Source organism: Pecten maximus, chromosome 4, assembly GCF_902652985.1.
Source record: "Pecten maximus chromosome 4, xPecMax1.1, whole genome shotgun sequence".
Taxonomy (NCBI): domain Eukaryota; kingdom Metazoa; phylum Mollusca; class Bivalvia; order Pectinida; family Pectinidae; genus Pecten; species Pecten maximus.
Window position 1 is genome coordinate 50520164 of NC_047018.1, and position 141851 is coordinate 50662014.

Sequence of the window (141851 nt, forward strand, 5' to 3'; positions counted from 1 at the left end):
GTATAGTCCATAATAATGCTAACATTTTATAGGGTACCAAGGAATTTACATACCAGTTTTATGATTTTGTCTTGCTGTCTTCTGTTTGTAGGTACATGTAGTTTTATAGAAACCAGATTTTTCCCAGTTAAGTTAGATTGTACATACCCTTCGGGTAGTGATCTTTTTCTGTATTTATTGTTTATTACATTTTTTATCAACGAAAAACCTTCCCCCTATGCTAACTAGGCCTACAGCGAAAGTTTGCATTCAAAAAATGTAGTTCCCCCTGTCCAGGTGCTGACATATATGTCGGGCTTTCTGATTGGTCAATTATTGTGGTATTATATAATCATTAATTTGATTGGTCAAATCAGCAAAAGTGATATTTTTCACTAGTGAAAAATATCACTTTTATAAAATGAATAATTTTTGATATTTCACTGGTAAAAATGTAATAAATATATATATCGGTAGTTTTAGACGCCATAGACGCCACCCTCTGTAATATATCTATTTTAGTCATAAAGACATAAAGTAAGAAAATCAGTAATTTTCAGGACAAGATTGTTCAATATACAGGATGTTATTATAGAATTAATATTGGTTTATATGACTGAACAACTCGCAGTTTAAAATAATTCCTGGAGCAGTTTTTTCAGAATCTTTTGCATACCATGTGTCAACCATTTTCCATTATTGAACAATGGACATGTATATTAATGATTGTTTCTGTGTGAGCTCTATTGTCTTGGAGACATACAATGAAAGGTTAAATTCTCTTACTAGATCATTGATCAATTTTCAAGTTACAGTTATGAGATATTCAGCAAACTTTTAACAACTTTGCAAGTTTGATGAATTTAATCAAATTAATTGCAATTAACTTTGGGAAATTCTTCATCTGGCTTGAGTCTCATCAACGCAACCACCTTTTGAGTATCAAGTTGATAAACAACTTCAGAGTTTATTTTATGTGGTAACCCATGCCACCTGCCTTTATATAAGCTATGATCTATAATTAACTTGGTAAAGATTATAAAGCTCACCGCCATTTATTTAAAAAAAAAACCTAGACCTAATTTCAGTGAGATAGAATTGAATTATTATTTGATGCATTGAGGAATATTATACAGTTTGTAGCCAGCCATCAGTTTGCGTCCATTATAATTGTTTTGCAGCAAGTGTGTTGCCTTTTTCATTATCACATAACAATGTTTCAGCTTTCCTCCTTCGTAAGCCACAGATTTTACGTTGAATTGTGGCTTACTGCAACTATTAACCCACCAAACTCCAGTGTGAAACAGGAAGAGGGAAATTTAACAGGGTATTTTAGAGAGTTTATTTCCGATAGTAGGAGGTGGGAAAGTTGTATATGATGATGTGAAGAGAATGTGTTTTGTCTGTGATACTTTATACATTAATCCATATGTACATATATATATTGTTGGATTTTCCCTGTGACATGTAATGAGTTAATTTGGTGGGTCATGCTCATTTTAATTGTGATCAAAGCATATATTTTAAAGTATTCATTACATAAATAAAGAATTAGAAGATTAATGATTTCCAACATATATATGTATGTAGATATATATATGTGTCAGTAGATATGAATATAGATATTAAATAATAAAACAAATATAATCTATTTGTTGTTTTTAGCTCACTGGGGTGTAGTCCAGGGAACTGTTGCTTATACCCTTGGCATCGGCGTTGTCTATGTCGGCGGGCAGCTTGGTTAAAGTTTTTGTAAGACAGTGTTGTGTCAGTACTAATAGGGACACAGCTTATATATTTGACATGCATGTTCCTTATGACAAATTCTTTCCATTTGTTCTTCATTTGCAGACCTACTGACCTTGACAGTGACCTTTGACCTACTTTCACAAACATTTAACCTTGGCCACAGTTTGTTAACTCTTTGAGATAGGGCTTTCATATTTGACATGTACATGTATGTTCCTTATGACAATGTCTATTTCCATTTGTACTTCATTTGCAGACCTACTGACCGTGACCTTTGTCCTACTTTAAAAAACATTAACCTTGGCCACAGTTTGTTTACTGTCTGAGACGGGGCTTTCATATTTGACATGAGTACTACTTGTGACAAGGCCTTTCCATTGGTACATTTGTGAACCTCTGACCTTGACTGTGAACTTTGACTTACTTTTGAATCTCGTCCCATTTAGCGAGCTATATTGTCTTCTGACAACTCCTGTTGTCACTACTTGCTAGAAGTACTGTTACAAGCTGTCTTACGTCGTCTATTGTGTGTCGAGATGACCACCATCTTTAAAGTAATATCAGCTTACATTGGAATTGATGGAACTTTGCATGAATGTTCAGAAGATGATGGGGCCACAATAGTTCAGTAGGTTAGAGCGCCGGCCACGTAACCTCAAGTGAAGATCTTAGGTGCATGGTTCGATGCTCAACCTGTGTTGTTTGTGTTTCTTGGGAAGCTGAGAAATGGACCAGTCTGTGCTTTCGTGGTTGTGTCCTAGGGCAAGACACTTTACCCTTATTGCTCTGGATGACATGTGACAGGCCTCCCGTATGTTGTTCTGTGAAGAATTCACCAACTACTAAAAGGAGACCCCGCCTTAAAATGGCCCTAGCTGTTCATTGGGCGAAAAATCCAGCAAACTTCTATTGGTTGCTATTTAAAGGCTCCTCTTAATTTCAAGATGGCATAAACAGCTTTTACTGGTAGGAGAGTTATTGACACTTACCTATTTATATCTGTTTGTCGCAAAATGACTCAAAAATGGTAACATTATTTAGATTTGATAATTGGTAATACTATCAGCCTCAGCCAAATGCTGCAGACTGGTTACTCTCATGTAACTTTGCCGTTCTGGTTGTGAAGTAGGTCGTTTGCAGTTTCATATAAGAACAAACTCAGACATGGTAGTTACAAAAATTGGACCAAATTGATGTTTGATCTTCGACAACATGTATTATCAACTTAATTGAAATACAAATGTTATTTACATTGACAGGTAGCCTTTGGCGACCTATGTTATAAACTTTGACATAACTTTACTTTTTGAAAGAAGTACAAATAAAAATTCACCATATTGATAAGAATTGATGACTGTACAGTAGATTGTAGATCAGGAGTTCAGGGCGATACTTGTTAAGATGATACTTCAGAAAATGGCAGGAAATGTATATTATTTACTAATTGAATTCTAGCGTATTGAATTATAAATGTATTGAACAAAAGAACAGACAATGCAACAACTTAGAAGTACTTATTTTATTAATTGAAGTCCAGGAAAAGACGATGCCGCATGCTCTTAACGACCCAGTCAGTTTTCAATGGCTAATAACAAGTAGATTGCTGTGACATTTTGATTTTGGTAATACCTACGTAATGATATACTCACGTTTCACTGTATTAAATAATTAAACATGTGTTAGGTTGTTATGTTACCATAGATAAGTTTTAAAAATATAAAATAATTTTGGAAATGAAGGAGTTATTTGATAATTTTTGATGCAAATGCAGAAAATTAAAAATAATAGGATTTCATTCGTTTTGCAAATATGACAACCCGTCACAGACGTTTTCCTGGGTTAAGATACAAAAGCTAATTGATAATGTTTTTAATACTGTATACGTTGGCATATATATATGGACAAACAATATCGTTAAAGAGGATAAAAAATACGACAATTAATAATCACAAAAGTTATATTTAAATGAATCAGGAATAGCTGATATTACTGTCATACAAATGTACATACATTGAAATCACAGGTACAGTATGAGGACTGTAAGTAAGAACGGAAATACGAAAGCAATGAAAAAACAAAACATATGTCCTACTCCTATGAAAGTAGGCTAATATAGAGATATAGAAAACAGAAGTAGAACATGGCCATTTGATTGATTGATTGATTGATGGGGTTGAACGTCCCTGTTCCGGTTATAACCGAACCCAGGACACGATTATGACCATTTGTACCGGTTCGCTTTATTAAGGGCAGGGTCGCTATACATTTGTATAATGATATATACAGAGTACATGTTTCAAACAATACATGAATTACCGTACAACTTATTATGTATTACTGTATCAGGGTAGTGAAATGTAAGTAAAGAAGTTCACTTAATTTTCACAAATCTGTAGAAGTAAAATAGAAACGTATATATCACCAGGGACATATTATCAGATTTTTAATTAATATAATTAATTTTTGAAATTAATTATCATAATAAAGACATGTTTTATGTATAATTCAACTGATCTTATAAGGGATTCTTTTTAACAAATCAACACTCAACGTCAATGGCCGTATTGTGACGTCACATTTTTCGCGCCATTTTCGGATTTATTTTCATAGACATTGACGTAAAATTCAACCAATCAGAAAGCCGCATTCTGCGTGCAAACAATGCAAAATTAATTATGATAATTTATATTTGTCCCTGGTATCACATGTGATATATGTCTCTGAGTAAGTATATATGTTACATTGTACCGTGATTTTGAAATAACAAAACATTATAATGTATTAAAATAACAAATCTGAATAATGTATTAAAATAACAAAACAGTATAATGTATTAAAATATCGAGTCTAAATTATTATCAAATGCTTAAAATACACAATGTATGGTCATCAAATCTAACATTGATTTTATAATACTATAGTTATTTAAAGCAACATGCACATTTATTGCAAACAACGATGAAAGTATTAGCGACATGTATTCAAAACAACAATATCATATTCGTTGAACAATATAATATCTTAATTCAATTTATGGTCATGGTACACTTTTCATGTCCTTATGTACAGCATTATGATACTCTCTTACGCATGGACGGAATACTACACTTTGTTGGTAGGCGATGCGTGTTACATGTGCAAAAGGAGAGAGGGTCGACTCGTCGCGGCATATACATTGTCTATCAGTCAGCTGACAGGAGCCTCAGGAGGCTAAGCTAAGACTTACACGCGGGAACACGTGTTCGAGTCATGTCGGGACACTTTGTAGGGATGTGTTTTCCCTTGTTCATTCACACATGAATTTTACTTTTAAAGTCTGAAAGCATGATAAAGTATGTGCATATGGCAAAAAAGCATTATGTAAGTATATGTATATGTATAAGTATATGTATACGTAAGTATATGTATACGTAAGTATATATGTAAGTGGTTAAGAATAAAAAAAACTAAGTTGTTTGTTCTGTTTTACTCTGGCAAAGATGTAAATGTATATTAAAGGGTCATTCCTTCGCTGGAATAAAGTTTATGTCGTCAAAATTGAACTTACGTATTTCTTTAAAGTTATAATCTTTACATTAGTACGGCAGTTTTACTCTCAAGATCAATCAAAGTTTAAATATTAAGTCGTGAAAATTCTTAATTCGACCCGAAGTATCATTAATTATCGCAAAAACATACGGTATTTCTATACGATACGCCTTTTGTCTGTACATTTCGGTGTTAATTTCATTACATGTAAACACAAACATAATTATAATCATCGTTCGAACATGGATTCCGTCAATAAAAATGGTCCATGTTTCTGATGTGTGAAGGAAGGAATGCCCCTTTAAAGGGTGTTAATCATCTTTTATCGTGACAATTTTCAATTTTAATGATGTGATGGAGCATACTTAAAACATGTTAAGCATTCAGACTAGGTAATTGAAAACTTGTCTAATTCGCCGCTGTAGTTCGGAAAGCAAACTACTGCAGTACAAGATGACGTTTAGCGTTTTAGAAAAAAATGGGAGTCAGAAAAAAACATTGGTTTGTGCATTTTACACTTAAAAGTGAATTCACGAATAGCCTACAGATTGTCTGATTATCTCACATACTTGTTTGATTCACTACATCAAGGAGAGAATTATTAAAAGTAGGCGCGATTATGGTGAGAGCTGAGAAGATAAAAAGCGTAATACATTTGAGATTCAATTAAGATGGTTTGCATGAAAAAAAAGAACAATCTGCAAGAGATGGAAGTTAAACTGTATCATAATTTTTTTTTTCATTTAGACTTTTAACTTCACACAACTGTTAAATATAACCTTTTATAACGGAAAACAATTATAAAGTATGATGCTATTCAAGTAAAACATTGGACGTAAACATTGATGTAAACAATATACATATAGCCTCTCCTCTGTTCCGAAAAAAAAAATCAGAAAGAATAGGTCCTTTAAGTATCTGGTTCTATTTTTAGTAATTATGGTCAATGGGTATCCAGGTACTCATTAATCAGTTCATGTACACGTTAGTGGTATCCAGGTACTCATTAATCAGTTCATATGTACGTCGGTGGTATCCAGGTACTCATTGATCAGTTCACGTACACGTTAGTTGTATCTAGGTACTCATTAATCAGTTCATGTACACGTCAGTGGTATCCAGGTACTCATTAATCAGTTCATATGTACGTCGGTGGTATCCAGGTACTCATTAATCAGTTCATATGTACGTCGGTGGTATCCAGGTACTCATTAATCAGTTCATGTGTACGTCGGCGGTATCCAGGTACTCATTAATCAGTTCATGTACACGTCGGTGGTATCCAGGTACTCATTAGTCAGTGGTATCCAGGTATTCATTAATCAGTTCATGTACACGTCAGTGGTATCCAGGTACACATTAATCAGTTCATGTACACGTCGGTGGTATCCAGGTAGTCTTTAATCACGTTGTAGCAGCATTGGTACTGGTCCTGAAATGACATTATTTGCATGAAATAGTGTCATTAATATTGCAATTCAAGTTTGTTTACGTTCCGATTCCAAGAAACCTTATGCTTTAGATAAATGAAAAACTCTCTGAAACTTATAGACTACTAAACACTTTAATCTCATTCAACAAAAAATCTCAAAAAGACCAGTCGATATAGATTCCGAAATATAGCTGTAGGATAGATCATTTGAGCCGTAAGAGAAAAAGAAGCATTATCTGCCTTTCAAATTTGTAACACTTAATGATGTCAAATCTGCTATGTAGGAATTTGCGTAGTGACAAACAATAAACTGATGTATTTTTTATAATGTTATCATGTTGGCGGGGAAAAGAACATGTCCATTAACCTCAAAACCCGTATAAGTCAAAATGTTTGTCTAGATATACTTACAAAATTGATTAAAAATGCTGGACGTCGCACAAGTAGCTGACGAGAAATCTGATAGATATCAACTTCCTCGTCAGACTTCATCTGGTCCCTGGCATTGCTGATACAACAGAAGAGTCCACTCTGGGAATATCCGTCTCTGGAATACCATAGAAGCAGAGGAAATATTTGAAGTTGACAAGCACAGTTTTTACAAAAGATCCTACGCATATTTACACTGCAAATTCATACCCATATCCTTTTAACACAACAAATACATACTTCTTTCACAAAGGTCAGAGGTTAGGTATCAAATAGTATTAATATTGATCGCTGACACAGGTGATTATGAAAATGTTTAAAGCACTTGATGACATAACATACCGACACATAACAAGTGTAGTCTTGGAATCGTCTGATTTACGTCTGCTGTCAACAAGTTCCAGCAGCTGAAGTAGCGCGGACGAATCTCGAGGGACTGCCGAGTCACTATCCCATCCAGTCATGTGGAACATTCGAACAAGGCTATTAAAGCTAGTCACCTGAAAGAAGTAAATTCAAATAAGTATATATATGCCTGTATATGTGTGCAAAATGTTCATAAATTAAAGCGTGTTATCAAAAATATTCAGATGATGATGATTTTTCATACAACATATAAGATATCTTTCATATTTGTATACAGTATGTAGGATAGGAAATTCCACACAAGGTGTCGGAAAATCCAAGGTTTTCCCTCATTTTGTCCGATTTTCAGTCTTTCGCTGATATAAGAGATATCAATACAAATTTGTATGTCCCTTTACCAACACTCAAGACAGCAATTTTGAACCAAGATATTCAACATCAAAACTTTACATAGTTATATACTAAAAAAAACGTACCACATTTTCGATAGCAATTTCAAGCAAATTGACATTTGCTATTGTTGAAGACGTCCCTTTGTGTTCCAAAGTGAAATCCCTAATGGTTTTTTCTTCGCCTTCCCCTGGAAGCCAGTCCTAAGATATGAAAATGCATTTAATGATTAAATATGAGTATATTGTTATGCATAGATGAGACAATGCAACGACTGTGATAAGAATTTGGTATTTTACGATTAAGTATTTCAATTTAGGTCGACGTTTCAATTTCGGCGTCTACACTTCGTCTAGTACAGTCACCTTCATCAAAGAATTGACCAGTGCAGGACATGCATACTAAAATGCTACTTGTATGTGATTATAATTAAATTCATATATCTTACCCTGTATCAAGAAAATGATTAAACATTAAAAATTACTGTGAAGTCAAAAAGAATTTCAGATTAGATCATGGGTATTATTAATCCGTAAAATCAAGAAACAATGAGACATCTGTTTTTAGAGTTAGTGGCAGGTATTCCGTACTATTTTGCTGTTAAAGAATATTACTTTCTTCCAATAATATTGATTCTAACAATGGCTATTCTTATTTTGACATAACGTGTTTAAGTTAATCTCCTCAAGTATCTACTGTTCGTAACAACAAGTGTTTTTTAATCGTGCTGCCATGTTGGTATCAATTCTGATTAATTTATCTGTGGAAATACACTTACAATGTCGTCCGGCTCGATGATGACAATTGTTTGACAGCTGTGGTCCATTATCATCGTCAACAGATCCACCACGGTGTCCTCCAGAGGAGCCTGTGTGACGATGTACCCAGTTTTGGACGTATAGGACTAGGACAAAACAAAACAGAAGGATTTCTGGTATGTGAATGAAAGGTTAATTACGTACACGTGGAAAGCGATTACTACAAACTTGTTCGGTTCTTTCTGGTAGCATTGCTGCATACATTTGTTTATTAAACCCTAAAATTGTTTAAGTCCACAACGTACGATAAATTCAATAGCATGAACGTTGTATAAAATTCAGTAACTCAAAGCATTATCCTCATCATAAGCAGTAGAAGTTAAAAGTGATTCTACAAACAATCATGGTAGTTGTTTTCTTTCCATATCATTCTGGAATAATAATCATAACTCGTAGTTGATATTTTAATATGTATTAAGAATATATCGTTAGAGAAAGACAAATATGTACTATCAACAGACCGTATCTGTTCTTGCTACCCTTTCAAATGAATCTAGTATTAATTATCAACAGATAATACATGTTCTTGCTCGAGACTATTGGTTTTTAAGTTCTAGCATGTATGTTTATCAAAAGACAATATCTGTTCTTGCTACCCTATCAAATGAGACTATCGATTTATCATGTTGTTTTGATCATTCCTATTGATTAACATAATCTACATCGCAATTTAACACATCACAACTAAAAGACACCAATAATGCATGTGTATCATAATTACTTACAGATGACGTCATGGTAATACTTACGGGCACCATCACCGCATTAATGTAGTCTGTTCTACCTATAGGCTGAGATCTCAGGTACGCCCTATACTCGTCAACTGTTCAGAAAAAGGAGAAACCATTATTTGCAGTATTCCTCATTTATTTATAATTGTTCATGCTTATTTTAATTTCTTACATATAAAGAGTTTTCGTCAAATTTTAAAATCTTAATAATTGCAATCATCCTTGCTGATTAATTAATTGTCTGAAAGTTGCTAGTAAATGATTGGTTATGTGCTTTAAGTGTTAATATTTTCCATTATTGCAGAAATTGTAAGACGGATAATACTGATCGTAATATGTAAAACATACCTATGTTTTGATATTTTATGTAATCCTTTAAGGTAGCACTTGATTAATTTTGAAAACATTTTTCAAACGCCTTATTAAGACTCCAAGTCTATATCGCGTCATGCTTAAGGATGTTTGATTGAGAGGAGGTTGGTTCTTACCTGCTAAGACAGACAAGGTCCTGTTTTTCATCTTGTTGGATGGCAATAGCGCGGTTCTGTAGTCTGCCTCATGGTAAGTTGGTTTCAAAGATTGTGTCATCTAAAGAAATCGTATATTACGAAAATACATTGTGATACTTACTTGTCAATACGTTTACAAAATGTAATGTTAAACAAGATAAATTATTATCAAACTAGAAAACATCCGATTATATGGTCACTGTCGTCGATGGACATAAAGGCTCAGATAAGAACAGTTGAGGTATCAAACTATCTGAAAAAGGTGTAACCGAATTTCAGCTCACTCAAAATTGCGCTTTTTAGAGAGATGAGTGTTATGGTTTATGATTTAAAAGAATGTTTTTTTCGAAAAAAAAGAAGAAAAGAAAAATCCAAAATAATATTAGCACCAATGTAATTATGTTCGTAATCGGTATATACACATGTTGAAAAACAAAATAAATTGGAATATCGTTTTACCCACGTAAGATCTAGATTTCATTAACAAGATTTAACATCGTAACATATGTTTTTCATTCTATCGGGAAAGTATCATAAACAGTTATTTCGGAAGAATGAATCCCGCAACATATATATAGTTTTAATTTAAACGGTATTTAACAGTAAGCAATTACTTGGTATTCGTTCCTGAGCTTTGTTTGGTTCGTGGGACCGCCATTGGAGAGAGCAGTAAGTGTCGTGTGGTACTTCATTCTCGGAATCAGGGTGTCTGGCATATCGAAGGCTTCTATAAGGAGCTGGTGTACAGCTATGTATTGTTCCTGGATAAATGAATGTCTAAACAATACTAACATTTTATGTCTTATGATTGTCACACGTATTGTGATAATATCAAATGTAATAGATTTTATAAGCGGAAACCTATCAAATATTAAAGATTTGTGAAAGTTTAGTTCATCGTTGATGTATACTTTTTGTATTATTCTGAATAGTAAGGAAAAGAACAGCTTAAAACAAAAACTAATAATCATGGTAATTTTAATTTTCCGGCAGTTACTTTTCCATTTCTATATAGTAACACACCTGCTTCCACTTACATGATATAATTATGACCATGACCATGTTTTGTGGTCGACATAATCGACCTTATCAGATAATGTTTTATCTTATTATGCAGTGAGATGTGTTAAATCCTCATGGATTTGTCTGGAGTTCCGAGATTCCTAACTTTGTTCAAATTGTCATGATGTGGCTATCTAGACCACAAGTACATTCTTTTAGAATTTGGTGATAAACACAGAAAAATATTTTCAAGAGGGAAAGAAAGCTAACTCTGAAATATCTGGAATTACAATTATACAGTTCCCTAATTAATGAGGCACCGGCAGATATAACAAAACATTTTGAAATTAAACATTATATGACTTAAATCATTATCGATTTTTATGGAAACCATGTAACTTACAACAGTTTGAACCATATTGATCCTATCCTTCCGCATTGTTTTTATATATTGCATTACGTCAATGCTACCACACTCCTTCCCATATTCCAAGAGAGCGTCCAAGGCAAGGAATGTCCCCGTTCTGCCTATACCAGCACTGCCAAAAATTAATTTATGAATCAATTAATTCACTAATGTCGGAAGAAATAGAATTAGAAAAAGAGGATACTATATTGTTAACACACAATAAAAAGTAAAAGCATTTCTTCATGACAGTAACAAGGATAGCTTAAAAATACCCCTTAAAACAGCGGACATGATTGGTGAAATAAACGAGAAATTGACGGATGAAGATAATTGAAAAAAAATATCGCTTGACCATACCTGCAATGAATAACCATTTTCCCTGTGAGGACAGTCCCGTAGTTAATCACACGGCGGTGGAAGACAACGAGTTCGTTTGGGTCTGGAGTCCCGTGGTCGGGCCACGTGGTATAGTGGAACTGATGTATCTGACGTACTGTCTTTGTCTGAAGGTATAACAAATGAGTAAATTGAATCAAATTGATGGGTAACTCAGTGTATTTATCCACAAACAATTTTGTTTGTTTCAATTTTCTGCGTTGAAAAATATCTTAAACATATTTTCACGTCATACGAGATTTTATGCAATTCGCCTCGAAGTTAAAAAAAACTTCTTCGTTTCATCAAATCATACATGAAAAAAAGTAATTCGAAATGATATAGGTCCGTTTTACTTTGGATACATAAAAAGAGTTCCGATTTTCCATTTGTTGTTATTTTAGACTGTTTCATACCTTCTTTTCTGTAACTGTAAGGTCCCGGATGACGTAGAAGGCATACGACCTTTCCCTATCCAAGATGATGCTGAAGTGTGGCGTAATCAAAGGTTCTCCTTCATCCGGCCAATATTTGTCACACTTTGGCTGAAATAAAGCAATGAATATAGTTAGTATAGTTTTAGGACATGCTGGTGTTTTACACAATAAATTGTTTTAACGTCATGGGGAGCAAGCACTACATACTGCATCAACATCTCATTTCAATAATTTTACCTTCACTTCTATGAGAGAGCCCACCTTATTCAGATGTTCTCACTCCAAACACACAAACCATCCATTTAAACTTTAAAATACGTTACATTCCAGTAATGTATACTAATAGAGTGACCATGTCGATAAACAAGTGAGGTGATACAAAAATGATTGATCGCTGAACATTTAAATGTTATCAACAAACAATTGTTTAAGTCGAGCACAGGTATTTTGCTGTGTGTAAGAAAGGTGATACACGAACACTGTTTTAAAATTAATTTTGAACAACATCTGAATGTAGATATTGAATAGCGACATACTCTGCCGCCTTCAATCAGATTTGTCAACATAACAATTTTGCCGGTCGTCAGTTGCCAAATCATTCGCCAGAAATCGTTAACAGTGCCAGGTCTTGGTCCTAATAAATAGAACATTAATATTAAGAAAGAGATAAAGTTACATATTAACTGTTAATCGAGGACTGTTATTTCAAAGCTTCCAGTTTTATAATATAGCTGTCCTCCAGGGACAAAAAACGTCTTCGATCATTAGGTCTATTTTTAATGGATTTGGAAGAAGATTAAGGTGATTTCTCCGGGAGGAAAAGTTCAATTATCAGAGAGCATATTTATATATATTTGCTTTACTTAAACACGTACATTTCTAAATAAATATACTATTTTTAATGGCCATGTATTATTTCTTTGTGTTACTAAATAATGTCATTAAGTATGTTTTTTAATTCTTTACAAGTTTACCTTGTGTTGCAACATACTCCGCAGGATTTGTAACACTCTGTAACAAAAACGATGAACATAATGTGAAATTATTTAAAACGCCTATTCGGGGAATTTTTTTTTATAGAAATAGGTTAAAAAATAAGACACGTCAGTGCAATTGTCGAATTTCGCTCGCATTGTATATTGTCTTGACCACTGAAATTTCGGAACAAACTGACAAAACCGGCATGTGATCTAGATTACATCTGTATATTATTACAGTATCTTATATTTCATAGTTTCCTTCACTTCTCGATTTTAAATAATGTAATGAAGGACCCGATACGCGAAACTATGCATTTGGCATTTCAGAGACTGCAAATTCTTTTGTAAGACCACAAGTGATATGATATTAGATAATCTGTTAACACCTTGAAATGCTACATCTTTATATAGTAGATTATAACGCATAAACCACACTTACGTCGATGTAGTTGGCGTTGATGTAATCGGAGTGTGGATCTTTTCCAACTTTATCAAGAATCACACGGGAATGGTCATCTGTAAAAAAGAAAATATTGATTTACAATATACAATAATATTTTTTTTAAGAAAAATTGTAGCAAAGATTTGCTAGTAATATGATCATATGTATTATTGCCGCTGCTGTCATCAAAACGCTGCAGGAATCGGTACCCATGTCAACACCAATATCCCGATACATTTCGAAAAGTACAAAAATCCAAGTGTGACCTTTGATCAAATAACTTCAACCACTATTACCAAATGCTTGGATGCTATTGTGTAAATGTTTTAACGGATGAATGCGATTTCTTGTTCACCTATGACTTTTGACCCTTGACCAATGATCCGGAAAATATCTTAATCGAGTTATGGAATTTGAATTATGAAACTTCTTTTATAATTTCGGAAGAAAGAGACATCCAATAATTTGATAGAACATAAACAGGTAGATAACGTGATTATTAGAATGTCCTTAAACTGTTTTTTTTTCAGCTTTCGTATTCACAAAGAGGTAATTATCATTATGTACCGATAGGAATAATATTCATTCTAAATTTGATATGATTAATAAATAAATAAAAATATACTTACAGGGAAACGTGGTTTTAAATCTGTTCTTTGCTTTGTTTTGTTCTAACATTCCAACTTTATGTTCGTGTAAATCTCCAGACGGTATAGACTATAACATAAGATATAGGTACGTCGGCATGTTTTTCTATTAAAAGCATCATCATCATTAAAATTTAAAAAAATAATGTAGATTGCTTTTGAAATCGACTTTCTAACTCAATCTGATGTACATACAAAAGTTACATATCGGCTTTATAGAAATGCTTCGAAAGAACAAGTCTACAAGTCATGTGTTCAGGCTCTTCACAATTAAACTGGATAACGCAATGAAATTCAAGCGGCCCTTTCCTGTCTAACTCTCATTTCATATTGAAATGTACAACTGTTATAAGTGTTCACTAGTTGATCCAGGATTTCTTATATTATGTTTTATATTTGCATCAGCTTCGATGCCAACGTTACTTAAGGATTAAACTGTCTGAGTTTGGTGTCTATGGTCGATATAGATGCCAGAGCTTCGCAAACAAACGTCATATTATGCACAATATGACACGTTTGTTTGCAAAGCTCTGGTATATATATCAACCAAAGACAGTCACACCACAAAGACAGTTTAATGCTTATATTTACATTCTCGAGATATTTTTTGTTATTTGTGAAAATTAGAATTGAGTTAGCATCAAAAATGCCAATTTTAAGCGACTTTGTCAATCGGGTTCGACAAATGGAACAGCCTATTTTTTCAAAATTCATTTGTCACGTACAGATTGGCAAACAAAAAAGTTCATTGAAATAATACGGAAAAAATACAGTCTGTTCCATTCTTTTTATTATCTGTGTAACAATATTGTATAAAAAAATTTTTTTATACTTTTGAATTAACATAATAAGACGACGTAGTCCAGGGTTATTTTTCATAGAGCCATGATTGTGTACGTTAGTTACAAGTAGTTGCGTTGGGTGATTATATTCATGCGCGGCATGGATTGATGTCACGTTTTGGGTGTCAATTATTCTCACATCGACTGCAAATCGTTTTACCTAGTTTATATATTTGGCACCAAAATGTAAATATGTTGCTATACATTTCATATGTAATTTGTTGATATGTATATAAATTATCTCGGAATGAATACATTTAAGATTATGGAAATATAACACAAGCGTTTTACCATAAATAAACCGTGAAGCGGATAACATTTCTGTTTTTCTTTTGTAGAGTAGTTCCATAACATAAAATGTATTTTGGTTTATCATTGACATTTTATTTACTACACACAATACACGTAGAAACATTGATTGATGTCTCATTTTTCTTAGTAATTATTATGCCTGTTTCAGCCAATGAAAAGCGACGTTACAATCGTTATTATTAACGTTATGGGCCGATAACATAAATGTCTAGGCCAACAAAAATGCTTGTTAGAAACAAGATTAAGTTATAATTAAATAGTATGTACCTTATATTCGTTGTCAAAAGCTTTTGCCTTGTTTTGCAGCTTTGTTTGAACAAGAGATTTGAGACTGGAGACAGGAAATCCAACAGGACCGGAATTATAGTAGACGCTATTATGAGAACCGGACTTCCCGGCTACCTGCTGAGCGTTTACATATACATGGGCAGAATCCACGAGTGTCCCATCTGGATCTGTACATCACAAATATACACATGAGTACATTATTCCGATATGGAATTAGATATGATACATATAGACATAGAGTAGTAATGATCCATTGAATATTTCTATGTATTTCTAATCAACACCCTCCAGATGTTTTTTTTTTTTTTGTGTTTAACTCTGAAATTCAACGTGAACATATTGTAATGTAATATTATATACTATAACGAGAGAAAACTCTAACCCTTAACATGAATCATCACTGTGCAATCGAGCTTATAGCCATAGTATTATGGAATCAATTTTCTTAGGGATAATGACTTGGTTATGGGCCGCAGATATTTGTAGTCGATAAATTTGTTAAGCATCGCGATTCCGCGGCTTGGGCACCAATTCGATTTCCTTCTACAATTTTATTTCTGTGTAAGAAATATTTCTAGCTAACATGTATCACCTGCAGTATTACTGAATGTGTTTTTCTCCACCGCTTCAGATTCGCCAGGCTGATTTATTTTCACGTGTACATTGGATCGGCCGATATCAGTAAAGGATTCCTGTTTACTAGCACTCAAGCGACGTCTGTAGAAAGAAAATGAAATAAAATTAATTTTTGAGAACAATTTTGATACATAGAGACTATCTAATACTGTCTCAAGTATTGCCAAATATATTTGGCACATCACTCGTGAAAAATTAAAAAGTGTTGATAAGTTAAATCAGAAGTAATATTTGAAAAAAAAATAGTGAAAAATATCACTTTTATAGAATGAACAATTTGAATATTACACTTGTAAAACAGTATTTTTCCTTCATCAATGTTTGTCTGAATTAATAATTTATCAAATACAACAGGAGTCAGCTCAAAATCGTATAAACGAGGCAAAATGCGATTAAAGAATCAATTCAAAATGCATTGAAACATTTCCGGACTATCAGGTTCTAAAACATTAGCCAGTACGTGGCAAAATAAATACCAAAAATAGCAACACATTGTCATTTATATTAGTTTAGTTATGTTGTGTTCAGTTCTGACAATCTTCAAATAATATATCAAGGAGAATACATTTCGAAATGTGTTCCTCATGAAGAGATCTCAATACTAATACTAATTATTTATTGTCCAATCACATTTCAGTTATTTTAGTCTTCCTTCTCATTGTTAGATATTAAAATATTTTCGTTGCCCTTCGATTTCTAAATTCCTGAACATTCAGCGTTTACATTAACAATCTTGATCTTTTTCTAAATTTCGCTATTTCTATTAGCTTATTAGTTTTTGGACTTTTATAGTAAAAAAACTGTGCATTTCCTTTTTTTCAAGACCAATATCAAATATCCTTACAAGAAGGCGATTGAGTTATTTTAGGTATCAATTATTGAGTTTGAAAATGTCAAAATCATTTGAAATAATCTAAGAGTGATATATAATATCTAATCAAAAGTTAGGTATTGCATAAAATGGGCTTTCTTAACAAATATTTTTCTTATTATTGATGTACAAGCATGAATATCTGTTGAATATTTAAAAAAATATATGTTTATTCTGTCTTCATGCAATTTCTTAATAAACACTGTAATACACTACCTTCTGATGAGGATGACAATAACAATAGCGATGACAGCTACAGCAATCACCCCTACAATAGCTCCTACTATTGGCCCTGCCTCTACTGGAGGATTTTCGAACGCTTGGGCTTGTGCTGTAATATAAAAGAACATGTTATTTAAGCATTGATGCCGTAGCGGATTATGCAAACAAAATTTGTTTCATACCCCGATGAAACTAAAAAAAAAAATGACATCAGCGCTTATAATTATTTTTGGAAATGATTTTCTAATTTAAAACATGTTTTATGTACAATTTTATTGGTTTTAAATGGGATTCTTTTTCTCAAATCAATACGCAACGTCAATTGTCGTATTGTGATGTCACATTTTTCGCGCCATTCTCGGAATTTCTTTCATGGAAGAATGAAAAGAATTTTTCGACCAATCAGATATGAGTATTTACCATGAAAAAAATATTATTTACCATGAAAACAAAGAAAAATTAATTATAAAAGAATGAAGTTAATTTCTAACTTCAAAAATAATTGATACATCATGAATCATTTCTTTCACGAAATGGTATAATTGTTGGCAGCTATTCCCAAGCATAGAAGTTCTAAAATATATTTGTATTAATCCTAGAGCTTCTGTATTAAATCATATTTTTAACAACAATTACTTTAGATTTATATATACAAATATAATTTTGACAATGATCTGTTTGCTAAATAACATTTTCTTTCATGGATGTCATTCTCATTTAACTGTTCGTGCGTTTGTTAGCCTTCATGTAAGTTGATTAGAAACGCAGAGATGAAAAAAATACTTGTATTGCAAAAATCTCCATGGTAACTAGGATCACACGATGTCACACAAACACCACTGTCCTTTATACAGCTACTACAATGGCCGCATGTCTTGGTGCAATCCTTTCCGTACAAACCCGGCGTACACTCTTTTGAAAGGCAAATAAAACAAATTAAAGCTTTACTACAAGTAGTCAGAATTGGGTTTCTTTAAAAGTTGAAAGGGATCAACATATAATAATTTAATTTCATAATATTAACGGTTATTAATCATATGGTGTTATTTTACAGGTAACAGTGCTAGAATAAACTTACCCGTGCATTTCCCGCTCTGCTGATCACATTCAGCACAACTGCTATTGCATGTCATCAAACAGTTTGTACCGTAAAATCTTTCAGTACAGCCTAGAATTTAAATGTGTTACTTAATTCAATAACATCACATACTGATAAAGATGTTTATTAACAAGCATTTGTCATTTGTGATAAAGGTTAAGGTGAAATGTATTCTTCAACGTAACGAGACATTCATATTTCATTTATTGAAAGGGGAATATTACCGGCAATTAATAGTATACAACCTAGTTATTGTTATTTACCTATACAGTTTCCAGAATCCCTTCTACACAACGTCTCAATACAATTTTTAGGACAGTCCTGCTCACATGAATCTCCGTACTTTCCAGTAACGCATTCTGAAAACATAAGAATGCATACTTGATCATGGTCATTATCTATTTTTACCAGCTTTTATTTATTATCAGTTTCTTTTGCACGATTTATCACACGTTAATATTACCATATTAAAACAAATTAATTGATACAATGAAAAATATTGATATCATACACTAATTCACCTTTACAAGATCCTGTGTCCCGATCACACAGCTCGTCCTTACAATTGATGGAACAGTTCTGATCACAGTTATTACCGTGCTTGCCAGGAAAACAGTCTGAAAAATATTATGTCTCTCCATAGTAAATTATACTTTAACGCTTATTATCGTTTTGTTGTCAGTTTTAATGTCACAATATTATCATCTTAATTAGCGTAATTTGTTTGAAACTATGATAAGTAGTCAGAACCCATGCATTCTCCGCTTTGCAGATCATATTAAGCACAACTACTATTGCATGTCATCAAACAGTTTGTACCGTAAAATCATCCAGTACAGTCTAGAAATTAAATGTGTGACTTCATAACGTAACATAATGATAAAGATGTTTCACAAATAACAAACATTTGTCATTTGAAAAAAAATGATGAAAGGTTAAGAGCAGAATGTGTCAGTTTGTGCAAAGTTTTCTTCGATGTAACAAGACATTAATATTTCATTTATTGAAAAGGGAATATTACCGGCAATTAATAGTATATAACCTAGTAATTGTTATTTACCTATACAGTTTCCCGAATCCCTTCTACACAACGTCTCAATACAATTTTTAGGACAGTCCTGCTCACATGAATCTCCGTACTTTCCAGTAACGCATTCTGAAAACATAAGAATGCATACTTGATTATGGTCATTATCTATTTTTACCAGCTTTTATTTATTATCAGTTTCTTTTGCATGATTTATCACACGTTTATATTACCATATTAAAACAAATTAATTGATACAATGAAAACTATTGATATCATACACTAATTCACCTTTACAAGATCCTGTGTCCCGATCACACAGCTCGTCCTTACAATTGATGGAACAGTTCTGATCACAGTTATTACCGTGCTTGCCAGGAATACAGCCTGAAAAATATTATGTCTCTCCATAGTAAATTATACTTTAACGCGTATTATCGTTTTGTTGTCAGTTTTAATGTCACCGTATTATCATCTTAATTAGCGTAATTTGTTTGAAACTATGATAAGTAGTCAGAACCCATGCATTCTCCGCTCTGCAGATCATATTAAGCACAACTACTATGGCATGTCATCAAACCAGTTTGTACCGTAAAATCATCCAGTACAGTCTAGAAATTAAATGTGTGACTTCATAACGTAACATAATGATAAAGATGTTTCACAAATAACAAACATTTGTCGTTTGAAAAAAAATGATGAAAGGTTAAGAGCAGAATGTGTCAGTTTGTGCAAAGTTTTCTTCGATGTAACAAGACATTAATATTTCATTTATTGAAAAGGGAATATTACCGGCAATTAATAGTATATAACCTAGTAATTGTTATTTACCTATACAGTTTCCCGAATCCCTTCTACACAACGTCTCAATACAATTTTTAGGACAGTCCTGCTCACATGAATCTCCATACTTTCCAGTAACGCATTCTGAAAACATAAGAATGCATACTTGATCATGGTCATTATCTATTTTTACCAGCTTTTATTTATTATCAGTTTCTTTTGCACGATTTATCACACGTTAATATTACCATATTAAAACAAATTAATTGATACAATGAAAAATATTGATATCATACACTAATTCACCTTTACAAGATCCTGTGTACCGTTCACACAGCTCGTCCTTACAATTGATGGAACAGTTCTGATCACAGTTATTACCGTGCTTGCCAGGAATACAGCCTGAAAAATATTATGTCTCTCCTTGGTAAATTATACTTTAACGCTTATTATCGTTTTGTTGTCAGTTTTAATGTCACAGTATTATCATCTTAATTAGCGTAATTGGTTTAAAACGATGATAAGTAGTCAGAACCCATGCATTCTCCGCTCTGCAGACCATATTAAGCACACCTGCTATTGCATGTCATCAAACAGTTTGTACCGTAAAATCATCCAGTATAGTCTAGAAAGTAAATGTGTGACTTCATAACGTAACATAATGATAAAGATGTTTCATGATTAATAAACATTTGTCTTACCTGTAAAAGTGATAAAAGGTTAAAAGCAGAATGTGTCAGTTTGTGCATCAGAAACTAGATAACGAATTGCTACAGCTACTAGGCCCTATAATTCAATGTGATGTTCTCAACACGTTAAAACTAAAACGTCCAATAACCGTCATTTGACCCCTTAATTATGAGTTGTAAAATGTTTAACTTTACACGCTATATAGCTATTAAAAATGTTGAACTGTATTAGCAAAAATGAGGAAAAATAAAATAAAGCCCGAGAAATTAATAAAAAAACACTGACATATAAGAATCTTTTATATTAAAACACAATTTTGTAATATTTATAACTTATCTCAATACACGTATATGCTATTTTACAGACTTTCAATTTTGTCCAATGCAAGAGGTTGACTTTGCAAGAGACACGGTAATAATGGTGAATTCATTGGTAATATTCTTTATTTGAATTTTACTTAATTATGTGTTTGAGAATATTCTCGTAGGCCTGAAGCTCACCATAACAGTTCCCGAAGACTTTCTCACACAGCCGGCCCTGGCAATTTGTAGAGCATCCCTGTTCACATCGAATACCGTACCACTGAGGAGCACAATCTGGAAATACACAAATAACATATAGTCATTTCAATTGTTTCTATAACGCTACCAACTTTAATCTTATTCTACTGAACCGCATACCATTAATGGCTTCGACTTCTTAAATGACTTAAGCAGGGTCCTTGTTCCTTTAAACAATCGACCTGTTCAGATATTCACACCTTATAAGGTAAACTTGGAACAGGGGTCATTATTGGGGTCAGTGTAGGTCTGTCTTTTTTCCACACCCTTGCAATCACATTTGATATACAGGTAAATATTGACCTGGAAGTAGGGAGAGGTGTATCTTATATAACTGTTAAAAGAACTCTATGCATGACCCTGATTTAATGAGGCAGGTATTACATGAAAACAAAAAGTATGATGTTAATTCAATACATGATGGTGGCCCCCATATAAAATATTTACAGGTTTCCGAGATGACATTCTTCAAATTATGGCTAGTGGACCAGTGTCGAGATGACATTCTTAAAAACTATGGCTAGTGGACCAGTGTTGAAAAAACTCCATTTAAGCAGGACAGTGGTAAACATTAACATGATCGTATATGGGAAATATTTTGGTTCCGTGGTTGCTATATATAGCTTTCATGTGTTATAGGACAATTCAACCATTTGATTTTTTAGCTAACCATCAAGGGTAACTTAGTGCACTGCATTGTGTTATGAATTTTCGATTCATACATTTCATTGGAATATTAATTCATATGTAAACTATCAATATAATTGTTTCTAAAAAAATGTCTATGTCGGTAAGCCACGATACGTATAACATTCTGTGTCTGTAGGATTACGTTTTAAGTTTCAACCTGATATTCATACATGTGCTATTTAGTTTATTGTAGATCAGAATAAAACTATGTAATATATCACTTTTTGAATGTTTGTAGATATTATAATGCATCTGTTTATCGTTCGTATGTATCGTCTTGTCTCACAACACATAGTATCCAGAACTGTTGTATTGTTGGTATGTTTATTTGAATATGAATATGGTATTAAAATAACACATTATTTAAAGAAATTAGCTGTTGGTGCCGTGTTCCTTTTCAATATAATATTTAAGAAATAGTAAATCCATTAGCAATATCCATTTATTGGTAATTGAGCGCTTGATGTCTTCTATAGTTGATTGTTCAATTAAAACATTCTAGATTATAAAATTTGTTTCCAATTCGCTAGCATCCTGTACTGGATTATCTATTTATACTATATTTAGTTTGATAGAGAGCAGCTCGTAATTGATATATTTACTTGCGGTATTACAACAATATTTTGAAAGCTGTTAAAAGAAACTTATACCTGTTAATTTTAAGATGAGCATGTAAAAATAATGGTAACTTACAGAAACAGGCACCTGTTTTGGAGTGACAGTTACCACCATAACACGCTTCCGAACAGTTATGGTTACAGTCACCGTCACCGTATCGTCCTACTTGACATCCTGTTGGAAAGAGGAATTAATACTGATAAGTTTAAGTTATTTTATCCGCAAATGGATACGTGAACGACATTATGAGAAAATATATTTTCCCCGAAAAACAACGTTAATATTTCAAACATAAAAAATGTTTTTATATAACGTCACATTATAAAAAATCAATCATACTCACCAAACACCTGTACCTCACATAACTCCAGAACAGCGTTATCACTATACCAGGTGTATCGTTTGGGGTTTCTATGGTTGTAGACGGTCACATACTGACCTACATACGGGCACTGATGTGTCACCACCAGCTGTACATCACTTCTAGTACTACTAGTGTCCTCATAACAGAGGACACCGTCTGTTGGTGTGATGGTGGTATTGGATACATAAAGCTGGTATCCTGCCAATCTTCGCTGAAAATTATCTTGAAAGAAAACAAAAATCATCAGTAACAAATCCATTTAAAAAGGTATGGATGATGATGCCAATGTTTAAGTCGAATGTTATTGATCTCAATCTTTATCATAATTAGGTTTTTAATTTTTGGAAGTCATCGTTGGTTCACCAACAGTAATTTTCTCAGCGTCACAACGATACTGGCAGTGGGAGAGTAATGTTGGATACTTCCCAAATTGAATATGTATATGGTACTCGGGAGTTATTGCCACTTTGATAAACCTGCCAGTGGTCAGGTGTGAACCCACATAACGACTGACCAGGGAGATAAATCGAGCAGACAAATTGTGTTAAATTTGATCGTCTGCCAGACGAAAGACATTGTAAGCTCATACCAAAGTTCAACGATATTCATCAGAATTATGTATATATTCCACATTGGATGAAATCACTAGATACAAGATCAGTATTAAATCTGGACAACAGTAAGAAACCTTTCTATTTATCAGTCTGTCTGTCTTTTTGTATGTTGTTTGTCTGTCTAGTTAGTATTTCGTTTTGCAGAAGGAAATAGTGTGTCGTTAAATATTTAAAGAAAATGGTCGTTCCAACCGCTCTGAAATATGATCATTTAAATAAAATTTCTTCCGAGAGATACATGATGAAGGGAAGTAAACCTCGTGCAAATGAAGTGAACTGCTTCGCAGTTCATGTACCATTTGCACGAGGTTCACTTCCCTTCATCAGTCCATGCAAGCAACAAAATTGACAAGCAATCCTTATATTTACGTTAACCAAGTTTAAAACTTCGCCACCAGATTGCAAAATTCGGTCGCAACAGTGTGACGTAAGTGCGTCACTTTGTAACATTGTTATACTTATCGTACATGTGTGTACAGTAGTGGAACAGCAGACAGTCAGTTATTCTCGTCGCCAAGGCAACATAAAATATAGTGCCATACACGTTTTGATTAGTACGATGTTGATACACAAGGAAACGATATTTCCAAGGTAAAATATTCATTTAAAAAAAATTATGTGATGCAGTCTAATAGCCGGGATATTCAAAGCTCGAGAAAAAGTGTAACAATGTGAATTTTAGTCGCAGGTTAGCTGGTGATGTACATGGTGTTCTTGACATATTGGATTTCATTGTCGCACTGGCGTTTTGGGATGTAAATTCTGATAATAGTAAGTAAAGAAACATTGATTTGAAAATTGGCGGTATTCGACGGCCGGAAACTTGTGTCCTCCATATGTTTATATTGAGTCAAATTACGACAATAATGTGTCCCTGTTCTCCATATAGCATACTTCTGCTACCTGTCTGTTATGTGTTGTTAAATAGCGTTTAAATTGAGGTTTATTTTCTGTGACCACTGAAATGGCATTCGAGATACAGCTAACGTTAGACCTACTGTGCTACGTAGGTCATGTGCTCGGTGCTATCGAGAGTGTCAGTGTTCTGTCAGATCCTGTTTTTTAAACTGTCTGCATTATACTGGCATTTTTATTAGCACATAAAGCGGCTATTCCACATGTGTTCATATACGTTTATAACAATGCCACACAATTCGCAAAGTGAAAGTGCATCCAAGTCTGAGGCGGTACAGAACTCGATCGCCATTGTAAACTCAGTGAATGTAATCACACGCCGGCAAGAAAGCGATTCGTCTCTCAGAACAGAAGCACGCGACCCAAAATCTTCAACGGGAAATGAAGTGATCTGAGTTTACTATGTTCATTGAAGCGGAGATAAGTGAAAATGTAAATATTATACTGCTGGTACGATTTCTACCATATTTCGTATGTGTGTATGGAGTGATGTGTAACATTGATATGTTTTCTTGCATATTTTTGTACGGTGTATATAGTGATATGTAAAACAGTGATATGTTTTCTACCATATTTTGTATACATGTACATATACCTTACAAACTTCATCATCTTATTCTACAGATTGTAAGAAATTAAATTGAATTAAACATTAAATAAGAGAAACTTTTCTTAATATTCCAACACAAACTTAACTGCTTGTTTTCCTAGATGATTAAATCAGACATAAACCCTTCTAAAAGGTAACCTTTAGATTTTATATCTAATATTTATTTCTTTGATTTCAACATCATTCAACATGGATACCTTTTATATATCTCTTAAATCTCGGGACAGATTCATTGTAATTTATACCATAACATCGACTGATCAGGATCTTCCCGTATTCAGAGGACAATTATCAATGGTCAAGGTTAAATTTCACATGTCATGATAAACCATTTTTGAAATAAAAAGTAAAAGATAACTTTTGCACTCCTAAGTTTAGTTCATATTCATACCATAACACAGTAACAATTTTTGGACCACATCAAGTTCTGGGAGCTATCAAATTATACAGCTGCTTAATCCAATAATTAATTGCCGGTCGCTATTGCATCGATGATATTCAAGTGTCACGAATATCAAACCTAAACATAAAACACTATTTTTCAACAAAAAACAACTAAACAAGGTTAAAATATAAACGCGAAAGAGTAAACTTTTTCTGCTTCATCGACAAAACTCAAATGAGAGTTAAAGACCTGACGACGGAACCAACAAGTTTCAGAAACGTTTTGCGTCATATCATATCGCATAATATGATTTTTCCGAATGATGTCGATCATAAAATTTCCAAATGGATTTCATCAACCTGCATTTGTCGAAAACCTGTGTGGTTTACGTCTCTGTTAGTAGTCGACATTGATCACGGCAATCGTGATAATGGTGATAATTGTAACAAGATCTTGAGTATTCAATCAACTGGGACATTTAAACACCGTATTTATAGGGTAATAATGCTTTCTGTCTGCTTTCTAATGCTTTTTATCTATCTGTATATTGGTGATGACATATGTTTTCGTGAATGTGCTCATAAGGTTTACACACATTGAACAAGTTACATTGCATTAAAGGTTAACATCAAAATAAATTTCAATTGTTGCAATGGACTCACCTCTGTAATATATTTTGATCCTATTAACGGTCACCAGCTCTCCCAGATCAACACGCCACCAGGCCGTGTCGTGACCTTTGTCTTTGGTATGTAAACAGCAGTTAGAATCCATGGTTGTTTGTACACAGTCATCCACAGCCTTACCAGCTACCCACTTATTGTTGTAATCGCTACTCTGGTTAGCTGACTTTGATACGGCGACATTACCTGCACAAATAGTATTTCTGATATAGTGCTATTTTACATTGATACGATATATCACAGAACGATTGGAAACGTGATTTACAATTATTTGTTTTATCGTTCATTCTATTTATAAGATGAGAAAATCGTTTAATTGTACATAACAAATGGAAACACTTTACCAATTAAATAACCTCACTATTTAAACGTAATTAAAATTTTCACGTATCAACTAGATACAAAATAAGGAGTGTAAAATATGCCAATCTATACATCGCTATACTTTACTGTTCAGTACTGTTACACTTAAATTTCTATATGTCAATGGCATTTCACTACAGTAACGATAAATGGCCGGTGATTATTTTAAGGAGGGCACATATGAAAAGTAACATTTTTCTTGTGTTTTTCATGTGATTAGGGTAATCGTCTTCAGCATCATAGGTGATAACGGTCAACACCAGATTCATTGGACATGAAACACTCATCAAATGATATCTCCCGAGAAAAATATATCCAATCGAACGCCCCTGATACATATAAAATGCAGGCATGTTTGACTGTAAAACCAAGTAAAACGACAAAGTGATGGCATAATATACGAATTCACTCGTCTTAAGTGAGGAAAAGGAAACCAAAAATAATATATAGAGGATATTGAATGGTTTCCCGTTTAATATAACATATATTTCACGAGTATGGCAGAATATCGATATTTTCACGAGTGCGAAGCACGAGTGAAAACTATCGAAATAGTCTGTCATACGAGTGAAATATATGTTATATTTAACCATTCAATTTTCTTTTTATTGCATTTCATAAACTTAAAAACAAAATTAAAAACCTCGAAAATTAAAAGTGTCAAACATACCTTTATATTTATAGGCACAGTGGGTGTGACCGAATGAGCCTAGGGAATACATTTGGGGGAGAAATGGAATGGGCTGTCCTGTATGCGGAAAAGGAGATTATGGGTGGAGAGAGGGGGTGGGGGTGAAGGAAATTGGGATAGCAGATAAGTATTTAACACAGCGCGAATATGATTAAATTATATACTAGTACACGTGTTGTGTTGTGTTACATGGTGTGAGGAAAATATCATATATCTAAGACGAGATATGAATAGTAATATCCTAATCTAAATATAGAAAAACTTCATAAATACATTGGAAATATAAGCATTAGTGTTTAGATATGTTTTTATAACAAGTGATATCCGTATGCATGTATATAGTTAATTGCTTATTTAGATTCATAGTACAAGGGTTTAAAGTGTCAATCAATATAAACAAAGACGTGCAGTATATAGGTCCTTTTGTGTTATTCTTTAAGTATTTATGTAAAGTAAACAAATATAATACCTTAGTATGTATTTAAATGTATTATATGATAGATATACCCCCAAATATCGAAAGTCTTTATTGTGTATATACTTATATGATAAATGTACGAACAAACTATTAACCTATTGAATTGCTCAATACTGACCTCAAATCAGGAAGTAATCTAATTTACCACACATTTTGTAGTATCAACTATCTACCTGTACGTCATTTTGTAATTACTAGTTTTAGTTCGTATTTTTAGTACTTACTTTCAGATACGACAGTATTTAATACCATGAGAATGATCAGGATCACATCTCTTCTTAAGAAAATCATTCTCGTCGTCATTCTGAGTTTCATGGCGACTCCTACTTAACCAGGAAGTAAAGTTAACATTGTTTAAGGTTCAATATTGCTATTTCAAATATATGTTTGACAAGGTGTACCCTATTATAGCTACACGTACGGGTTCCGAAATAATGGGTTCAATAGCTATATAAACATTGTACTTCCTTGTAATGCAACCATATAGTATATACACACTCAGGCAGAATTCTCTTTACATTAGGCGTGCATAAAAAAAACTACTGGTATTTAAATATCGGGACATTTATGTTTAGATTTCAATCTAGCCTGTCATTATCGTGTTCTTCTTGATACTGACCTTGACAACTATTTAACATCTAACTGTATACGGTGATATTATGTGCGGTCGGAATGTACAATCACAATATCTAACATCTAACTGAATACAGTAATGTTAATTTTATGAATTGACTACAAGATGATACTCAATGATGAACCTGTGAGAAATAAACACTATCGATGGTTATTATAACGTATAGTACAGGTTTATATTCTAAACGTATCAAATGACAATTCTTATTTCAAATAAAGGGAGGCAACTCTTAATATTGTAGTCGTGTACTTTTGAAAGTGCGAAATAAAATTCGTTTTGATATTTACATTCTGTGTTGCATTTTCCTATATGTCGTTAATCAACCAACTTAATGTAAATTTACCTTACATAGTTATGTGTTTACTGTCATCGTATTGGCGACAGTCTGTCAATTCAGTATTATCATACTGCTTTTTTATCGTATGATACTAACCTTCTGATTTTCAATTTTCAAAATCACATTTCTCGCGTAATATTCGTTTTAAAAGAAAATTGTATATTTTTATCATTACTGTACATATTATATGAATATATCAAATAAAACGGACGTCAATTTGTGTGGAAATGTTATAAATGGAATTATTTTATCCACAAGGATGTAGCAAATGTTTTATCTCATTACATTTACTATTTAACTATTTACATAAACGTTAACGAAAACATCCCATATACATGTTTTCTAAGAAATACCAGTACGCACAATACCCGCCACAACGGGTCTTCAAACCTGTACTTTGTGAATGAGATAAACGTAAACAATGATTGATATCAGTAATATACTAGAACGTTGAAGATTACTTCTTCAAACTCAATAACCGACATCGTTTGAAGCTACCGACATCTCTTGAAGCTACCGACATATTTTGAAGCTACAGACATATTTTGAAGGTGCCGACATATTTTGAAGCACAAGGATTCATCACCAAACCGTTGCCGTTAAACACTGCTAAGCATAATTGCTCTGGTGTTTCAAGTCATACCTTTATCAACAATTTATATTGTATATTATACGAACATAATATTAATAATCTCCTATATGATAAACAAGTGTTATGTAGTTTACATTATCTGCCGTTTTTGAGTACTCTCGCTCGTGTGTCGTTCATGATTTTTTATTTTAAGTCTGATATATTCATTGAATGATTGGTAACATATCATGATCAAATATCACAATATTTTCTTCAATAAACCATGAAAACTCAGATAGGATGAGCTGCCGAGGTGTTATTTCATTTCAATATCGTTTTCAAATTCCAGGAGATATATATTTGCTATTTCTGCTTAAGCGTATTTTGCGTCTTTTCATCTGTAAACTAACATCAATTTGATTCTAAATGCATTTGAATAATGATAATAATAATCATAAAAAAGAACAAAAAAAAAAAAACGAAAACAAACAAAAGAACAAACAAACAAAAACAAAAAAACTACAGAAAATGCAATAATTCAGAATTTCCAACTTTTTTAATTGTAATAAAAAACAGCATCATTTATGACAACAGGTCCATGGGCCTGAACGATCACCTGGGTTTTGATATATTTCAGTCTAGTTGATCCATTTTATCACTGCCTATCAGGTCGTGGGGATCAGTCAGGGTCAAAATGTAAATACCATAAAGGTATCATCTCAAACTAGGTCGATTTATTTCCAATTACAAATCAACAAGGGATGCGGTAAAATGTGAGTTCTCTATATTAAATTACAGTCATTTATTTATAGTAACTATTTTACTCCCGTCCCAGGGGAAACTATTTTTGACCCCGTAGGTCCTCAGGGGATCTTGACAAGAACAATTCAAAACTTGGATGGTCTCTAGTCACGCGAAGTTTATTCAGAATTTCATTTCATGTGTTTCAGAAAGAACGGACGACGTACGACGTATGGCGATGGACAAAAGGCGATTAGAATAGGTGAAAAATAACAACAATCCTCATGTTCCAGTAAGCTTCCAAATAGCGACTTATCAGGGCAATATCATGTTAGTCTTTGTGTAGAATATTAACTTTGTACATTTTGATATTGTTGATCAGTACACATTGTCATATTCTGCTTTATTAATAACAATAAACATGGGATGAAGCGATTGTCAGTCTCCGTATAAGCATCAATTATTTTGAAAATTAAATATACTATAGGTACACCAAAAACATTTTTCATACTATCAACACAGTGATGTATATGCCATTGCAGACAATTAAAAATCATCAATTTTCGTTTGTCTTGTTAATAAGGCAACATGTCACAGACTTTATCCTTGATAAAACCTCCATGTGAGTTAACAACTAGCTTCATATAACAATATTTTGACATATACGTCAAACAATATATGGCACCCAGCAATTTATAATCAGAAAAATAGATTTATGTAAGAAACAATCCATGAAATCAAATTAATACATTTCACATCGATTTAACATGTATAACCGTAGTAAGAAATCTACATTGGAATATAAAAGTGTCGAAAAAACGAAATTCGTATTTCAGGGAGAGGGGGTATGAACAGCAAAACATTAGCACAAGAATACGTAGAACATTCTTATTCAGAGCGATCCGCCGTATATATAGAGCTGGGTCGCTGCATATTTGACACTGATACTAACCTTATAACTAATACACGTATTACTATATTGCTCGGGGTAAACAAGATGAAAACCGGTTAACACCTGTCTGAACTGGTTTACAACTAAAGGGAAAAAAGAAAAGCAAAAAAAATAATAATTATAAAAATACACAAATAAACAATGTAACGCTGCAATAAACCTTCAATCTATTTAAAGCAAAATAAAGTATGTTTGCAATATACAAAAATATATATAACAATGTAAAAATGTCAAAAAATAACAAACAAAAACGTCCCACAGAAAACAAAAAATTCCGTACACTGGTAAAAGTGATATGTGAAACATCAGTATGCATATATACACCATAATTACTTTCTAACGAAATGAGTGCAATCCATGATAGAAGAAAAAAACCCTTACTATTTGTTTTGATTAATTGTCGTCGCGTCATTGAAAAAAACCCGCTAGCATATGGAAAGATTCAGGTATTCACAGGAAAATTATCACGTTCTGCAAGCTGTGGAAGCTAAAGCATATACATATCGGTAGTGGTATCCAGGTACTCATTAATCAGTTCATGTACACGTCGTTGGTATCCAGGTACCCATTAATTAGTTCATGTGCATGTCGGCGTTATCCAGGTACTCATTAATTAGTTCATGTTCACGTTGATGGTTTCCAGGTACTCATTAATCAGTTCATGTACACGTCGGTGGTATCCAAGTAGTCTTTGATCATGTTGTAGCAGGATTGGTACTGGTCCTGAAAGTTTAAATTTAATTTCATTTGATCGAAAATAAACAGTGAGTTATTCCGATGATGATGATAATAACACGCCAAAATGACGGGATAGGTAAATACATTTTCCAGACCGACATAGCAACAAGGTTGGCAACAACAAAAAAGAAGGAAAAAATGGTTTGTCTTCATCCGATGCAAACGACTGAAATACCTTTTCTATAGTATTATATTTATCGCTGAACCTAATTACATCTTATGCTGATAAATGGAAATGGATACATGACATAACATTAACCATGATTTGACTAATATCCGAATTTAAGATTAACATAATATTTTTGAGGTAAATAGATTATAACTGTAGATACAGGTTGATAAATTATTTATTAATAGTAGTGAATTGTGCTAAATAAAACAACAAACAAAACAAGCAAAAAACAAACAGACGAACAACCAAAACAAAAGCAATAATTATAAATTAAAAAAAGGCATACTAAAATTTGGATTATACCTTAATCAAGAAAACCGCCAGGAAAGCATAAGAACAAAAGATGGAAATGTAATGGAAATAACGGAGTCTCTGCTCTGATGATTCTAGATCAGTTACTATGGGATGTAATATTCTCCAAGTTAGAATCTTGGTAGTAGAACAATTGCAGCATTTATTATTAGGTTTAAAAAAAGGTTGACGTTCGTATTGAACAAGAAACAAATTCCTAACGTAATCATGATGGCGACGAACATATTATTGCTATCATCGACTAAAGCTCGTCTTTAAGCAGTGAACATGTCAATATACGTACAAAATTGGTCACAAATGCTGGACGTCGCACAAGCAGCTGACGTGAAATCTGAAAGATATCTACTTCTTCGTCGCTCTTCATTTGGTCTCGGGCATTACTGATACAACAGAACAGCCCACTCTGGGAATAGCCATCACTGAAACATCAAAGCAGCATGATTATATGACGTAGAAAACAAAATAAATTTCTCTCACATCCTTAACAGTCGTTGATAATGTTTGCTGACGTCTCACAAAGTATATAATACAAGGTATATTCACTGACGTATAAAGTATATCATAGATAAGTATGAAGGTAAAACTACATACCGACACATGGCTATTGTTGTCTTGGTATCGTCCGATTTGCGTCTGCTGTCAACAAGTTCCAGTAGGTGAAGCAACATGGACGAATCCTTGGGGGCTGATGATTCTCTACCCCATCCAGTCACGTGGAACACTCGAACAGTGGAATTAAAGCTGTTCACCTGTAAGGAATACATTCCAAATACCTATATTTACATGCAAAATATAATTAAACTGAAATGTGACACTACCAGGACTTAGAAATAGCACTGCTGACATAGAATATAACAAAACAACGTCTATTAAGATATTTCCAGGAAGTCATTTATATGAATGTAGGATAGAGATGGTCCATGGGCACCGAATGTTGTTAAAGACTGAGACTCTGTCATATCCTCACCCTTACGAAATATTTAAAGGAACATTTATTTTACCAAAATCTTTAAAAAAAGTTAGACATTTTGTATCATATTATAATATTTATACATTACCGCGTTTTCGATTGCAATTTCAAGCAAATCAACATTTGCTATCGTTGAAGATTTCCCCCTGTGTTCCAACGTAAAATCTCCGATAGATTTATCTTCGTCTTCACTTGGAAGCCAATTCTAGGATAGGTTAAACGTATGATGTTAAAATGTAATGTGATTATATTTTGATATATGGATTGTACAGTCCAACGAGTGCTCAACTATTTTATAGTTTATTCGCTTAAACACTAATTGACTGGACAACATGCCTCAATTTTATCGTAAAGAAAATTCTTTGAGTGTTACAAGACCATGGCACATGTCGTGTGTTGGACCTCTGTGATGTCACACATAAATGACATCACAGGTCACTGATGCAATACTACCACCGACTGAACAGTTTGGAATATAAAGTTATACCAATATGAACATTCTCAGAGATAGACTTTTTAAAAATCCGTTTTCAGTTTAAAATTTAATAAGTTTCCTTTGGTTTTGTGAATCAAACCGGCCACCAAACAGCCACAGACTGGGGCCCATCAGAATATATGGTTTTACGGTAAATTATTCTGTTTGTTAACTCTCAATATCCTGATTTTGATAAACGAAATTAAAGATGAGAGTATCTACTTTGGGTAATATTTGTGTGGAAATACACATACAATCTCTTCCGGCTCGATGATGACTATTGTTTGACAGCTGTGGTCCATTATCATCGTCAACAGATCCACCACGGTGTCCTCCAGAGGAGTCTGTGTGACGATGTACCCAGATTTGGATGTATATGACTATGTGAAAGAATAAACACATATCTTTGACATTATACATCAGAATGGCATTTTAGACAAATTTCTTGTAGGCAGAAAAAATTTGAATGAAAGGTTCACCCAATGTAGGAAGCGACTACTCGGTACTTGTAGTGATTTTATTTGGTAATACTGCCACCGACATCTACAGACAGAAAGAAATTATAGAAAAAGCCCCAATAAACAGGTGTAATTTCAGCAACGAGATTCAATGGAAGAAAAGAAACCTTATATTGTTTGATATCATAGAACTTCAGTAGCGAACGTTTAAATTGGCTGATATCATTCATATTAATCCCAATTTCCCCCCTATTGACAAGGAAAAGTAAGCATAATCCACCAAAAATTACGAATGCATGTCCTCATGTATATCATTGAATAATATTGCAAAAGAGGACAATGACCTACATGCAATAATCACTATAGATTTTATTCAAACATGCTTTGTTATCAATTCAAATATTCCCCTATAAATATCATTATTATTAGTTCACTATTACTTAATTAACACACATATGCTAATAAATCAATTAAAACTAGCTGACATATACATACGGGCACTGACACTGCATTGATATAATCCGGTCTACCAGTAGCCTGTGATCGAAGGTACGCCCTGAACTTGTCAACTGAACAGAAGCATCACTTCATTGTCATTAACACAATTTTATAATACACATTAAGTACTCTCGTCGATTTTTCATTATACATGGTAGTCTATGACCGGTTGTGTAATGTGGAGAAAGGAATGCCACTTGTCGCTTTAATTTTCGATATAATTATATACAAACATGCCATAGTTCATTAAAAGTAAAATCATGAATAAATGTAAAGTTCGTGTCACAAACACGTTTGAGATTTGCTTCGGACTACAGGTAAAACACGAAAATATGAACTATCGTCAAATACAATGTTTACAGTGATTACATTGATAACTATCCGAAGATTCCGTCGTATGAGGAAATAACTTGGTGAATTAGAGATTATCAGGACTACATCAGTTATATACCTATATTACGTCATGTTCATAGAGCTTTGATGGTTGAGTTTTTACCTGCTAGGACAGATAAGGTCCTGTTCTTCATCTTGTTGGATGGTAGTAAGGCGGCTTGGTAATCTGTCTCATTGTAAGCTGGTTTCATAGACTGTGTCAGCTAAACACAATGTTTGTTGTAAGATTTACATAGTGGTTAATATATGTAATGACGCGAAGTAACACTCAATGTACGCGTTGGAAAAAGATGAACAAAAGAAAGAATTGCTTAAATGAACTGTTGGTTTAAAATCGTCAAGTTACTCAGGAGACGGAGATATATATAAACCTGTATTATGCAGGGTGTAGGTACACCACACAAAACAACCTCTTTTTCAATGAGGTATTGTGTGTTGTAGAAAATTCTACGTTAAATCTCAAAGTGGGTACATACATAATTTTCTTTCATATGAGTAACATTCTTGTAAGACGGATCTATCAGTGAACATGTAGACTGAGACATGAGGTTAACCTTTCAAAAACGAATATAAAAAGACATATCTCGGCAATGTTTTAAATAAAGTTTCTTTCTCAATTCAAAAACTCTCCCTCATACAATTCCTCTATATATAAGTTTATAAGCTCAGATAGTAATTGTAATAATAACAAATTTCCGTTGTATTCAGTGTGCTCCTTTTACAATAATGTACTGTTTTCAAATATTGCTATTTTGCAGTTCCCTTGGCTTTTTTTAATGATATCGAATGGAAATCAAAATTATACATTAGTGGAAATGTGATATTACCTGGAATTCCTTCCTGAGCTTTGTTTGGTTCGTTGGACCGTCATTGGAGAGAGCAGTAAGTGTCGTGTGGTACTTCATTCTTGGAATCAGGGTGTCTGGCATATCAAAGGCTTCTATAAGGAGCTGGTGTACAGCTATGTATTGTTCCTGGATAAAAATATGTGTAGGCATTAAGGATATTTACTATCATCTCATAATTGCTAATAACTGCTGTAAATTACAAATGGGGTGTATTTCGCTAAACCTACGACACGCATGAAATGCGCCTCGGATGTAATCGCGAAATGATGTAGGATTTAATCGTGGGAATGATAAGATTTCTGTTTGTCAACATCGTTGTTTAGTTTGATAATATGATACTCTTGGAGACTCTTGGATAATTTTTCTGTACAAGGCTGATTATATGTAAGAACGTACCAGAAAAAGCACCAAAAACCTTGCGAAATGTTTAAATTTTACCTACAGATATGTTAAAGATGTCATATCTTTAAATAGACGAAAAAAATGTGTATGGCAGTTGTCGATGGTGAATTACAAGACACGCACTCTTTTAGGGCCCCTGGTCTTATTGTGTTTTTCAGGTGCATCAACGCAAATTTATATTTTGTTAATATTCCCCAATGTGGATTTGATGACAGATGCAAACTCGCTCGTACGTTCTTTTGGGGTATTTTTGAGAGAGAGAAAATATTACCCCCCGCCTTTCTGAGTAATTACAACCTAACTTCGTGCTCCGGCCAGTACTGAACATATATATTAACATTACATAGAAATATGAATGGCTAGGAATATATAAGTATTGTTAAATAAGACATTGGCATATAATCTGAAAAGTATTAAAGCTATTTCATAAAAAAATAACAATGTGTTACTTACTGCAGTTTGAACCATATTGATCCTATCCTTCCGCATGGTTTTTATGTATTGCATGACGTCAATGTGTCCGAACTCCTTTCCGTATTCAAGGAGAGCATCCAGGGCAATGAATGTTCCAGTTCTACCGATACCAGCACTGTTAGATAATCATTTAATTTATTTATTAGCGTCGGTGCAAATCAGATTTAAAACATGTGATACAATAAAAATAACAGTGAAATAATTTCCTCCTGACAACAACCTGGATAACGTGATAAACCCATTTTAAACAAGACATGATTCGCGACATATACTGGAAACCAATTTAGAGACCACAGAACCAAATCAAAAATAGATTGTGGGTTTTCCCTGTTTTGGCAGATGATTTGATAGGAAGTTGAAAGCATCGGGGCCTGCTGATTGGATATTTTCATGTGTGGGCTGGGCAATACATTCATTTTTTTCTTATCTGTAATTTTTTTTTGTCAGTGGAGTTAATCAAGTGTGTATTTTTTTGCAAATTTAGGTGATTGTTTGGTGCTGAATTCAATACAATATGTTGCCCCACATATAAAAAAGTTCAAATTGGAAGAACTTTTAAATATTCTATTTTCAGGTTTGCGATATGACATTCCTCAAAAGTAGAGCTAGTGGACCAGAGCTGAAACTCCTTTTAAGCAGAACAGTGGTAAACTTTAACCTTATCGTCCATGAGAAAGCATTTGGTTCCGTGGTTCATTAAGAAAGAACGGTTGATAAAGGTCTCTTCTTCTTACCTGCAGTGAACAACCATTTTCCCTGTCAAGACCGTCTGGTAGTTCATCACGCGGCGGTGGAAGACAACGAGTTCATTTGGGTCTGGAGTCCCGTGGTCGGGCCACGTGGTATAGTGGAACTGATGTATCTGACGTACTGACTTCGTCTGAATGAATAGTTAAGAACATTTAGAATAATAGCGATCAATGTGCATACATACATAAAAATGAAGTTTGACTTTTCTAACTGTTGGTATTTCAGCATTATCTATACCTTCTTTTCTGATACTGTAAGATCACGGATGACGTAGAAGGCATACGATCTTTCTCTGTCCATAGTGATGCTGAAAGTTGCCGTGGTCAAAGGTTCTCCCTCATCTGGCCAATACTTGTCGCACTTCGGCTAAAATTTGGAGAGAGAAAATAAGATTGGCATTGATGATCAAATCGTTCAACTTAGGATTAATCTAGAATTTTTTATATCATATCTAACGATATTTCATCTTATTTGTGTTCTCTGCCCATTGTAAACAGAGCAGACCTAACGGTCTCCACTCCACGGTTGAAATATTCCTCTAGTCCCTCTATACTAGACAGTTATCATACCTGTCTCGTCAAAATATATAACACAACTATGATGTTTAATATGTATAGTTGCCAACAATATATTGTCTCAACAACTATCTGACTGCGCAAATGCTAACAATCAATTTGTTTTCACGTTCAGGGTTAGAAACGAAAGATAAAAATGATAAGGCATTGATTATATGAAACCTCTTAACAATGATCTACTGTGAAGTATAAATTATAAGGAAATATACAACAGTGGTTCGCTTCTCTCGATAAAGAATTTTAAAAAGACCTCTAAAAATGTTTAATACTTGCGTCTTCTTAAAAATCATGATATTCAAAATATTGAAATAAACGTGTATGCTGTGAGCTCCGGGACTAGAATGAATAGCTTACACATCCCCTTATCACTGACTCGAATATCTCGTGCATAAGACAAACATCTTATGCATATCCAAGAATATATGTAAATGCGACTGGTCGTATTTGGTCAACGCCGGCGCAGGAAATGATATTATGTTACCATCTCTGTTCCGAGACCGCATTTTTTAGTTCCTTTGGGTAGTTGATGTATCACTATTTTTAAAATAGCATTTTCATTCAATAATTCAATTTCATAGATTGGTCCCCACATTTGTTTGCTCATTACTTGTTCCCCGAGAAATTATTTAGTAAGTTTTAGTTTTCCTTGATTGTCTAAGATATAACCTTACCTTGATACCTTATTTGTAAGCTAATTAATTTTTTTATTTTTAAATTTTAAAGCCTACCAACAAAAATCACCTCTAATTTTTTCGAATAAAATCATAACTTGGCAATCCGTTACGTATACTAGTAGAGTGAGCATGACAATACCCGAAATGACATTATCCGAAATAGGGTAATACAATCATTAATAGTGTACTGTCGTTGTAGAAAAACAATGTAGATATGACGGAACCTTTCTTTAAATGCAATCATTGTATATCATAAATACAATTAAAAGTGTTACAAAATGTCCATACCCTTCCTCCTTCTATGATATTTGTCAACATGACAATTTTACCGGTCTGCAGCTGCCATATCATCCGCCAGAAATCATTTACAGTACCGGGCCTTGGTCCTAAAAATTAAATATAAATATACAGATGTTTCTACAAGGACATACAGCGTGTCTTTATTGTTATTCCAGCTAGTTACATTAGATTTTTTGTATTTCTTAACGTAGATGGCTGTATGAGAGAAAACCATCTGCGATCGTGTGAACCTATTTTATGAAGAAATAAGAAAACAAGGTACATGATATTTTTTTGAATGGAATATTTTATTATAAACGACTTAATTTCAAAAGTTACTAAGCATTAACCGGTGTTACAACTATGTGTAATTAAGTATTCTCTGGTTCACACATGCTTACCTTGTGTTGCTACGTATTTCGCAGTTTTTCTAACACTCTGTAAGATATGAAAAAAACCATTGTAATATCTAATAGTAGCCTTATCATAATATATAATTAAAACATATTATATTTCATCATTTGATACCTCCATAATAAGTTTCTGTCAGATCATGAATGACATGGTGAGCCAATTTTTGACGTTTGACAAATCGTTAAGATAAGGAAAGTGGTGTCAGTGATCTTAAAAAAACCGGGCGAATGATGTTTTATATAAACTTGTTCAGTGTATAAGATTTATTGCATAAGGAATTTACAATTATATATATGGGGCAGCCACATTTAGTTACAGGTTGGAAGGGAAGTTTTTCCTTCATTTGTGGTATTTAGTACAACCTATACGCTTAAGTATGAGCGATTTTACTATTTTCGTCACGACTAGATAGAAACAGACTCATATAATTGACAATCAAGGTTTAGTAAGTATTAGTTTCCGAGTTGTGATTCAGTTATCTCTCATTAACTATACTAACATCGATGTAATTGGCGTTGATGTAATTGGAGTGTGGATCTTTGTCAACTGTATCAAGTATCACACGGGAATGATCATCTGTAAAAGATAGCATGGCGATCCTGTATGCCAGATTTACAATATACTTTAACATTGTATAGAAAAAAGGATCGTCTTTTTCAAGTCATGAGTGAGCGATTTGTATAATAAAAGTGTACAACGACCTAAGACGGTTCGTCTATTGATAGAGCGCGTGTATACACGCTTCATATGTAAGCTACAGGTTCAACTTAGTCATAGCTTGACAAAGGGCTAAATCGATCTTGTGACGTTGCGACACCTTGAACACGTTCATTGTCTTTTGTACAAAGTAACATTTTGATATAGGAAAAAACAGATCGATAATTTAAATACATTTTAGTTCCTAAACGGACAAAGTTTATAAAAGATACATTATTATCATTTAATAATTGCAATATTATTTTATTTTCATTTTCTCGTGGATAATAATTGAACAAAGATATACTTACAGGGAAATGTGGTTTTAAATCTGTTCTTTGCTTTGTTTTGTTGTAACATTCCAATGGTATGTGCATGTAAAGCTCCAGACGGTATAGACTATTAACAGGAAAGGAATGTACAAGTGGAATCTTGTTTTTGTTTTTGTTTTTAGAAACGCAACAAAATTCATAATATAAAAAGGATTGTCCTTTGGTTTTTATTCGTTGATATTGACTTTCTTTTTAAATTACATATATGTTACTTTTAAAAGATGTTTCAGGAAACATGTTATTTTAAAACGATTGCTTATTAACCCTACTTATGAAGGAGACAAAAATTAAGATGATGTCAAACCTTGAATACCAAAGTCTACAGTCTGTTTTCAATATAATTTGTTTGTTATCTGTTTGTAATGTATCTTTCCTTACACGCATACATGTCATACAGTATGCAATATACTATTAATAAAGTCAATCATTTTCATAACATAAGTATAGTTATCTATTTCTTTTTCTGACTTCATTTTCTCGTTTGAATACAGCGTACGTTACCGTATATCCTGTAAACTGTTTACACTTTGTTTTTGTTTTTTTAGATTACTGTACCTTGTATTCGTTCTCGAAAGCCTTGGCCTTGTTTTTCAGTTTTGTTTGGACAAGAGATTTGAGGCTGGAGACAGGAAATCCAACAGGACCGGTATTATAGTAGACGCTACCACTAGATCCGGGCTCTCTTCCTACCTCCTCAGTGTTAACATAAACATTGACTGTGTCCTCGTGTGGCTCGTCTGGATCTGTTATGTACATCACACATATACATTAGTTTCTGTACCGTGCTATGCACTACCAAAAGTTGTATATACTTTCCGCAATTAAAAAGCCCAACAAGGTAAGCTTCTCTTTCTCCGTTAAGGTTGAAAGTGAATGAATAGGTTGTAGCATCCAGAAGAAATTGAACCTCTATATTTTGTACGTAGATTTAGGTTTTATGTTTAGGACTCTTGTCATTAGTTGATTATTTGATTGTGTTAGTAACAAAATGCTTGTAAAATCTTGGTGTAATTTTTATACATATTTTGCAAAAAAATAGAACATACAGTGACGGCGATGAAGCATCTATAACATTATTCATCATATCTATTCAGATATTCAGGTTTGCAAGACTATATATAAGGTTTGTTTCTTTCACAGAACATTTAATCTTAATTACCCCTGAACTGTATTACATTTTTACCATTGAAATGTTCATTCTAAAAATAATATTTGTTCACTAGTGAAAAATATCACTTTGATTTGACTGATCAATGGTATTACTTTAAAACTACCCGGTATATTTTGCTATATATGTAATCAACAGAATATCTAATAGTATATTTTGAAAAATCAAAATATTAGCCTAACTCGTGAAATATATTTGCTATTACTGAAGACACTGTTAGATATTCTCTATGTCTATCATAGCAATATCGAAACATGTTTTTATGATGTCGATCGTGAGCATTGGTATTTGCTGCGCATATTTTTTGCAGGTGGGTATGTGAGACGAAGGGATTTGAGGCCAGGATAATAGTCTCCCTTTATTATTTTTTCTATGTTTTGTTTCTCAAGATGAAACCTGGATCACCTAATGGATTACTGTAGTCGTTTCTCTCTGCAACTCCAGATTTGCCAGATGGGTCTAGCGGTTCGTTGTAAATGGTCTTCTTGTGTACATTGGAACGGCCGATATCAGTAAAGGATTCCTGTTTACCATCACTCTGGCGACGTCTGTGGAAATATGGCACGAATACATCGAATATCACAAATGTATAAGTATGAGGCTCCTCGTGCAAGATGAACTTGTTGAATAGTGTGTTTGAACAATGCACTTTCATCAATGAAATATTTTCAATAAAACTGTGACTCTCGAAATCGATTAAAGGGGGAGAGGGTCAACACATTGATGGGTGGAATGAAACACAGGAGGGTGGGTCTTTTTCGCTTCTTGGAAGTGTCACGTCATCAAAAGAGGAATCGATGTATAGGTTATGTGTATTGTATATAAATATATTCTGCTATGCAACCATATTTGTAGAACAATTTAAAAACTGTCATATAAATTATTAATTATGTGTAAATTGTACATCTTAGCTACATGTTTTCTACATCTCTATAAACATTGATATATATTACCTTCTGACGATGATGACAATAACAATAGCGATGACAGCTACAGCAATCACCCCTGCTATAGCTCCTACTATTGGCCCAACGGCTACTGGAGGTTGACTTTCGGATTGTTGGGCTTGTTCTGTTACAGAGAAAAATAGCATTAAAGAATTTTGAACGATTTCAAACACCTAACAAAAATGGAAATACAGTACAAAACTTCATTGTCGAACTATTTATATATTAAAACAGCCGTTTGCAAGCTGGAATATATATCATTCTACAAACATTTGTATTCGACCTAGCACTGATTTTGCCTATTCAGCGTACAAGAAGTCAATTGCATTTGTGATAAATAAAATTTTACATTGGTCTTCTCCGTATTCAGCGATATTACAACCCCGAGTGTAAAAGTTTTGCTGGTCAATAGGAATCTTTCCGAGTGTTGCCGAGCCGTACTCTTCTACGAGAGTTGTAATATCCTTCGGACAGAGCGATGTTTTATTAGTTGTCTAGCATTCTTAAAGATATGTTGATGTGAAACCTATTCACCGCACAATTATCAGTGTCCTATGAAATCAGTCGGGACATTGTTACAATACATACAATGACGACGCTATCCCACTGAAATAGCGGTATACCGTGTACTCGCTGTTTTCCCCTATGCCGTCTGGGATAGAGTTTTCTTATCCTTAAGAACCACAGAATCGCCCTAAGAAAGTTAATTTGTTTGCCGCATAAAACTGTCTTCTTGCTGTGTGGAGCTGTGCTATTATTTAACTATGCATTTTGTACTAACGCTGCATTGTTGCTGTCGTTCATGAGTTGCACGTGTTTATCTTTACTTAACTGAGAAGAAACGCATAGGTAGACATAAAAAATACAAGTACTTGTATTGCAGAATTCCCCTTTAAAGCTTTGCGACCTTTAAGTAGCACGCAGTCATAATGTTTTTTTCATTATAAGATATGTGTAACGTAACAACAGCACTATCATAACTATGGTTTAAATGATTTGCTCATCATTTGTTCATTTCAATATATATTTTCTACCAAATCTGCTATAAATACACTTACCCGTGCATTCCCCGCTCTGCTGATCACATTTAACGCAGCTGCTATTGCATGTCATCGAACAGTTTGTACCGTAAAATCCTCCAGAACAACCTTGCAATTAAATAACGTAATATAGTGACGAAGATGACAATAATTTTTTTGTAGTTGTATGTATTAGTTTCTTAAGACGTTCAATTGCCTCTCATTCCCTTCACGCCATAAAATGAAAGCTCTCCAATGATCTCGAGTACATAATGTAACAACATTAAACACCCAGCAGTGTTGTAATCAATCGTTATAACGTAAATTAGGATATTTGGGTTGTGGTTTTCGAGTTAGGGGAAGCCGGAGTATCCGATGAAAAACCGTCGACATACGGTCAGAACCAAACAACTGCCCCACGTGGATTTCAAACCCACAACCCAGAGGTGGAGTGCTAGTAATAAAGCGTTGGGACACCTTAGCAAATCGGCCATCGCATCCCGTCTGACATGAAAGCGTCAAAATTTAACAAACCATGTAAAAACGTCGTCGGTTTTGAAATAATAAATGTTCCGGGCGCACCGTTATTCGGCTTGGTCCGTCTGATTTGAAAGCGTCAAAATTTAAATCACCAACGTCGTCGGCTTTAACATACCGAATATTCCGGACGCACCGTTATTGACTTTGTAATTGGGTAATTATATAAAATTTGACTTTACTTCCGTGAACACAGCAGAGGATATTTATCGTCCTGTTTGCATAAAGTGTGCCGTTTTATCATTCTTCAGTAAGGTATGGTTCCTAAAATTCGTATTTGTAAAGTTTCTACTAGTGACATTTCATTTGCTGCTTGTATAAACACGAAGTTACCTTTTCATAAAGCTTCGTAACTTACGAATTTTCGTAGCATTTGCCTTAGTCAGATTCACGATTTGCATTTCACAAAAACTCCGTTTCTTACGAATGTTCGTAAGTTTGACAAAAACCTTGCGTAACTTTACGCCATACCTTTCTATAGGAAAACAAATCGAAATCGTACGCAAGCATGCCTTTTTAACAGAAAATTACGCATATTCGTAGACGGACCAACAGTAAATTTGTTTTGAGACAATCTAATTAAAATCTAGATGGTCATTCTCACTACGTTACATGAACATCTAACAACATCCGATACGTTCGTATGACCTTGCACGGTCTTTGTTAATGGATATATATATATGAATATATATTGAAATCATTTCAATGTTTGTTTTTAAACGAAATTCTACAGTAGACCTCGTGGTCTTTGAATGACCATGACTTCAAAAGCAATAACCGCATGACGATGATACAAAATATTGTTTAACTGCGTTCCAAGGAAAGGATTCCATTTTATCTACGGCTCAGATAGCAGAGGTCGGATAGTTACATGGACGTCAGAATAAGCCAAAATTTGACACAGAAAGTACACACACCAAAATAAAAACACAATATTTTGACCAAAATAACGCAAAAATTTCCCGATACCAAAGAATCCCAATTTAATGTATGTATATTACAGCCTGCAAAATCATAGACAGCACATGTAGATGTGCCGTAAGTACATACATGAATGTACGTATTTGGAAGGTACATGTAAGTAATTGGACAGTTAAAGGTGCGATATTGAATGAACACATACTTCTGCATAGCAATATCAGCAACAGGATGACATTTAAACATACACATGTGACACAGACTATGTTGTCATTACTCTTCGAATATATCTGGTATGTAGATGTGTATACTTAGTGTCAGATTTCCCATAAACTATAATTGTTCCTTTAACAGATGGTTCGTATCACCAATCTGCTTTAACATCAAACATACATTTACATATATACATATCCAAACATTGCCTGAATGACCTATTCAATATATAACACTAACGGATTCATACCACCGTAAACGCAATAAAAACAAGGACAAACAAATTTCAAAACCTACTAATTAGTTCTTTTAACATATTTAAATGTCACAGTATAATCACCTTCATAGCCCTAATTTATTTAATACGACAACAAATAAGGTTTACAATTGCAGACAATAATCAAAATAAGATTTTCATCCGGATACCAGAAAATATTGTGTTCTGTGTATAGGTTACTCAGATACCAGATAATGAATTAATAAAGGTAGAACATTAGTATGTCCAATAAAAATATTTCCCACTTTATTCTGCCAAAGAAAAATAATTTTTAAAATATTTCAAAAGTTTGCAATAAACCTGGTTTTTCATATTATATTGTAGAACTAATCAATCGGAACATACAGTGAGCTGGTAAGTACCCCATTACCTGTATTAAAAAAAATCTTTTTAAAGTGTCACTACCAACTATATTTTGGAAAAAAATCAAGAAACACTAAATACCACTACTCAAGCCTTATAACTCATTGTGTCCTGCCACACAAGCAAACAAGGAAAGGGTATCAAAACAAATTCATATCACTAAAAAAGATATTGCACTCTAATTCTTTGCTAAAAATATGCATATATCTGCAACAGCTATTTACTGTTGGTATGTGGAGAGAATTACGACGCCACTTGACGGGCATATTAATGACATTGCGGTTGGAATATGTGGAGAGAATCCCTGCATCAAATGTTGACCACCAAATGAATGGCACAGTAGATAGATATAACTCACCAATACAGTTTCCCTTGGATTTTTCACACAACGTATCCTTACAATTTTCAAACCATGACCTGACTGAGATGTTAAGATGTTAAAATAACCAAGCGTTATATTTCGAGGTTTGATATATAAGTAGGGTGTGTTTGTTGATGTAAATTCTCTATAATTCATATGTAGAAGGAACATTCTTTTGTTAAAGGCTCTCAATACAGACCCGTCATTTTAATTGTTCATGAAAATATTTTTAAATAACATAAATTATATAAGAATACGATTTGAATATGTTAAATGCGTTTTATTTTATCATCAGAAATTTTAGATGAAAGATAAATAAAGCTACATTTGGAAATGCAAAAGTCAAACAGATAGATAAAAGGGAGATGTTGTAGGTGAGTCAAAGTCAGGAAAATCAAAATTTGAACTTGACAAGTGAAAACACCACGATGATATATAGCATTTCCAAACTAGAAAGACTACGCTTAACGTCACATATCTATAAACTCCACGAGCATGACTCTCGTTTCTACATCAGTATTTACAAATTGTTAAACTAATGTCTCAATACATGGTTAATGTAATCTACCACCACAGTAGTTAGTTGGATTGTTGTCGTGTATAACAATTACAACGAATTTAAACTGGAATTCACCTAAACGTGGTCCTGTGTACTTTACATACATGTATTTACAGTTCCCAGGACAGTTCGATTTAAAATTAACACAATAGTAATTTGATCAACCAGGGGTTCGGTCCGTAACCTTAATTATCACTCGATATTGTGGCGTGTAGCTTCGGGTGTCACACATAGAAGTAATACCGAATATTTCCTTGGCTATACGCGCTCCAGATGCTACAATAAACATCGTGAGAGTACACGAAAAAAATGATATAGCTCTTTGACTGTTGTTATAAAAAATTAGTGATTATAATCATTGAATTCGCACAGTAGACTTGTATGAAGAGCGATGCTGGATCATGTTCTATTTTCAATGTAATTACCTTACCTGTACGTCCGCCTTTTTTACCTGTGTAAAGTAAGAAACTGACTATAATTGCTTTGCGTTAGTCTTACCAATTCATCACATTTCTATGTTACACTGAGCAGTAAACAGTTACTCACCTGTACAGGATCCATTGTCCCGTTCACACAGCATGTCCTTACAATTTCCTGGACAGTTCCGATCACAGTTAGTGCCGTGCTTTCCAGGAATACAGTCTGTAAAATAAAATGTCTCTCAATAGTATCATTTTGTCGTCTTTTCGATATCATATTATTCTCATCTGAATTAACCTAATTGGTTTATTACGAACGACAAATAAGGTTTACAGCCACTCAATTACTAAAGTAGTTCTCTTTCAGGGAATCAACTTTTGTGTGTTAGATTATTTGTATTTTGTATTTATTGGACGTATATTGATAATATGTTACTGGAAATATCTCAACGTTATTGAAGGTATACAACAAACATTCATTAGTTTACATCCAGATTAGTACACATCCGATCTAATAAGAATAATTTCCTAAAAATTTCCTGGATAACCATCTAAAGAAAACTCTCACTTGGATACAAGAAAACATGGTGTTTTATTTATAAGTGTTTCAGATACTAGATAATTGTTACAGTTACTACATGACTAGATCATTCAATGTAATATTATCAACGCGTAAACTGCGTTAGTAAAAAAGGCCGTACTGCTGAGGAACATAATATGGAAAGTATATACAATATTTACTTCGTCAAACGTGTGGTATCTTATTACCAATATCATCCTGTGCAATGAAATTCCCATTTTATGTGTAATGCTATCTTTAATCTTATTCTATTGAACGGATATCATTAGTGACTTTGACATCTATTAAAGACTCAAAAGACAAAAATAAATAAAACCAAAGACAATATTTTAAAACTCGTTTTCATATCATGTTGTAGAACTTTTTGAAGCTGAACCTAAAGGAACTGGAAAGTACCCCATGACCTGCATTTTAGAAAGTTATTTCTACTGACATGGTACCACCCCACTACATTATGGGAAAATCCTGAAAATTACAAGATATCACAGCTTCAGCCTTTTAACTCACGGTGTCCTGCCAAAAAACAAACACAGAAATGAGTGAAATCAGTGTAAAGTAAGAAACTGACTATAACTGCTTTGCATTAGTCTTACCAATCCATCATATTTCTTTGTTCCCCGAGCAGTAAACAGTAACTCACCTGTACAGGATCCTGTGTCCCGTTCACATGTGTCCTTACAATTTTCTGAACAGCTCTGATCACAGTTAGTACTGTGCCTTCCAGGAATACAGTCTGTAAAATATAAAGTTCCTCCATAGTAAATGATGCTTCAACTCGTACTATCGTTTTCGCATTATGTTAATGTTGCGTTCCATTCTGTTGCTCATAAGTGTATTCATGTACAATATACATTGTTGTACATTGTTGCAACTTGTACATTTCGATGACGTCACGTTGTTTACAGATCCCGCGTTATGTATGCACTGCAATACATGAAGGCTTCGTTCTGTCTTCTTATTGTTTTTGTTAGCTTTCTTATTTTCTAATCGAATAAATATGATAAAACAACCTCAATCGATATGAGGTATGAATGTGGTTTTAGGAAAAAACCGCATGTTGCGCATAATACTTCAACTTTCACTTCGTCAGTGTTCACGGCATGGTTTGGCTGTCATGGCAACGGCGAGGACGGTAGTTTTACCACAGTGTAGAATCTACAAACTTGCATGTACAACTGAAAACTTCTTACTATACCTTATGTCTTTTGGAATCATCAGTAAATAATTAATTTAATTAATAACGATCCATTGCATTCATCTATCAACGTTTGTTCGTTTCTATATGCCAATTTCGATACTTAAAACACTGAAGAGTTCCCATATTGAACCATGAACATTAACACTTGCTCTATAAATCGTCCTAGAGCACCCGATTACCCAAAATCAATACTTATGAAACAGATAAGAGCGTGAAGGTATTTGCACGTGAACAACGAAAAATGCTCTTCATTCTTATGAAAATGACAAACATCGTCACAACCACACAATTAGTAATACATGATATAGATTAGTCAATGTAATACTCTCAACACGTAAACTACGTAGTGATAAAGGCAAAATTTCGACTGATCCTGTTATAGGACTAAATACGTCCAATAAAACAAGGTTGAATATTGATCTTACCTTGTATTTATTGGTTGTAAAATGTATAACAATACAACCATTAGAACTATTACTAATATGTTAAAACAGTTGAAATATATTGGTGAACAGAGAAAAAAAAAAGAAATTAATTAGAAACACGAGTACATTACAACTTTAATGTTAAACACCGGATTAAATACTACTTAGTACTTCAACAAATGATATTGACTTGGAAGATTAACGATTATAGTCGCGAATGCATTGGTAACATTCTATAATTCAAATTTTTCCAAATAATGAATTCACGAATATGTTGGAAAGGTTACTCACCATTACAGCTCCCATTGACTTTCTCACACAGTCGGTCCTTGCAATTTGTAGAACATTCCTGTTCACATTTAATGCCGTACCGCTGAGGAACACAATCTGGAAAGTTTATACCATAGCATTTATTTACTTCGTCAAACGCGTGTGAACTATCATCAATATTATCTTGAATATAGAGATTCCAATTGTATGTGTAATGCTATCAATTTTAATCTTATTCTATTGAACGCATATCACCAGTGACATCGACTGCCATTACCGACTCATGTGGTCTCAGATCGCACTTAATTTTCCTCTGTATTGTACCAAAGAGAAATAAAAATCGAAATATTTCAAAACTGATTTACATATTCATATTGTAGAACTATTTAAGCAAAACCTAAAGGAACTGGAAAGAACATCATGACCTGTATTTTAGAAAGTTATTTCTATTGACGTGTCACCACCCCACTACATTATGGGAACACCTGTACAATTACAAGATATCGCTACTTCAGCCTTACAGCTCACCGTGTCCTGCCATAAAAACTCACATTGAAATGAATTTAAAACAAAATTATAACACTAGAACAAATATTTCACTTTTAAAATATATATAAAAATTATGCGCATATCTGCAATAGCTTATCAGAACAAATATTTGATAATAGTACTGGAATTTCCAGCTATACAACATGCCTGTACAAGGACGCTGGTGTATACGTGTGGTCTGAGGCCTGTATATGTGTGATACATTGAAAAATTAAAAAAAAAAATAAGAAAAAATGCAGTATTGGATACTAATGATCAAATTTAAAACCAAATTTCAAGTTAATCTGTTCAAAAAAAAAAAGAAGAAATATATATGGTAATTTTTCTAATCCTACACCAAGATTATAGCCATATCTCACTAACTGTGCAGGATCATCATACAAGCATTGCTGTTATACACAACGATGATTGAATTCTTGCAACGGATGAATAACAATAAAATGCAGTAACTAGAAGCCCGTACCTCATACGAAAAAAGATTGAAGGAATATTAATGTGGAATAAGTGGAGAGAAGCACTGCGCTTCTTGACCACCATTTCAATAACGCATGTACTAAGATATAACTCACCAATACAGTTTCCCGTGGACTTTTCACACAACATATCCTTACAATGGCCAGGACAGTTCTGATCACATGTGTTTCCATGTTTTCCAGGAATGCAATCTGAAATCATAAGAATCCTTCGAAAATGATGATTATTTTTAATAGTATCTTTTAATATGGGGTTACAGGAGAAAATCACTGGGTCACGTATTGCATTGACCATCATATTAATGACACAGTAAATATATATAACGCACCAATACAGTTTCCCGTGGACTTTTCACACATCATATCCTTACAATTTGCAGGACAGTTCTGATCACATATGTTTCCGTACTTTCCAGGAATACATTCTGAAAACATAGAATCTTCCCAAAATGATGATTATTTTAACGGATATTTTTTATCGCTTAATCATCGGCATCTATTCAACGACAGCACAGCATTTAATTATTATCATTCTCAAGTGACCTGACTGAGTTGTTAAGGTTTTGAATTAATAATCCAAACGGTATATTTCTTAGTTTGAAAATATTGAAATGTGTTTTAGTTTTTCATCAGAGATTATAGATTATCGATATGAAAAGTTACATTTTGAAACGTAATAGTCAACCAGATGCACGAAAGGAAAATGCAGATAAGTCAAAGCCCCGAAAACAAAAATGTGAAATCGACAAGTAAAAGCACATAAATGATATATAACGATTCAAAACTAGAAAGACTATGATTGCATTCATATGCTCATAATTTCCACGAATTTGAATATTTCTTCTATATCAGTATGATGAGCAGGATGTTACACCAAAGTTACACTACATTGTACGTGTATCATACCGCCACAGTAGTTGATTGTTTTCGTCTACAACAATCACATAGACTATTTTCTGTAGCTTACCTAAACAGTATCCTGTGGTCTTTTCACACAATGTTTTATTGCAATTTTCTGGACAGTTCTGATCACACGTTGTATTACCGAACTTCCCAGGAATACATTCTGAAAAATATAGGATTCCTGTATCCTAAACTTACCTAAACAGTATCCTGTGTTCTTTACACACATTGTTTTATTGAGTGGATTCCTCCATAACTTATACTTATCTTACATGTCACAGACATCATCAATTCTTTATCGTTTACACAATAGTAATTTAAAGTGTTGACATTGCAAAGTGAAAGGAATAGTAAATCATTCATAGACAAATTGCGAAACACAAAAATAACGGATAAAAACAGCCTTTTGATCTTCGAAACATTGAAATTATAACTATCAGGGTGATTTTGCATTCGAATTATTTTCCACGTACAGTCTACAAAGTCTTGTTCACAGATAATACCGTACTTATGAGGAGCGCAGTCTAATAAAAAATAAAGATAATTATTGCTTCCATCGGTACTTGTTATGCTATCATTCTGTATAACTCTATCAATTTAAATCTAATTTGATTCATTTCCATAGGAATCCTGATAAACTACGGTTACTTGTTGACTCGAAAAGTTTCTCGAATTAATCTTTATACAAACTTCTTTTTTCCTAGTTTGATGAAGTCAGGGGTAAATCTGAATCTAATTTTATTTCAAAACTACGTGATAATAATTGCAAACTAAGTTTTGTTTCTACTTCGAGAAGTTCTTCGAATAAGGTTTTATAGGAACGTTTTAGTGCCAGTTCCATTCGTTATTATTAAGTGTTGCTGTCGTTCTGATATAATATTTACTCTAGAAGTAAACCTGATAGGATGTGTTTTGTTGCGAACTCCTTTTGATTAATTTTAAATGTCTGCTCCTTAAAAACGTCTATGTCAAAACATTATATTTTCTCACTATTTACACTAGCAATCTCCATTCCAAACAGAAGTTACGCCGTCCTTTGTAGGTTATGAAAGGCATACGAAAGGCTCATGGCTTTATAAGTACTTATTTGTGAAATATGCTATATTTTATTTTGTTAAACTACAAATAGAGCCCAGATGATATACGATTAAAAAATGTAATACACTATTGATAAAATCGTTAGAATGAATTAATTTCTGGTCGTCGATGTCTGTGCTGAGTTTGGTGATTACACCTTCCCACAGGCTATTGGCATGCGCAGGGGAACAAACTGTACCACTTTCATGGCCGACTCGTGTATATTGGTTTCAAACGAGGTGGATTATATTCAAGAGCTTATCATAACACCTACGTAGACCCTGCAAAGTTCTTAAACTCAAATATAGATCTAATGACGATGTTCGTGTTTTAAATAACAGAATGTTCAATGACGATAAGATATACCCTGCTGACCTTGTAATCAAAGATACTACAGACTCCTCAACATTAGCCACATACATTGTACCTCCATCTCTACATACAACGTTACCAGCAGGGACAAATTACTATTAAGCTGTATCCGCCATAAAAATCAAGATCAAATCCTTGTTAAGTCACATTATTTAAATGGAATTTGGAGTGGTTACAACGGAACCAGCAGGCTTATCGAAAAGCATTGTAATTATAACTATAGATGACAGTGTTTATAAACTGTGAATCATCTATACACCGCCCCATGTCCTTTCAACACCTGTCTTTACAATTTTGAGGACAGGTCAATTCACATGAATCACTGTACTTGAATATTCCCCAATAACCAATGATTTTTTATTTTGTCATTTTAACAAATACCGATTGTCATCTTAATAGCATTCTTTAAAGTGTACCCGGAACGAAAAACGATATTCAAATATGTTATTCTTTGTAACCACCAAAGAAGAATGTCGCAAACCGCATCAAAATCGGTTGGCCGAGTGCCGAGATATCGCACATCGAAGTACGCGATTTGCACCTGTCGGTCGATTGCTAATCAGCGTATGGGTCAATCACGCTGACTTGGAACTCTTCAGTCTATGACGTCACAGGTTGAACGGAGTAACTGATATGGTGGCCAGTAGCATAGAGGACAGTGTGAACAGTAGCAACACAAACATGTCTGAATACGATCTGGACATGATATTTGAGGTTGTTGAATTTGGCGAATATTGCCGACAGGAAATCGGATTGTTTGTTTGTTTGTTTATGTTTTACGGCCCATCGACAACTAGGGTCATTTAGGGCCAAACAATATTCTAACATGTTTTATTTTTAAAGTTAAAATCAGATAAAATTTGTCATTTTTTAAAAGCATCCGTATTGTATATTGACATCATTATAATAAAAGGTGGTTAAAAATGGTAAACTATATATATGTACGAATAGATTATGTGAAATAATATGTACGAATAGATTATGTGAACTTTGTTATAAATAGAACGTCAAAGACAGTAACGTAAAAGACATCAAAGTCTATAAAATAGATCAATTTCTTTCAAGTAGCTAAATATTGTTTTCGAATCCACGGAACTGAAAAGGGTTTTCATATCCGGGTCTCGAAAGTATTTATCACGAATGTGCTTAAATTCGAAACATTCTATTACAAAATGCTGCACTGTGAATTGAACATCACATGCATAACACACCGGTGGATCCTGTCGTTTCAAAAGGAACGAATGAGTAGGATATGTGTGCCCGGTACGGAGCCGAGAGAGGACTATTTCCTCTCTACGATCCTTCCGGCTTGGTTTTGATGTTTTAAGTTTTGGTTGTACTTTAAAAAGTTTGTTGCTCGTCTCGAGAGACCAGCGTTGCTGCCATTTACTCTGAATGGCAGAACTAATTAGAGGTTTGAAATCTGTATATGGTATTTTAATATTTGTTTGTTGCAGATTTAGAGCAAGTTTTGCTTGGCGGTCAACAAGTTCGTTGCCTTTAATTCCGATATGGCTCGGAATCCAAAGTAATGTTATTTTGCATTTTTTTAAGATACGAGATATTCGTAAAACAAGGTTTTGTATGAGTATGTTCTTTGGATCTCGTGATTGTAAATTCTGAAGCGTTGTTCTTCGATATGGTCGAGGGCCAAATCGATGGCACATGCTTCCGCAGAGAAGATAGAGGCACCATCTGGTAAGCGGATTGAAGAGCAATGGTGATCGGAATAGCATGCTGCGGAGACCTTTACTCCATCTTTTGAGCCATCAGTGTAGATCTGAACATGATCTGGAAAATCTGCAATGCACTACCGAAAAGAACATTTGTGCTCTTCGGGTAATACACTCGACTTTGCCCTCTCATGTAGAGTAAGGTTAATATCAGGTGATTCGACAAGCCACGGTGGTACATCAGTTACGGTGTACTCGCCTATGTTGCCTAAACTTATGTTAAGTTCCTGAAGAAAGTTAGAAATTCTAATGCCAAATGTTAGTAGGAGTTTTTGGTTTTGAGTAAATATGTTTTGGTATTGCGGATTGACAACAAGGTCAAAAGCTGGATTTTTCGGGTTGGATTTCAATTGGGCGGCATATTGAAGAAAAAGCTTTTTCCTTCTGTCATTTAAGGATGGTTCATTTGCCTCTACATAAAGGCTCTGCACAGGTGTTGTTCGAAAAGCACCAAGTACCAGACGTAATCCTTGGTTTTGGATAGGATCTAGCATCTGCAGGTAAGAATTTCGTGCCGATCCATAAACGATGGAGCCATAGTCGAGTTTTGATCGAATAAGCGTCCTATAAAGGCGCAGAAGCATTTCACGGTCTGCACCCCAGTCAGTATGGGATAGTACTCGTAAAATTTTCATTGCCTTTGAGCACTTATCTTTCAAGTATTTTATATGTGGAACAAAGGAGAGTTTCGCATCGAAAATTAGTCCGAGGAATTTAGTCTGCTCGACAACTGGAATTTTGATACCATTTAATGTTAGGTCTGGATCATTATGTGGTTTTCGTTTTTGGCAGAAGTGCATGCAGACAGTTTTTGATCTGGAGAATTTGAAGTCGTTTTCATCTGCCCATGTTTGTAGTTTGCCTAGACATTGTTGGAGTTGTCGTTCTATCGTGTGCATGTTCTTTGACCTATAGCAGATCAAGAAGTCGTCAACAAAGAGAGACCCTTCAGTTGACTTACCGAGACATTTAGTTATACTGTTGATTTTCAGACCGAAAAGTGTTACGGAAAGGATTCCACCCTGAGGGACTCCCATTTCCTGTTTGGCTGTTTCAGAATAAGTTGAACCTACGCGAACTTTAAAATGTCTGTCAGATATGTAATTTGCTATGAATTTTGGGAGATTCCCACGTACACCAATTTCATGCAGGTCTTTCATAATACCATATTGCCATGTAGTATCGTATGCTTTCTCCAGATCAAAGAACACAGCGACTAGATGCTCCTTCTTTGCGAAAGCTTCTCGAATGAAGGTTTCTAACCTGACCAGATGGTCTACCGTTCCTCTGCAGTTTCTGAATCCACTTTGGTGTGGACTCAAAACATTATTAGATTCAAGGAACCAAACTAGTCTAGTGTTTATCATCCGTTCAAGGGTTTTGCATATGCAGCTTGTTAGAGAGATTGGACGATAATTATTTGGTTCAGTGGTGTCCTTACCAGGTTTTGGAATTGGAATAATTGTAGATTCCTTCCAAGAATCTGGGATCTTTCCTGATTCGTAGACTTGATTAAAAATATAAAGGAGACAAAGTAAAGATGATTCCGGTAGATGTTTTAGGAATTGGTACGGAATTTCATCTGGCCCAGCTGCCGAATCTTGTGATTTGTTTAAGGATTCAAGCAACTCTGTGAGATTGAATGGTTTATTGTAGCTTTCTGTGTTGGAGGATTTAAAATTAAGACGTTTCTTTTCTTTCTCTTTTTTAAATCGTTGGAATTTTTGGAAGTGGTTTTTGGCCGATGAGTTTTGGGCTATATTTTTGGCGAATGCATTAGCAATTTCTGATTTAGAAGAGAAAATTTGTTTTTTATTGATAAGGTGGGATGATGGTGCCGTTTTTCTTTTTCCACTTATTTTTCGCAATTGATCCCATACCTTTTAAGATGATGTGTTTGAAGATATTTTAGAAATGTATTCCTTCCAGCTATTCTTTGTATCGGATTTGATAGATCGCCGAGCCTTTGCTCTCCAAATTTTAAAATTATTGTAATTTTCAACAGTTGGGGAAGTCAAAAATCGTCTTAAAGCTGCCTTTCGGCCAGATCTATTAATAAAAGATTCTTCAGATAGAAGAAACTTTGTAGATTTTGGAACGGACTTTGGTATAGTTTTTTCGGCAATAGAAGTAAGAGTTTCGGTAAACGTTTTAATTGAATCATCGAGATTAGTTATTTTTTCTACAGTAAGCTCCTCGTTGCACAGGTGTTGGAATTGAACCCAATCTGCTTTGTGCATATTCCATCGAGGAGTGGTTTTATCAAGAGGAGTCCCAATACTATTTAGAAAAATAGGGAAGTGATCACTCCCACATAAATCATTATTAACCTTCCAGTCATAATCGAGAAAAATGGAAGGATGGCATAGTGATAGGTCGATGTGGGTACGGGAGCCTGTAGCAGGGTGTAAATATGTTGGGGTATTGTTGTTTAAAAGGCATAAGTTGTTTTTATCTATAAATTCCTCAATACGTCTTCCTCTCTCGTCTGTGTTCGGAGAGCCCCACATGCTGTTCTGCCCGTTAAAAACTCCGAGTATTATGTATGGAGTTGGTAGTTGGGAAACGAGGTTATTCAGTTGCTCATTAGTGAAAGCAACGCTTGGAGGAAGATAAATTGAACAGACTGTACTTGTCTGTGTAAAGTTGCACATACAGCGACAGCCTGTAAATTTGTGTTTAACGTGATCATTCTGTGAGGAATATTTGAGGAAATCGGAATCTAACAATATAAGTTTGAGCTTAAAATTTTTTTTTAGTGAAATTGACTCTGAAAATGACCGCTTGGTTAACACAGACTTGTGTAATAATCTGTCAATCACCAATACATGTATATTAGTTATGTGTTTACCATTTCTTACTCAATACCAAAGAAAGGAACACAGCATCAACATTTTTAATTAAAATAATGTGCCATTTCATTCGCAAATTAATATTCAAATAAACATACCAACAATACAACAGTTCTGGATACTCTGGTTTGTGAGAAAAGACAAACACACGTACAGTAAATATATGCGTTATATTCTATACAAAACCCGCTTCTAGTCATGAAAAACACTTAATTCAGAAAGTAATATATTATAATCATCATGATCTACAATAGACTAAATCTCTACCGTATGAATACCAGTGTTGAAGTCTACAACAAACTTCTACATATACAGATTTTATCCCTTATTTTACATGTCATGGTCTCAGGGATTACGGACGATTAAATGCTTGAGAACGATATAATTTATATACGATCGTTGTCAGTGAAATTATATAAAAGTGATTCGCAACAATTATAATATAATTGATACTTTCTGTACAGGTATAAAGCATAGGTACTTATTAAAACCATCATTTTAGCTCCGTTTTTTATGATAAAAAACATACAATTTAGTTCATCGTGACTAATCATAATTAATACTAAAACTTATAAACTCGCAATGATTTTCATGTATAATTTTTTCAAATTTTATTTATTTTTGGTTATTATTGTTTTTGATCGAGATCCTTGTGGTTTTGCTTTCGTGTGTCGCAAGTCATATATTCACTTTAAAAGGGACTTTTAAAAGATGTATATAAACATGTTCGGAGAATTACGAATTCTCAAGTTTGAGTGGATTAGTATACCGTTAAACAATTACCAGGTGTGAAATTCAGTGAGTTTCGATTTCCTTACAAGCGAAAAATATTCGTATCTCAAAGGTTTGTCTATAGAATAATTAACCTTAGTTACTTCATTCATATACCCATGATGTTGAACATTTACTCTATGAATCTTGTCTGGGAGTTACTAATCTTTCATGGACACGTTTTATCAATTTCGGAGAATTATCCAAAAATCACAAATAACGGTATCTTCAAGTGTATTTGCAACGTATTCATTGCTGTTTTGGCTAATAAAAAATCAAAATGTTCAGCATTTATTTCACATCCTGTATGAATTGCATTTTAAACTTCTATTACTAGAAGTATTATAACCGAACTCAATACTGGTACATTTGTATGTAACAAACCGGTCATGCCTTCATAATAAAGGCTATATGATGTAAGTCGTTATAAACGGCCCGTTATTCAAATGTCATACACGTTACAACGACCCGTTAAAATAAAAAAATATATTTAAATATACCTGTTATATACGACCTGTTATAATAGAAAATAAGTAAGATGATACACGTTGTATTTGGCCCGTTATAATAGAAAATTAGTAAGATGTTACATGCTATATATGGCCCGTTATAAAAGAAAATTATATGTCTCTGGTTTCGGTAGGACTTGCTATTAACTAATTCACAAATATTACTAGAAGTATTATAACCGAACTCAATACTGGTACATTTGTATGTAACAAACCGGTCATGCCTTCATAATAAAGGCTATATGATGTAAGTCGTTATAAACGGCCCGTTATTCAAATGTCATACACGTTACAACGACCCGTTAAAATAAAAAAATATATTTAAATATACCTGTTATATACGACCTGTTATAATAGAAAATAAGTAAGATGATACACGTTGTATTTGGCCCGTTATAATAGAAAATTAGTAAGATGTTACATGCTATATATGGCCCGTTATAAAAGAAAATTATATGTCTCTGGTTTCGGTAGGACTTGCTATTAACTAATTCACAAATATAACTCAAAAAGTTTATTTAGCACTTTCATTTTTGTTGTCTAATTCGCATTAATTGCAGGCACGTGTTCACGTTTGTTTATATATATTTCCTATATGGCGGCTCCGATCATGTTCAATTTGTGACGTCACAGGTCAGAGGTCACCAAAACGAGGTAATCGGCTTTGGGCTTCAGGGGACCTTTTCACGAAAGTTCGTAAGTGTAATTTTGATCGTAAGAGAAAATTTAGGATTACGGTGGTTTTCACAAAGGAACTTACGAAAATCTTGAGTGCAAAATTCATCGTAAGTCTACGAGAGCACATAACCCACTCGTAAGTGTAAAATGTTACTCTTACGATGAAAAATTCGTCGTAAGTGTGATTCTTAGGGGTAAAATATAAAGTGTTTAACAAAATGGCGACAGTGGTCTGTTTATCCCAAAACAAGCACGCATTAGTCCTAACCCCTTAACTCCCAACTACGCCAATAACACGTCGGCGTTAGAGCAATGGTCGCATCCCTACCTAATGATGTGATACAGTAGGAACACAAATCGACAAATTTTAATGATTTTCACATACAAAATACTATTATATTATACATTTTGAAGCCAAGAAAAAACTGTTCAAAGTACACAATACTATCATTCATAACGTACCTAAAAATGATCAAAGTTTTCAGAAATCCGTATTATTTGAACAAATCACCGCAGGAACTTGACGTCATGCAAGAGCGAGTTGATAACACAAGCACCTGCGCGAATACGATCGACAGCAACTTGCAACTTTTTGTCGTTTTCATGACACAATAAATGGTCTTAGTTTCATCAGGAAACATTACTTTTGTAACTAGATGATTAAAATAAAAGCACGTATTTTGTTAACAATGATAATAAAAAGATAAATAAATAAATAAAGCCGGCGACAGCAAAAGCTATTTATAGTAATCGGGTATATCCCAGATGATCGGTTGCTAAATGGTGGACAGACATGTGACTGGTGCCGATTGTTTTCGTGGATCTCACATATTACTGATACAAATCGTCATCGTCAACTAAACTTACAAACTGTGAAGTGACACTGGACATTGTGAAGAGCTACGTACAAAAAACAGACGAAACAGTCAATGTAAAGTAAGTAATAATGAATTAAAGTTGTTTTATCACGAGAATACAAAATGTGCCAGCAATATCCTACATGTAAACTCTATAAATATAATATATATATCTTTATGATAGTGTTTTTCCTGGCACAGAAAAAAACCTCAGAGAACTCCCAAACTACATGTCTGTGCATACTTAGGATGCATTGTAATTCCGGGCAAAATCTGCCATACAACGTAGAAATAACAGTTGATTTCAATTGATTCTAATAATTTATTGTGTCTGCATCATATTACTTAAGGCAACATTGTTATATATCATACATAATTTTGTCAATTTAAAAAAGCCATGGGACTCCTGGATTTCAAAATGGAACTCCCAATTTTCACATTACAAAACCTAAGGGGCATGTCTAAAAAATAGTCAGAAATACCTTTTGTCAATCTATATATTTCTGACTATTTTTTTTAATATAAAACTAGACATGCCCATGTGACACAACTACAAGGAAAACCCTGTCACAAGTATCTACATGTAGGCCTAATGTTAATTTTATTTGATGTGTTACAAGATAGGTATATATTGGGTCCAAATGAAATCTGACCAGTTAAAAAGTTATTCATAAACAACTAGTCTATTTAGTTTTTGTTTTATTCTTAATTTTGATTTTGTTTTTTGCTTATTTTTGTTTGTTAGGGATGGGAGGGGGTGCTACACCAAATTGTATGATTGCTGTGTAGTCTGTATCAGAATTGTCAATATTGATGCCTTTGAATTTAATTTAGACTTTCTACTTTTGCATCAGTATATTACATGCAATTGTATATGATCATACAGGTACAAATAGTAAAAAGTTCTTGTTCTGTTTGCCAATTTTCTGCACATGTTTATATGTACCAACTAAAATTATATTAATTTGTTTTTATTTTATTTTACATACACACAAAGTGAAGAAAATGAATGGAAGATTAAAAATGAAACATATTCTATGTAGAATTTCAGTTTTGCAATAGTGGTTACATATAATTCAGATAAATTGCCACATGATATGGTTGAGCCAAGAGGTGATAGAGGATTACTGAAAAGACGAAATAGTTGTTCTTCGGTTTAACTGTTTTCATTGACATTAATTAACCAACTTTGTTACAATATGTTGTGTCAGACTTTATTTATGAAATAGACTGACATAATGTTTTGTTGTACAGATATATGTAGATGAACATTTGATACATGTACATGATGCAGTATGCATTCTATGTCATTAAAGGCTGGCAACATTGTGGAAATATTTTGAATAAATCAAAGATAGACATACATGTACTTGTGTTGGTAAATATATGCTGGTTAGCTAGTACTTGTATACATTTATCATTTTCTGCTTCATTATGATTAAGGATGCACACAAGATTTAAAAAAACAAGTCATTGCAAGTTTTTAAAATTGTCATTGGGGAGGGGACACTGAAGCAAGGTTATAATTACATGTTTTTCATTGGCGAAAGTAACCCGAGTTTCCTCTGGCCTCAACACCAAATATTAGACACGCTGATAGACAGATGTATTTTTTGAGACATATAATGATCTGACCATCAAAATGTCTAATGAAACTCATGCCATGTGGAAGGATTGGTGTTTATTTTTGTTTTTCAGAACATTATTATTAGTGTTTGAAATGCAGTCTAGGTGGAGGGATGGGCGAGTTTAAATTTTTTTAAAGTTTGTTGTAAGCTTTTTGAGTTATCCTATATTTTTATTTTTGTAATCTCTGAAGTTATTTTTACTTCTACAAATATGGGAAAATACAAATACAGGACCATGGAAAACAGGATTTTGATGTAAAACAAGCAAAAAAAAAGACATTTGAATATACCTCAGTTTATTTTGTATTTCAGGCACTGGTCTGAATCAGCCTCAATTCTACAATAAAGTCTGGCTTAAATAATGAGAACATTGGCTTTGGATGATTCTGCTTAATGACTTAAAAGGTAAACTAAGAGATTACCTTAATTATATATTCTCTACAATTAAAATGTTGATATAATAGCTTCTTGACTTGTTATTTTGTTTATATTGATCATAATTATCTACTTTGCCATCCATGTGTATGTGAATTCATTTCATATACAGTACTTCATTATTGACTGTATGTCTCATTTGAAATTTTGAAGTGAGCATTATATTGGTCATGTTATTCAAAATAATTCAGTAATGCCTTGCAAATCAAATATTTACTGTAGACAAAGGAAAGAGAGAGATAGAGAGAGAGAGCGAAACAAGAGGAAAAAGAAAAACTTACAAAAGAACGAAAGCATATAATGCATTAAAACAAAAACAACACAAAAATATTTAATAATAGACGAGTAAATTATTGTATTACAATCGCATGCTTGATGTGTAAAAAAATATATCGTACCGTAGTTCTAATACAGTATTCATAAAGCCACGGTACGATATTTTTTTTACAAATTAAACATGCGATTGTAATACAATAATTTACTCGTCTATAATGTAAATTTTGATTAAAAACTACATATTCATGCCAACAAGTGAGACATTTCTCATAATCATCTCCCACAAGTACATGATCGTAACTGCAGGTATTGCGGAAGTTAAAACGAGCGGTCTACGCATGGGCTTCAAAAACGAAAGTAGGTTGCTAAGGAGAATTTTACTCGTAAGTGTAATCGTAGCAGTTTTCGTAAGTGTAAAACTTAAGAATTATCGTAAGAGTAAAAATAATCTTACGAGTGCTTTCGTGAAAACCACGATAATCGTAAGAATAATCGTAAGTGTAAAACTTAGGAACTTTTGTGAAAAGATCTCCAGGTGTGTTTTCGAGAAAAATCGCAATTACTCGGTAATGGGTTGGCCGATTTTGATGCGGTTTTCGGCATTCGTGTTTTTTGACTTAACCGAATAATATATTTAACTAAATAATTTCGTTCAGGGTACACTTTAAAACTGTCTTTGAAGGTATATTTGTTTGTTTGAACTAGCTGATTTAAAAAAAAGGTAACAAGCAACACGGAAATCTTATTTTTGTTCTAAGTGGAAAATGGAAATATTTTCTTAATATTATTTTGATTTCATAGAGAAATATTCAATATCAAAATCGAAAAAGGTAGAAGTTGTTTCTCACCGTAACAGTAGCCGTTCACATTCTCACATAGACTATCCAGGCAATTCGTAGAACAATTCTGTTCACATCTGATGCCATACTTCTGAGGAACACAATCTGACAGCAAATATTTATATATAATCATCTGTTCACTATATAAGCTATGATATAGAAATATAAGAATAAGTTATATCGATATTTTTTTATATATGTTTCGCCTGTTGATTACAGTGAATGTCACTTTTGACCCTGCAAAAATTCAGATATCAACAGAATCAGATATTGCACGAGATAACACCTGACAGTACACAGCTAGTTAGCTTTACCAGGTTAAGTTAAGTTGCCTAGTTGTGTCCTTGGTTGTCTATAGCATTAATTTTTGATTCGCCGGCTTTCTGTGCCGGATTGTCTATTTATACTCTACTTAATTAGACTTTGTTTGGAAGGGAGCAAATATTTTTCGATCTAGCTTCTTCCGTCATTACAAATACATATTTGAAAACGGTTAAAAGTACCATATATCTGTTAACTTAAAGATGAACGAAAAGCCAAAAAATATACCAAGAAACAAAAAGTATTAAGTAATCAGATATCGAGTACCATAATGATCATTCTGTGAAATATCCTTAATTTTAGAGGAAACAAAATTTTCGAGAAAAAGATTGATCTGATTGTATCTACATATTCTAAGTGCCTTCGATAAATCAAGTCATCAATTAATCGTTCTTGTTGCAAGTTCATAGCTTCAGTAGTGAATAAAATGTTTCAGCAGTTAACTCAGTGTGTGACTGACATATTTGTATTTTCTTTTTTGGTATTGTATATGAAGATAAATAATGGTAACTTACAGAAACAGGCACCTGTTTTGGAGTTACAGTTACCGCCATAACACGCTGGTGGACACAGATTGTTACAGTGTCCGTCACCGTATCTCCCTACTTGACATCCTGTTGAATGACAAATTTATGATTGTTAGTGCTCACAAGCAAATTTATTTCATTTTCCAACTATATTGTTTTTGATCTGATCATCATCTATAATACCCCGATAAACTGTATTATATTAGAAACATAGCATACTATTACCCTATATTAATATTTAAAATCTTAAATTAGGTACAACTTCGGAACACTTCTATTTTCAAACCAATTATAAAATTGTTGTTTATAAATTCGGAAGTAAACAACAACACAGATGACTAGATAGCTGTATTTGAAGTTTAGGGTCCTTCTCGGCAATGCAAGAGGGAAATTATGGCAAAAATAAGATGCTTACGTATGCGTTTACATATATTGGGACATGTATGTTAGGGAACATTCATTAATGTATGAATCTGAGACATGTTTCATAATTTTTTTTTCATAGTCATGCAAATCAGCATTAATGATTTTAAACTAGGAAGGCATTTACAGGTAACAACCACGCTTGCATATTTGTTTTCGGCTAGGCTCAATATTCCATGGTGGTGTGACAAACAGGTTTTAACCTTTCCAGTTCTTTATTTGTATATATGTTATACAGTTTAATTCGTTATAGTACCTATTTACTTCCGTTTTTCGATACAACCTCGGTGTCGATCGGTACTAAGCGTGTAGCATGGCGTGATTAGCGCGCATGATATTCAAACATAATATAGACAAAGACGGTGTTTCGTCTCTCAGAGGGTATGTAAAGCCTCTGCTAGCTTGTTAGTTAGACAGGATTTTGACTTCTGAGAAAGCAACACAACAACAAAGATCAAAAGGTACGTGTAACGATGAGTTGAAGTGAGACAGCAGATTGTATACGTAGCTGAGCGGTAGTATAGACAACATACGAACCCTGCTATAGTGCGCAGACGCTGTAACTCGTGCTCTGTTCTGAATACTGGTACCTTGGTATGACTGCGACTGTGAGAAGCGAGGTGTTCTAGCTGGTGTGTGTGTGTGTGTGTGTGTTGTACGAGTTATGTTCCTTTGAGTGGGCAGACGTAGTCTGGTTTTAGAGTACTACTAGACAGAGAACTGGGTTTTAAGAAAACTGAACATTGCATGTCAATGTTCCTGCTCACATAGACGATACTTTGCTATAAGAAAGGAAATGTTTAGTGTTGTTTCGATAAGTGGTATTGAGTAGCTATATGTAGAATTTTCCCCCTTACTCTACATTTATTGTATACAAGTTACCTTTCTAAGTAAGTTCTGCTGAGAAAGGGTGCATCTGTTCATATTATTGAGACCATTTTTTGAGCAAGTCATGTTCAGAATATATTTTTGTATATATCGGTAGTTGTGAGCACCCACTTAGAATACAAATAGGGGATCCCAAAAAGTAAATGAGTACGAATCTCCTGCACTTCACTAGTTATTATTGTACTATAGACTCGAGCGTATATATCAGTCAGCATAACGAGAGGGGCGGAGCATCTGGTCCTTATGCCAATTTAGTTACATTTTCTTCATATGTAAGCCTATATCTGGTCTGTATATGGCGTTTCTACAGGTGATAAGAAGGTTGTACGTTTTCTACGTGACAGGCTGTAACAAGGTATATAAACACCGGTAAGCTTAGCTAGGTTGATGACTGGATTAGCCTTCCAAAGCGACGTTTCATCAGTATTTGCTTTTGAACATTTGAAACCCGTAAAACGGTGAAACATATTCAAACTTATGAATGTTTTCTTACATATACGTCCCGATGTACGCATGCGTATACGTCAGCGGCTTATTTTTGATAGCTCTAATTATACACTCACATGAATACGTGACAACAGTATGTGAAAACAGAACTAGACGAGAGATCTTCTCTGTAGCTCGATCAGTTGAGCATTAGATTAGTAAGCAAGATGTCCTTGGTTCTCTCCCTGACAGAGAAGATGATTTAGATTGAATTGCTAATTAACTCTGTTACAAGGGTATGTACAGTAGATTCGGGTTAGAAAAAATACTATTTCATATTGGGAAAAGTACCTTTTAAATGAAAAAAAGAATTGTGGTTATACACCACCTCACCTGATCATTTATTTAAGCCAATGTTAAACAGAATCATACTCACCAAACACCTGTACCTCACACAACTCCAGAATAGCGTCATCATAATACCAGCTGTATCGTTTTGTGTTGTTTCTATAGTTGTACACGGTCACATACCAACCTACATACGGGCACTGGTGTGTCACCACCAGCTGTACATCATCTTGAATACTACTAGTGTCCACAAAACACAGGACACCATCTGTTGGCGTCCTGGTGTCATTAGATACATAAAGCTGGTATCCTGCAAATCTGTGCTTAAAACCATCTGGAAAGAAAATAAAAATCAGGAGGCAGACAACCACTTTTAAAGGCACGGATGAGGATAAATGTCAATATACAAGTTGAATGTTATCAATCCTAATCTGACATTTTAATTGGGTTTCTGATATTTGGTATTCTTCTTGGGTTCACCAATAGCAAATTGCTTAGCATCACAAAGATAACCTCCTGGAAGGCGATTGGTAATATTCGATACATCACGTTCCTAATACGCTTTTCTCTGATGGTAAGCGGTTATGACAGGAAGTTGTTACTGGTTCTCGTACAGTACCGAAGTTATTCAGAGAAATTGAAATTAAGTTATAAAGGAAGTTCATCTATAAAGAATGTGTGTGGATTACAGCCAAAATAGCGAAACAGTTTTAGATGACAATAATGGTTCTCGTACAATTAATCACTGGCAGTAAAAGAGTTATGTTGGATACTTCCCAACGTCGCAATGAATACGTATATGGTACCCAGGACTTATTGAAACTTTGATGAACGAGCGAGTGGCCAGGTGTAAACCCACATAACGACGGAGAGATCTCGAGCAGACAAACTGACATCTTGGAAATACATTTTTACATTCTGACTATATTACTGCACATTTTATTATCCAGTTCCCCTCGCTATTAAAAAGCAGCACCTTTAGATACACTTTTAAGGTAATAAAATATCAGATTATGTTAAATTTGATCGTCTGTCAGACGAAAGACCCTGTCAATTCATACTAAATTTCAAACGATATTCATTAGAATTATGTATGTATATAAGATAAATATATAATCTTTACATCAGTATGTACTTGTCTATTTGTCAGTCTGTCTGTCTTTTTGTATGTTGTTTGTCCGTCTGTGTAGTTAGTCATCCCTTTGCAGAAGGGAATAGTGTGTTGTATTTTTGAAGAAAATGTATCGGTCGCTTTAACCGCTCTAAACAGTGAATCATTAATATAAATTTATTTCAAGAAATACATATTGTACACTTAACGCTTTGAATTTCAAATTATGTTCCGTATAGATAGAATGTAATGCTTTCAAGTATTCTCAACAAGTAAGCAAAAGTCAAAATCAAACGAAAAATCAGAAAACGGCAAGTACCTTGGCGCAATACATTTTTAGATACATTTTACTACACTATATAATACACTGTTGGATACATTCTAGTTACAATACAAAACACTGTTAAATACATTTTTTTTACAATAAATAAGGTTTAATTATCCGGAAAATAGTAAGGAGCTTATCAAAACAGGTAACATATACCTTGCAAACATTTTCATTGTAGTCTATAGATAGTGTCGATGACTTTTTTAAATGACTCATATACTCTATGTAAACCCGAAATCAAGAACACCAAAGACTCTATGACATCAGCCGCTTACCCAGGCTCTGCTAATTACGTAACCAGCAAAAACAACTCAAAATTATTTGTATGACAATTTGAATTTCTCAATTTGTAACGTCCGCTCTCCATAAACACGGGACGTGAAAGTTATTTTGGGATTGTTGTGTTGCGATAAACATAATTCAACGCAGGATATAAAGTTTACTTATATTTATTAATCCACATGAAAATCCCGAAGGTATAATCTAATCCTATGAAGTTTAATCCATCTTCCCCACTATCGCCGGCGCATTCACACTTAACAGTTCACACACATTCAAACAAATCAAAAGCTACATACTTACATTCGAACGGCACTCAGGTCCGTTTAGTCTGAAAACTATTGGAGAACTCCCTATGCAAAACGCCCAAGTCTTTTTATATCTCCCAAGGGTTAATAAATATGTATAAATTGAAGATGTGGTCAATTGACCAATCCTGACCTTTTACCTGAAATACAGGCGTCTCTAAACCCCTATAACGTCATTTCTAATTATAGCTCTAGGCACTAACCACTGGTCCAACGGACCGCGCACGTGTGCTGCATAATAACGACTGACTTCCAGGTGCTACCGTTTGGTTATTTGACATAGACAGCGAATGAAGAGTGTAAACCTAAAACGGGTTAATTAACTACTTATCTAAGGGAAGCAACTCGAATAGATTTGGCTGACTATGGCGTATACATGGGCTTTCTATACTAGGTAACGTTGAACATCTAACATGTAAAACTTGTCTTTAAATAAAACGTACCTGCTTAACTCTTAAATATCCACAATGACTCTTTCCTAGTTCACTACAAATTGTTGATTATTCTTTTCTACATGTATATTGTGACATCCCTGCTTCCAATACCAACAATACTAATATATCCCAGTTGAATCAATGTCCAAGGACCTGTTATCATGATTTCCGTGACGGTTGGATTCTAACGAACAAATGAACAACGCGATACTTCGCGAGATGCAGGTTGATGGTGTCAATGGCAAAGTTTCAAAGTCGAAATAATTATCTCAGCTGGCAATATTCTATTTTATTATACCTTTACGGTTTTTTCTCTATATAAAAGTAATGTGATAATTTGACTATCAGCCTCGAGAGGATTGCGCATGTGTTTCCAGGACTATCACACCGTGTGACAGTTGGAAAAAACTGTCACACGGCAAACTGTCACACCCCTGCTGTAACGTCGTCAGAACGTTTGAAAGACACAACGACATGCAAGCGCTTAATTGACACAGATTGTTTGTTGTTGCAGACGGTAGCCTAACATTTTGTTTTCTCTCACGAAACTGTCAAACATGAATCAACACATGCGTTTTTAAAACGCCACAGAAGTAGAGATCGAGTCATTATTAACGGAGAGAGATAGCCAAAACACTAAAAGGGTCATACAAACGTCTGTCAAGTTAATGGAGGACTATATAGCAGATTCTCATACCAGCACAAACATCTATATAGAGAAAAAAAAAACGGAAAGGTATAATAAAACAGTTATCAAATGGGGTAATTCGGGCAATAGTAATTTTGTCAGCCCCTCATCAACAACGGTTGCCCTCGGGCTAAAGCCCTCGTGCAACAGTTGTTGCTTCGGGGCTGACAAAATTACTAACGCCCTCATACCCATTTGATAACTGTATAGTGTTGTGCCCTATGAAGCCAGACATATTTGATGTTTGCCTGGTGGTTCACGAACAAAGTTCTCATATCGAGAATTTCACACAATTAAATTGGACCTAGATTTATATGGTGTTGTCAACGAGACCGAAGAAGCTAAATGTCAGGGAACTCATAGTCTCATACTCTTGTAACTTTTAAGGGTCTCAAATATAGAATTTATTGATATTTTCCCCTCGTTATTCGACTTTGAGCTACCATAGCGGTTCAGCTATAACATTGGAACCCTCTACTGTTATGCTACTTTTGTCAGGAGACCGAAGATGTCTTGATATTCTACTTAAGAATAATTGATAAGAATAAGTCATTATTCTAATGTTTACAGTACAAATATTGTTTGTGTCCTAGTGCTATTCATTAAGTATTTCGTAAGTTACAATTATAAAGGAATGTGCTGTTTAAATGAGTTTGATAATGAGTGGGATCTAATCGAATTAACTTAATATTAAATTATAATATTTTTGGTAGTGACACTTTACTCACCTCTGTAGTAAATTTTTATCCTAGTAATGGTCATCAGATCTCCCAGATCAACACGCCACCAGGCCGTGTTTTGACCGGCCTTCGTATGTGTACAACAACCAGCATCGAAGTCAGTTAGACAGTTATCCACAACGTTACTGGCTACATGTTTACCGCTCCCCTGGTCACTACTTTGATATGTTGCTTTAAGTAATGCGACGTTACCTGCAATAAATGAAGTATTAGTTCAAACCTGATGAATTGAAATTAACGAGGGTTCTGACATTTCTAATCATATTATCATCCGTTGCCTTGAAGATGTGATTAAATACCTCAACTTAACCGAAATTCCAATATGATAATTGTTCATCCTTGTATATGTGTTACAATAATAACCCTCCTTATTGCATTGGCAAAACCGACTATATTGGTAGATAAATGCACATTAATGGTATATGGATATTACCTCTCGTATCAATTTACATTTCAAATGCATACAAAACATTCTAAAAACATTCATTAACTATTCACTTAGATGGTTTTTTTTTTTATTACTGTTTCATATTGTTGTTAAGAAACATAATCAGGTGAGGAGAAAAATGGTATGTGCCCCCGTTCATGTTCAAATTCTCCGCGAGTTCATTCTTTGATCTTCTATGGATAGCGTTAATGAATGATTCGAGGATATTATTCGTGGAAACTTTATTTATTTCCCCTCTGAAATAGCTCTAACATAGAAATGTTACAAGACAAAAACAAATAAAAAATTGAACCAATAAAAGACATTTGTGATGCGTTTTCTGTGATAGGTAGTGTACATCTTTAACCGAAATTCCAATTTGATATATTTTATTCCGACTATTTCATGAAGTTCTGTCCATATTACACTGGCGATATCCGACTGTTTTTAGTAACAAAAATAACACGGATGGTGTATTAACATCACCTGTCGCATCAATTCACCACACGATTAAAATGCATAGAAAATATTACGCAAATAATTCATTAACTGGTGTCTGTTTCAGTACCATTTCCTATTTCATCATCTCTCCCTGTTCAGGTTCAAAATTTCAGCGTGCTCAAACAGAGATTTTAATACCTAAGATAGGACAAAAAGTCAGTTAATAGTTGTAACGAAATAAGTTGATATAGTTAATAGAATTGAAATAAATTAAATACAAGTAAATAAAACAGTAAGTATCAGAGGAAGCCGTCAACATTCAACTCGTGAAGGTGAAGGGAGAACGTCATTGGAGTATAAAGATTTTATTTGTATTTGGGAAATGAGATGAGTGGTGGAGAGATGGGGAGATAAGGAAGTTGGGATAGCAGATATTAAAATAGTGAAGTACTGATAGGCTGCCACCCAATGTAACACAACGTGAGGTATAAATAAACTTTACAAACAACACACAATAGACTTGTGTTGTGTTACATGGTCGAAGAAACTAATATCATTTACTAAAAAAAAACCAGATTTACGTGTTAACATGCTATTACGTGGATTTTAAAATTAAAAATAAAACTTCACAAATGCATTAGAAAGATAAACACCAATGTTAAGATAATATGTGTGTATGAATTGATTTTTTTTTTGTATTTATATAACTGCTCATTAAGATTCATACCAGAAATCATATATAACTTTTTGTTTCTGCTGGCCCGATGACAATGATTAATGCTATACCAATATAAATGTATCCATAGTGTATATATCATTGTCATTTCACATTATCGTCTGTTGTATCTTGAAAGGGACTTGTGGATAGGTCCAAGGTATTATTTATGTGAAGTAAACAAATTTATTGCCAGTGAAATACAAAAATTTATCAAACTAATAAAACTTTTATTTTCACTGCAGCGATGAGCAGTGAAAATATAAGATTTTGCATTGAAAATATAAGTTTTCCGTTTTTGACCAATCAAAGTTAACCTTTGTATTTACCTCGTTGTAAACTTGTTGGTTTTTCCAGTCGAAGCGGAGATAGACAAATTGGTATTTTGCTGTATTCCCACACTTTTTGACACTGATATTTTTTCAATGCTTTCATTTTTTTTAAGTATATGAAATGCAATAAAAAGAAAATTGAATGGTTTCCCATTGAATATAACATATATTTCACTCGTATGACAGAATATATCGATATGTTTCGTGAAATATGTTATATTAAACGAGAAACCATTCAATATCCTCTATGTAGTATATTTACATGATGAATGACATGGCGATCCTAGAAGTGATTAATGTCGGCTTTTACGAAACAACATACTGGAACACTCTTTACTGACCTATCCAATCAGGAAGTAAAATAACCTACCTCACATTTAGTAGTATTAACTATAAACATGTACGTTGTTTAGTTTTTACTAGTTTAAGTTTGCATATAAAGTACTTACTTTCAGATCTTACAGTATAAAATATGACGAAGAGGACTTGGATGACATCCCTTCCTAACAATATCTTTCCCGTCGCCATTCTGAGTTTAATGGCGACTCTCCACATCAACAAGGAAGTGAAATGGACAGTGTTTAAGTTTCATGTTTCCAATATCAAATGACTGTTTTGCACGAGGTGTATTTTATAATGACAAAGCATACTTGTGCCAAACTATTGAGTCAATCGCTATTTAGACGGTGTATTTCATTGCAATAAAACCATACAATATATACACACAGAGTTCTGTTAACACTAGGCGTAAAATAAACTGCCGATATTTAAACCACGACGTTTAAATGTTTAGATTGCAATCTAGCTGGTAATAATTCCTTTTTGAAGGCTATCGGTTTGACAATGATTTTTATTCCCGCTTTGAGTCGAGTGTTCTTATAAAAATTCCATAATAAAAAACAAGTATTTTGAATTTAACTCTAACGTAAACAACCATATTATATCTTTAATTATGAAGCTGTATTGTATTGCCTTAATTGTTCAGGCCTGTCTATTTATGACATTCTGTTCTCTGATCTTTGCTTATACAGTCGAACCCACTTAATGTGAAATCGGATATATTGGAATATCGTTTAATTTGAAGTGAAATTAAATCCCCGTCCGAATGCCTTCTTTGTCTTTGTATTGTTTCATCGGTTATTTTGAAATCGGTTTATTTGAAATATCGCTTTATTTGAAAGGAAATTATTGCCCCCGGCAATGCTAAACCATTGTTTATGTATCGCTTAAATTGAAAGTCGCCACGACAGGCTTCGATTACCGGTCATTACGGTACGTGCGTCCGATCAAAAGACAGATAAAAATGATATTCTGATTTACACAATACAAATAAATTGTGACTTTTAATTATTAAATGCGTTTGTTATGTGCATGAATCTTTATGTTTACGAGTATACCTTGAGGGACACAGCTTATTTTGGCTTCTGCTACATGTACAGTATACATCGAAATTGACTCTGATTTAACTACACGCGAGACAATTACAAATGACGAGGCCATTATTAAGGATTTGACAGACAATGCTAACAACGTAACCAGAACAGTGATATTGACAACAACCCTCAAACAATTCGTGAAAATCCATCTATCACCGACGCACAGGTCCGATTTCAGACGATAGTTTTCGGAAAGTAGCCCGGATGTACCGGAAACTTGTTCTCATGTGTGTCCGCGAACTCAACATAAACAAAAACAAGCAACAGTCGAAAACGCCTCCCGTCGAATTTAACATTATTTCTAATAAACCGTGAAACTACTATCATTTTGGAATCGATTGTAAATACTAAGTAAATGTTGATTAACTATATTGAACAATGGTGTGTTGTTTGACGTAACGCTGTACTGAAATATGTCGGCAAAAGGCTGGATCCCGGTTATATTGAAAACCGGTTAATTTGAAGTATTTTGCCATTCCCCAAGCATTTCAATATAGCCGGGTTCGACTGTATATGTTTAATGTGCATTCGGATTGTACCAGTATCTTATATAATATCTAACTGTATACGGTCCTACTGTTCTCTGACTTTATAGGGCCGTGTACCCAATGACTGGTCTAATTTGGTTAGTTTATAACGACAAAGTGATACTCTAAAGTAAACCAAACAAGCGGCTTTTGCAAAATGGACAAAATTTATTAGGGTTAGGGTTAGTGTGAAAGAGTTTGTCATTGCCATGGCTGCCAATTACTATTGTGACTTTAAATTGATTGAGCATCCGCCTTATTCGCCTGATCGCGCTCCATCAGACTTTCAATTATTTCCAAAACTGAAAACAGCTATTTCTGGTTCTCTTACCATAACCCTAACATGCAGTGGATTACTTTCTGAAAAGCCAAGAAAAAAGAAATCTATAAAAGTGGCATCGAGGCCCTTAAACACCGTTGGCAAAAGGTGTATAGATACTGAAGGGGATTATGTCGAACAATTATACAATATGTCCGGCAAAATTAAAACCCTTCAATACGAGGCTCACAAATTATCAATTAGCCTTCGTATATTTCATTGTGTATTTTATCAGAAAGTCTGTGTTGAATAATTAGAGTTATCTTCAAAAAACTATGTGTAGAACGTGCTAGGTTTGATCAATATATAGTCATATCAAGTCAAATGATATATGAATTACCGTATATACTGTCAAAGAGAATATAGGAAGGCTTTGTAGTACATATGAACTCCGTCACCTGAACCTTGTAGATTACCTTGATGAGTCTGGAAGTCCTTCGTCCTATGTAAAAGTGATGAGACTTTAGGGGGCAAGATAACCTAAATAATCCACTACCTTTACAGTGTTTTACATATGAAAACCATTGAAACAGACTGGAACTAACAACAAACGCGTCGTGCGACTTTAAGAAAAGACCATGTCATAACACGGTTACGGGGGATAAATAAACTTTTAGCAAAAGAGAAAAACGATAACTCATTAATTAAGTAGAATATATCAATTTATATGTGAAATGTGTTATAGAATCGAGTAAGTTGGAGTTTTATTATTGTGTATGTTCTTAGGTAACCTATTTTATATATTTTTGTTTATATACGAATGTTTTTGTTTATATTTTCTTCTTTCTCTTGTCAGGAAAGTGTATAATTATCTACATGGACATACTATAGACAGCCCTCTCCTAATTGTAGCTTACATGTATATATTACTCGTAAGAACTTACTTTCAGATGAAGCTATATTAAATATGATTCTACCATGTTTGCTATGTAACGCCAGTTTTGATTGGTTTAAAACCATGTATTATTTTCCAATAACCCACGCTCGTGCCAATAATACACGGTCGTGAGTCACGGCTGTTACAATTTTATATATCTAATATTCACCTGTTATACAAAAGGTTACTATAGCCGAGTGGGCTAATGGGTTAGTCTTTCAATAATATTTTATCAAGAAGCGAGTTCGAATCCTACGGAGGCCCCTTTTTTTCTTTTTTTTTATCCTTTTTTTTTTTTTTTAATTTTCAAAATCAATGCCATATGATAGATGCTCTTATCGTAGTACTGTATTGCCTGTATATTTCATCAACAAATAATGCAATACTCAAGAAATAAATTACAAGGTTTTCTAGGGGTTTCTTTGCTGTTTTTCTATTAGAAAGAGGTCGATCTCAGAACTAAACAGTACATGGTAGAATAGAAATAATCAACTTTGACTCGTGTATTGTTGCAGGATATACAACTCGGACTCGGATATTTTGCAATTTTAATTTAAAAACTCAGGCCTGCGGCCTTCATTATTAATTTAATTGCAAAATATCCTCGTCCTCGTTGTATATCCTGCAACAATACACAAATCATCGTTAATTATTTCTTAAAGAACAGGACCATGATCACACCTTTTCTTAACAATATATTCCTCGTCGCCATTTCTGAGTTTATGACTCCACATTAACAAGGAAGTAACACGGAAATTGTTAAAGGATTAAGATCAAATAGAGGTTTGGACAAGTTGTATTTTGTTATGACTATACAACCACGTCTGAAAGAGCTATTTAACACAAAACCTTCATGTATGTGGACCTAATAATACAAGCTTACAGCGGTAACACGTCTGTTTTCAGCAGGCGTGCTTTAAAAATGTTTAGCTTGCACTCTAGGTGTTTAATGTCATTACTTGTTATTTATCTTGCTCTTCAAGTCTGTCGATTTGACAATGATTATATCCCTGCTTTGAAAATACAACACTACTGTTATTATGAAACGTACTAAATCACAAAACGAATATTATTGTGACTTATAATATATATCTAACTACATACGCTGATATTAATGTGCGTTCTGATTGTAACATACTATCTAACATCTAACTGTATATAGTGATATTAATTAGCGTTTAAATTGTACCATTATAATAGCTATTATATCACTGTAGGTGATCACATTTGAGATAGGGTATGTTTGTGACAATAGTTTAATTTTCCCCTCATACATATTTTGACACTATCTTATAATCAAGGGAGGCAGCTCCTTATATAGTAGTCTGGTATATCTAAAAGAGAAAGAAATGTTATAATAACATTCTGTGTTTGCCCATATGTCATTTGTTAACCAAATTCAGGTAATATACTTTTAAGTGTTTTATTTTCATTGTCATGATCGTAATGACGACAATTGTATGCCATTTAAATGATTTTACTGTTTTTTTCGTTGATCGTATAATACTAACCTACTTATTTTCAACTTTCAAACAAAATCTTATTTCTCGCGTAATATTCATTTTAAAAGAGAATTTTACACGTTTTATCATTAATGTACAAATTACTTGAATATATCAAATGAAACGGATATTTATGAGGAAATATTGTAGATAAGTTTACTGCTATTCTAACAGCCTATTCCATGTTTTCTTAGGGGTATTAGTACGCTTAAATACCAGAATTTCATATTACAACAGGTCTGCAGACCTGTACAGGATGAGGGATAAATGAGAGGAACCTAATGCATTGATGATGAGCTGCCGGTATCCTTATTGCAGGAAATGCACATCGAAACTTGAATAAAGGAACAGACAATAAAACATTAAGAAATATAAATTTTATTAATTGTAATTTACAAGTTAACAAGAGGTCCATGGCCTGAACAGTTACCTACATATTTCAGTTAGCTCTAACCATCAGGTCGAGGGATCAGTCAGGGTCAAAATGTGTATACTTCGGGATATTTTGGGGTCGCCAAAATTTTGCGTGTTTAGCTCAAAATAGAGTGGTTCAATATTGGTGCATCAGATTTTGGCGTTTACCATCATGTGTGTTAAATTTTGGCACTTACCTGTAGTTATGTAATTGATGTGTTTGTTCATTATGATACAAAAATATTGTATTTCGTCTCACCTGGTTGCACAGGTAAACAGTCTTCGCTTGTCCTTGAACACAGCTAATACAACAATCAATATGAAAACGTGAATGAATTGTTTGACATATTTAGCTGAAAACATACCCCTATTGGCCCGTTTTTATCAAAAATAGGAATGGGTATGTAGTAAATAAACGGAAAGACGGTTGCTATAAACCGGATATTGTTCCGACGATCGTTTTTGCGAAATTTTGGTGTGTCTAATTTTATCTCATTCACCCCAGGCGCCAAATAAACCAAAATATAATCACATCTAAAATATCCCGAAGTACGGTCCATCAAACTGTTATCCCATTCTGATCATTTCAAACAAGTTTGAAATATTTCCAATGGCATTTTAATAAATGAAGCCCTGTAAACTACAGTATATGTTAGTCCAATCCAAGTAGAAAACGTCACTTTTGTCCACTTAGGACCCACAAGGGTGGGGACCATACATTTCCTACATTTGGCTGATCTCTAGTCATGAAAAGTTACTCAAAATAACAATGTAATATCGTTTCATTGTTTCTTAGAGAAGTTGAAGAGGTAACCTGTTTACGATCTGACGACTCAAGACACATGACGACGGACAAAATGCTATTAGAATTAGTCACCTGAGACATTTTAAACTAAGAATAACAATATTCTAATAATCCAATAAGCGTTTTAAGGTCAATATTCAGTGCAATTTCCTGTTAGCCTTTGTATAGAATATTAATTGATTAAATGATTGTCAGTCATCGTGTTAGCATCAGTTCAATTTCAACAATCTTCTATTGCTTTTTAATAGATAAAATGGTTGACATCAGACAAAGCCTATGTAAATCCTTCCAAATTATTACAACAAAATTAGCATTGACATGTATGCAGTGGTATCCAGTATTACAAGTAAGGGAAGATACTCTTTGGTTTGGTTTATTTTGTTTAAGTCCTAACAGCAACTACCATTTTTAAAGGCTCTGGTATGTCTCGGCCAGGGGACAGAACCCAAAGTCTACTCACAGGGGCGAACGCTCAACTAAAGGCCAAAAGTGAGGCAGTGTCAAGGGAGACGTTAGGAAGAAGAAAGTTGTTAAGAAGAGAAAAGATCCCAAATTTAGTCGCCTCTTACGATCATGGAATGGGGGCAGCAGGTACAATTATTACGCCCTACCTGCAGAGCAGAGGAGATACTATATTCTAATAAAAAAAAATGTAAAAGAAATTCATTACATCATTGATGTTCCTAACTTCCTACCAATAAAGCAGATTTTCTGGTGAGTTGCCACGTAAATTCTGAGGGCTACATATCCTACAGTTCTTGTTTGTAAACAATTGATCCAATGGAAAGTCAAGACAATTCGTCTTCAAATCTGCAAATCATGGTATAAATTCAAAGACACCCAGGACAGAACCTTGTTGGTCTACTGCGTTTACTTCCGATGAAAAAAAAGTCAGTTGATACTCGTTGTTTTTATTCAGAAAGGTAATCTTTCAACCTTTGCAAATCTTTCCCTTTATTCCATAGCATCGATTTATAACCCAACTTTGAAAATTAAACTTGATATTAGAATGGAAAAAAAAAATTTCAATGTTGAACACACCGTTATAACAGTTATAAGTAATTGATGTTTAGTTTTTTTTTAATATGACAACATGTAATCACGGTTTTGTTCCCTTGGTCTAACATTATGTGAATTAACAAATACATTCTTATAACACTGTTTTGACGTATACGAATGGTTGAAAATAAAAAGTAAAGAAAAATTAAAAATCAAATATGACATTCAGCAATTTACAATAAGTCAAATTGATGTATATACATTGTAAATCAATGTAACAAGTATAAGCAGGGTTATCGACATGGAAATATAAAAGTATCGGGAAAACGTAGTTCTTACTCCAGTGGGAGTAGTGATATAAAGTATATTTAGCGCAAGTAGAACATGATTATTGGTAGTGATTTACCTTATAAAGACGGTCACCGTTTATATTTGTATAATAATATATGAGGCAATGTAACTTGGCTTAAAACCTGTAATGCAGCATCGCTCAGGATAAACTTGATGAAAAGCCGGCCAGCACATTTCGTTTAATTCTGATAAAAAATATACAAGTAAATTAAATAGAGCTGCAATAAACCTTTATTCTATCTAGAGCAATGTAAAATGTGCTTCAAATTCACCAAAAATTATAGAATGTAAAATAAAAAGTAATGTGAATAAGATTAAATATCTATTAAAATATAGTGATAGAAACTTCCAACTGAGAGCAGCAAATTACAAACACTGACAAAAGTGATATGTCAAACATCAGTTGTGTTAATAATTCTATAAAAAATGTTATTGGCTTATGGTTTGATGAGCAATATTTTGTCATCTGATTGAATACATGACTGAGTTAAATGTTTCTCTGTATAACTAACAGCACAATAACTTCCTAACAATAGGAGCGGGATGCATGATAATTAATGGATAAAACAATCAGGTTATGTATATGTGAACTTAGATTGGTTGTCGTCGCATCCTTGACGAAAAATGTTAACCTATAGAAGGATTCAGATATTTACAAGATAAAATGTTACAATCACCAAAGCAAACTAAAGTATATAAATAGTTTCCTTGGATGATTCAGCATTTTCACTTCATAGTTAAAACTTAATACAGCTGTAACGCATCGCTGTTTACTACGGAAACAATTCCAGAGTATGCATCTTCGGTAAACTATTAAAGCGAAAGCGGTACATTTAAGAATTTTCCGTAAACTCTGTTTAAAATACATGTTTTCAAGTACACGGCGATGGTATCCAGATACTCATTGATCATTTGATGTACACGTCAGTGGTATCCATGTGATGATTAGTCAGTTCATGTACACGTTAATGGTTTCCAGGTACTCATTAATCTGTACAACTACATGTCGGTGGTATCAAGGTACTCATTAATCAGTTAATGTACACGTCGGCGGTGTTCAGGTACTCATTAATCAGTTCATGTACACGGCGATGGTATCCATGTACTCATTAATCAGTTCATGTACACGTCGGTGGAATCCAGGTGTTCATTAATCAGTTCATGTACACGTCGGTGGTATCCATGTACTCATTAATCAGTTCATGTACACGTCGGTGGTATCCAGGTGTTCATTAATCAGTTCATGTACACGTCGGTGGTATCCATGTACTCATTAATCAGTTCATGTACACGTCATTAGTATCCAGGTACTCATTAATCAGTTCATGTATACGTCGGCGATATCTAGGTACTCATTGATCAGTTCATGTACACGTCAGTGGTATCCAGGTACTCATTAATCAGTTCATGTATACGTCGGCGATATCTAGGTACTCATTGATCAGTTCATGTACACCTCAGTGGTATCCAGGTTCTCATTAATCAGTTCATGTATAAGTCGGCGATATCTAGGTACTCATTGATCAGTTCACGTACACGTTAGTGGTATCCAGGTATTCATTAATCAGATCAGGTACACGTCAGTGGTATCCAGGTACTCATTAATCAGTTCATGTATACGTCGGTTGTATCCAGGTACTCAATGATTAGTTCATCTACATGTCAGTGGTATCCAGGTATTCATTAATCAGTTCATGTACACGTCAGTGGTATCCATGTATTCATTAATCAGTTCATGTACACGTCGGTGGTATCCAGGTACTCATTGATCAGTTCATGTACACGTTAGTGATATCCAGGTACTCATGAATCAGTTCATGTACACGTCGGTGGTATATAGGTATTCATTAATCAGTTCATGTATACGTCGGCGGTATTCAGGTACTCATTAATCAGTTTATGTACACGTCGGTGGTATCCAGGTACTCATTGATCAGTTCATGTACACGTTAGCGGTATCCAGGTACTCATGAATCAGTTCATGTACACGTCAGTGGTATCCATGTTTTTATTAATCAGTTCATGTACATGTCGATGGTATCCAGGTACTCATTAAACTGTTCATGAACACGTCGGTGGTATCCAGGTACTCATTAATCAGTTCATGTACACGTCGGTGGTATCCAGGTAGTCTTTTATGACGTTGTAGCAGTATTGGTACTGATCCTGCATTTGAAATAATTTCATACTTATCGAAAATGCATAAGATACACACATTATGATCAGTATAATTGCATAACAAATTAATGGGAAAGGGAAATTACTCTTCCAGACCAGCTAAGCTAAGACTGGAAATTACAAAATAAGAAAAGATTCATCGTCATCCAGTCAAGAACAAACGCGGATAATATGCCTCAATTGAGTAAACCACCAAGAAAGCAGAGGGGCAAATGCCATAGAAACATTGATAAATAGAGAATGGAGTTTCCCGGTAAGATAACACTCTTATAATCAGTTTGATAGAAATATTAAACAGGAAGCCAATTCCCAATCCAATCAGGACCGCCATGAAAGTATCGGTATTATCCACTGAAGTTACGATATCTTTCTTGGAGTAGTGGAAATGTCAATATACGTACAAAATTAATCACAAATGCTGGACGTCGCACAAGCAGCTGACGTGAAATCTGAAAGATATCTACTTCTTCGTCACTCTTCATTTGGTCTCTGGCATTACTGATACAACAGAATAGCCCACTCTGGGAATAGCCATCACTGAAACATCAAAAGAGCATGAATGATATTATCATGATACGCAGAGATTCAAAAGCTTAATGCCTTTCCTCCATATCCTCAACAACCGTCAATATCAAGTAGTATTTAATAACGTCTAACAAAAGTATATTATAGATAAATATGAAGGAAAACTACATACCGACACATGACTATTACTGTCTTGGTATCGTCCGATTTGCGTCTGCTGTCAATTAGTTCCAGTAGGTGAAGCAACATGGACGAATCCTTTGGGACTGATGATTCTCCACCCCATCCAGTCATATGAAACACTTTAACAGTGGCATTGAAGCTATTTTCCTAAAAGGAGTCAATTACATTTAGGAAAGACATGTTATTTGCATGCAATGGATAATGTCCATAACGAAAGATTGCAGACTGCAAAATTATATGTATGATGGATAGGGATTTTCTACTAAGGAGGGGCGGCACAAAATGTTGTTAAAAAACGAAAGTGTCTTTTCCGCAGGCTGTGCCTTTTCTGACTCCTTCATATCAGAGAAATAAACATGTTCATTTATCAGTATTCATGATAGCATATGTTAAGCCAGAATTTTTGAAATCAGGATTCAACAATACATATAAAAACTTCAGACACTGCAAAACATCCATCTTACCGCGTTTTCTATTGCGATTTCTAGCAAAGCGACATTGGCTATTGTTGAAGACTTTCCTTTGTGTTCCAACGTGAAATTCCCGATGGATTTATCTTCACCTTCCCCTGGAAGCCAGTCCTAAGATAGGTAGAATGCAATATATTCTGATACGGTCATATATCAATATGTGTCTGGCAATACTATACTTCTTGATAACTATTTTACAGAGTTCATTTCCTTTAACAGATGCCAGACAATATTTGTTTTTGTTTCATCACGACGAAAATGGAGTATGGCAGGCCCATCTAAAAAACCATGTGTTGCTCCACTGTGACGTCACGAACAAATAATGTCACAGGCTGTAACGTTGATGAAAAGTCTATACCGTCTATATCGAAATAGATATTAATTTTATGTTACATAGGTACTTTGTAAGATTTTATACGGTTCCAGTTGTAATTTTGTAACGTTGATACCAATATGAACAGATGAAATTACAGTTTTTCAAATAAACTGCACCTCGAGCTTCTTCATTGCGTAACATTTGTATGGAAACACACTTACAATGTCGTCCGGCTCGATGATGACAATTGTTTGACAGCTGTGGTCCATTATCATCGTCAAAAGATCCACCACGGTGTCCTCCAGAGGAGTCTGTGTGACGATGTACCCAGTTTTGGATGTATAGGACTAGGTCAAAGGAAAACGGAATACTTGCTTGCATGTGAATGAAAGGTTGATTACATGTGGGAAGCAATGTAGGAGTGATTACTAGGTACGTGTACTGGTTTCATTGGGTAATACTGTCACAGACATTTAGTGAAGTAATCATAAGTAGACCCAACATAAAATCCTTCAGGACTTCAGTATGAAGGATGTTAACGTTAAGATTGATTCTTTCACAACATCTCTAAATAATCTCATAGCACATTTTTTTTAATTTGTAACAGCATGGAAATGTACCACTAATTCGCTTATCGTTGCGTAATGCATATCTGCCGTTATATCATTGAATGGTGGGGAAAGGTGACCAAGTACAAGATTTGATCTAAAATATCACCCGTAATCCCTTGAACTGCTCACCTATAAAATCACTTTTTAACAAGCAAGTTCTTTGCCATTCTGATTAACTTACAGACATACATAACACACACATACTAGTTAATCCATTTCAACAAGGTAAAACAAATGTCACATAATACGCATATTACTTACTGGCACTGACACGGCATTAATGTAGTCCGTTCTACAGTCAGCATATGATCGAAGGTACGCCCTGAACTTGTCAACTGAACAGAACCAGAGGAAAGCATTAATCACAATACTTCCTTTCCACTAACAATTTCTGATAATTCATATGAAGTTAAGTAGTCGAATTTTAATCATACATGGTAGTCTATGACTGGTTGAGTAATGAAGAGGATTTTTTTGTTAAATGCAATTCATCACTACAATTGTTTTATGTTCGATAAAACCGCAAAGATAAAGTATTATTTTAAATTTGCTGATTTAGGGTAAAACACCAAAACATTGAACTACCGTAAAATACTGTAATTTCATTGATGATTATGCAAGGAAGGTGTCACTTGACGGGAGACCTTGGTGAGTTGGAATACGTTTGCCAAACGAATAGGCAAGACTAGACCAGGTTTATTGCTTCATGTTGATAGAGCTTTTATTGGAAAAAAGGTAAATTTTTACCAGCAACGACTGATAAGGTCCTGTTCTTCATCTTGTTTGATGGCAGTAAGGCGGCTCTGTAGCTTGTCTCATCGTAAGCTGTTTTCATAGTTTGTGTCAGCTAAATGAAACGTTTGTTGAAAAATCATTTAGAGATATCTTGTTAAATATCTTTTTATATAAAATGCAATGTATGTATTGATGTAGAGACCTTTTTATAATAATGTAGAAAAATCATTTTACTTTCTAAAAGTCTATATTTCAACAACAGGTTTATTATCAGAATTCTATTACAGAAGATGCCAATTGTATTAAGAGTAAATTGTCTCTTGAAATTGTATTGATATCAAACGGGAATAATCTATATAGAATGAGAGAGTACCAGGTATTCCTTCCTGAGCTTTGTTTGGTTCGTGGGACCGCCATTGGAGAGAGTAGTAAGTGTCGTGTGGTACTTCATTCTTGGAATCAGGGTGTCTGGCATATCGAAGGCTGCTATAAGGAGCTGGTGTATAGCTATGTATTGTTCCTGGATAAATGAATGAATCGTTATTACTGGCATTTAAAGTTTCATAATTTCTACACGAACTTCAATGTTATAGGTATTATCAAAAGATAATCTTAGGGCCAGATGTAGCATGTGTGTGTTGAAATTGCACAACATATTTCTTTATTGTGTTAGTTTTTATGATTCTATCTTTGTCACATGTACATGCAATGACAAATGTTTAAATAACTTATTTTCTTGCAATTTTTCGTAAGTATGCATTAGGTGTTCATCAGAATCTATTATAAAATCTGCATGAATACTGGAGTGCATTTTCTACACCTGGGATGTAAAGATGAGAATAATAATTTCGTTTAGTAACATCGTTGTTTTTTTTGATTATACGACATTTCAACAGATGTAAGATCTTACAAGAAAAGGCATCAAAGACATTATTTATATATATGTTGAAGATTTTTTAATCGAAAAACAGGTGGGTTGTTCATGTCGATTCATATGTTACCCGAATACATGTGTTTAAAGTTTTCCAACTTTTCAAAAACAACCAATTACCTCGATCTTTAATTAAAGCAATACCAACCGGGACTATTGAAAAAATAAGCTATATGTTTTTTTTAATATCAAGTCAGTAACATTCTTGCACCCGTTCTGGTGTAGCTATTTGTTATCAATGGTCTAGTTGTCATTATCACGATTTTCGTGACCAATGTCGATTGCTGAGTAAATACACAAGATTTCGAGAGACATAATCTCATGATGTAGTCAACATACTTATTTCCATTGACGATTATGTTATGTCCAGTTGCTACTTCCTGAGCAAAAAGATTAACTCTTCATAAAAATACGAATGGCTAGAAATATGAAAGAAAATATTTTGAAATGAGACATTTGCTTAAATTATTTAAGATATTATCAAATTTTATGTAAACTATATAGAGTTCATCACTGTGAAACTTACAACAGTTTGAACCATATTGATCCTATCCTTCCGCATGGTTTTTATGTATTGCATTACGTCAATGTGTCCGGACTCCTTCCCATATTCCAGGAGAGCATCTAGGGCAATAAATGTTCCTGTTCTGCCTATGCCAGCACTGCCAAAGGGTTCAGTCATTAATTAATTAACTGAACAACGTCAGAACGAACATAAAACAGATGATGCGATATCAACAAAACTCAATAACATAATAACAATACAATAGCAAAGTGAATGAATAAATAAAACAAAAGGCCCATGGGCCTTAACGGTCACCTGAGATTTGAAATATTTCAGTTAATTAAATTGACCATTTTTGGCCCCGCCCATAAGCCCCTAGGGGTCAGTCAGGGCCAACATGTGCATATTATCAAACTTTCATCCCATGCTGAAAATGTTTACCAAGTTAGAATGAATTCCAATAGAAATCAAACAAATAATTCAAAAACGTGATTTCCCTATATAAACTATAGTAAAATTTACCCCCTCCCCAGGGGTAAATGTGTGACCCCAGGGTCATGAAATTCACAATTTTAGTAAAGCGCCTTAAGACCCTTCCATCTATAAACAGTATTTGATTCTATCTTATTTCGGTCTGAAAAGAAGATTTTGAAATTTCAGTCAATTTGACCCTTTTTAGCCCCGCCCATTAGCCCCTAGGGGTCAGTCAGGGCCAACATGTGCATACCCTCAAACTGCCATCCCAAGCTGATAATGTTAACCAAATTAGAATGAATTCCAATAGAAATCAAACATATTACAGTCAAAAATGTGATTTCCCTATATAAACTATAGTAAAGTTTACCCCCTCCCCAGGGGCAAACTTGAGACCCCAGGGTCATGAAATTCAAAATTTTAGTAAAGCACTTTAAGATGCTTCCAACTACAAAGAGTATTTGATTCCAACTTAGTTCCGTCTTGAGAAGATTTTTTAAATTTCAGTCAATTTGGCCCTTTTTAGCCCCGCCCATTAGCCCCTGGGGGTCAGTCAGGGCTAACATGTGCATGCCATTAAACTGTCATCCCATGCTGACAATGTTTACCAAATAAGATTGAATTCCAATAGAAATAAAACAAATAAAAGTCAAAAATGTGATTTCCCAATATAAACTATAGTAAAGTTTACCCCCTCCCCAAGGGGCAAACTTGAGACCCCAGGGTCATGAAATTCACAATTTTAGTAAAGCACCTTAAGACCCTTCCAACTATAAAGAGTATTTGATTTCACCTTATTTTGGTCTTGAGATGAAGGTTTTTGAAATTTCAGTCAATTTGGCCATTTTTAGTCCTACCCATCAGCCCCTGGGTGTCAGTCAGGGCCAACATGTGCATGCCATCAAACTGTCATCCCATGATGACAATGGCTACCAAATTAGAATGAATTCCAAAACAAATCAAACAAATAAAAGTCAAAAATGTGATTTCCCTATATAAACTATAGTAAAATTTACCCCCTCCCCAGGGGTAAATGTGTGACCCCAGGGTCATGAAATTCACAATTTTAGTAAAGCGCCTTAAGACCCTTCCATCTATAAACAGTATTTGATTCTATCTTATTTCGGTCTGAAAAGAAGTTTTTTGAAATTTCAGTCAATTTGACCCTTTTTAGCCCCGCCCATTAGCCCCTAGGGGTCAGTCAGGGCCAACATGTGCATACCCTCAAACTGCCATCCCAAGCTGATAATGTTAACCAAATTAGAATGAATTCCAATAGAAATCAAACATATTACAGTCAAAAATGTGATTTCCCTAAATAAACTATAGTAAAGTTTACCCCCTCCCCAGGGGCAAACTTGAGACTCCAGGGTCATGAAATTCAAAATTTTAGTAAAGCACTTTAAGATGCTTCCAACTACAAAGAGTATTTGATTCCAACTTAGTTCCGTCTTGAGAAGAAGATTTTTTTAAATTTCAGTCAATTTGGCCCTTTTTAGCCCCGCCCATTAGCCCCTGGGGGTCAAACATGTGTATACCATCAAACTGCCTTCACAAGGTGATAATGTTAACCAAGTTAGAATGAATTCCAATATAAATAAAACAAATAAAAGTCAAAAATGTGATTTCCCAATATAAACTATAGTAAAGTTTACCCCCTCCCCAAGGGGCAAACTTGAGACCCCAGGGTCATGAAATTCACAATTTTAGTAAAGCACCTTAAGACCCTTCCAACTATAAAGAGTATTTGATTTCACCTTATTTTGGTCTTGAGAAGAAGATTTTTGAAATTTCAGTCAATTTGGCCCTTTTTAGTCCTACCCATCAGCCCCTGGGTGTCAGTCAGGGCCAACATGTGCATGCAATCAAACTGTCATCCCATGCTGACAATGGCTACCAAATTAGAATGAATTCCAATACAAATCAAACAAATAAAAGTCAAAAATGTGATTTCCCTATATAAACTATAGTAAAATTTACCCCCTCCCCAGGGGCAAACGTGAGACCCCTGGGTCATGAAATTTACAATTTTGGTAAAGCACCTTAAGACCCTTCCATCTACGAAGAGTGTTTGATTCCACCATATCTGAGAGTAGAGAAGAAGATTTTTGAAGTTTTAGTCAATTTGACCCTTTTTAGCCCCGCCCCTCAGGCCCCTGGGGGGTGGGGACCATATAATTTACAATTTTGGTTGACCTTTAGACATAGAAGCTTCCTGCCAAATTACATGGAATTTGGTTTAGGGGTTTTGGAGAAGAAGTCGAAAATGCAAATTGTTTATGGACGGACGACGCACGACGACGGACAAAAGGGGATTAGAATAGGTCACTTGAGACTTTGTCTCAGGTGACCTAAAAAAACATAGGAAAACGTCAAAATCCCCTTTAAAACGACGAGCATAATGAAATCCTTGTGAAGTATGAACAGGTATAATTGGTAAACCTCTTTTCTTTATACCTGCAATGAACAACCATTTTCCCTTTCAAGACAGTCTCATAGTTCATCACACGGCGGTGGAAGACAACAAGTTCGTTTGGGTCTGGAGTCCCGTGGTCGGGCCACGTGATATAGTGGAACTGATGTATCTGACGTACTGACTTCGTCTGAATGAGTAAATTGGATATTCAGAATTATTGATATCATTTATAGTCATACATGTAGAACACATTTAGTTTGGCTTTTCTAACTATTGCTATTCCTGTTTTATTTATACCTTCTTTTCTGTAACTGTAAGGTCCCGGATGACGTAGAAGGCATACGACCTTTCTCTGTCCATAGTGATGCTGAAATTTGCCGTTGTCAAAGGTTCTCCCTCGTCTGGCCAATACTTGTCGCACTTCGGCTTAAATTTGGAAAAAAATAACCAGACCGTCATCAATATCCTTATATTTTGAGGATATCTCTGTCATTTTCGAATTTGATTCCTACCCACAAAAATTACCTTCTATAATAGAAGGCCGACTAGATCAGTAGTGAGTACGTGAAATTCGGTTATTGATACTAATGACGCGAGGGTGACAAAAAACGAATGAAGATTTCCGAAATAAAGTGATCAAAAATATTTCCTAGTTATCAAAGCATTAGTAATGCGCTGTCGTTTAAGAGAAAAAAAAGATGATAATCGGGGACCTATATTTGAATGTCATCGTTATACATCAAATTATGTTTGAAAATGTTACAAAATGTCCATACCCTTCCGCCTTCTATAAGATTTGTCAACATGACAATTTTGCTGGTCTGCAGCTGCCATATCATCCGCCAGAAATCATTAACAGTACCGGGCCTCGGTCCTAAAAAATAAATTGAAATGTTAATAGATGTTTGCATAGGGGTAAAGAGTATGTCTTTCTTGTTTCTCCAGTGTTTTAGTTTAAAGGTTTCCATTTTAAAAAGATGGTTGTATAAGAGAAAATCACCTGTGATGTTTTAAAACATGGAATAAGAAGACAATTCCCGTGATGTTTTTCTGAACGAAATATTAAATTATCGGCGACTTTATTGGTATATAAACTAAACACTCTATTTTTAAAGGTTATTAAAATAATGCATTAGCTTGTGTTGATTTAATGGGTAATTACGTATCCTGTATATATAATGAACCACATTATTTACCTTGTGTTGCTACGTATTTCGCAGTTTTTGTAACACTCTGTAAAGTATGATAAACATATTGTAATATTATATAGAATTATAATCACATATAATCACAGCATATGATATTTTTTATCAGTTAAAACTCAGATACTTATCGTAGTTTCACAGATTATCTATGATGTTTATAGTTTTGACATTTAACATTTTTGTTTAGATAAGGAAACCTTTTCAATACGACATCGAGGGTTTATTGACAAACTCCTTTAGTAGGAGGCTGATATGGCAGTGTTTTCCCTCCAGTTTTGATATTAAGTATAACCCATATGGTAAAGTGCGAACTCCCTTTTCGTCTCTCCCAGATGGAAACAGAAACAGACGATTGACAAGCAATGTTTAGTCAATATTAGGTATCGAGCTTTGGTTCTATAACTCTTCATTAACTATTCTAAATTATACTAACGTCGATGTAGTTGGCATTGATGTAATCGGAGTGTGGATCTTTTCCAATGGTATCAAGGATCACACGGGAATGGTCATCTGTAAACAAGGAACAACGGCGCCACCGTATGACAGATATACAATATACAATAACATAACATAGAAAGAAATGTAGAAAGGATGGTGACGTTGAAATAAAATATTGTAATTCTAGATTTTCAAATTTGACCACTGATGACTCATTACAAGAGATTGGTACATCTTAATATTTTGACATTATAGTGTACGTATCAGTCAATATACAATTTTTAAAGGATTTATGCGATATCTTGTATGCAAGGTTTTTTTCTTCAGAAGTGATCAAATGTGACTTTTAAACCATTAACCAGTGACCAGCAAGATCTTAATTAGGAACTTATGCAAATAAAAACTAGACCAAATTTATCATATTTCTAAACATGTTTTCAATTCAAATAATTCGTTACTTTTGACAAATCAATTTCACCCATAAAAACAAAAAAACGTGATATATGTAACAAGAGGCCCAGAGGGCCTGTATCGCTCACCTGGATTTCATGAGATATGAAACAAGAATGATTAAGTATATTTGTCAATGGTATTGCTATGTCAATATATCATAGGCATTTTATATTGGTACGTAAGGATTTGATGTAAAAAAATGCATTAATCCATGAAATAAAATTAACTTTTGGCACAACCCCATAGGGATGCTACCACACAAATGTGAGTGATATCCGTTGCTTGGTTTCAGAGAAGAAGTCACTAATATCAATATAGCCCAATTGACCACATTTGGCCCCGCCCCTAAGGCCCCCGGGAGGGGGTCAGCTCCATCATTTGTACAATTTTTAATCCCCACCCCATAGTGATGCTACCAGGCAAATATGAGCGATATCCATCGCTTGGTTTCAGAGAAGAAGTCATTTATATTAAGAGAGCCAAATTGACCCCTTTTGGCCCCGCCCCTCAGACCCCTTGGGGGTCAGCCCCACCATTTGTACAGTTTTGAATCCCCACTCCATAGGGATGCTACCAGGTAAATATGAGTGATATCCATTGCTTAGTTTCAGAGCAGAAGTCGTTTATATCAATTCTGTAAAACTGACCCCTTTTGGCCCCGCCCCTCAGACCCCAGGGGGTCAGTCCCATCATTTGTACAATTTTAAATCCCAACCCCATAGTGATGCTACCAGGCAAATATGAGTGACAGGCATTGCTCGGTTTCAGAGAAGAAGTCGTTTATATCAATATAGCCAAATTGACCACATTCGGCCCCGCCCCTCAGACCCCAGGGGGTCAGCCCCATCATTTGTACAATTTCAAATTCCTACCCCAAGGTGATGCTACCAGTAAAATATGAGAGATATCCATTGTTTGGTTCCAGAGAAGAAGTCAATTATATGAATATAGCCCGATAGACCACATTTGGCCCCCGCCCCTCAGGCCCCTGAGGGGTCAGCCCCATCATTTGTACAATTTTGAATCCTCACCCCATAGTGATGCTACCAGGCAAATATGAGTGATAGCCATTGCTTGGTTTCAGAGAAGAAGTCGTTTATATCAATATAGCCAGATTGACCACATTTGGCCCCGCCCCTCAGGCCCCTGGGGGGTCAGCCCCATCATTTGTACAATTTTGAATCCCCACCTCATAGTGATGCTACCAGGCAAATATGAGTGATAGCCATTGCTTGGTTTCAGAGAAGAAGTCGTTTATATCAATAGCGCAAAAATGACCCCTTTTGGCCCCGCCCCAGAGGCACCCAGGGGGTCAGCCCCATCATTTGTACAATTCTGAGTCCCCTACCCATAGGGATGCTTCTGACCAAATTTGGTCAAATTCTGATGTGTGGTAATGAAGAAGAAGTCAATTGTTGACGGACGGACGGACGACGGACGACGGACGACGGACGCAACGGTATGGCATAAGCTCACCTTGGTCCTTCGGACCAGGTGAGCTAACAATTAAGTTATAATTCTTCCTTAAAATCTTGACAGATAGAGACTACTGATATATTGACAATATTGAAAAGTTGGTAAATATGTTATATCGATGTGTTACATTTACACAAACAATGTACTTGGTAGACGTGTCGTAACGTTTCAAGACCAACTGACTTTTTTCAAGCTATGACTGTGTGAGCTATTTGTATCCGTCCAGGGATGTATATTTTCATATCATTCGACCATGGACAGTTCCTCTATCGACAGAGCGCGTAGGTTCAACCCAGTCATAGCTGAACAAAGAGGCCAATCGGCATTGAATCGTTTCAAGATAATAAACAGATTGTTTGTGAAGAAAGTAACATTTGATATACGACTTGTAATTATTTTTTTCTGGTAAATAGTTGAACAAAGACATACTTACAGGGAAACGTGGTTTTAAATCTGTTCTTTGCTTTGTTTTGTTGTAACATTCCAACTTTATGTTCGTGTAAATCTCCAGACGGTATAGACTATAACAGAAAAAGAAAAGTACATGTGTAAACTCTTTTTTGAAGAAAGACAACATCATTCAAAATACAAAAAAGATAATAACGTATAGCCTTAACCTGTTCAAATTGAATTTCTTCTTCAATTATGGATATATATATATGTCGCCTTTATAAGAATGCTTCAAAGCATCGTGTTGTGTAAATGAAAAAAGGTTAAAAATGAGGCAATGTTTATAAAGCTGATCAAATTAACTTCAGTAAATTCAAAAAAATCATATTTGTGTCGCCTTCGTAGCACCATCTATATCATACAGTCTGCAATGTCTATATCATATCTCATTTCAATTGAGCTTTCTCAATGATTAAGTCGATCCTTTTTTGTAACATATCTATAGTTCTGTTTTCTATTGCTGATTTCATTGTCTCGTCGTTTGAATACAGAATACATGTCAGCATGATTTTTCCTGCTTTCTTTCTTTTTGATTACACAATTCATACCTTGTATTCGTTCTCGAAAGCCTTCGCCTTGTTTTGCAGTTTTGTCTTGACAAGAGATTTGAGGGTGGAGACAAGAAACCCAACAGGACCGGAATTATAGCAGACTCTATCACCAACTCCGGATTGTCTGGCCACCTGCTCAGTGTTTACATACACATTGGCGGAGTTCTCGGGTAGCCCGTCTGGATCTGTAACGTACACCACACATATATATAAGTCTCGGTAATTTATACAGGTATAAGATTCAACATCTCGCCGAGAGTAATTGGTTTGGTTTGGTTTATTTTGTGTAACGCCCTATTAACAGCTAAGGTCCGCCAAGAGTAATAATGATTGATTGAAACCAATGACAGGATGTTGCACAATTTGTGCAATAACATAGGTTATGTACTTTACACTATTACAATTCTGCAAATGTTTGAGTGTTTCCTTTTATCTTTTATGTTTAACCTGCATTCAAATTCAATTGCATCCCATATTTGTTACTTAAGTTATTATACTATGATTATTTGACGACCCTGTTATCAGTTGATTATTTGCTGGTGTTAATTAAATATATTTGTATACCGTAGCTTTAATTTGATGCATTTTAAGGACAAACAATACCTACACGGCGATGAAGCATCTTTAACATAATTCGACAGAAACAAAAACCACAGAAAAAAAAATTAACCTAAAGTATTACTTTGATACGGCGCTGTCAATCACTGCAATATCAAAATATTTCTCTTTAGTGGTGTCGATTTTGCACATTGACATTGCGCATTGGTATTAGTCACGGATATTTCTGGCCATGAATTGGTGAGGTAAATCATAGATCCAAGGTTCAGATATCAAATGTCTCCCATTATTTTCATTGTTTCTGTGTTATGTATATCTTAAGATGAAACAAGCATCACCTGGTGTATTACTATAGATGTTTTTCACTGCCGCCTCAGATTTGACAGACATGTGTTTTGTTTCTGGTGGTTCGCTGTATACGTTATTCTCGTGCACATTGGAACGACCGATATCAGTAAAGGATTCCTGTTTACTGGCACTCAAGCGGCGTCTGTGGAAAAATGGCATGAATACATCGAATGTCACAAATGTAAATCTTATGTATATTTTATCTTAAATAAGAGCTTGCTAGCTTAGGCACACGTGCAAGATAAATTTGTTGAAAAGCGTGTTTATAACGTTACACAATAAAACCGTGAACTTGATCTCGAAAAAGGGGGGGGGGGGGGGGAGGGGGTCATTGGATGGTTGGAATTACACACACGAGGTTGATAGTTTCTGCTTTACGGACGTGTCACGTTCGCAAAAGAAAAACCGTTATAGAGAGTATCTACATTGTAAGAACTGTCATATATTATGAATAATGTGTAAATCCTTGATATAAACGGGTAATATCTCAATAAAAAATTGTAATACATCACCTTCTGAAGAGGATGACAATGACAATAGCGATGACAGCAACAACAATCACCCCTACAATACCTCCTACTATTGGCCCGGCGTCAGCTGTTGGTGGACTTCCAGACATTTGGGCTTGTTCTGTTAATGAGCAAAAAAACAAAAAAGACATTTCTAACAGAGGAAATTCTGAGATAATTATTGTTCAATAAACATATTTATTCAACATAAAACTTGTTCATCTACCTGCATATTTGGCCTGTTCAGCACACAAGAAGTCTTTGTGACTAATATCATCTTACATTGATCTATACAGCGATATTTTAACCTCAGTGTAAAAGTTTGGCTGGTCAGCATGGGCTTTGCCGGACAAACTCTTTATTGATGGTTGTTATATCCCTTTCAATGGAGCAGACAAGTGTTTAATCATTTTCCTCACCTACTTAACAGTAACAAAATGAACGTTGATGTGATCATCAATGTCCAATGAAATATGCATTAAGCGACATAATTTTGTTACATAGATAACGCTATCCTATTGTGAATAGCGGAAAAGGGAGTGCTCGTTTTCTTTCCCTATCCCGTTTAAGATAGAGTTATCTCATCCAAAAAAAATACGGGAGTGCCCCGAGACAAAAAAGTCCGTCTGTCTCATAGCATCGTCTTTGACGAGGTGTGCTCTTGTTATCTAATATTCAATTTCACAGCGATTCTTGAATTTATGAACAGATATAAAATAATTAATACTTGCATGCTCTTCATTTTAAAACATATGCAAACACAACACCATCATCATTATGGTTTTAAAAAATCACGTATCCTTTTAAGATATATAATTATCCCAAACACTGCTATAAATAAACTTACCCGTGCATTCTCCGTTCTGCTGATCACACTCAGCACAACTGGAATTGCACGTCATGGAACAGTTTGTACCGTAAAATCCTCTAGTACAGCCTAATAATTAAATGTTTGACTTAATAATAATGCAACAGAATGATACAGATAAATAAATATGTCTTATACACATTACGTGAAAATGTGACATCATTATCAGAAACATAAATTTGTACTTCCTAATAACAATTGCTTGTTTCTCAAACGTTTGGGATGCCAAACTCTAAAAGTATCGATGAAACGAATACTAAATTAATCATATGCAGTATTAAATATAACATAAACATATGAATTAAGTAAAGAACAATCCTTATCGATTTCCTGGCCATAAGTTAAACAATATCAGTGTTCCTGTTAGGACTAGGGACCTTCAGGAAAAGGCAATCACGTTTAATTGGAAATTACATGCTAAATATGTAAGTGTACGAGGGCTGATTGATAAATTGTGAGGTCTCATATTGAAGGATTTAAATTTTGCTGGAAATAGTCCTCTCTCGGCTCCGTACCGGGCACACATATCCTACTCATTCGTTCCTTTTGAAACGAGAGGATCCACCGGTGTGTTATGCATGTACTATTTCTCAACATAATCCTCTTAAGTATCTTTACACGTTTGTCGGACATGTTTAGCGGACTCAATTCCACTTTATATATAAAGAGCAACCTTCAGATCTTGTATTAAATTTGAAGAACAGGATCAGGATCACATACATGTATCTTCCTGTCAAAATCATTCCCGTTGACATATTGCCCTTAATGACAACCCACAATCAACAGGGAAGTTAATTGTACATTGCTTTAGCTTTAACCTTGTTAACGTCATAGGCGGGTCTTAAAACGCCTACACATACGTGTTCCGGGACACTGACTTCAACCCATCAGTTATCTAAAATATTCACTACCTTGTGTTGTATCGCTCTTTGTATCCAATATTAAATATATGGCATATCGAGCATCGGTGCATGTTAGCACGAAATGTAGCCTTAACTTACTTATGCTTGGGAAGGAGACGATGTGTCCATTAGATGTAACGTACGAAAGTCCAAAGCAAACTCCTGCGGTGCAGCGTTCAAATATATGTGTGGAATGGGTTCAACAATCAATGAAACGGTTATAAGGTATTCATATCATCGTATAGGGACTTCCACTGTAATCATGTCAGGATATCGCGCCCACCATTACTGTGCCATGAAAACGTTCTTTTTTAGAACGCCGATGTGGCGTAGCGGTATAAGCTGCGGTTATTTCTGGCTAGGCGATTGGGCACGAGTCATAAAGTTGTCTTCCTTCGTCATTTGTGTTACTATGTTATACATATATACAGATATATTGATCACAGTACAACTACGACAGGAAATTCAAATCTTTATTTTCGGATCACCAGCACATATAATGTGCCAATTATTTGATATAAACACACCGTAACACAACTGACGAAGGAAGACATTTTGTTTGGTTTGGTTTTATTTGTTTAACGTCATATTAACAGCTAAGATCATTAAGGACGGCCTCCTTTCTTGCTGCAATTTATGCATTTCCACTTTGCATTGTCTCTTTTTAAGAAAGCATAATTTCCTTTAATGTTGACACATTTATAATGAAACCAGCCATTGTATGTGTCACATGCAATGCTTTCTTTCTCAATGTTGTCTTTTTCCCATTCACATCTCCTTTCACATACTTCACATACTTTACGAATATCTACATCTTGTTCTATTTCATTTGTATTTGTCTGTTTGTTTACTTGTTTCTCTCCAAGAACAGCACCCTTTATTCGCAGTGCCTGCTTATTTTCCTTTGGACAGTTCTTTTCAAATGCTTAAGGGACTGCGAAATAGAAACACTCAGAAAATGTTTGGTAATTTCTTCATATAGGTCCATCACTAGTGTTAAGAACACTTCATCCCAAATTTCAGTATCCTCAAAAGTACCACAAAAGTCCATCCAATTTTCTAAAAGTTTGCTGTTTTCATCAACTGCAGATCTGCACATCAGGTGGATGTTGTGATTGTGAAGATGGGAATGTTGATTTGTTAGATGTGCCTGCACAACCTCATTTAATTCTAAGAAAAATCCAAAACCATCTTCATTGACAAAATGAAGTTCCTTGCTTGAAATTGATTCCCATCATACTTTCCTCCGCGGTGTCCTGAATTCATATTCAGTGATACGAAAATGTTTAAGCATGGCATGCTTCTTGTAATCGAGCCAAAGCCATTATAAAGAATATCCACCGATATTAAGGAAAACCGAAAAAAAAGGAAACAAAAAAAAAAAAACAAAAAAAAACGTGACACTGTAACTAATTCAATATTGATACTCTAAAACCTTTATCGAGTAGTGAGAAAAAATAATTTAGAATCTAGCAAACTGGACAATAAATCAAAAGGTGGAAGTTACCTTGCTTTAAATACTAAATGTATTGTGTGTGAACACTGGATTGAATGCTTCAGCTACAACCTCCAAAATGGATGTGCAGTCCATCCTAGCTTAACAGATGAACACGCAAACATTACCCCTGCCTCAAAGATGAGGAATAAACTGGCCACTTATGTGCTGAACAAAAACATGCTCTACCTGATGAAGCAGTATCAGACATGGGAGATCCAGAAAGACTTGCTTCAATCAATGAACTCTTAGAGCACACAACTGTGCTTTTCAGTATATTTGTGACTAAAACCGCCCACTTTCCAGCATATCCGATGGAAGGATTCAAAGCATTCAACAGGCAGTAGATTATTTTTAACAAATGGGAATCATAGGTGGAAAAATCTTTGATATATCTTGCCAAGAAAAACTTCATCACATGGGAGACAAGGGAAGATACAAACTCGTCCCTCACTGGATTCATTTCCCTGTGTAAGCTAATGCCGGGAAAGGGAAATACCATGAACCCCGGATTCATTAATTGAGATCACGTGGAGAGCTTTTTGGTCAACCAAAGGGACGTAAGGAATGGATCTAGTACAAATCCAACATTGGCACAATATTGGCCGTCAAATACTGCCATTATTCTTGGACAGTACAGTGTATCAAACAAGGCCAACTAAGGAAAAACGGCCTCCTATTTTTCTGCAACAACATCATGCCCGTTATAACTCAGGCAGAAATAAGGATGCAATACGAAAAAGAAGGTCCATCAGGATTTAATGAACGCACGTGTGTTGTCAAAGATAAATACGAAATTTGAAATCTGATGTGACAGTAGTGACATATGGCCCTGCTGTGGACAAATAAACGTTAACTTGATTTATTTTAACCCTATATTAAATTAAGATCATTAAAACAATGATTACTTTAACAGATGTGTTTTACCCGTGCTGCGTTGTCCGATAGGAACGACATAGTGTCCTCCTGTTGCCCTGCAGGTAGAGCGTAAGAATTGTACCTGCTGCCCCCATTGCATGATCGTAAGAGGCGACTAAATTTGGGATCTTATCTTTTTTCTTAACAACTTTCTTCTTCCTAATGTCTCCCTTGACAATGCCTCACTTTTGGCCTTGGGTTGAGCGTTCGCTGAGTACAAGGATAGTAAACTAAACTCTCCTGTATGAAATTATAATGATGTATTATGTAATTATATAGAGTCAATATGTCAAGATAATCTCACGTAATAATAAAGTAGAATGATTTAAATGTATTTATGATTTAGAATCAAAATGCTTCTGTTTTAAGAAGCAATATAATGTGGTTGATACAGCCTTACTTCTGCCCTGTAGGTAGGGCGTAAGAATTGTACCTGCTGCCCCCATTGTATGATCGTAAAAGGCGACTAAATTTGGGATATTCTCTTTCTCCTTTCTTGCTAATTTTCTGCTTCCTGATGTCTCCCTTGACAATGCCTCACATTTGGTCTTGTAATGAGCGTGCGCCCCTGTGAGGAAGGCTTCGGGCTCTGTCCCCTGGTCGAGACATACCAGAGTCTTATAAATGTTAGTTGTTGCTCCTGCTTAGCGTTCAGCATATTAGGACTTGGACGACTGGTTCGCCCGTTAGTATAATGTGACCGGATGGGATGTCATGCTTGGTGTCATCGGCAGTATGCTTCAGTGAGGTAGCACTATAAATCGGCAAAAGTTCCGGCCTATCAAAAGGAAACTTCAACACAAACATATCGCACCTTCCCACAACACACAGACGCACTTAACACACGCATGCATATCGCACGCACGGGAGGCCGTCCTCTAATGACCTCAGCTGTTGATAGGACAATAAACAAATAAAACCAAACCAAACAGTCTTATTTTTCATTTAATTATTTACAGCAGTTCTTGATATAAATCATTATATTTTTTAGAGCAGAGTGTTGAAGAGTTTCCTAGTTATAAAAATGTATATGCATATTGGTGGAAAATAAAACACGTAAATTCATTCAAAGACGACATTCAACTTAGTTCCGTAAAAAGGAAAAGTAAACTGCATGCCGTAATAAAATGAATGTATGAGAAATGTAGACATTTAATGTCTTTCATACTTCGACACTTAACAGCCAAGGCAAGAACGATATAAAAAAAAAATCAAAATTACTTAATAAAACCAGGCGCTGTATATACACATGCACAGCTATTAACTATAACTCACACTTATTGTGATAAATTAAGCGTTGGAGTCATAGCCAGGTCAAAATTGTTTTACTTCCTCTTTTGTGTTTCTATTTTGTTTATATGTCGATGAATAATAACGGCAGTGCAGACGGTTTTAATGGAAAGATGAATATCTACTTCAAAGAAATATATGTACGCCTCAACAGTAGATATCACACGATTGTTGAAGTTATAGCGTACTCTTATAACATTACATTTGTTAAAAGGCGCCCACCATTGAATGATCTTTATAGGTTCCATGTCAGATGGTTCTTTTCTCTACTTTTCCCTTCCTCTAAGTCTTACTAAGATTTAGCGATAATGGCTGTCTGTCGGCCATGTTGTTTTCGGATTGGTCCCAAAATGCAATACCAGGGACCAAGGGGAACCTACATATGAAATTTGAGAAAGATCCCTTCAGTACTTTCTGTAAAATAGCGATAATAAACTTCAATTGTCAAAATACAAGATGGCTGCCTGTCGGCCAGGTTTTCTGACTGGTCTCAAAATCCAATATGGATAACTAGGCACAGAGGGCAACATACAAATGAAATTTCAGAAAAATCCCTTCAGTACCTAATGTAAAATAGCGATAATAAACTTCAATTGTCAAAATACAAGATGGCTGCCTGTCGGCCAGGTTTTCTGACTGGTCTCAAAATCCAATATGGATAACTAGGCACAGAGGGCAACCTACAAATGAAATTTCAGAAAGATCCCTTTCATCAATTTCTGATAAATAGCGATAACAAACTTCAATTGTCAAAATCCAAGATGGCTGCCTGTCGGCCATGTCGTTTTCCGATTGGTCTCAAAATGCAATATGCATAACTAGGCATCGAGGGGTACCTACATATGAAATTGGAGAAAGATCCCTTCAGCACTTTCTTAGAAATAGTGATAACAAGTTTCACTTGTCAAAATCTAAGATGGCTGCCTGTCGGCCATGTTGTTTTCCGATTAGTCTCAAAATGCAATATGCATAAATAGGCACCTTGGGGACCTACATATGAAATTTGAGAAAGATCCTTTAAGTACTTTCTGAGAAATAGCGATAACAAACTTCAATTGTCAAAATCCAAGATGGCTGCCTGTCGGCCATGTTGTTTTCCGATTGGTCTCAAAATGCAATATGCATAACTACGCACCGAGGGGAACCTACATATGAAATTTCAGAAAGATCCCTTCATTAGTTTCTGAGAAATAGCGATCACAAATTTCAATTGTCAAAATCCAAGATGTCTGCCTGTCGGCCATGTTGTTTTCCGATTGGTCTCAAAATGCAATATGCATAACTAGGCACCAAGGGAAACCTATCTATGAAATTTGAGAAAGATCCATTCAGTACTTTCTGAGAAGTAGCGATAACAAACTCCAATGGTCAAAATCCAAGATGGCTGTTAAATGATGTCGGTGTGGTTTACTTAAAAAATACATATGAAAAGTATTCACGATAATATAGTACATTCGTGTTACGATTTTCATATTAGCGTATCGTGAATAGTTGTCAACTATCTCGAGAAGCCGATTAGAATTACAGGTAAATCACCCGTGGGCGCCTCAGTCAGTTGCAAAACGTTACCTTGCAAAATAGATAATTGTAACGACCTTCGAAGTGTTTGTTTACATTATTCTTTGTTGAGAAAACATCGTAGACGGTTGGAACATGCCAATTATAGTAGGATACTTCTACCAAGGTCAGTGAAACAGAATTTCAGTTTTCAGAAAAGACAGTCTCCGGATTATAAAGGTTTTAACTACTATAGTTTAATAAGGAAAATGCCGGGACCAATCAATAACGCCGGAAGAGACAGGGATCCAGATTAGACAAGGGTCGGTTTTGGCAAGTTATACTGAAGGAATGCCCCTTTAAGGTTGTTAACACTATTTTAACAACTTTAACTGAAAGAATACCGATATAATGAAAACACTTTTTTCTAACTCAAAATCATTAAACCGAGGGTAAGATATGAAGAAATTCTTCGACGTCAGTATTCTGCATCTGTTACGGAAATGATCAGAACCAGCCTTTTGAATTTCAAAACCAGCGATGTTACTATAGAAAACTGAAAAATTACTAATTTTGCCATTGAGATAAACAGTTCTCGTCTATAATAATGTCTACCAGCGTTGACTGTTTTCTATATTATTTGTAACATTTTTTCTGTAAACCCTTTGATCAAAATAAAACAACCCCTTGATTATTTATTTTATTTTCGGAACGAAAACTCATAATTTATTTTGTGCAATTGTAATTGTTATTGCATTATCTGATTCACTAAATGATCGAGTATTTGAGTCCTGCATTTTTCTACGTCATGCTTAAATAGGCATGTCAAACATGGCGTGAACTGTCGGTAGTGTACCAAAGTAGGTAACGATCATAATTTACAGTTCCAGAAACAACTGTCTAATTCATATATTCAATCAATGCTTCATTTATTGCAGGTAACGTCGCCGTAAATAAAATAGCAGAACAAAGTAGCAAGCAGGGGAACCTTGAATATGTAGCTAGTAAAGTTGTAGACAACTGTGTAAATACAAACATATTTCGGTATTGCTGTACACACACAAAGTCTGATCAAGCAACGGCCTGGTGGCGTGTTGATCTGGGAGAGCTGGTGACCATTAGTAGGATCACTATATACTATAGAGGTGAGTGGAAAAAAAGATATAATTCCATTACTTAAATTCAAGCAAGCTTCATGACCACATGAAAACAAATCATTCTACATAATGTACATATTTCAACTATTAACATAAATAGGGCCAATGTTTATTTGATATCTCATAAACAAAATATTTTGTCCTGCTGTTTTTCTAAATATTTTTGATGATTTCTTTTGTTTAATGATCGACATACTTTTTGGAATCTATCTATAAAAATTCAGACATTCTGAATCTAAATTGTTTTCCAATCCAACCGCCACCACTTATCAACAGCATCTTTGAGGCTCCTGTTACTTTGATTTACTCTTCGATAAGAGTCAACAATTTTCCGTCAAAAAGACAAAATAACAACAGCGAATGACCGGGTATCATTGTTGTGTATGCAAACCTATTATTAACTCACAGGTGATCGCTTTTGCTGAACCAGCAAGGACTTCAAGAATATTTTCCGAAACAAAACAACAATGTTTTGCATGACTATGTTGATTGAAACAACTTGTGTGACGATATAAATACTATTAAGGAACATAGATTTAACTTACATCAGATTAACACCCACGCATGCATGCATCCCAAGATTGGGATTTATAGCAGGCGATATTACATTTATTTCTTTTCTCTATTTTCATTCTTTGCACGTGGTTCCTTACCTGCTAATTATATATATATGTATATTTTTCCAAACAATTTCAATGAAAGATTTGCTGGATACCTTCTTTATGTATCAAATACCACGACTTCTCCCAGAGACGGCGTCCTCTGTTATGAGGATATGAGTAGCACTAGTGATGCTGTGCAATTGGTGGTGACACACCAGTGCCCGTATGTAGGTCGGTATGTGACTGTGTACAACTACAGAAACATTCCTAAACGATACAGTTGATATAGTGATGACGCTATTCTGGAGTTGTGTGAAGTACAAGTGTTTGGTAAGTATTAATATTGACTAGAATAAATAATTCGGTGAAGTGATTCTACATACTTTCCATACATTTTACTGCCGTTAAACCCTATATGTGGACCATGAAAGTATAACACCTGTGATCTGCACTCGATAGGCGGAACGACAATCAAGATATGCTGTCGATATTATTGTTACTCAGCGTATTTCAAATCTCTAATTTTCTGTCGATTTTTTTTTATCAATGTGAACATGCGTGAATACAAAACCATCTTCTGAATTTATGTTTCATTTCACGGTGTTGTCAACAGTTAAATTAGAACTCCGCCTACTGCAGGTACAGCCAATCACCGCCCTCGTAACAAGAGTAGGATGTGGATTACTGGTAGCGTCAGTACATTCTATACAGTCAACACTCGGCAGTAAAGGGAAATATACCAACTTGAAAACTGCTCATAAGAATAAAATAAAAGTTTTTCGCTGAATTGACATGTATTATTGATCTTTTCACGCTTGTGAATGCCATTAAAATATACAAAACAATGACAACCATACCTAAATTAATTTGAATAATTTAAAGAATTGTTAAATTGCCAAAACATTGTCTTGCATAATCGGAAAGGACCCTAGTATTCCAATTACTCACATTTATTTGTTAAATGTCCTATCAACAGCAAAGGTAGTTTAAGGACGGCCTTCCGTGAGTATGACATGAATGCGTGTTGTGAGTGTTTGTGTTTTGGGAGGTTGCGGTATGTTCGTGTGCAAGTCTCTTGGTGATATTGCCGAACATTTACCGATTTATAGTGCTACCTCACTGAAGCATACTGCCGAAGACAATCAGCAGGACACCCAACTCCCACCCAGTCACATTATACTGTCAACGAGCGAACCATTCGTCCCACTCCTAATATGCTGAGGGCTAAGCAGGAGTTGCAACTTCCATTTTTAAATTATAGTATGTCTCGACAAGGGGATAGAATCTAAAGCCGTCCTCATAGGTGCGAACTCTCAGATAAAGGCCCAAAGTGAGGCATTGTCAACCGAGGCATTAAGAAGACTGAGTAAGAAAGAAGAAAAAGGATAAGATCCCATATTTAGTCGCCTCCTACGATCATGTAATGGGGGCAGCAGGTACGCAGCCTCCCAAAACCCACATTCGCACTCCCCACACACATGCATATCGCAAAGAAGGGAGATCGTCCTTAGCTGTTGGTTTGACACATAAAATCATACACTTATTGCGCACTACGTGATGGACAGGCTTTGACATTTTGAGTTAGTTTTCCATTGTGCTATATTTCATACACTCTCATAGAATAAAGACTATCAGGGTATCGCATGGTATTAATATTTCGTTCGCAAAAAGTCTGGTTTGAAAATAAAGGAGAAAGTGCAATAAGGTTAATTTTTGGTTCGATCTCCGATTTACTTCATTGTAATATTAATTATTAACGAGTTGATGTAAATTCATCAAAATGGTATTTAACAATGCGTCACCAATTGCCATAGTTACAGCTCGCTAGACAAGCACTCCTTAACCGAAAAGACGGTTATATAATATGCATCAAATAAATATCTGCCATGTGCATCTTGTGTCAGGATGAATAATCAGTTAAGCTCAGAAATAAATACACCACTACCAATTTCTCAAACCAGTTTGAAAAGCACTTATTAAACAGAATAATGCAATTATGTGTCCTCAGCAACATTGTTTTCCCCTAAGCAACCCTGGATAAATCAGCTTTAAACCATTTTAATGTGTCAAATACACATAATGTGTACGCTGTATTTTCTAGAATTGATAAGTACCTTGGCGGCTTCTTATTTTAACGTCATGTATAGTATACACTTTATCCATGGTTAGCGTGCTCCCATAGTAACCAATTAACCATTTATAGTTTCCTTAGCAACCCTAGATAAATGAGATTAGTGGCAGAGAAAAACTTATTTGTTAACGGAAAATTAAACATTTCAAATAAAAAAAACTTGAAGCCTTTCTAAATTAAAGAGTAAACAGGCCAATATATCAGCTGAGTTGAGTTCTTCGAAATCCAAATACATATAATGCATACCTTCATTTTTGCACCAAGCTTCCTCTATTTAGTAGTGCAAGGTATTTGTGTCATATTGCACATATCAGCTGCACATAATCTCCAATATATGGTATCTGATTGTCGGGGACAATGCTTTTGATACGTCCATTCACATATTCCATAATCAATCGAATCTTATGCCTTCTCTGTGGAGAACTGTGTCTGGCCTCTTGAAAGGGAACGTGGCATTTCGGAGTCGATACCCATTTCTGTTGACGGAATCTCTCAACCCTCTGTCAACAACCATAAAATCTTCTTCCTTGGTCCATTCCGTCAAATTCTCATGGTTCCTTTGACGTTGTGCTTCAGGATATAGGCGTCATTGTTCTTGTAATCTACTAAGTATGGTCCAAGAACAGAAACAATACAGACAGTAGTAGTTACATAACATACATCATGGGCTTCACCAGGGGTCTATTCTTATGCATGCTGTATTATCGTATCTGGAATTTGAAATTGTGAGACTTTTGGATATAGATGTATGTTCCATCCATGACAAGAATTGCAGACTTGTTCATGATACTGCCAAAAAGCTCCTGAGCCAAGGGTCTGATATGCTCCTTAATGATTTCATCTGAAGTAGTCTGTTGAAATCTTACATAGGTCCTAGTAAAATGCTCAGACAATGACTTCCTAGCCGAAACAATATATAGCCTCACACTAGATTTGCAAATGTAAAGTGTGTCGACAGCACTTTGTTTGAAATACCTGCACGTAGTTTAACTAACAGTAGGGCAACATATGTCCGCATTGTTCTGTTCTTTGTTGATCTGATATTGCTGTCTTTAATATGTTGTCTTTTGAGATTCCTATTAGATTGAGGTAGTCCGAATCTTGTATTGACCTTCCTTTATTCAAATTAATTCGGTACTTTCGATTATTTATGGTAATATACCTTATATTATTAATCAGTTAAATAATGTCACTTCTGTTAAGTTTGAGATGTCCTTTCTTTTTAAAGAATCCCAAGGGTAGTTTGTTAATGCATGATCAGTGATCTAGTAGTATGATGTTGGGGCATCAGTATTAAGACCCATTTGCAAGTGTATAATTTAGGTGTTCTTTATCATTGTTATCATATTCCTTTGTTACATGGCAAATGACCTCTGTATTATGGTAATACATATTATAGTCATGGTTCTATTATCTGATGAAAAATTAAACGTCCCTATATTAGCAAACATGTATTAACCTATCGAAGTGGACAAGAGCTAGAGGACGATTCTAACATGTCGCTTTCAGATGTAATTCCAGAAAACCAAATGTTTGAAATTCTAATTGTTACAGGATTCGGCTCCGTTTATTTTTTTGCAAATAATTGATCATTTTGGCCCTATTCAGATCATTTCAAGAATCTGTCAATAATAAGCGGACCCGACGGGGAAAAAGGATTTTTGTTTTTTTTTTCAATTTTTAATTTTTTGAAATAACGTCGTTTTTAGCTCAATCATACGTTAAAAAAAAAAAAACAACAGAATTTTACATTCTTATTTGTCATTTATTTTGGGCCAAAATCACAGTTAGTGGACTTTATCCTTGGCCTCTAAAATGAGTACTTACAATTATCTTGTTTTTTTTTCCAACAGGATGTCAAGTAGGGAAATATGGTGACGGACGATGTAACAATCTGTGTTCAGCAGGCTGTTATGGTGGTAACTGTAACTCCACAACAGGTGCATGTTTATGTAAGTTACCATTATATATACACATACTTATTATAGAAAGAATATTTTGATCATTCTGAAACAATGAGATAAGTAGAAAACGCTTTAAAAATTTTACTTCCAACTTGCAATTTTTGCAACAGGAACGCCAAGCATTTTCCTCAATTTATCGAAGGCGAAATAAAATATGTCGATTAAGATGATAATACTGTGACATGGCGAAAAGACGATGATAAAGTATCATTTGCTGTGGAGGGACATTACATTTTACAGACTGTATTTCTGGAAAGCACGGTACTAACTGTGATCAGAGCTGTCCAGAAAATTGTAAGGTTTGGTTTGGTTTGGTTTGGTTTGGTTTATTTTGTTTAACGTCCTATTAACAGCTAAGGTCATTTAAGGACGGCCTCCCGTGCGTGCGACATGAATGCGTGTGGTAAGTGCTTATGCGTGTTTTTGGAGGCTGCGGTATGTTCGTGTTAAGTCTCCTTGTGATAGGCCGGAACTTTTGCCGATTTATAGTGCTACCTAACTGCAGCATACTGCCGAAGACATCCCGCAGCACACCCCACCCGGTCACATTATACTGACAACGGGCGAACCAGTCGTCCCACTCCGTGTATGCTGAGCGCTGCTGCCCCCATTGCATGATCGTAGGAGGCGACTAAATTTGGGATCTTACCTTTTTTTTTTTTTTCTGAACAACTTTCTTCTTCCTAATGTCTTCGTTGACAATGCCTTACTTTTGGCCTTTAGTTGAGCGTTCGCCGCTGTGAGGAAGGCTTTAGGTTCTGTCCCCTAGCCGAGACATACCAGAGTCTTTAAAAATGGTAGTTGCCTCTCATGTTTAGCGCTCAGCATTTTGGGAGTGGGACGACTGGTTCGCCCGTTGTCAGTAAAATGTGACCGGGTGGGGTATCCTGCTGGGTGTCTTCGGCAGTATGCTTCAGTGAGGTAGCAATATAAATCGGCAAAAGTTCCGGCCTATCACAAGGAGACTTAACACGAACATGCCGCTGCCTCCCAAAAATAACATACGCACTCACCACACGCATGCATGTCGTATGCACGGGAGACCGTCTTTAAATTACCTTAGTTGTTAATAGGATGTTAAACAAAATAAACCAAACCGAACCAAATCTTCCAAATTGATCTAAGAAAGAAAGAACTGTCCTAAAAACTGTAATGAGAAGTTGTGTAGAAGGGACTCTTTAAACGATGTCAGTGATAACAATACACTAGTTTACATACTGTTAATTACGTAGACAAATTCAGTAATTGTCTTCTTTAAGTAAATGAAATATAGACTTTTGTTACATCTTTGCACTCTCTGATGAATTACACATTGTGCTTATTTATTTATGTATTTTTTTGTATGAACGGAACACTTGATTCTGTAAAGGTCGGTTTACTATGATGTTGAATGAGTTATGTTTTAAAAACTTTTTAGGATTTTGCAAATTAAGATGACATTACTAGATTAGATGTAATTCATAACGATTACAGGAAAAGTGTATAGCTACCATCGTGGTTTCGTTTTAGAAGTAGTTATATTTCCTATGACCAATTGGCAAAGAAGAAGATCGAAAATGCGCCTGTTTGTCCATATCGGTTCAACATTATCAATTTAATAGTTTGACTTTAATATGACAACTTTTACAACATGCAAACTACAGGAATTAAAATAATTAAAAATTGTAATAAGACGTTGTGTAGACGGGACACCGGACACTGTATAGGTGAATAACATACTGCTGAAAACCTAGGCTAATTCTATTTCATTCCCTTTCAATAAATGAAATACAAACGATTGACAAATCACATAATACATTGAATCATTTTATATGTATTGAAAGAATCATCTTTACTACATACAGTCAATAGATATTTGACTAAAATCTCAAATATATCACAGACAAAATGTTAGCTAATAATTAGATAATTTTGATGGAATATATTTTCAATCTTATAGATTACGTTCCTCAGAAGTCAATGGGAACTGTAACGGTCAGCAGTAGCTTCTAATTACCTGTATTGTAAATAATATCATTGCCTCTTTATATACGATGATAGCCTCGAGGATATAAACAGGCTATTACTTTATGTCAAAAGCTGTCATTCGCATTTTAATATAGAGCAAAGAACAAATGCGAACCCATTTCTAATCTTGAGAAATCAATACAACTATTTATTTCAGAGAAATCGGAAGACTGTTCAAAGCACGTCTCATTCATCGTTATAACATAGTTTATTTATTATGACGCCAAATCCATTTTCGCATGCAGCATTCGATGCCATGTATTGACAGCATGATATAAATGGGTATCTATGTATTTAAAGATAGCATTATTTTTCCTGTAACAAACTCCAACAAATACAGAATTAAATCTATCAAATACAAACAAGTTTTATTTTTAAATCGACGCTTATTCTATGGTCGCCCTATTCAACAATAAGGAAATTTAATTCGATGATAGTATTTAAATGTAAACGACGACATAATGATAATATGCGTTAAAGTAACGGGTTGTTCTGGTTTGGTTTGGTTTACTTTGTTTAACGTCCTATTAACAGCTGACGTCATTTAAGGACGGCATCCCGTGCGTGCGACATGTGTGTGGTAAGTGCTTATGTGTGTTTGAGAGGCTGCTGTATGTTTGTGTTAAGTCTCCTTGTGATAAGCCGGATCTTTTGCCGATTTATAGTGCTACCTCACTGAAGCATACTGCCGAAGACAACCAGCAGGACATCCCACCCGGTCACATTATACTGACATCGGGCCAACCAGTCGTCCCACTCCCAATATGCTGAGCGCTAAGCAGGAGTAGCAACTACCATTTTTAAAGACTCTATGGGTTCTGTCCCCTGTCCGGGACATACCACAGTCGTAAGTACTTACTTTCAGATGAAGCTCAGGACCATGATCACACCTTTTCTTTTTACTATATTCCCCGCCGCCATTTCTGAGTTTAATGGCGACTGTACACTAACAAGGAAGTAACATGGAAATTGCTAAAGGATTAAGATCAAAAAGAAATTGGACAAGATGTATTTCGTTATTACTATAAAACATGTCTGAAACACCTTTAGGTACGTGAACCTAATACTACCTAGTAATAAAAGCTTACAGCATGTACACGTCTATTTCCAGTAGGCGTGCATAAACAAATGTTAAGTTTGCACTCTAGATATTCAATATCATTACTAGGTATTTGTCTTGCTATTTAAGTCTGGCGATTGGACAATGATTAATATCCGTGCTTTGAAATTAAAACACTACTGTTATTATGAAACGTACTAAGTTACAAAACGAATATTATTGTAACATTATAATATATAATAGCTAACTATATACGCTGATATTAATGTGCGTTCGGATTGTAACATACTATCTAACATCTAACTTTATAAAGTGATATTAATTAGCGTTTAAATTGTACCATTATAATAGCTAACATATAACTGTCGGAGAAAATAATTGAGATAGGGCATGTTTGGTACCGTACTTTAATTTTTCCCCACATGCATATTTTGAAAATTTCTTATAATAACGGGAGGCAGCTCCTTATATAGTAGAGTCTCTGTATATATAAAAGAGAAACACATATGTTTTGATATTAACACTATGTGTAATATTTGCCTATATGTCGTGAGTTAATCAAATTCAGGTAATATACCTTTAACTGTTTTATTTTCATTGTCATTACCGTAATGATAACTGTCTGTCATTTGTGATGCGCGGTCAATTACAGTATATGTTGAGTCTAGTAGAAAACGTCACTTTTGTCCACGTAGGACCCAAGGGGGTGGGGACTTTACATTTCCAAAAAAATGGCTGGTCTCTAGTCATAAAAAGTTACTCAAAATTTCAGTGGGAAATCGTTTCATTGTTTCTTAGATAAGTTGAAGAGGTTACCTGTTTACGAACTGACGATTCATGACACATGACACAACGGACAAAATGCTATTATAATTAGTCACTTGAGACTTCTTCACTTAAATATAACAATATCCTTATAATCCAGTAGGCTGTTTAAGGCGAATAATCAGTGCAATTTCCTGTTAGTCGTTGTGTAGAACATTGTGTGATCAAATGCTTGTCAGTTATCGTGTAAGCATCATTTCAATTTCAACAATCTTTTATTGCTTTTCAATACATCAAATGGTTGACACCAGACAAAGCCTATGTAAATCCTTCCAAATTATTACAACAAAATTAGCCTTGACATGTATGCAGTGGTATCCAGTATTAAAAGTAAAGGGAGACACTCAAATTTACTAAAAAAATGTAAAAGAAATTCATTACATCATTGATGCTCCTAACATTGATGCAGAATTGCTGGTGAGTTGCCACGCAAATTCTGAGGCTACAGATCATATAGTTCTTGTTTGTAAATATGTCAACCATTTATCCTAAGGAAGGTCAAGACAATTCGTCTTTAAATCTGCAAATCATGGTATAAATTGAAAGATACCCAGGACAGAACTTTGTTGGTCTACTGAGTTTACTTCCGATGAAAAAAAAATCAGTTGATACTCGTTGTTTATATTCAGAAAGATAATCGTTAAACCTTTGTAAATCTTTCCCTTTATTCCCTAGTGTAAATTTATAACCTAACTTTGAAAAATAAACATGATGTTAGAAAATGGAAGAAATCGCACACAGTAACACACCATTATAACAATTAGAAATAATTGATGCTCAGGTTTTTTGTAATATGACAACATAACATACGTTTGTTCTTGGTCTAACATTTATGTGAATTAACAAATACCTTCATATGACACTGTTTTGACGTATCCATATGATTGAAAAGAAAAAAACTAAAATATCAAATATGACATTAAGCAATTACAATAAGTAAAATTGATGAATGTTAATACACACTTCGTTTAGATAAATAAATTGTAAATCAATGTAACAAGTATAAGCAGGGTTATCGGCATCGAAATATAAAAGTATTGGAAAAACGTAGTTCTTACTCCAGTGAGAGTAGGGATATGTAAGTATATTTAGCGAAAGTAGAACATGATTATTCGTAGTGATTTACCTTATTAAAAGGGTCACTGTTCATAGTTGTATAATAATATATGAGGCAATTCTACTTGGCTTAAAACCTAAAATGCAGTATCGCTCAGGGTAAACTATATTATATAGTGCTGCAATAAACCTTCATTATAATTAAAGCAATGTAAACTTGTAAAAAATGAATGTGATTAAGATTAAATATCTATTAAAATACAGTAATAGAAAATTCCAACTGAAAGCAACAAACTACAAACACTGACAAAAAGTGATATTTCAAACATAAGTTGTGTTAATAATTGTATAACAAAGTTATTGGTTTAAGGTTTTATGAGCTACATTTTGTCATCTGATTGAATACAATGAATGAGTTAGATGTTGATCTTTATGATTAACAGCATAATTACTTCCTAACGTTAGGAACGAGATGTATGATGATTAATGGATAAAACGATCAAGTTATTTATATTTGAATTTAGATTGGTTGGCGTCACGTCCCAAAAATGTTTACATACTGAACGATTCAGATATTTACAGGATAAAATGTCGCAGGTATATAGTTCCCTTGGACGATTCAGCCTTTTCACTTCATATCTAAAACTTAATACAGCTGTAGCATAGCGCTGTTTGCTACGGAAGCAATTCCATGGTATGATTCTTCGGCAAATTATTAAAGCGAAATAAGTACATCTAAGAACTTTCCTTCTACTCTGTTTAACATACATGTTTTCCAGAACACGCTGATAGTATTCAGGTACTCATTAATCAGTTCATGTACACGTCATGCAGATCCCAGGTACTCATTAATTAGTTCATGTACACGTCAGTTGTATCCAGGTACTCATTAATAATTTCATGTACACGTCATGCAGTTCCGCGGTACTCATTTATTAGTTCGGGTACATGTCAGTGGTTTCCAGATTCTCATTAATCAGCTCATTTACACGTCGGTGGTATCCAGATACTCATTAATCAGTTCATGTACACGTCAGTAGTATCCAGGTAATGATTAATCAGTTCATGTACACGGTCAGTGGTATCCAGGTTCTCATTAATCAATTCATGCACACGTCCGTGGTATCCAGGTACTCATAAATCAGTTCATGTAAATGTCGGTGGTATCAAGGTACTCGTTAATCAGTTCATGTACACGTTAGTGGTATCCAGGTTCTCATTAAACAGTTCATGCACACGTCCGTGGTATCCAGGTACTCATTAATCAGTTAATGTACACGTCGGTGGTATCCAGGTACTCATGAATCAGTTCATGTACACGTCAGTGGTATCCAGGTACTCATGAATCAGTTAATGTACACGTCGGTGGTATCCAGGTTCTCATTAATGAGTGCATGTACACGTCGGCGGTATCCAGGTACTCATTAAACAGTTCATGTACACGTCGGCGGTATCCAGGTACTCATTAATCAGTTTATGTACATGTCGGTGGTATCCAGGTACTCATTAATCAGTTCATGCACACGTCCGTGGTATCCAGGTACTCATAAATCAGTTCATGTACACGTCCGTGGTATCCAGGTACTCATAAATCAGTTCATGTACACGTCCGTGGTATCCAGGTACTCATTAATCAGTTCATGTACACGTCAGTGGTATCCATGTACTCATTATCAGTTCATGTACACGTCGGTGGTATCCAGGTACTCATTAATCAGTTCCTGTACACGTCAGTTGTATCCAGGTACTCATTAATCAGTTCATGTACACGTCGGTGGTATCCAGGTACATATTAATCAGTTCATGTACACGTCGGTGGTATCCAGGTACTCATTAATCAGTTCATGTACACGTCAGCAGTATCCAGGTACTCATTAATCAGTTCATGTACACGTCGGTGGTATCCAGGTACTCATTAATCAGTTCATGGACACGTCAGTGGTATCTAGGTACTCATTAGTCAGTTCATGTACACGTCGGTGGTATCCAGGTACTCATTAATCAGTTCGTGTACACGTCGGTGGTATCCGGTAGGTACTCATTAATCAGTTCATGTACACGTCGGTGGTATCCAGGTATTCCTTAATTAGTTCATGTACACGTCGGTGGTATCCAGGTACTCATTAATCAGTTCATGTACACGTCAGTGGTACCTAGGTGCTCATTAATCAGTTCATGTACGCGTCAGTGGTATCCAGGTACTCATTAATCAGTTCATGTACACGTCGGTGGTATCCAGGTACTCATTGATCAGTTCATGTACACATCTATGGTATCCAGGTGCTCATTAATCAGTTCATGTACACGTCAGTGGTATCCAGGTAGTCTTTAATCACGTTGTAGCAACATTGGTACTGCTCCTAAAATAACATTATTTGCATAAAATGATGTCATTAATCGAAATACAAGTTTACGTTCCGATTCCAAAAAAACTTTATGCTTTAGATGTATGAAAATTTCTCAGAATCTCATCAACTATTACACAATTTGATCTAATTCACAAAAGATCAGTCGATATAGATTCCGAAATGTAGCTGTAGGATAGATCATGTGATTCATAAGAGAAGACGCAATTGTTGGAATAGGCAATTATTATTCCTGATCAACATGGCAAAGAGGGGCACTCAGAGAATCAGAAAAAAATGTTTAGCTTGAGAGCATCATGTCGAAGATCTCACATTTATCTATGTATCATAATACGTGTATTTTATGCTTGTACATGCACGACCCGGTTACTCAGTCTTTAGCCAATATCGGATTTTCAGATTGCCATCACAGAAAGTCATCAATGTAAACATGTTAGATACACACGGATAACTGAATATCAAACGGCATTGTTTTTGTTATATAATACTGGTTTAGGAAAACAAGAAAATAGAAAACGTAATTATAGATCAGATGAGGAAACCAGTGGAATATAAGTAATACATTTGCATGAAAGGAAACGCTTGATAAAACGGAGAACGCATTTTTCTGGAAAATAAGCACGACTGCCATTCAAATTTGGAACTCTTAATGATGTCAAATATCCTATGTAGAAATTGGCGTAGTGACAAAACAATAAACTATTAACTATTTTTCACAATGTAATCATGATGGCGGGGAAAATAACATATCCGTTAACCTCAAAACCCGTATAAGTCAAAATGTATGTCTAGATATACTTACAAAATTGATTAAAAATGCTGGACGTCGCACAAGTAGCTGACGAGAAATCTGATAGATATCAACTTCCTCGTCAGATTTTATCTGGTCCCTGGCATTGCTGATACAACAGAAGAGTCCACTCTGGGAATATCCGTCTCTGGAATACCATAAAAGCAGAAGAAATATTTGCAGTTGACTCGAACAGTTTTTATGAACGATCCTACACATATTTACACAGTAAAATTTGTACTCCTGTCCTTTTAACACAACAAATACGTACTTCTTTCACAAAGGTCAGAGGTCAGATATCAAACCTAGTATCAATATTTGATCGCTGACACTGGTGATCATGAAAATGTTTGAAGCACTTGACGACATTACATACCGACACATAACGAGTGTAGTCTTGGACTCGTCCGATTTACGTCTGCTGTCAACAAGTTCCAGCAGCTGAAGTAGCGCGGACGAATCCCGAGGGACTGCAGAGTCACTATCCCATCCAGTCATGTGGAACATTCGAACAAGGCTATTAAAGCTAGTCACCTGAAAGAAGTAAATTCAAATAAGTATATATACCTGTATATGTGTGCAAAATGTTCATAAATTAGAGCGTGTTATCAAAAATATTCAGATTATGATGATGATTTTTCATACAACATATAAGATATCTTTCATATTTGTATAAAGTACATGTATGTGGGATAGGAAATTCCACACAATGTGTCGGAAAATCCAAGGTTTTCCCTCATTTTGTCAGATTTTCAGTCTTTCGCTGATATAAGAGATATCAATACAAATTTGTATGTCCCTTTACCAACACTCAAGACAGCAATTTTGAACCAAGATATTCAACATCAAAACCTTACATATTTATATACTAAAAAAAACCGTACCACATTTTCGATAGCAATTTCAAGCACATTGACATTTGCTATTGTTGAAGACGTCCCTTTGTGTTCCAAAGTGAAATCCCTAATGGTTTTTTCTTCGCCGTCCCCTGGAAGCCAGTCCTAAGATATGAAAATGCATTTAATGATTTAATATGAGTATATTGTTATGCATAGATCAGACAATGCAACGACTGTGAAAAGAATTTGGTATTTTACGATTAAGTATTTGACTTTAGGTCGACGTTTCAATTTCGGCGTCTACACTTCGTCTAGTACTGTCACCTTCATCAAAGAATTGACCAGTGCAGGACATGTATACTAAAATGCTACTTGTAAGTGGTTATAATTAAATTCATATATCTTACCCTGTATCAAGAAAATGATTGAACATTAAAAATTACTGTGAAGTCAAAAAGAATTTCAGATTAGATCATGGGTATTATTAATCCGTAAAATCAAGAAACAATGAGACACCTGTTTTCAGAGTTAGTGGCAGGTATCCGCACTATTTTGCTGTTAAAGAATATTACTTTCTTCCAATAATATTGATTCTAACAATGGCTATACTTATTTTGACATAATGTGTTTAAGTTAATCTCAAGTATCTACTGTTCGTAACAACAAGTGTTTTTTTTATCGTGCTGCCCTGTTGGTATCAATTCTGATTAATTTATCTGTGGAAATACGCTTACAATGTCGTCCGGCTCGATGATGACAATTGTTTGACAGCTGTGGTCCATTATCATCGTCAACAGATCCACCACGGTGCTCTCCAGAGGAGCCTGTGTGACGATGTACCCAGTTTTGGACGTATAGGACTAGGACAAAACAAAACAAAAGGATTTCTGGTATGTGAATGAAAGGTTAATTACACGTGGAAAGCGATTACTACAAACTTGTATCGGTTCTTTCTGGTAGCATTGCTGCATACATTTGTTTATTAAACCCTAGAATTGTTTAAGTCCACAACGTACGATAAATTCAATAGCATGAACGTTGTATAAAATTCAGTAACTCAAAGCATTATCCTCATCATAAGCAGTAGAAGTTAAAAGTGATTCTACCAACAATCATGGTAGTTGTTTCTAAACAACGAGGTTTTCTTTCCATATCATTCTGGAATAATAATCATAACTCGTAGTTGATATTTTAATATGTATTAAGAATATATCGTTAAAGAAAGACAAATATGTACTATCAACAGACCGTATCTGTTCTTGCTACCCTTTCAAATGAATCTAGTATCAATTATCAACAGATAATACATGTTCTTGCTCGAGACTATTGGTTTTTAAGTTCTAGTATGTATGTTTATCAACAGATAATATATTTTCTTGCTCGAGACTATTGGTTTTTGAGTTCTAGCATGTATGTTTATCAAAAGACAATATATGTTCTTGCTACCCTATCAAATGAGACTATCGATTTATCATGTTGTTTTGATCATTCCTATTGATTAACATAATCTACATCGCAATTTAACACATCACAACTAAAAGACACCAATAATGCATGTGTATCATAATTACTTACAGATGACGTCATGGTAATACTTACGGGCACCATCACCGCATTAATGTAGTCTGTTCTACCTTTAGGCTGAGATCTCAGGTACGCCCTATACTCGTCAACTGTTCAGAAAAAGGAGAAACCATTATTCACAGTATTCCTCCTTTATTTATAATTGTTCATGCTTATTTTAATTTCTTACATATAAAGAGTTTTCGTCAAATTTTAAAATCTTAATAATTGCAATCATCCTTGCTGATTAATTAATTGTCTGAAAGTTGCTAGTAAATGATTGGTTATGTGCTTTAAGTGTTATTATTTTCCATTATTGCAGAAACTGTAAGACGGATAATACTGATCGTAATAGTTTTTCTTTCAATGTACAACATACCTATGTTTTGATATTTTATGTAATCCTTTAAGGTAGTACTTGATTAATTTTGAAAACATTTTTCAAACGCCTTATTAAGACTCCAAGTCTATATCGCGTCATGCTTAAGGATGTTTGATTGAAAGGAGGTTGGTTCTTACCTGCTAAGACAGACAAGGTCCTGTTTTTCATCTTGTTGGATGGCAATAGCGCGGTTCTGTAGTCTGCCTCATGGTAAGTTGGTTTCAAAGATTGTGTCATCTAAAGAAATCGTATATTACGAAAATACATTGTGATACTTACTTGTCATTACGTTTACAAAATGTAATGTTAAACAAGATAAATTATTATTAAACTAGAAAACATCCGATTATATGGTCACTGTCGTCGATGGACATAAAGGCTCAGATAAGAACAGTTGAGGTACAACCATTAAACTATCTGGAAAAGGTGTAACCGAATTTCAGCTCACTCAAAATTGCGCTTTTTAGAGAGATGAGTGTTATGGTTTATGATTTAAAAGAATGTTTTTTTTCGAAAAAAAAAGAAGAAAAGAAAAATCCAAAATAATATTAGCACCAATATAATTATGTTCGTAATCGGTATATACACATGTTGTGGTATTGAAAAACAAAATAAATTGGAATATCGTTTTACTCACGTAAGATCTAGATTTCATTAACAAGATTTAACCTTGTAACATATGTTTTTCATTCTATCGGGAAAGTATCATTAACAGTTATTTCGAGAGAATGAGTCCCGAAACATATCTATAGTTTTAATTTAATTGGTATTTAACAGGAAGTAATTACTTGGTATTCCTTCCTGAGCTTTGTTTGGTTCGTGGGACCGCCATTGGAGAGAACAGTAAGTGTCGTGTGGTACTTCATTCTTGGAATCACGGTGTCTGGCATATCGAAGGCTTCTATAAGGAGCTGGTGTACAGCTATGTATTGTTCCTAGATCAATGAATGTCTAAACAGTACTATCATTTGATGTCTTATGATTGTTACACTAATTATGATAATATCAAATGTTTTAGATTTTTAAAGCGGAAACATATTAAATAAAAGATGTGTTCCCGCGTTTATGTGCTCAAGTTTAGTTTCTCGTTGATAATCTTTTTGTATTATTCTGAATAGTCAGGACAAGAACAGCTTAAAACAAAACTCTCTAATAAGCATAGTGGTTTCAATTTTCCGGCAGTTACTTTTCCATTTCTATATAGTTACACACCTGCTTCCTTTTACATGAGATAATTATGACCATGGCCATGTTTGTGTGGTCGACATCATCGACCTTATCAGATAATGTTTTATCTCATTATGCAGTGAGATGTGTTAAATCCTCATGGATTTGTCTGGAGTTCCGAGATTCCTAATTTTGTCACGATCTAGATCGCAAGTACATTCTTTTCGAATTTGGTGATAAACACAGAAAAGATATTTCAAGTGGGAAAGAAAGCTAACTCTGAAATTTCTGGAATTACAATTACTACACAGTTTCTTAATTAATGAGACACCGGCAGATATAACAAAACATTTTGGAATAAAACATTATATGACTTAAATCATTATCGATTTTTATGGAAACCGCGTAACCTACAGCAGTTTGAACCATGTTGATCCTATCCTTCCGCATGGTTTTTATGTATTGCATTACGTCAATGCTACCACACTCCTTCCCGTATTCTAGGAGTGCGTCCAAGGCAAGGAATGTCCCCGTTCGGCCTATACCAGCACTGCCAAAAATTAATTTATGAATCAATTAATTCACTAATGTCGGAAGAAATAGAATTAGAAAAAGAGGATACTATATTGTTAACACACAATAAAAAGTAAAAGCATTTCTTCATGACAGTAACAAGGATAGCTTAAAAATATCCCTTAAAACAGCGGACATGATTGGTGAAATAAACGTGAAATTGATGGATGAAGATAATTGAAAACAAATCGCTTGACCATACCTGCAATGAATAACCATTTTCCCTGTGAGGACAGTCCTGTAGTTAATCACACGGCGGTGGAAGACAACCAGTTCGTTTGGGTCTGGAGTCCCGTGGTCGGGCCACGTGGTATAGTGGAACTGATGTATCTGACGTACTGTCTTTGTCTGAAGGAATAACAAATGAGTAAATTGAATCGAATTGATGGGTAATTCAGTGTATTTATCCACAAACAATTTTGTTTGTTTCAATTTTCTGCGGCGAAAAATATCTTAAACATATTTTCACGTCATACGATATTTTATGCAATTCGCCTCGAAGTTAAAAAAAACTTCTTCGTTTCATCAAATCATAAATGAAAAAAAAGTAATTCTAAATGATATAGGTCCGTTTTACTTTGGATACATAAAAAGAGTTCCGATTTTCCATTTGTTGTTATTTCAGACTGTTTCATACCTTCTTTTCTGTAACTGTAAGGTCCCGGATGACGTAGAAGGCATACGACCTTTCCCTATCCAAGATGATGCTGAAGTGTGGCGTAATCAAAGGTTCTCCTTCATCCGGCCAATATTTGTCACACTTTGGCTGAAATAAAGCAATGAATATAGTTAGTATAGTTTTAGGACACGCTGGTGTTTTACACAATAAATTGTTTTAACGTCATGGGGAGCAAGAACTACATACTGCATCAACATCTCATTTCAATAATTTTACCTTCACTTCTATGAGAGAGCCCACCTTATTCAGATGTTCTCACTCCAAACACACAAACCATCCATTTAAACTTTAAAATACGTTACATTTCAGAAATGTATACTAATGAAGTGAACATGTCGATAAACAAGTGAGGTGATACAAAAATGATTGATCGCTGAAGATTTAAATGTTATCAACAAACAATTGTTTAAGTCGAGCACAGGTATTTTGCTGTATGTAAGAAAAGTGATACCCGCACACTGTTTTAAAATTAATTTTGAATAACATCTGAATGTAGATATTGAATAGCGACATACTCTTCCGCCTTCAATCAGATTTGTCAACATAACAATTTTGCCGGTCGTCAGTTGCCAAATCATCCGCCAGAAATCGTTTACAGTTGCAGGCCTTGGTCCTAATAAATAGAATATTAAGAAAGAGATAAAGTTATATATATATATATATATATAAATTAACTGTTAATCGAGAACTGTTATTTTAAAGCTTCCAGTTTTATAATATAGCTGTCCTCCAGGGACAAAAACCGTCTTCGATCATTAGGTCTATTTTTTAATGGATTTGGAAGAAGATTAAGGTGATTTCTCCGGGAGGAAAAGTTCAATTATCAGAGAGCATATTTGTATATATTTGCTTTACTTAAACACGTACATTTCTGAATAAATATACTATTTTAATGGTCATGTTTGTATTATTTCTTTGTGTTACTAAATACTGTAATTAAGTATGTTTTTTAATTGTTTACAAGTTTACCTTGTGTTGCAACATACTCCGCAGGTTTTGTAACACTCTGTAACAAAAACGATGAACATAATGTGAAATTATTTAAAACGCATATTCGGGAAAAAAATCTATAAAAATAGGTTAAAAAAAATAAGACACGTCAGTGCAATTGTCGAATTTCGCTCGCATTGTATATAGTCTTCACCACTGAAATTTCGGAACAAACTGACAAAACCGGCATGTGATCTAGATTGCATCTATATATTATTACAGTATATTATATTTCATAGTTTCCTTCACTTCTCGATTTTAAATAATGTAATGAAGGACTCGATACGCGAAACTATGCATTTGGCATTTCAGAGACTGCAAATTCTTTTGTAAGACCACAAGTGATATGATATTAGATAATCTGTTAACACCTTGAAATGCTTCATCTTTATCAAGTAGATTATACCGCATAAACCACACTTACGTCGATGTAGTTGGCGTTGATGTAATCGGAGTATGGATCTGTTCCAACTTTATCAAGAATCACACGGGAATGGTCATCTGTAAAAAAGAAAATATTGATTTACAATATACAATAATAATTTTTTAAGAAAAATTGTAGCAAAGATTTGCTGGTAATATGATCATATGTATTATTGCCGCTGCTGTCATCAAAACGCTGCAGGAATCGGTACCCAAGTAAACACCAATATCCCGATACATTTCTAAAAGTACAAAAATCCAAGTGCGACCTTTGAACAAATAACTTCAACCACTATTACCAAATGATTGGATGCTATTGTGTAAATGTTATAAACGGATGAATGCGATTTCTTGTTCACCTATGACTTTTGACCCTTGACCAATGATCCGGAAAATATCTTAATCGAGTTATGGAATTTGAATTATGAAACTTCTTTAGAATTTCGGAAGAAAGAGACATCTAATAATTTGATAGACAGATAGACAACCTGATTATTAGAATGTCCTGTTTTTTTCAGCTGTCGTATTCACAAAGAGGTAATTATCATTGCGTACCGATAGGAATAGTATTCATTCTAAATTTGATATGATTCATAAATAAAGAAAAATATACTTACAGGGAAATGTGGTTTTAAATCTGTTCTTTGGCTTGTTTTGTTCTAACATTCCAACTTTATGTTCGTGTAAATCTCCTGACGGTATAGACTGTAACATCATATATAAGAACGTGTGTATGTTTTTCTATTAAAAGCATATCATCATTATTAAAAATTTAAAAAAAGCGTAGATTGCTTTTGAAATCGACTTTCTCATTCAATCTGATGTACATACAAAAGTTTCATATCGGCTTTGTAGAAATGCTTCGAAAGAACAAGTCTACAAGTCATGTGTTCAGGCTCTTCACATTAAACTGGATAACGCAATAAAATTCAATTCGGCGCTTCCGTGTCTGACTCTCAATTCATATTGAAATGTACAACAGTTATAAGCGTTCACTAGTTGATCCAGGATTTCTTATATTATATATCATATTTATATTTGCATCAGCTTAGACGCCAACGTTACAATTATATGCATTTAAATTTATTTTATATGTAATTTGTTGATATGTATGTACATTATCTAAGAATGAATAAATTTTAGATAATGGAACGATAACACACACATTTTACCCTAAATAAACCTTGAGTCGAAGAACATTCTTGGTTTTTTGTCTTGTATCTCCATAACATCAAATGTGTTCAGGTTTATCGTTAAAGATTAATTAACTTTACACAATACTTTGATTGATGTCTCTTTTCTCTTAGCAATTATTATGCCGCTGTATCAGCCAATGAAAAGCGACGTTACAATCGTTTTTTTAAAGTTATGGGCTGACAGCAAAACAAAAATAGCCACCAAAAATGCTTGTTACGAACAAGATAAGTTAGTATTAAATAATATGTACCTTATATTCGTTTTCGAAAGCCTTTGCCTTGTTTTGCAGTTTTGTTTGAACAAGAGATTTGAGGGTGGAGACAGGAAATCCAACAGGACCGGAATTATAGTAGACGCTATTAGGAGATCCGGACTTCCCGGCTACCTGCTGAGCGTTTACATATACATGGGCAGAGTCCACGGGTGTTCCATCTTGATATGTACATCACAAATATACATGTATGCGTACATTATTCCGATGACGATGTGGAATTAAAGATGACGCATATCGACACAGAGTAGTAAATGATCTTTAGAAATTTTTCTAGTTAACATATATCACCTGCTGTATTACTGAGAGTGTTTTTCTCCGCCGCATCAGATTTGCCAGGCTGATTTTCTGTTTCTAGTGGTTCGTTGTACATGTTCACGTGTACATTGGAACGACCGATATCGGTAAAGGATTCCTGTTTACTGGCATTTATTCTACGTCTATAAACGGAAAATGAAATAATATAAATTTGTGAGAACAATTTTGATACATAGAAAATATCTAATACTGTCTTAAGTATTGCCAAATATATTTGGCGCATCACTCGTGAAAAATATAAAAAAATATTAGCCATACGAGTTTTATTTATTACATTTTTATTGTAAAATATACCAGGTCAGCTTTTAATTTCCCTCATTGTCGTTTGTCAACAGTGTTTTGATAAGTTAAATCAGAAGTGATATTTGAAAAATAACAGAAAGAAGTGATATTTTTCACGAGCGAAATCTATCACTTTAATAGAATGAACAGTTTGGGATATTTCACTTTTAAAAATGTAATACATTATTTTCCTTTCTTCATCAATGCCTGTCTGAATTAACAAATTATCAAAAACAACAGGAGTCAACTCAAAATCGTATAAACGAGGCAAAATGCAATTAAAGAATCAATTCAATATGCATTTAAACATTTCATCTTTAAGAGAACAAGAGTAGGCGTTCACCAAGGGCGTCCTCTGTTTCCAGACTATCAGGTTCTAAAATATTAGCAATTACGTTGCAAAATAAATATCAAAAATAGCAACACATTGCCATTTATATTAGTTTAGTTCTGTTTTGTTCAGCTCTGGCAATTTTCAAATAATATACTAATGAGACTACATTTCGAAAAGTGTTCCTCATGAAGAGGTCTCAATGCTGATACTAATTATTTGTTGTCCAATCACATTTCAATTATTTCAGTCTTCCTTCTCATTTTTAATATTAAAATGTTTTCAGGTATAACCCATTGGCATTCGATTTATAAATTCTTGAACATTCAGCGTTTACATTAACAATCTTGATCTTTTTTCTAAATTTCGCTATCTCTATTAGCTTATTAGTTTTTGGAAAGTCCAAAATCACATCATAACGAAAAAATCAACTTTTATAGTAAAAAACTTCTCTTTTTTTTTTTTTTCAAGACTAATATCAAATATTCTTACAAGAAGGCGATTGAGTCATTTTAGGTATCAATTATTGAGTTTGAAAATGTCAAAATCATTTGAAATAATCTAAGAGTGATACATAATATCTAATCAAAAGTTAGGTATTGCATAAAATAGGCTTTCTTAACAAATGTTTTTCTTATTATTGATGTACAAGCATGAATATCTGTTGAATATTGAAAAATGATGATTATTCTGGCTTCATGCAATTTCTTAATAAACACTGTAATACACTACCTTTTTATGAGGATGACAATAACAATAGCGATGACAGCCACAACAATTACCCCTACAATAGCTCCTACTATTGGCCCTGCCTCTACTGGATGATTTTCGAACGCTTGGGCTTGTGCTGTAAAATATATATATATAAAAACATGTTATAAAAGAATTAAGGTAATTTCTACTTAATCTTCTAAAACATATCGATACTAATCCAAAAGCTTCTGTATTATATCATATTTTTCAAATCAATTACTTTAGATTCATGTATACAAATCTAATTTTGACAATGATCTGTTTGTTAAATAACACTTTCTTTCATGGATTTCATTCTCATTTAACCGTTTGTGCGTTTGTTATCCTTCATGTAAGTTGATTAGAAACGCAGGGATGAAAAAGTACTTGTATTGCAGAAATCTCCATGGTAACCAGGATCACACGATGTCACACAAACACCATTGTCCTTTATACAGCTACTGCAATAGCCGCATGTCTTGGTGCAATCCATTCCGTACAAACCCGGCGTACATTCTTTTGAAAGGCACAGAAAACAAAATTAAAGCTTCACTGCAAGTAGTCAGAATTGGGTTTCTTTATCAGTTAAATATACAAAAGGGATCAACATATAATAATTTAAGTTCATAATATTAACGGTTATTAATCATATTGTATTATTTTACAGGTAACAGTGCTAAAATAAACTTACCCGTGCATTTTCCGCTCTGCTGATCACATTCAGCACAACTACTATTGCATGTCATCAAACAGTTTGTACCGTAAAATCTTGCAGTACAGCCTAGAAATTAAATGTGTGTCTTAGTTCAGTAACATAACATAATGATGATGACGTTTCTCGATTAACAAGCATTTGTCATACTTGCAAAAGTGATAAATTGTTAAGAGCAGAATGTGTCAGCGTGTGCGACGTTTTCTTCGATGTAACAAGACAATAATATTTCATTTATTGAAAGGGGAATATTACTGGATGTGTACAGATATTTAAAAGTATATAACCTAGTCATTGTTATTCACCTATACAGTCTCCTGAGTCCTTTCTACACAACTTCTCATCACAATTTCTATGACAGTCCTGATCACACGCATCGCCGTACTTTCCAGTAACGCATTCTGAAAACATAATAAACATACACAATTGATCATAGTCTTTATCTGTTTTTACCAGCCATTATTTGTCACACGTTAATATTACCATATTAAAACAAATTAATTGATACAATGAGAATCATTGATATCAAACAGTAACTCACCTTTACAAGATCCTGTGTCCTGATCACACAGCATGTCTTTACAATTTCTTGAACAGTTCTGATCACAGTTTGTACCGTACTTTTCAGGGATACAGTCTGTAAAATATAATGTCCCTCCATCGCAAATGATACTTTTACGCATATTATCGTTTTGTCGTCATTTAAATGTCACAAAATTATCATCTTAATTAGGGTAATTGGTTTGAAACGACGACAAGTAGTCAGAACCCATGCATTCTCCGCTTTGCAGATCACATTTAGCACAACTGCTATTGCATGTCATCAAACAGTTTGTACCGTAAAATCTTGCAGTACAGCCTAGAAATTAAATGTGTGTCTTAATTCAGTAACATAACATAATGATGAAGACGTTTCTCGATTAACAAGCATTTGTCATACTTGGAAAAGTGATAAATTGTTAAGAGCATAATGTGTCAGCGTGTGCAAAGTTTTCTTCGATGTAACAAGACATTAATATTTCATTTATTGAAAGGGGATATTACTGGATGTTTTCAGTCATTTAAAAGTATATAACCTAGTTATTGTTAATCACCTATACAGTCTCCTGAGTCCTTTCTACACAACTGCTCATCACAATTTCTAGGACAGTCCTGATCACACGCATCGCCGTACTTTCCAGTAACGCATTCTGAAAACATAATAAACATCGCCAGTGAGTGACAGAACCACAAAACACGTTATGTTGTAACGCAAAAGCTTTACTTTGGCTAAACAGGAAACACGAGGAGAATAACAAAACGTTTACAAAAGAATCCGGATCCGGATAAACTTTCCGGACACACCTAGTGGCGTTACCACTTTTCCTCTTTTTGTAATATATATTATCACATATGAAAAGTCACTGAGGTATCAGGAGTACGATGATATTCTCACTAGCCCTTGAAAACGGAATATTTCGTTTGACGACAAGAAACTGAAGCAACATTCAAGTAACGTTTGACATCTCGCACATTCGTTAGCTTTTTTGAGGGTCGTGTGCCTTGCTTGAGGTGGGCACACGTGCGGCGCAAGTCACTACAGTCTGACTGAAGGTTGTGCCATGCTGACCGACTGATAAATGGCATGGACGCAGACCCTTCAATGATGTCGTTGGTCGAAGCACTGCGCACAACGGAGTCTGTTGAAATATTCACGAAGGTGCAGATCTGACATGTGGGTTCCTCACATGAAAGAGCATTACGACTTGAGAAATCTGCAGGTAGATTAGCAGAGCCAGCTACATGTCGGATGGTGACCTTGAATCGGCTTGCAGTTGACAGAAATGTGGTTACACGTGGGATAGCAGAAAACTCGCCACGGCAGAGCTTTTTGAATGCTTGCACACAAGGTTTGCTGTCTGTGAGAACACAAGTGTTGTGTGCAGATTGAATGATATATGGCGAAAAGTGTTTAATGGCGGCTGCTATGGAGAGTGCTTCAATATCACACGGAAGCCATCGTGCCTGATTCTTTCTCAGTTTGTCACTGAAGAAACCGCCAAGTTCGGTTTTTCCATCGCGTGTGACATAAAGTGTGGCACCTTGACCGGGATTCCGAACGGCACCATCGGTTACAATCCATAGCTGGTCGTTAGAACGAGGTAAGGTGATTGTGCGGTTTGATGAAAGCGCTTTCTGGGCAGCTGTGAAAGCATTGATAAGTTCATCGGACCAAGAGATATTGTCTTTGGATTCGCGGCCCGCAACAGCATCATCTAGAGCAGACATCAGTTTGGAACAATCCTTCAGCACTCTTGCCATAACTTTGTAAGCGCCGATGAAAGATCTGAGACCTGATACCCTAGAAGGCCTAGAGCATGTGGATAAAGTGGATATGCGGTGAGGACTTGCGCGAATAGTCCCTAGGCACCATGTCCATCCTAAAATTGAAGTTTGCTTTGGGGCAATGACAGTTTTTGACGCGGAAAGATTCAATCCGCTCTGTCTGAGTGCTACAAGAACATCTATCCAGTTGGTCAACAATTCTTCCAATGTGTTACAACCGCAGTATAGGTCGTCAGCGACTTTGGCAACACAACCTTTCTCCACCAAGTCACCCAGTACACGGCATGTAAGTTCCTCCAAAGCTGTTTCCGAGCCTGGCATGCCCATGGCACACCTTGCATACACACGGACACCCTTAAATGGTGTTACTACGCCACAGTATTTCATAGAGTCTCGGGACATTGGTATCTGGTAAAATGCCTTTGTAAGATCAGTGGTAATAATGTACTTCCATTGCGCGATCTGTCGTAGTGTAGAATCCACGTCGGGTATGATAGATGGTTGCGGTTTGGCGTAGCAACCAACATCGGCGAACGCAGTAACTAAACGATAACCTCCTTGTGGTTTCCTAATCAGGAAGGATTGTTTAACATATTCAACGGCAATGTTTATGCCCTCGGGTCGTCTGAAAACACCCATACCCTCAAGCTCGTCAAATTTGTCTTGCAGTTCTACGAGTTGGTTTCGCGAATATTGAGGAACTCTCCCTTTCCGTTGGGGTGGTTGGACGGGCCCCATGTTGACATGTGCCTGGAACGATCCAACAGCACCATTGTAGCCTTTGAATGTCGGATTAAACACATCATCGAACTCCAAAAGCACCTTGTTAAATTTGGCCTTCATATTGTGCGGTAAGATGTTATCTGGATCTAGTTTGACTAGCTCCGAGTGGTGAGTCATAGTCGAAATTCTGTGCTTACATGTAGGTGTTGCACTTACATCAAGCTCTTGGACGAGGTCAGGAGAGGTTGTGGTTCTCGCAATGCAGAAATGCTCATGTCTCTTCACTTGTTGAGGCAACTTTGTGAGATTCGGAATACGGGTTTTGCCAGATACGATTGACACTATGGTCGGTTGGGGCCAGACGGTGTCATTATCCTTGCCCGCCTCAGGGGGCTCAAGTGCAATTGTCTCATTACTGTGATGAAACTGGTCAGTGAGATTAATTTCTATGTACTCACCAGGCCAGATACTTGATCGCGATGGTGCGCGCAGTACACGTCGAACTGCATGTCTATCCATCGATGATGGGGGCGAGTTATAGGAATACGTTGAGCTACCACCAACCATGATTAGTCGTTTTGCAGGTCGGACAAGAATATTATTGGCTTCCATCAACGGGATTCCAGCAAGGACATCCGAATCAAGGTTTTCAACAGTAAGTCCCTCGAAATACAAGTGGAGTCCATCAAGAGAGAATGTTGCTCGTGTTTCGCCAAGTAGTTTCAATGGAGACGATCCGTCGGCTTGGTTCGCAGACTGCCATGTGCTAGTCACTCATTAGCCTAAATTGGATGCACACGACGCGCGCATCATGTTTGCAGTCGCACCGCTATCGATTGTTAGTCGTACTACAGTATGGGAACAAAACACATCCAAATATGGAGACTGTTGAACTCTGACCCTGTTTATGATTGGAGGCAGAGCCTCTTCACTCTCAGAATTATGGTCTGAACTATCATCCTCACAAGTGCCAATGATTTGTTGTGCACGTGCGAAAAATTTCTGGTCCTGTGTTGGAAGGAAGCTACATTTACTTAAAAAATGGTTACTGTCCCTTCTTTCTGCTTTGCACAGTGGGCATGATTTCCATGGTTTTCTAAACTGTACTGTTTTTGGAGGTGCGGAGGATCGTTTTGATGAATATGATGCTGCGGTACGCATCGCTCTAGCGTCTTCAGTAGTTTGGAGCTCCTCGCGTAAGGAGTCGAGGGCCTGAGAAATGTCAGGCTTGATGGATGCGAGAGTTCTTGATCGTAGCTCTGTCCCATACCTTTGCTTCACTAATTTAGGGAGATCACTATGAATGAGCCTTAACCACGTTAAAATCACAAAATTCTCTAAAGAGGAAGTCATTTCCTCATCTTCAACTATTTCTTCACCGTGATGCGTGATACCGGAATCAGTGCATAACAGGTTGTCCTCTGTAAATGCCATCAATCTTTGATACAGCTCTTCATATCTTTCAGTGGGTTCAAGTTTGATAGAACAAAAGTCAATGAAGTGAGTCCCTGTCGACTGAAATCCATAATGATATCTGATTTGTTGCCAGATAAATGCAATTGAGTTTTTAACAATGGTGTTTCTGGCAATTATGGGGGCATAATTTGCTATTTGTCCTAACATAAGTTCTAAGGTGGTTACCTTTTGTTCGCGTGTCTTACGTATAGCCTCGGCAACATCTTCGCCGTCGTTTCAAAGCCCCTATGTGGTGCGGCTCTCGTTTTCCTTTCCCAATGTGCGCCATCAATTAGAAATGGAGCAAAATTAGAGTCAAGTGAAAGTGTATATACGAGGCTTTGTTTCCAGTTCTCGAATGAATTGACAGTTTCAGTTTTTGTGAGGCTCCATTGCTGCGGGGCCCTGTGCGCCATGATCGAATATGTATACTTCACAACGTGTAACTGTTACTGCCACTTACGTTATTGTTGTCCAAACGTGAGTTCACAAACGATGCCACCACGCCAGTGAGTGACATAACCACAAACACGTTATGTTGTAACGCAAAAAACTTAACTATGGCTAAACAGGAAACACGAGGAGAATAACAAAACGTTTACAAAAGAATCCGGATCCGGATAAATTTTCCGGACACACCTAGTGGCGCATATATAATTGATCATAGTCTTTATCTGTTTTTACCAGCCATTATTTGTCACACGTTAATATAACCATATTAAAACAAATTAATTGATACAATGAGAAATATTGATATCAAACAGTAACTCACCTTTACAAGATCCTGTGTCCCGATCACACAACATGTCTTTACAATTTCTTGAACAGTTCTGATCACAGTTGTATGTACCGTACTTTTCAGGGATACAGTCTGTAAAATATAATGTCCCTCCATCGCAAATGATACTTTAACGCATATTATCGTTTTGTCGTTATTCAAATGTCACATTAATATCATCTTAATTAGGGTAATTGGTTTGAAACGACGAAAAGTAGTCAGAACCCATGCATTCTCCGCTTTGCAGATCACATGAAGCACAACTGCAATTGCATGTCATCAAACAGTTTGTACCGTAAAATCTTGCAGTACAGCCTAGAAATTAAATGTGTGTCTTAGTTCAGTAACATAACATAATGATGATGATTTTTTTTCGATTAACAAGCGTTTGTCAAACTTGGAAAAGTGATAAATTGTTAAGAGCAGAATGTGTCAGCGTGTGCAAAGTTTTCTTCGATGTAACAAGACAATAATATTTCATTTATTGAAAGGGGATATTACTGGATGTTTTCAGTCATTTAAAAGTATATAACCTAGTCATTGTTATTCACCTATACAGTCTCCTGAGTCCTTTCTACACAACTTCTCATCACAATTTCTAGGACAGTCTTGATCACACGAATCGCCGTACTTTCCAGTAACACATTCTAAAAACATAAGAATGAATAATTGATCATGGTCATTATCTGTTTTTACCAGCTTTTATTTATTGTCAATAACATTTGTACGATTTATCACATGTTAATATTACCATATTAAAACAAATTAATTGATACAAAGAAAAATATTGATATCGGACAGTAACTCACCTTTACAGGATCCTTTGTCCCGATCACACAGCGTGTCCTTACAATTTCCTGAACAGTTTTGATCACAGTTAGCACCGTACTTTCCAGGAATACAGCCTGTAAAATATAACGTCCCTCCATCGCAAATGATACTTTAACGCATATTATCGTTTTGTCGTCATTTAAATGTCACAATATTACTATCTTAATTTTGGTAATTGGTTTGAAACGATGACAAGTAGTCAGAACCTGTGCATTCTCCGCTCTGCTGCTCACATTTAGCACAGTTGCTATTGCATGTCATCAAACAGTTTGTACCGTAAAATCATCCAGTATAGTCTAGAAAGTAAATGTGTGACTTCATAATGTGAGATAATGATAAAGATGTTCCACGATTAACAAGCATTTGTAATTTGTAAAAGTGATAAAAGGTTAAGAGCAGAATGTGTAATTCATCAGCGTGTGCAAAGTAATCTTCAATGTAGCAAGACATCCATATTTCATTTATTGAAAGGGGAATATTACCTGCATTCAATAGTATATAACCTATTAATTGTTATTTACCTATACAGTGTCCCGAGTCCCTTTTACACAACGTCTCATTACAATTTCTAGGACAGTCCTGATTACACGAATCACCGTACCTTCCAGTAACGCATTCTGAAAACATAATAATGCATAATTAATCATGGTAATTATCTATTTTTGCCGGGTTTTTTTATTATCAATTTTATTTGCACGATTTATCACACGTTATTATTACCATATTAAAACAAATTGCAGTCAAACCTGTCTATAAAGAACGCCCAATGGGAGACAAAAACGGTCAATATAGACAGGTTGCCTTTATAGACAGGTCAAAATTATCTCACAAACCAGTTTCCGTGAAACTGCAATAAATAACTTCTCCCTGAACAGGAGATTCAGCACATTTTCAGAGGTCAAATCAATGCGTACAATTTTTATGTATATATATATCTTATAAATCTGAAAGATTAATTCTTTATTAAAAAGACTTTTCCATTAAAAACTCAATAATAAAACATGATTTTCTGGAGTCCAAGACGAAACATAACTCAAAATGGTCTAATGGATACAAAAGTAACTTTTTAAAAATTTTGTTCTGAAATATTATTATATTTATTTATCAAGTTATCTCCCTTCCTTTCTTAAATTAAAAAACACACAATATTTTATGAATTATTTTGTAATTGATACAATTAAAAATATATCAAACAGTAACTCACCTTTACAAGATCCTGTGTCCCAATCACACATCATGTCCTTACAATTTCCTGAACAGTTCTGATCACAGTTAGTACCGTGCTTTCCAGGTATACAGTCTGTAAAATATCAGTGTCTATCCATAGTAAATGATACTTTAATACATATTATCGTTTTGTCGTCATATAAATGTCAAAGTATTATCATCTTAATTACCGTTATTGGTTTAATACGACGACAAATAAGGTCCACAATGAGCTTTTAAAAATGAATTTCTGTGCTTTTGATAGTTTGTATTGTTTTTGAAGGTATGCAAAAACTATCCAATATTTTACTTCGAGATGAGAAAAAAAATCTTCTGACAATCATATCGTAGCAATTTTCGGACAACAAACTAAACAAAACTCTCATTCAGATACAAAAACGAAATGTCTTATTATTTCTGCCTCAGAAACTAGATAATGAATTACTACGGCTACTAGATAACTATGTGATGTTCTCAACACGTTAACTGCGATAGTGATACAGGTAAACTTAAACGTCTAGTAGAGACCAAGGCGGAATCTTCATCTTACCCTTTAATAATAATTTTTAAAATGTTAAAAATATACTATACACACTATATAGCTATGAATAATCCGTCACAACAGTTGAACTTTATCGGCGAAGACTGGGGGGAAATGAAAATAAATCGAAAACACTGGTGTATTAGACAATATTTATGTTAAAATACTATTTACATTGATATTAATAACTTATCTCGATACATGTATATGATATTTTACTGACTTTCAATTTTGTTCAATGCATGAGGTTGACTTTGCAAGGTTAACGGTAATAATGGTGAATTCATTTGGTAATATTCTTTATTATATATTATGAATATGCTCGTAGGCCTGAAGCTCACCATAACATTCCCCATTAAATGTCACAGTATTATTATCTTAATTTTGGTAATTGGTTTGAAACGATGACAAGTAGTCAGAACCCGTGCATTCTCCGCTCTGCTGCTCACATTTAGCACAGTTGCTATGGCATGTCATCAAACAGTTTGTACCGTAAAATCATCCAGTATAGTCTAGAAAGTAAATGTGTGACTTCATAATGTGAGATAATGATAAAGATGTTCCACGATTAACAAGCATTTGTAATTTGTAAAAGTGATAAAAGGTTAAGAGCAGAATGTGTAATTCATCAGCGTGTGCAAAGTAATCTTCAATGTAGCAAGACATTCATATTTCATTTATTGAAAGGGGAATATTACCTGCATTCAATAGTATATGCAAGGTTAACGGTAATAATGGTGAATTCATTTGGTAATATTCTATATCTGAATTTTACTTTATTATGTATTATGAATATGCTCGTAGGCCTGAAGCTCACCATAACATTCCCCATTAATTTTCTCACACTCTCTGTCCTTGCAATTTTTAGAACATCTATGTTCACATCGAATACCGTACCGCTGATGAGCACAATCTGGAAATACACAAAATAATATTTATTTACCTCATGTGTGCTACCTTATTATCGATATCATCGTATATATAGCCATTACAATTGTAAGTACAACGCTATCAACTTTAATATTATTTTTTTGAATGCATGTCATTAATGGCTTTGACTTCTTTAATGACTCAAGTAAGGTTGGGGGGGGGGGGGGGGGGGGGGGGGGGGGGGGGTAATTAGAGAGAATCACGAACCACTTGACCAAATCAATTACACAGTAGATAAAAATAAATCGCCTATACAGTTTCCCGTGGACTTTTCACACAACATATCCTTACAATTTCGAGGACAGTCCTGATCACATGTGTTTCCGTACTTTCCAGGGATACAATCTGAAATCATAAGAATCCTCCCAAAATAATGCTTATTTTAACGTATACTATTGTTTGGTTCGCTAACATGTAGTTTTCCCTACTTAACATTGAGTATTAATACTCCGAATCTGTCGCAATTGAAAATATTGAAAAATCCACGCCCACCAAAAACGTATGTAGACCACTCTTCATATATATCTGACCCATACCAAAACAAATTCCTGTGTCTTTCGAACAAGCGTTGTCTTTACAATTTGTAGGACAATCCGAGGTACAGTGGTCGCCATACTTTCCTGTGAAGCAATATGGAAAAAAAGGAATATTCTGTTTAAATTCCCCTCTTTTCTGCAACATTGTCTGGGTTTAAGCATGGTTGTGAGTCGATGTCAGTATATGAAATTTAAAAAAAAAACAGGGAAAATTGATTTAGTTTTTCTGCATGTAAAGTCGTATGATTATTGATCGTATTCTGACATGCATTACAATGGGATGCATATCTCGTATGTTAATTTTTGTGATAGTCACTTTCTGTCCTGTCAATATTCAGATATGAAAAAAACGTAAGAATTTTCTTGCAAGATACATTTCACTAGTTTATAAGTAAATCTTTCATTAAATGGCAACACTACAGTACTTCATTTATCAGATAATCACATTATAACTCCTTATGTGACACCAAGTGCAGATGTTCGAAGATCTCTGATACAACTGATGGTTCTTTAGTTAAAGTTTTCTGATTTGGCTTTAGGTATTAATAACCAGAAAACGCAGCTAGTCAGTAAACATCCGATAACTCTGACAGCGCGCCTGCTAGCGGGCTTGATTTGCCGGCTTCCTGCGCTGGATTAAATATGTATACTGTTCTTTATTAGATTCTGTTGGTAAAGGTCATTTCGTAATTGATCTTGAAACACACTTTTAAAAGCGATTACACTATCCTCTGTATCTTTAAATTTGTAGATGAAACAATGACAAAATATCCAGAAGAAATACAAATCATATACTTATTTGATATCGGATACCACAAAGATCTATCCATGGAATTAGTCTCAATGTCAAGGGGGAAAAGAAAGACAGATTTTTTTTGTTTATTTCAACCATTTTTGAGAAAAAGAAACCCCATCTGGCTGTATCTAATTAAGTTCAAATACATTTACTTTTGATTAATTGAGCCATCCGATAATGGTTCAGGGTCGCGTAAACTTCGCGTGCATGGCATTGACAGCTATATTTTGAAATGCTTCACCATTATTTCAATGTGCTACCGACATATGCTTTTTTTGTTAATATTATATTTGTGTATAAATAACGATAACTTACAGAAACAGGCACCAGTTGTGGAGTTACAGTTACCGCCATAACACGATGCTGGGCAAGGATTGTTACAGTGTCCGTTACCGTATCTCCCTACTTGACATCCTGTTTTGGAAAAAAGATCAAGATGGTAAAACATATTACATTGTATAGTAAGCAAATATATTTCATTTTCCAGCCAGATCATTATTTGCCATGCCCCGACAAACTTTATTCTATCAGAAACATGATATTATGTTTAATGTTTGAGGTACAGATTTTGTTTTTTTGTTTTTGATGATCTTAGTTAAGTTTGTAATTTTACAACATACTGGCAATGGATTGACAAGCGTAAAAGGTTGCCCCATACCATCATACTGACCAGTAAGTTTTGTGAAAATCTAAGAATATCTCACAGAAATTAAATAAAATGTAAATGTATAATTACAGGTTTACCTACTGCTGTTTTACCAATTCTCTGTTTTAGGTATATTTAAAGCATTACTTTTCAGAATCATGCAAAATGACAATTTGGTATGTTTCAGTAACTGTAAACTCAGATTGACATTTTTTGAAATTAGAATTGCTATTGCTAAACTTCATCAATTTCGTGCATTTGTTCTGAATATGTACGGCAGAATCGGGTAAGGAAAACCCTGTCTTGATATTAGAATATTTACGTTTAAAATGAAGAAAGAATTGTTCTTACATAGAAACACTTCACCAAAATATTTATTCTAGCCCCAATATCAAACAGAATCATACTCACCAAACACCTGTACCTCACACAACTCCAGAATAGCGTCATCATCATACCAGTTGTATAGTGGAGGGGTGTTTCTATCGTTGTACACGGTCACATACCGACCTACATCCGGGCACTGATGAGTTATGTTTAACTGTACCGCATTTCTACTACTACTAGTGTCCTCAAAACAAAGGACGCCTTCTGTGGGCGAGGTGGTGGTATTGGATACATAAAGCTTGTAGCCGGCCAATCTTTGCTGAAAATTATCTAAACAAAAGAAAACAAAAATCGTCAGGTAGATAATCAATCTATAAGAGAATAATGTGGACAAATGTCAATATAAATGTCGAACGTTATCAATCCCAAACTTACATGTTACACGAGATTATATTATTGGAAGATCTTAGCGTCATAAAAAATCGCCTTCTGTGTGAAAAGTGCCGAGCACAATCAGAGATCTTGCGTATGAGGAAATAAAATGGATTAATACAGAAGCAAGTATATCTATGAAGAATGGCAGAAAACACTTAAGTGCTTAGACTATTGCCGTGATGGCCGAAATGGTTGTTCTGTTAAAAAAGGTACCAAATCAAATTCAAATCAGACTCGTTCATTCAAGATAATTTTCTGTTTTACTTGTACATGTACATGTACATTTTCTAAATCATGGACCAGTCAGATTGTCTTCTGACAAAATCCTGCATTAAAGTCCTTCTCGATTCCTTAATGTCTTTTTGAATCTTTTTACCAAAATGTTTGTCGTAGGTTTCTCATTGTGTATGTCTTGTCAATGTTATGTCAATTTGTTAATTTTAACCTGCTGAGTATACAGGTACATATAACGACACATATATCGTCATAACCTCCTTTATCACTTTCTCGCCCTGAGTTTTTAATACAATATAAAGTAGATTGACTTCCTGACAGTCCAAGAGCGAACAGTATTAAATGTGTTTATTTTTATCAATTCACATGCAGTCTAGTTAAGAGTTATGTTTCCAACGTCGCAACGAATACGTATATGGTATCGAGGACTTATCATTATGGTATGACACCACAAAACGACGGACAAAGGGAGAGAAATCTAGCATACAATACGGATATTTTGGAAGTATTACTGAATGTTCACCGACACATCACGACACGGTCTAGGACGTACAATGCATTAACTTATTTATCAAATAAAGTGGTTGATGGAGAATATCATTGATAAAGAATATTGCCAAACTGGTACCCATAATGGTCTATGATTATGTTCATATTCTGCATTTGATGTAAACGCAAGATAATATGATCAATATAAACCTGGAAGGAAATAAAGTCTTGCGTAAAATTGTATCAGAGCAAAGAGAAATGTGGGCAAAATGATCATTTTTATATGTTACCTATTTTGAAATATTCCCAACAAGTATGAACAAGTCAAAATAAAACAGAATATCCTAAAACAGAAATTCCCTTAGCGAATCAAATTGTTAGATACATTCTTCTTTACATAAATACATTTTGATTCTCCAGGAACTCCACAGATAGTGACGATATGTTTTCTTTGAATAACACATAAGCCCTAATCAAGAACACCACATAATCTACAACATCAGTTGCTTACGAGATGTCGACTGTTAACGCACAATTAAACAACGAATGTCTACCCGAGATGCATGTTGATCGTAACCATTGGAAAGTCTCAAAGTCGAAATTGAAGATATTTTCTTTCAGTGTGCCATATGAATCCGGAGGTTATCATTTTTTTGCCTGATTCTCGCCTCCCAAGTTAGCATATACATAATATAATTTGACGTACCCTGTTTGGCCTAGATTTATAAAGTGTCGTCAACGCTTGCTGCCAGAACAACTGGTACTATCCTCATGGTAATTTTACAATGGTCACAAATATATAATGTTTCTTTATATGTTTGCTTTGTTTTATCGATTTTGAGTTACAGTGACAGTTTTACTTGTTGTTTTTCGACTATTGTCTGGAGAGCGAAGAATAATATAATCTATCATGGGCCTGTTCTGTGGACAGGGATATCTCCAACCGAGTGTAAGAGTTTGGCCAGTCAGCACGAGGCTTGCCGAATGCTGGCCAGCCAAACTCTTACACGAGGGTTGAGATATCCTTGTTCGTGGAACAGATCCATGATTGATTAGTTTTCTCACATACTTCCAACCAAAGTTTTTATGAAAGTTTTTCATCTCGCCGTCTTCAATGCTCCTTGAAATGTGCGTCAAAATTGATGACGTCAGCATTTACGACTTGGTTACTCGACGTTAAATGATGACGTTACGTTATTGTGAGCAGCGTCATATAGCGCGTGCCGGCTTTCTTTACCCACCCCGTGTAAGATCGATTTATCTTTTCCCTAGCAACCGCCGGATAACCCTGTGAAGTATGGGAGAATTCTCCGTTTTTTACCAACGGATAATTTATAGGAATACCGCATTGTTCTGTTTTAAATAATGTCCAAATGTTATGTTAAGTCTTAATTATACATAAGCATTTTCTTTTTTTGTTGAGTTAGCATAATAGAATAATAATTGCTAAAATGAGTGTTGTAATAAGGCTTATCTACATCGAGGTAACTGAATTTTGGAATCAAAACATTTTTGGTATAGACCCTACACTCACCTCTGTAGTACATTGTGATCCTACTAATGGTCATCCACTCTCCAAGGTCAACACGCCACCAAACCGTTTTGAGACCCTCCTGTGTATGTGTACAACAGTTACTGTATATGTTTGTCTTTGTACAGTTATCCACAACTTTACTTGATGTCCAATTTGCGTTCTCATAGTAACTACTTTGTACTGTTGTTTTATTCAAGGCGACGTTAACTGCAATAGATGAAGCAGTACTTGATACTTGATCATGTTGTCTTTACAGTTAAATATAACAATGGTTTTCAGATATCTTGTTATCTTATTTATCCTTGCCATGGAGTTGTGATAAGTTATCTCAGCTTTCTTAAAGACTCTTGGAAGAAATTCTATCGCGCTCCGCCTTTTTCAACCTATCGTATCGATGTTTTACTGAGACACAAGAAAGGCTTTTTCATTTGTGCATCAAACACATAATGTATATGGAGGAAAACGATTTTTAAAAAACCTATAAATACAAAAATGCACACTTTAATATAAAACAAAGCTCTTCGATATTCGAACTCGTTACACTTATTCTAGTGCTCACCGTTGTCACTGTTTAGCCCCCATTACTGATTCGTTAATGAAAACAAAATTGGCAGATAATTATTTATAGATTATATTCTAGGGATTGAAAAATAATTCCAATACCTAAAATCAGTTGATGGTTGTAACAAAATGGGTAGATGATTACTTAAATGAATGATGGTACATTTAATACCAATCATTAATTATCATGTCAGAGAGAGTGACTACTGAAGATAAAGATAGATTACCTTGAAATACCTAGGATGATTCGGAGATGGGAGTTGATAAATGCTACTGACAGTTACATATGTCATTTAACAATATAAACACACCTTCATACTAGTAGGCAAAATGGGTGTGACCGAATGAGTACTTTTGAAATTTAAGTTTTGAAAAGGGGTTTGATCCACCATAATAAACACCTTTTGATGAGGCTTAAATCAAAACCATGATTATTCCAAAGACAATGACTGGTTGATTCCTTGGAACTTGTTTAATTATTTTCCTGTTAAAGATTATATTTCATTTGTATTACTAACTACCTAGTCAAATAACTATAAGTATAGACTTATGGCTATCATATGTTCATTAGGGATTGCATGTTTTATCCTATTAGTTATGTTTAAAACGCGAGTAATTTGCCCGGAGTTTGCTTTTGTCGAGAGATTATTGATGAGTGCCCGTTTATATAAGTATGACTCATTATAAAGTCTGTATATAACAAGCAAAACCTCAAAATCAATAATCATACATAAAAAACAACCCATTATTTAGGCAATATTGTTCCATTCGAGTCAATCAATCCATTATTATTGAAATTTTATTAGCTAATGAGCGCATTGAATCTAATGGAAGCAGGAAAGGAAATCTTGCATGGAATGGGCAGCATAAAGAGCGTCCTGTATGCGGATATAGAGATTATGGGTGGAGAGAGGGAGGGTTAAGGAAATGGGGATAGCAGATAATAATGTAACA

At 34.8% G+C, this 141851-nt stretch overlaps 2 protein-coding genes across 2 annotated transcripts; both read right to left on the reverse strand.

The window, feature by feature from the left end:
* Positions 1-6619: 6619 nt before the first annotated feature.
* On the reverse strand, positions 6620-73129 carry LOC117326617 (receptor-type tyrosine-protein phosphatase mu-like). The gene is made up of 30 exons (XM_033883376.1): positions 73051-73129; positions 70675-70878; positions 66887-67132; positions 64702-64800; positions 63875-63970; positions 51903-52001; positions 51265-51360; positions 51032-51127; positions 49935-50030; positions 48661-48753; positions 47568-47663; positions 43833-43922; positions 42781-42898; positions 42233-42375; positions 41215-41402; positions 14206-14293; positions 13574-13650; positions 13129-13165; positions 12691-12788; positions 12134-12262; positions 11700-11845; positions 11337-11472; positions 10546-10692; positions 9911-10010; positions 9441-9514; positions 8652-8777; positions 7960-8076; positions 7460-7617; positions 7100-7235; positions 6620-6688 (listed from the first exon to the last, which is right to left on the reverse strand). The coding sequence occupies exons 1-30, from the start codon at positions 73127-73129 to the stop codon at positions 6620-6622; spliced, it is 3477 nt and encodes a 1158-aa protein (XP_033739267.1).
* Positions 73130-83154: 10025 nt separating this feature from the next.
* LOC117326618 (receptor-type tyrosine-protein phosphatase T-like) lies at positions 83155-96065 on the reverse strand. Its single transcript, XM_033883378.1, has 16 exons — positions 96011-96065; positions 95167-95284; positions 94645-94796; positions 93746-93933; positions 93181-93268; positions 90814-90890; positions 90372-90408; positions 89952-90049; positions 89473-89601; positions 89217-89362; positions 86307-86442; positions 85223-85369; positions 84862-84961; positions 84376-84488; positions 83725-83850; positions 83155-83298 (listed from the first exon to the last, which is right to left on the reverse strand). The coding sequence occupies exons 1-16, from the start codon at positions 96063-96065 to the stop codon at positions 83155-83157; spliced, it is 1854 nt and encodes a 617-aa protein (XP_033739269.1).
* Between the last annotated feature and the right edge of the window lie 45786 nt (positions 96066-141851).

What these genes read in the sequence shown, in the direction of transcription:
- LOC117326617 (XM_033883376.1), bottom strand. Translation starts at nt 73,129, where the DNA reads ATGGCGACGGGAAAGATATTGTTAGGAAGGGATGTCATCCAAGTCCTC. An exon ending in ATTGTCATCATCGTCAGAAG is followed by an intron (nt 42,376 to 42,780) that starts GTAATATATATC and finishes ATATTTCCACAG; the next exon opens with ACGTCGCCAGAGTGATGGTA. An exon ending in CGACTACAGTAATCCATTAG is followed by an intron (nt 41,403 to 42,232) that starts GTGATCCAGGTT and finishes TGTACATAACAG; the next exon opens with ATCCAGACGAGCCACACGAG.
- LOC117326618 (XM_033883378.1), bottom strand. Translation starts at nt 96,065, where the DNA reads ATGACGTGCAATTCCAGTTGTGCTGAGTGTGATCAGCAGAACGGAGAA. An exon ending in ATTTAAAACCACGTTTCCCT is followed by an intron (nt 90,891 to 93,180) that starts GTAAGTATGTCT and finishes CCTTGTTTACAG; the next exon opens with ATGACCATTCCCGTGTGATC. An exon ending in GACCTTATCAGTCGTTGCTG is followed by an intron (nt 84,489 to 84,861) that starts GTAAAAATTTAC and finishes GTTAGTGGAAAG; the next exon opens with GAAGTATTGTGATTAATGCT.